This window comes from Symphalangus syndactylus, chromosome 23, assembly GCF_028878055.3.
Source record: "Symphalangus syndactylus isolate Jambi chromosome 23, NHGRI_mSymSyn1-v2.1_pri, whole genome shotgun sequence".
Lineage (NCBI taxonomy): Eukaryota > Metazoa > Chordata > Mammalia > Primates > Hylobatidae > Symphalangus > Symphalangus syndactylus.
Window position 1 is genome coordinate 21,049,675 of NC_072445.2, and position 144,179 is coordinate 21,193,853.

Consider the following 144,179-nt stretch of genomic DNA (forward strand, 5'->3'; position numbering starts at 1 on the left):
CATATTTATTGCAGCACTATTCATACAATAGCCAGGATATAGAAACAACCCAAATGTCCACCAACAGATGAACAGAAAAAGAAAATGCATATATACGCAATGGAATATTATTCAGCCTTAAAAGAAGAAAATTCTGTAATGTGCGACAACCTGGATCAACCTTGAGGACATTATGATAAGTGAAATAGTCACAGAAAGACAAATACTGCATGATTCCATTTATATGAGGACTCTAAAACAGTCAAATTCATAAAAGCAAAGAGTAGAATAGTGTTTCCAAAGGGAAATGGGGAATTAATAATCAACAGGCCTAAAGTTTCAGTTAAGCAAGATGAATAAGTTCTAGACATCTACAGTACAACATTGTGCCTAGGGTCAACAATACTATATTGTACACTTAATATTTTAAGGGAGTAGACTCATGTTAAGTGTTCTTAACACACATAAAGTGAATTTTTTTAAGAAAATAAGAATGAAATTGTAGCAATTAAATAGAAGTAAGCATCAGAGAAATAGCACTTTTCTTTTTTCTTTCTTTCTTTTTTTTTTTTTTTTTTGAGATAGAGTCTGGCTGTGTCACCTAGGCTGGAGTGGTGGCACAATCTCGCCTCATTGCAACCTCTGCCTCCAGGTTCAAGTGATTCTCGTGCCTCAGTCCACCACCACATACGGATGTTTTTTGTATTTTTAGTAGAGATGAGGTTTTACCATGTTGGCCAGTCTGGTCCCAAACTCCTGACCTCAGGTGATCTGCCTGCCTCAGCTTCTCAAAATGCTGGGATTACAGGCATGAGCCACCACACCCGGCTGAGATAGCACTTTTCAATTGTAAATTCTTACTTGTTGCATGTCTTCATAACTTTTTTATTTTTATTTTTTGAGGCAAGGGCTCACTCCGGTTGCCCAGGCTGGAGTGCAGTGATGCAATCTCAGCTCACTGCAGCCTCGACCTCCCAGGTTCATGGATCCTTGAACCTCAGCCCCCCAAGTAACTGGGACTACAGGCGTGCGCCACCATGCCCAGCTAATTTTTTGTATTTTTAGTTAAGACAGGATTTCGCCATGTTGCTCAGGCTGGTCTTGAACTCCTAGACTCGAGCAATCCTCCAGCTTTCGCCTCCCAATGTGCTGGGATTACAGGTGTGAGACACTGCTCCCAGCCCATAACTTTATAAATTTAAGTTTGTACCACTACACCCTTAGTTGAATGACTATAATAAAGAATATTGCCAATACCAAGGACTAGCATGGATACAGTGCAAGTGAATCTCTTATATATTAATATGGGATTATATTATACAATCGTGTTGTAGTAGTTATTAAGAAATTGTTTTAGGCAGATAGAGAGGAAAAGGGATCCTTGGGAAGTTTTCGTTTTTAAAGCAACTCTTAGAGCCAGGCCGGCAACCTTTGATATGCAAATACAGGCCATTAGAAACTGGGTCCACCCAAACATGACAATTCCCGAGGCCTTCTTGCCCCACATGTTCCTAGCAACATGCCCAACCCCACATATCCCCACATGTGTGGAACATCATTACGCCCTGTATTTGCATATTAAAAGGCTAGAGTGAGAGTGCCAGCTTTTTCACTGGCTACGTGAACGACATGCCTGGTCAAACCAATCTCCTGAGCCCTATGCAAATCAGACACCACCTCCTCCAGCCTACTCATAAAACTGGCTGGTATCCCTGGCACTTAGGATTCCCTCTGTCAGCTTTGGAGCCCCTCTCCCTCCGTCTCTGTTAGGTAACATGGGGTACCTTAAAATGGCGCCGTACCTTAAGATGGGGCCGGTTCCGGGTTCTTCTCCCCTCCTTGACCGGGCACCGTCTGAACCCGCCAAAGGAGGGCCAATCAGAAAGAAGCATCTCCTGCCTTCCCTTGGGCCCGCCCCTAGCCTAATCTACGTAGACCCAAGGGATATAAAACCCAGCACACCTGCAGCCTTCTCTCTCTTTTCTTCTTTCTCCGCTCGATCCCTCCAATAAAGATCTCTTGACCACGACCGGTGTAGTTTGGTCTCCGCCCAGCCCCTTTCATTGGTGCCGTGACTCAGATTGGGACTCCCCACCCCCCTCAGTGGGACCCTGATCCCTTTCGGGCTCAGTCCAGACCCTGGCTGGTCTTTGCTCATTTTCCTGTTCGCCGACCTCTACGCCCAACACCGGCCTCATCTCGGTAAGTCTCCCCTTCCGGTGTCCGACACCAGTCGACCGGCTTCCGCCTCGGCCACCCACACAGCTGCCGTAAATCCTATTTTAGACTCGGCCTCCAGGGGGCAGGGTTCCCTCCTTCTCCTCCTCACTCGCCAGGCCTGGGCCCCTTCCCCTTTCTCACTCTGAAAATCCTGGTACCAGGTGGCCCACAGCCCTCGGCCTCCTAGAGGCCTTCAGTCCTTTCATTTCGGTGATGACCGACTTGAAGGGTCTGACTCACAGCATGGTCATCGGCTGGTAGGGGACGCCCTGCCCAGCCCTTTGCCATATATTTCCGTAAACCCCCTCTTCCCATAATGGGAGCCTCTGCATCCCTGCCGGCCGACTCTCCCTTACAATGCCTTTTAAATAACTTATCAGCCCTTGGTTTAGCTGCTGATCTCAAACCTACATGCCTCATTAAATTGTGCACTCAAAACTGGCCCACCTACCCCCTAGACAACCAAAACAGATGGCCCACTTATGGGTCCTTTGATCCCAACCTTCTCCAGGATCTCTAGAACTATTGTGAGTGAACAGGAAAATGGGCAGAGATCCCCTACGTTCATGGCTTCTTTCTTCTACGGGACAAACCCAACCTCTGCCTCCCTTGCAAGCCGCAACACCTTATCGCTGCTCTCAAGTTACCAACCTCTCCTTCTGCTCCCGATTTTGATCTGGCCGGCGAACCCCCCCCATACCACCACCCTCCACCTCATCTTCCGGTCGCCACTCAACCGGTTGAAACCAGCTACCAACCCAGACCACACGAAGAACCAAACTGCTTACGCCCCGCTCTCATGCATCTCCTAAGTCCTCTTCTCTGGCTTTCCGCCTCTCACATCTTTACACTTTCCTCTGCCGGCGGGCCCTCTTCCCAGCCGTATTATCTCTTCACAGTTAAAGAGTCATACAACATTCACAGGAGGACACACACCAACTACATCAGCCCCACGGTGGATCTTCCCCTTCCCAGGCTCACTATGATTGAAAACTGCTGGGACCCTCTCTTCCACATGTTCCACTTCACCGTCTAGCTCCCACATCAACAAACACACCCCCTTCCTATATTATACCACTAAAAACAACGCCTCCTCCCGAGCCATACATATCGACAACCCCGCCGACCAGGTCTGGGGCCAGTCAGTTACAGGAGGCATATATCCCAGCAATGCCTGGGCATATCCAACTCAAACCATAACTATTTCCCGTTCCCTCAAAACTGAGTATCCATCTCGAACCAAACCTTTAACCAGCTTCTCCTCAGAAACTACCAGCTCCTAGTGACTTGTGAAGACACGGCAGACTCCAGAGACAGTCTCACACCCTGCTGACCTCTTAAACGGCCAATGACCAGCAACAGATACCCAGGATTGGGGGGGAGGGGGTAGGCCTGCCCTCTCACCCTAAATTAACTACCATCTTCTTTTCACTTCGGGCAGACCAAACTCTACCCCTAGTACCCCAGATGGCTACAGCAAGCTGATTCCACCAATTCTTAAACACCCTTCACTCAGACAGCTGGCTCATTGCCAACCCATGCCTGCCCCTCAACTGGCTCATGGCACTGGAGGATCTATACCTACAAGGAACATTCATGGACTTCACATCTAACGAAGTCCTCATATTCATACTGTACCCCATGCACAACCCTGACAGTTCTCCCTGTGCCCCCTCCCCACAGCGCCCCCACTCAGCAGGAAGCAGCCAGATGAACCACGACGCCCATTTTCCCCCATTTAAGAAAACAAAAAGGGAGGAATGTTAGGTAACATGGGGTACCTTAAAATGGTGCCGTAGCTTAAGATGGGGCCGGTTCCAGTTTCTTCTCCCCTCCTTGACCGGGCACTGTCTGAACCTGCCAAAGGAGGGCCAATCAGAAAGAAGCATCTCCTGCCTTCCCTTGGGCCCGCCCCTAGCCCAATCCACGTAGGCCCAAGGGATATAAAACCCAGCACACCAGCAGCCCTCTCTCTTCTCTTCCTTCTCCGCTCAATACCTCCAATAAAGATCTCTTGACCGCGACCGGTGTAGTTTGGTCTCCGCCCAGCCCCTTTCAGTCACTATACAGAGGAGCTTCTTCTTTCTTTCTTCCCCCTTCTTTCTTGCCTGTTAAACTCTCCCCTCCTTAAAACCACTCCAGGTGTGTCTGTGTTGTTTTCTCCAATTAGACTGGAGACAAGACCCCTGGTGTCCCTCCACTCTTCGGAGCCATATCAATAGTGCCACTACTGTGAAAACAGCTTGACAGTCTATTATAAAGTTAAACATACACTTACCATACTCCCCAACAATCCTACTCAGGTGTATTTACCCTAAAGAAATGAGAACTTAGGTCTGCACAAAAACCTGAATAGGAATGTTCATAGCTTTATTTATAATAGCCAGAAACTGGAAACAGTCCAAATGTCCTTCAATGTTTGAATAGTCAAAGAAACTATGGTACATCTATACCATGGAATACTACTCAACAATTAAAAAGAACAAACTTTATTTTTCTCTTTTTTTCCTGCTACAACAAAAGAAACTTTAAAATATTTTTTACAGACATGAGTGCTTGAAAAAGCTCTTAACTATTATGGAAATGAAAACAATAATTAATGTTAGTGTAACAGACCTCTAAATGTTAATACACTGGGAAAATAAAATAAACTTAAAATGAAAATGAATCTTAAAGCTCTGCTATCTCGGTAAGAACATTTACCTTCTATTTTTCTTTTTCTTTACAGGTGATAATGATTAAATGCTGCTAATATAGTTTTTATATAAATGACACACTTTTTAAAATAGTCCATGAAATTTGTTCAAGTTCCTCATGGATGCTGGAAATTAGACCTTTGTCAAATGCACAGTTTGCAAACATTTTCCCCCATTCTGTAGGTTGTCTCTTTCCTCTGTTGATAGTTTCCTTTGCTGTATAGATGCTCTTTAGTTTAATTAGATCCCATTTGTCAATTTTTGCTTTTGTTGCAATTACTTTTTCTTTGCCATGCAATCTTTGCCTGTTCTTATGTCCAAAATGGTGTTGCCTAGGTTGTCTTCTAGGGTTTTTATAGTTTTGGGTTTCACATTTAAGTGTTTAATCATCTTGAGTTGATTTTTGTATATGGTGTGGGGAAGGGGTCTAGCTTCAATCTTCTGCATATGGCTAGTCAGTTATCCCAGCACCATCTACTGGATAGGGAGTCTTTTCCCCATTGTTTTTGTCAGCTTTGTCCAAGATCAGATGGTCTTAGGTGTGTGGCCTTATTTCTCGGTTCTCTCTTCTGTTCCATTGATCTATGCTTCTGTTTTTGTAAATTTACAAGAAAAAACAACTCCATTATGAAGTGGGCAAAGGATATGAACAGACCCTTTTCAAAAGAAGACATACATGCAGCCAACAATCATATGAATAAAAGTTCAACAACATAACTGATGATTAGAGAAATGCTAATCAAAACCACAATGAAATACTATCTCACATCAGTCAGAATGGCTATTATTAAAAAGTAAAAAAATAGCAGATGCTGGTGAGGTAGTGGAGAAAAAGGAACGCTTATACATTGTTGGTTGGAGTAGATTAGTTCAACCACTGTAGAAATTGGTGTGGTGATTCCTAAAAGACCTAAAAGCAGAAATACAATTTGACCCAGTAATACCATAACTGAGTATATCCTCCAAGGAATACAAATCATTCTATGATAAAGGCCAGGCACAGTAGCTCATGCCTGTAATCCCAGCACTTTGGGAGGCCAAGGTGGGCAGATGACTTGAGGTCAGGAGTTCGAGACCAGCCTGGGCTGGTCTCTACTAAAAATACAAAAATTAGCCAGGCATGGTGGCACACACTTATAATCTCAGCTACTCGGGGGAGGCTGAGACAGCAGAATCACTTGAACCTGGGAGGCAGAGGTCGCAGTGAGCCGAGATCATGCCCCTGCACTCCAGCCTGGGCAACAGAGCGAGACTCCATCTCAATAGAAAAAAAAAGAAAAAGGAAATGTGGTACGTGTACACCATGGAATATGATTCAGCCACAAAAAAGACCAAGATAATCTCCTTTGCAGGAACATAGATGGAGCTGGATGCCATTATCCTTAGCAAACGAATTCAGGAACAGAAAACTAAATACCACATGGTCTCACTTATAAGTGGAGCTAAATGATAAGAACGCATGGATGCATAGAGGAGAACAACACACATTGGGGCCTATTGGAGGTTGGAGGATGGGAGGAGGGAGAGGATCAGGAAAAATAACTAATGGGTAATAGGCTTAATACTTGGGTGACAAAATAATCCATACAACATACCCCTATGACACAAGTTTACCTATTTAACAAACCTGTACATGCACCCCAAACTTAAAAGTTTTGTTTTTTTTTTAAGTCCATGAAAATCTCACCTTAAGTATTTGTTTTGTTTTCTTCCTAACACGGATATACAAATTGGGACTCTTCATTCTGGGGAAAGCATCAAGTTCTCTCCAGCCCCATCCAGGTGAAGAATTTCAAAATCGTGAGTAAGGAGTACTGATATGCAAAATAATTGTAGTCAGATCTCAAGGGAATTATGCTGAGTGAAATAAGGTCAATCTCAGAAGGCTATATCCTGTACGATGCCATTTATTTAACATTCTCTAAATCACAAAACTATAGTGGTGGACACAGTTGCCAGGGTTTATGGTGGAAGGTAAGGTATGAGTATAAAGTTAGCAGAAGGAAGTTTCTTTGTGTGAAGAAACAATTCCATATTCTGATTATGGTGGTGGTTACCGAGTGAATCAATACATGTGATAACATTTCATATCCACCCCCAAAAAAGTACAGGTTAAAAACTAACATGAACTATGTTCTGTAGTTTTAGTTAGTAATATTGTACCAATGTCAATTTTCTGATTTTGATAAGGTCTATGGCTACACCAGATATTATTCTTAGAAAAAGCTACGTGAAGAATTTAGAAACTATTAAAATAAAAAGCTAGGTGAAGGAAATAGAAACTCACTGTGATATTTTTGAAACTTGTGTGTCTTAAATTATTTAAAAGTACAAAATCTTTTACTGAGGAAAAAGCCCCCCACCCCAAAATTCAATTTCAGTTGAGTCCAGGTGAGAGGCTCTAGGAAAACAGGAATCAGATCCACTTTATTTGCCATTTTGTCTCCAGGATTTACCACCATGCCTGGCTCACTCATCTCTACAACAAGCTTTCCTGGCTATACCCTTTACTAGCTGTGTGACTTTAGGAAAGTAACTGTCTCTCTTTGCCTCAGATTCCTCATTAGTAGAATGGAAATAACAGACCCCACATCATAAGATTCAGGTTAAGATTGAAGAGTGAATAATGTCAAGTGCTTTGAATACTTTATAGGAAGAGTCTTTCCATGAGGGGACATATATCCTTTCTATCCTCTGAGTATGTGATATGCACAAAGGAACAGCATGACTGGGCCTCACGTCTTGTCTTGTAATGATAGTAAACAATAAGCCCGGGAAATGGTGGAACAACCAATTTATAAATGATACGAAATCTTTGCTTATAAAATCATGTCTACCGTATGCCTATATTTTTCCTTTTGTTTTCTTCCCCTTTTCATCTTCCTTCCTCAAGCTTTGAAATGCGTGGAACTGCAAATGTCAGCCCTTTTTGATGCAATTTTCTTTAAAATTAATTAGAAAGAAGGTTTACAGTACGGGGATCTTGCAATATTTTTCCTGGATTCATATTTAGTTTCTGGCTTTCCTAATATCCTCTTCATATTACTATCACTTCACTCGGATACATTTGATGATGTTCATAAGTTTGTTCCTCTAAGTTGTGAATTCTTGAAGCCAGGATCATGCATTCATTTATTTAGTCAACATTGTAGTGACTGAACACCTACCACGTTCCAGGCATGGGTCTAGATGCTGAGAATACAGCAGTGAACTAATGTCTTGTTCTCATTGGTAGTTACAATCTTGTATCAAATTATTCTTTGTACTTCTAGCTTTTAACATAGTGCCTGGTAGTTGCTCAAATATTTCACGGATAGATGAGTGGAATGATGAAATGAATGTTTCTGTGGGTGAGTGTACTATATTTAAACAGCAACAACAACAACAAAAAACCAATGCTATGAAATTGGCTGTTCTAAGTTTCTGGAAGCAGTGAGAAACAATTGTCATAGGGTTCTTGGAAATGAGCTGTCTTTCTGCCTCTTCCTTCCCCATGAGATTTCCTGTTTGGCATGTTGCTGTGGATAAAGCAGTAGATGAGTGACAATGAGACAGTGCCAGTGCAGAACAGAAGTATCTCCTTTGCAGAGATGAACTGCTGAAGGATCCTTAAGAAATCTTTGATATTTTTCCTCACAGAGACGTTGATTATGAGAGATGTCTTTTTTTTTTTTTTTTTAGACGGAGTTTCACTCTTGTTGCCCAGGCTGGAGTGCAATGGCATGATCTAGGCTCACCGCAACCTCCTGCCTCCCGGGTTCAAGCGATTCTCCCACCTCAGTCTCCCAAGTAGCTGGGATTACAGGCATGAGCCACCAGGCCCAGCTAATTTTGTGTTTTTAGTAGAGACAAGGTTTTTCCATGTTGGTCACCTCAGGATCCGCCTGCCTCGGCCTCCCAAAGTGCTGGGATTACAGGCGTGAGCCACCGCGCCTGGCCTGATTATGAGAGATTTCTGTGCTAAGAAATATAAAAAGATGTTTTGGCCAGAAATGAGCTACTCTGCCCCATCTCCCTAAATTTCGAACTTTGAATTCTCTCTATTTGAGCTTTGTATTACTTTTGTGTTTGTGATCTAAGCCCAAGAAAAGGATGTCAAATTCTCATGAAGAGGATGTGGAGGGATGGGGAAGGGGGCCGCTTCTCCTGGAGAGCAGGGCAAGAGGCTGATTCCCTTTGCAGGTTTTACCAAAATGCTCCTCACAAAGCTATTGCCAGCATTGTAAGTCTAGCGCATACGACTCTTACCTTGGGCTTCATCAGTGCACATTTCCTGGATGCCGTAGAAACATTCTACAGTTTTTATTTACAACTTTTTGAATTCAATAATATATACAAACGATGTACTACTCACAACGCTCAAAAGAACAAATCATGACAAGAACATGCCCTTCTTTGCCTGCTACCTCCTTGTAGCCCATTTTCCTTTCCTCGAGGCGCCCACTGGCACGTTTCTTATGAATCCTGGCAAGCTATTCTATGAGTTCCTGTATTGGAAATCCAAGACTCCAAAATCCAAATGTGTTTCATGTAAACAGCTACTTCAAAGTCAAGTACAATAAAAGCCTTTTTAAAACTCAATCCTTACTCAGATGAGTGGATTTCATTTTCTACTTACTTTCAAGAAAGGTAGTAAGAAAAGAAGCAAAAAGAGATAGCTTGGAATCATAAAAGAGTGCTGACAGGGGCTAAGGTGGCCAGGCTCCACCACTAACTAGCAGACGTGAGTCTATCTCCCCCACCAGAAAACCACAGGGCTCTCCAGGTGATGTCCAAGGCTCCTTCCAAGGTAAGGACCTCAATTCTGCTCAACAAGAGATCCCATCTTTTTTCTCAAGTCAAAGGCCAGCATAGGTACCTGTTACATCTGCAGTATTGCACAAAGAGATTGCTGCGCCAAATGGCGCAGTTTTATCACTCATTATATCTCACTATATCTCTTTGAAAATTGGCATTCTATCAAATATAAATACAGTAACTTAAATCAGAATAACATCATTTCCCAAATATTCTTGACTAATAATACCCTATACATTATGCTAAAAACCATGAAGAATTGATTACTGTACTTGCAGATAGGTTCATCAATGCAATTGAGCTTTAAGGTGTTGCCTCATTAGTGCTTGGTGTGTATCAATTCTTAGCATAATCACATAAATCTTACAGTAAGGTTATGGGTCCTAAAGCAAACATGCAGAGTCAAGTAGGACTGGCTATGGCAAAATCACTTTTTAATTACAGATCTTCAGGTTAACTCCTTGGAAGGTTTGTTCATCAGATCTTGGGTGAGGCTTGAGAAAGTCTCTGTTCCTAAGCTTTAAATACATCGTTCTCCAAGATGACTATACACTGGGATCTCCTGGAGAGCTTTAAAAAATGCTGCTCAATCCCATTACTGGATATATACCCAAAGGAATAGAAACCATTCTACCATAAACACACATGCATACATATGTTCATTGCAGCACTACTTGCAGTAGCAAAGACATGGAATCAACTAAATGTCCATGTATGGTAAACTGGATAAAGAAAATGTGGTACATATGGAATGTGGTACCATGGAATACTACACAGCCATAAAAAAAGGATGATATCATGTCCTTTGCAGGAACACGGATGGAGCTGGAGGCCATCATCCTTTGTAAACTAACGCAGGAACAGAAAGCCAAACACTGCACGTTCTCACTTATAAGTGGAAGTTAAATGATGAGAACACATGGACACAAAGAGGGGAACAAGACACTGGGGCCTATTTGAGGTTGGATGGTGGCCGGGGGAGAGGATCAGAAAAAAATAACTATTAGATACTAGGATTAGTATAACATTTGGGTGGCAAAATAATCTGTACAATAAACTCCTATGACAAGAGTTTACACACTCACACACACGTATATATATATATATACACACACAACCTGAACATGGACCCCTGAACCTAAAGTAAACGTTTTTATTAAAGCTTCCCCCCAAATAAAAAAAAAATTAAAAAATTTAAAACTAAAAAAAAAGTGCTGCTGCCTGAGTCCTATCTCCTGCGATTCTGACATTGTTGATCTTGTATATGGCCTGGGTATTGGGTCTCTCAAAGTTTTCCTGCTGATTTCAATGTGCAGTCAGAATTAAGACCCACTACTGTAGAATTTGCCCAAGATTGTCTGGTTCTGGAAATCTCGTTGGGTCATCAGAGTTTACTTCTCTCACATGGAAGTGGTATAATCTCCCATATTAGTGCTACCCTTTTGCATGAAACTGAGGCATAATTGGCCTGTTTCAGGCTACCCAGTGTTATCTCATGACCGGGAGCATCCACCTCACCCAGGAGCTTGTTAGAAATGCAGCTTCAGGCCAGGTGCGGTGGCTCACACCTGTAATCCCAGCACTTTGGGAGGCCGAGGTGGGCAAATCACAAGGTCAGGAGTTCGAGCCCAGCCTGGCCAACATAGTGAAACCCCCGTCTCTACTAAAAATACAAAAAAAAGTAGCCAGATGTGGTGGCAGGCGCCTGTAGTCCCAGCTACTTGGGAGGCTGAGGCAGAATTGCTTGAACCTGGGAGGCAGAGGTTGCATTGAGCCAAGATTGTTGCCACTGCACTCCAGAGTGAGAGACTCCATCTCAAAAAAAAAAAGAAAGAAGAAAGAAAGAAAGAAAGAAAGAAAGAAAGAAAGAAAGAAAGAAAGAAAGAAAGAAAGAAAGAAAGAAATGCAGCCTCAGCCCAGTCCCACAGAACAATTAAAACCGAATCTGCCTTTAACATACCCAGGTGTTTCAGTTGCATATTCAAGTTTAGGGAGCACAACACAGTGGCCTCAAATTCTGCATTCCTAACACAATGCTTCCTAGTATTATGGACACTGCCGGTCCTCATCCACAGTGGCAAAGATCTAAAGCACTTTCTCTAAGTGTGGGAAACTCATTCTGGAATTCACCACAAACCTGAATTCTCTCCGAATCTGCCTTTTTAATTGACCGCTTATTCCCAGATGATTCTTATTTACATGAAAGTTTGAGAACCACTGATGCAGGCCCAACTTTTTCCCAGAGCAGGAATCATTCTCTTATTTGAAAAGCAGCTCAGTCTAATTGCACTTAGCCTACATCAGCCCAGAGGAAAGTATATTACCCTCTAGAGAAAAATACATCATCTCTTCCTTAGCCCTTCAAATAACTGAAGCTAATCTTTCTCCTGTTGCCTGGTCTTCATTGTCAGGCTTAGATTTGCCAACAGTTGCTCCTGATTCTGTTTCTTACTCTTCTTGGTATCCCCCTATGTCCCCCCGACACCCTGGAAACCTTTCGCTTCAGTGATACTCCTCAAAGCAAGACAGCCCAAAGCTAGAGGAAAGCTCTAAAGTGTGCCACACAGTATATAAATGACACTATCATCGGCTCTCATTAGAACTTATTTTTTAATAATGCATCTGGAGGTTCCATTCTTTTTAGAAAAGCTATATATCATGTGAGTTCAATATTAAGCTTTCATTTAACCACATCTCCTATGTTCCTTCCCCATGGATCATCAACAGATGTCACCTCATTCCAATACTTTCACAAGTACTGACTGAACTTGTGTGTAGGGCTTTACTTATAACCCAAATAAATTTCATCACTGTGATCTCTTGCCCACTATTTCAGCCAACAAGGAATTTCCGGTCACTGGTCCTAAATACATGGAACAGTCAGTCTTGGATTCAGACAGTCAGAAGACATGGATTCAAGTCTGATCTCTACAACTTTGCTATAGGCCTTAGGCAAGTTCTTTAGCCTTTATAAGCCTGTTTTTTAATCTATAAAATGGACACAATAGTACCTACCTTATAGTTGTGAGGATTCAATAAGGTAATATAAAAATCACTCTGTAAAGTATAAACCTGTGTAAATGTGAGTTATTAATGAAAGCATCCCAAGACAGAAGGTACAAATAACCCACAAACTTAACCATAATAACAATTTGTTCATTCTTTGTGTTTTCTACCCCCACATGAAATTAGTGGCCATTCTGAGATCCTCTGAAATGCAAACTCTGTCTCCTCCACTACCATCTGTGACTCTTTCTAGTTTACTTTCCTTCCTGATAAGAGTTCCTGTCTGTTATTGACAAAAGGCGGGGAAACCTGGTGTAAGAACCAGTGTAATCAAATACCAGGATAGTTCTCTAGAAACCAACCACGTGGAAGTGGATGAAACCAGAAAAACCCTTTAATGTCGCTGACGTGGGTGTCCAAATGTTCAGGCAGGGCATCCACTTCCAGTTTCTCACTGAAAGAGGAACTTAAAATTGCTAAGGTTCTGGTTGTTGGAATTCTGTAGAGCCACGGTTCCTAAGCAAAGGGAGACATGCAATGAATATGATATGATAACATGATATGCTATAATGTATTCTACCAACATGAGATCTCACCCTGCCTCAAGACCATGAGAGCCCTCTGAACTTATTCAGGAACAATGAGATATCTACCCGTTTCCTATAATAAGGACAATCTCAAAAACTGAATTCTCAGATTTAACCCAAAAGACTAGGAAATACTTGGTAGTTTTCACTAAAGTCCTCCCCTACGAACCTCCAGGTACCTTTCCAAACACAAATCTATAGAATTGTAGAATACATTATAGCATATCATATATCATATCATATTCATTGCATGTCTCCCTTTGCTTGGGAACCGTGGCTCTACAGAATTCCAACAACCAGAAACTTCGCAATTTTAAGTTCCTCTTTCAGTGAGAAACTGGAAGTGGATGCCCTGCCTGAAGTCTTTGCTAATTTCCAAGATTTACAGATTAGAATAGCTGAGGTTTTTAGAACACACATACTTTTGCAAAAGACTAATCAAAGAGTCACAACTAGAGGACATGTACAAAGCAAGAAATTTAACGATTAAATACACTCGGACTACTTAAATAACAAACACCTAATGTTTATTAATAAATTAGTACACTTGAAGGCATTTTTCTGATACCGGTCCTTCACCACTACCCACAAACCCCACCCACACAAAGGGAGTCCATGCCACCTTTGCACTGGAACCTGGCAACTGAGCATTAGAAGGTACATTTGTAAATGGGAGCATAGTTGCAAATATATCAGACGAGGGTTCTTACAGCTGCAGCCATTTTTAATTAAAGTAATTGGTGAAGGAATCCCACCAAGACCAAGGCCTTGAGAGCAGATTGGACCTATTGACTATGTGTATACAAAAAACGAGACATCTTTGAAAGCAAAGCTGGGCAAATTCTCTATGGAAAGGGTGCCACTGGCACTTGATTTTCACTTTCCAAAGTGCGGCAATGTGTTCCAGAACAGCTCAATTCCTAAAAGGTGAAGTTCAAGTTCTTTGGTGGCCCAGTTGTCAAGCCACTTAAATAGCAAATCCTGATGGCTTGAGGATTTCATTTCTCCAGCCCAGAGCATATTAGCACAAGAAGAGTACAAGTAATCAAGCATTCTACACGGTGTCCAGGTGAAAACCATACAATCAGCAATAGTGTGGTCATGTTTCAGCCATGAATATGAACTATACAAGACATATTTAAAAGATAACTCAAAGTTGAATTGCATTACAGTAACTCAATGGGGTCTTAAATTTTCTTAATCTTTAAGAAAATTTATAAAGGACAAACAATAATAAAAATAGTAATAATATTTGTTTTTAAAAAGTAGGTGTGAATGTTAAGAGACATAAAGACTGCTTATAGGATTCACAAGATGCCATTATACTTTTAAGAAGTTAAGAGCCTCACAATCCAGTGTGTGGGAAAAGTCACACTGCATTTATGGTAAGTTAAGTAAATTTAAAGTGCACAGAACAATCTTGAAAATACATAAGAAGGCAAAATGGAGAAAATATGGAACTTAAAAAACTTTAGTGGTGGGTATTTCACAAGTTACACCTCGCAAAGGCTTATAAACCAACTTCCCAGAAGAGTTATTAAAAAAAAAGAGAGAGAGAAAGAACTCAAGCACTGGCCATATACCCTGTTAAACACACACACATACACACACACCCCAAACAACAAAAATCAGAAACAGAAGAAAATTTAAAAAACACCCTGCCACTAAATTGAGTAATTTCCAGAATGCAGTATCCCTATGTTCTACAGCAGGTCAGGAAGATGGCTATAAACAGAGTCCAGGAGGGTCTGGCTGGCTTCCTGGCTCTTGACTCCAATAATTTCGAATAGCCGGTCCAGTTTGTCCTCAGCCTGGGGAATCTCTTCAATCACCCGCAGCTCCTCAGGATTTAGAAAGTGGAGCATGTCATCAAAGATAGGCTGCAAGTCACAGGGGTCCAGGCGTACCTGCCGCAACACTGTGTCCTTCTTTTCTGCAGAGAAGAGAGGGAAGCAAAGACAGCGGTAAGTTGACTGTACTGGCAAGGCCTGGAGGAAGGAGAGCAGGGTCCTAGAGAGAGAGACATCTATTTCCCCCCCAGCCTATTATTCTCCATCCTCCATTACAGTGAGAGAGTGAGTGATCCTCTGGCACATTCAGAACAACACAAGAGTTTTTACTTGCATTGCACGTGTAAGAGAGCAAACAAGATTTGCCTGGTAGAGATCAAAGTCTTGCTTGAATGGCTTGCTGAGGTATCATTAATGTGACATTTTCCTAGACTTAAGTAACTTCTAAATTATTTTAGAATTCAGAAGGTGAATGGTGAGATACTCAAAGAAACAAAAACAAAAAACTAGAAAACCTTTACTGCTTTCCCTATCTGTAATGTGTTTACTAAACTAAGATATATACAGGCCCACCCCTTTTCTAAATGATCAAAAATTCCAAGACAACGTAGTTTTCTGATTACATTGTAATATTTTAGAACTAAACTGCTGAGAGAGTAAAAGCACATAAATAAGAACATATTATTTCTTCTCAGGTCATATCTTACATTGGGGTGAGGAACTATAACTTTTATTACTATTATAAAGCACTTTTTCTAAAATGTAATATATAACAAAATATAAACTAAAATATAAATATTTTATGTAAATGTAAAATAGATTAATATAAATATATAAAGTATATAATTATAAATATGTAAATATAACATTATAAATACATAAAATATCAAATATAACCCTTTCACTAAAATATAACTGGAATTACCCAAAACTAGAAAATTTCTTTAAAAACTGTCATATATAGTATATGCTAATTCCCTACCCTGATATTAAAAATTAAAAGTTGCAAATTCTTTGCCAAAACTACCAATCCATAATGTTTAAAATATTGGTATTTGCAATGTAGTTTAACAAAGTGAATTTTAGGGTATTTTTAAGTGACTAAAACCTGTAGTTTTCTTCTTTTTGAGACAAAGTTTTGCTCTTGTCACCCAGTCTGGAGTGCAGTGGCACGATCTCAGCTCACTGCAACCTCCGCGTCTCGGGTTCAAGTGATTCTTTTGCCTCAGGCTCCGAGTAGCTGGAACTACAGCGGACTAATTTTTCTTTTTTTTAGTAGAGATGGGGTTTCACCACGTTGGCCAGGCTCATCTCTAACTCCTGGCCTCAAGCAATCCGCCAACCTCGGATTCCCAAAGTGTTGGGATTACAGGCGTGAGCCACCGTGCCCGGCTAGAACCACTTTATCAATGACGCTCAAGCTTGGACATTGTGCCTACCATATGGATATGGTGCCAGCCAGAGCCTGGGCTTATAAAGAGGCAAATGAGGCACTCGCCCCTGGTGCAAAATTTAAGTTAGCACCAAAAAACTCAGTAGTCAAGTTATATTTTAATGAAATAGGTTTTTTCTGGCTTAGGGTTTGTTTGTTTTTGAGACATGGGTCTTGCTCTGTTACCCAGGTAACAGAGTGGCACAAACTCCTGGGCTCAAGGGATCCTCCTGACTTAGCCTCTGGAGCAGCTGGGACTACAGGTGCACACCATTATGCTTGGTTAATTTTTAATTTTTTGGTAGAGACCATGTCTTGCTTTGTTGCCTAGGCTGGTCTCGAACTCCTGGCTTCAAGTGATCCGCCCACCTCGGCCTTCCAAAGTGCTCGGATTACAGGCGTAAGCTGCTGTGCACGGCCTAAAACCTGTACTTCTGCCTCTCAAGATAAGTTCAACTTTAAATCTTTGGATACAGCAAGCTTGGTAAATAGTTTTCAAAAATCTTGCCAGACTACATTTTATCAGGCCTTCCCCGAAACACACATTTGATAGCATCATGAGGATAAAGGGCGGCCGATAGCTCTCCACCAGGCAGCGTGAGCTGTAAAGATTTCGGAGGCGTGTCTTCGCCAGCCAATGGCGAGGTTTCTCTCGGGCCAGCGTATCTTGAAGTTTCGGACTGGTCTTCCTGGGCAGGTAATTCAGATGACTCAACTCTCAGCTACAACTGGACTGTGGACGGGGAGGGACAAATCCCAGGGGCTCTTTGGGGGGTTTAAGAGTGTGTGCGAGGTCTGCTGAGATGCCTGTACCTTTGGTAATAAAGGAACCGTTCCTGCTCAGCGCGGAGGAGCCGCTGGATGTAGAGTCACAGCGGAGAAGGGGCTCCGACTCGTCCACGAAGAAGCCCTTGTTCTTGTCCTGGGGGGAAGGCTCCACCGTCAGGAGAGCGGAATTCTCAAGTTTCGCGTTGGGGCTGGGGATGGGGCTCGGGCTAAGCGGGCTGGGGCTCATCGGGAGAGCCAGTTTGTCCGTTTCCAGCTGTTGGAGGGAAATTTCTTTTATTATATATAGAAAAAAACCAGTAAAATTAAAATCCCTCCTCAGAGGCTTTTTTTGTTCCATTTAATATTTTATATATACATCCTCCCATATCAGTTGACCATAACTTATTTATATGATTGCTAGACACACACACAGACTTTTAAACCCTTCAAAAATACAGTGAGGATATGCATGAGTACTAAAAACTGGAAGGCATATGAACCAAGCTATTATCTCAGGTGAGTAAAAGGGAGCATGGGTGTAAGGAGAAAGATCCCCGATTTAAAATATAATTTTGTAGAGCTGAAAGGAGTCTTAGATATGATTTAGTATTATGACTGAATGAATTATGCCACCTCCGTGTTGAAGCCCTGACCCGCAGTACCTCAGAATGTGACTACAGGGAGAGAGGGCCTTTAAAGAGGTAATTGCGGTAAAATGAGGTCATTAGGGTTGGCTACACTCCAATGTAACTAGTGTCTTTAATAAAAAGAGGAGATGAGGACACAGCTGCACACAGAGGGAAGACACAGTGAAGACATGGTGAGAAGGCAGCCATCTACAAGCCAAGAGACAGACCTCAGAAGACACCTTGGTCTTGGCCTTCTGAGGCTCCAGAATTGTGAGAAGATCAATTTCTGGTGTTTAAGCCACGCAGTCTGCGGTCCTTTGTTACTGCAGCGCTTGCTGACTCTTACACTCAGCTTCACAGGGAAGGAAACTGGGGCCTGGAGAAGTGAAGTGACTTTCTTAACTAAGGGCCAACAGGGAAGTCACAGAACTACAACTAGACCCCAGGTTTTCTGACTCCCATTTCAAACTAGCTCAGGAAAAAAAACTGCTAAAATTAAGAATGAGAACAGGAGAAAATGAGAGGTGTCAGTGGCTGCGAGGAGAGGGGAATGACCGAACGGACAGAGACTGTGCAGACTGCATTCTGGAGTGGGCAGTTAAGAGAGACAATAAGAAACACACAAGATGGTTTCAGATAAAGATGGCGAGCTTCACCACCACTCTGGCTGGCGGGTGGAGAATGGATTTTAGGGAGGCAAGAATCAAAGTTGGGGGAGAGTTAGGACGCTCCTACAGTGGCTACATACAGTATGACTGTGGCTTGTACTGGGGGTGTGCCCTGGAGATATGGGGAAGTGATAGGTGATGTGACCTCATTTTACCAGTGAAGTGACTGGGGCCCAAAGAGGGCACACAGCTACTGGGAGAAAGCCAGTGCTCAACTCAGGCCTGCTTGACATCTCCATTTGGCCCTTTCATTTGAGAAAATACATCAGAACTCTGGCAAGCACTTGTGGCCTCTCCTAGTAATTGACTTTATCTTTTTATTGGCTCTTCCGGCATGGATAAAAAAACCTGAAAGCCAGCTGGCCAGATCACACAGAGCAGGGTTCAGGGAATGATGGGCACTCTCCCCAAGCTGTTAATCACCACTCCTTAGAATCCTCATCCCTTCACTCACACACTTCCAGTAAAATGTTTTCAAGCTCTTCGATGAAGATATTGATATTTCAAAGTATTACATGGGAGAGTTATATAAGGCACAAAGCAAACACAACTGCTTCTTTTACAAATTTTAAGGCCTGAGAAATTCTTGCAACTGATTGCAGATTGTGAAGATAACTGATTACTGCACATGTCTAATGTTCCAACAGCATTTTTCCTCTGAACCACCACCTACGCCCTGCTGTTGCTTCCAGGGCAAGTTTCAGACTTGGGAAACATGCATACCTAGCAGTCCCTTTCTGATCTACAGACGAATGTTACGTAAATGCTTGTAAAATGTTAATTCCATAGGCCCTGGCGCGTGCCCCTCCTCCTTGAAAACGCACATGGCCATTCATGCCAACACACTTTTTTAATTCACTCAGTTAGACTAAGAACGCTTGTCTACATCCTGGTTCTCAGGGACAATACATTGGAAGACATGGTCAGTCAATATAGTACACTGTTCTTGCTTAAAAGGAAATTTCCACCCACAAATCACATGCCAACAAACTAAAAAGTCCACCCACCTATTTCCTAAATTCATTTGAAAACCTGAAATGTTTAATTTTCCTCCCAATTTCGCCAAAAGGTCCTATTAGTAAAAATTAAGCACGATTTCCAACATAATTGGAAAGACAGAATGCTGAACTGATGCTCTCCTGTAATTAACAATGAGTCAGGTGAATATGAAAATGCCCCTACAAATGGTATTAGCATCACAACAGAGCTAATAAGCATCACTAAAGCCAGAGACCATTTAAAAATCATCTTTCTAGAAAATCTACTCAGTTACTAACTATAAGTATCTCTTACTTTGTGCAACAGTAGCCGGTTGCATTCTGACTTCATCTGAAGTTGTTTTCATTTTTTCCCAAAAGAAAAAAAAATGCTCGTAGAAATTTCTTTCCTTGCTTTACCATAATACATACAATATCCATCAAAGCTGGTTTGCAGTACTGCTACCGTACTAGGCATTGCGTTACTTCCGCTTTCTAATCAGAACAGTGAGTCATCAGAATATGTGGAATAAATTAATTCCTTGTTTTATTAATTCTGAAAGTTCATGGTTCAATATTCTGAGTTTATAGCCAATGAAGAACACCTACAATAAGATTTAGATACTAAAGAGAAGACAAATACTCTAAACAAGAAAGCCATATTTCCAGAAGAGGATGCTCTTATAAAAACTTTGAGCATAAACTTACCAAGATACTCATAAAATAAAATAATTTATTTCCTAAGGTTCTTTGAGCTTTCCAAATTCTCTATATCTTTAGGCTGGGCATGGTGACTCACACCTATTTTTTTTTTTCCATTTATTATTTTATATATACATCCTCCCATTTCAGTTGACAATAACCAGTTGACCTATAATACTAGCACTTTGGGAGGCCGAGGTGGGTGGATCACTTGAGGTCAGGAGTTCAAGATAAGCCTGGGCAACATGGTGAAACCCTGTCTCCACTAAAAATACAAAAATGAGCCATGGTGGCAGGTGCCTGTAATCCCAACTACTTGGGAGTCTGAGGCAGGAGAATCGCTTGAACCAGGGAGGTGGAGGTTGCAGTGAGCCGAGATCGTGCCACTGCACTCCAGCCTGGACGACAGAGTGAGACTCTGTCTCAGAAAAAAAAAAAAGAAAGAAAAAAAAAGAAAAAAGATATATTAACTTTTACAGCTAGAAAATCAATAAATGTTGTTTATAAAAGCAGTCACCACCGATAAGTATATTTTCCTTCTGCTATCTTGAAAATGTTGTGGCTGCAGCAGCTCTTATTTATATGGGTAGCCAAGAAACAGGGTAGCAGGAAGATTATCAATGTGGCTGAGCTCCTCTCTACACTTTTGTGAAATGTTCGTGGACATGGCATTCATATATGCCCTAACTTATTTCATTAAGGCAGATATTAAGAAAACGTGGCCTGTAAAGGCAATGTATCTGTCACTTATTTGAAGCTCCTTTGGAGAAACTTGAAAACTACAGTTCTTTTTTGCCTACTGCCGTGACATAATCCTAACTTGCAAGACTCACGTGAGAAATGAGGTGGGGACAGTAAATAGACCAAAATGGCAGGGGGCATGGAGAGCTCCCAAAGCAGCCCAAAAGAGAACAATTCTATTTGGTGAGCTTCAAGAGCATGGCATTTCTTTCAGCCAAACAAGTTCCAAATTTCCTTCTGCTTAGTTTCCATGCAAACACACTTAGTCCTTCCAGATACTTATTAGTCCAAACTGATAAGGGAAGAAAGAGAAATGGCTCAACTTACTCAAGGCTGAGTCACACCTAAAGCTCTGCTGCTGACCTAACAATTTTCCTTTCCGAGCACCTCTACCACTGAGTACAAGGAACCATCCAAATGGATTCGGTAAACAGACTACTGCTTTGGGAATCTGAATATCTCTGGGCTACTGAGTTTGGTAGCAGTGTTTATGAGAATAATGATTTAACTTGTATCTGGATTGTACTGCAATGAGCCATGACTGTCATCATTGCCCTTCCCCATTTCCAGCTGTGTCCTTGCCAACCCTACATTCCCGCACCAACCAGACTTCTAAAAAACTGAAGTACCCACTCTGGGTGCTTAACCAAATCAAAATTGGAAACTGAGGCCGGGCGCAGTGGCTTACACCTGTAATCCCAACACTTTGGGAGGCCAAATGGGCAGATCACTGTAGGTCAGGAGTTCAAGACCAGCCTGGTCAACATAGCGAAACCCTGTCTCTACTAAAACTACAAACTACAAAAATTAGCCGGGCATGGAGGCACATGCCTGTAATCCCAGCTGCTCAGGAGGCTGAGGCAGGAGGATCGCTTGAACCCGGGAGGCGGATGTTGCAGTGAGGCAAAATTGCGCCACTGCACTCCAGCCTGGGCGACAAAGCAAGACTCCATCTCAAAAAAAAAAAAAAGGAAAGAAAGAAAAGGAAACTGAAGCTCAAAAATAATTCTCCACTTCTAATATCAAACTGAAAAATCACTTCCCTGTTTACTGGCCTTTCCTGAGATGACACACTGGTGGGAGGTTGCAGTATTCCCCTAGCCCCGGGGATGGCAGAGCCATGGATGGTAAAGGAAAATCCTTCCAAGTTTTATTCATGACAAGGGTGGTAAATAAATGAAATAAGATTTTGAGGCAGCAAGATCTGGCAGCATTCCTGAGTAGACTCTGAGAGCAGGAATAGGCGAGAACTCCAGCCTCAGCTGCCATCTGTGTGGCATGCACTTCATGTTCCCCATAGTCAGCTTCTAAAAATCAAAGTCATGAAAATCCTGGAAAAAGCATTGCAAGAAAAGAGAGAAGACATAACACTAACTAGCTGTGTGGCACTAGGAAAACCACTTCCCTCATCAGACCTGTGGTCTCACTTCTAACCTAAATAGGTTAGACCAGGTCACTTCTGTGTTCCTTTCATTCAAATTATGTCTTATTTATTGATGGTCTTACTGTTGCTATTTCATTCTCCTCATGCCCTAATCCCCCACTCCAATTCTCTTTCCCCTTCCAAGTTACCCCCAACTGAACTACCTACTCAACGAAAGTTTACCACAAAGTTATTTTCAATTACTACCCAATTACAATCTCCCTGTGGTTGCACAATCTGTTTTCATAAAACTAATTAATGACTTTGATGCATCAGTGACCCCCTGAAATGAAGCATTAATTGCCCAGCCTGGATGCTCTTTGCCAGCCTGCTAAAATGGTTCAATTTAACCAACCCCTTGGCTCCTGACACTACCCAGTTCAATACCACGAGGCCCCTTTTCCCTAATATAACTAGATATGCCTGATAGTCCCCAGCAGAAAGCTCCTTAAAGTCACTGTTTTGATTTGATTTTCCCTCCAGACCTCATTCAACACTTAGAAAAAAGGAAGAGTTCTATGTTACATTTGTGAAAATCTCTATCACTTTAATAATGGTTTTTAAAAGCCCATTTGCTAAATCTAACTGAAACTTACTGCTTTTCCATATGAGGTAATAAAAAGAGACCTGAAGAAATAAGCCATTGCCAATACTGTACTAGGTGATTCAGCAGAAAATCTCTGTGATTCATTTGCTGCTAAGGAAGTTGTATCAGCCCCATTTTACAGATGAGGAAACTGAGTCTGTAAGAGGTAATAACTTGCCCCAAGCCATAGAACCAGGATTCAAGACCAGGTCTGTCTAGTTTCAAAGTTACCCTCTTTGCTGCCATGTCACTTCCCTGTCTGGACCCCACAGCATTTAGAGAAAATTTACAAACGCTGTAAACTGATTACAAGCGATCACATGACCACAAGGCATTGCCCAAGCCCCTCCGCCAGAGTGAAGGGGGTAGAGGTGAGATCTGCAAGTACCTGGGACTCAATGGCAGATTTACACTCCAGCTGGATGACTGCCCTGAGATAAATATGAGATTCTGTAAATACCAGATACCTCAACTGTAGCCAATAACTTTGTTTTCTATTGAAAATATTTCAGACCCCAACAGACCAGTGGCTGATTAAAAAAAAAAAAACAAACAAATTCAATTTCTACTAAAGGTTTATCTCAAAGGAATTCTAGTCACAAATAAATATAAAATTACAACTATTTAAGAATTATGATATTATCTCAAGCCTGTTTCCCCTGCTCTCCCAGCTGCCCACATAATCAAAATCAAATTAGATTTCAAGACCTTCTATAGGCCTATACAGGCATATAAGATTGGGCTCTGGGAGGAAAAAAAGGCATATTTTCTTTGCCGGAAAAGTATTTCTTGATATCTGAATCTATGTGGTCTTTAGAGAAGAGGAATTCAGATAATAAGAAATGCTTTCTTATTCAAATCTCTGTGGTTCCAGGATTTCAGATATAAATGAGGGTTCATATAATGAGGTTACCAGCCTGATCACAAAACGATTTATCTGAATCTATTCAATTCCTAAGTTCGGACACTGTAGAATACTTGTATATAATGATTTCTCCCTTAAAACATAAAAACAAATATATCACCCTAAAAAAGAAGTTTCAGATGATGAGAGGCAATGATTTAAAAATTATTCTTCTGAGTGTGAATTCTTGTTCAATTCAATCCAGAGTAAGGGGTCTTGGCAAGTAGAACCCAAATATACCCAAATTTTTTTTTTGCAAACAAAAATCTTAAAAGGCAAATGGAAAAATGCTGATTTCTAAATGCTTGAAAGAAGGATTATCAGTTATAAGAAATTTAGAGAAAGTCTTCGAAATGGGAATATGGACTGGAAAGGTATACATACATAGATAAAGCAAATATGCCAAAATGTGAATAACTATGGAATCTAGATGGTAGATTTATTATTTGTTGTAATGTGCTTCCAAATTTTCTTTGCTTCGTAAGTCTTCTCTTAAAACGTTATTTTAAAAAATTAAAGAGAAGGGCCAAGAGTCAAGTAACTTTAAGACAAAAATTCCCCAAACTTTTCCTGGGCTTCTGATTGTTGAGTTAAAACCTCTTGTTTTCTTTCCTTCTTTCTTCTTCTCCTGCACAGCCCAGACTTTAGTACATGAAGCATGGAGGTGCTTCCATTGCATAAGTAGGGAACAGCACCAATGCTTAAATCTAAATTGTCAATTGCGAAGTGGACAGCGAGGGCCATCTGCTGTCTAGAGCTCCCTGGGATCACTGGATGTCATGGGATGGAAGAAGGAACAGGAGCACAACACCAAGATGTTATGCTCAGCTTCCTTGGGAACCCCCAAGCCAGACCACAGACACGGCATAGGTGAGTGAACCTTAAGCTGGGAGCCAATGCAGAGCCTGCAAAACAAACTCACCCACCATCAGGGGAATCTCAGGATTCACCTGGCCAAAAAAATGCCAAAACCACTGGGGAATTATTTTCAAAAACACTCCCACTCACCCTAGATCTGTTCAAGCACAGAATAATGAAAAGGTTTTGTTTCAACTGCAACCTTACGTAAGGCATATGAAGTTAGACTAGGTTAGCTGGTCACGGTGGGTTTCTCGCTTAAATACCCCAAACTCAAATCAAGGTAGTTGGCTGTAATTTTCTGTATATACCTCGTCTTAGAATTCTCATCACTTCTAAGAGTTAATTTAAAAATTGAGCCCCAAAGTCTATAAATCCACCCCCATTTAAGTCAAAGTGTCAATAGCCAATCCTTGCCCTCAGCAAGAGAGCTGTGCCTTTCCTGTATGTACAGGAGAAAAGCCACAACAAATAGTGCTGCACAAAGCTGCCAAAGCTGGTAAGAACCAGCTGGCTCTGGAGGGAGGGAAAAGGGGAGGAAGCCCCACCCCGCTGCCGGCGCGGGTGTCTGCAAGCTGTCCAGGCTGCTGACATCAACGGTAGTGGTGTTGCAGCCCTGAGCTGCCTCACTGACTAGCTTTCTCAAAAAGAGGAAGTGAGGACAGTGAATAAGTGGGTTCTGTTGGTTCAGAGCTGGAGCCCACTCACGTTTGAATATATTGCCAAGACTTTTAAGAGCTCAGCACCATCGGAACATGAGGAGATCATGCTCCGTTGGAAATTCCTTAGGTTTCCCTAAACTTCTATTGGAAAATCTTTCCCACAAAAAAGCCTTTCGATAATTCTATCGATGAGAAAAAGTTTCACAAACCTTTTTAAAGCTTGCCGTAAGACACGGTGGAGGATGGAAAGTAATTTCACAGGAAACTCAAGACCTTGAAGTAAGAAGGCTTAAGTTCATCTTTATGACTCGGGCTTTTTGAACTCATCAAATCTGATTAAATTAGCATTGCATAATAAGTCCATTAATTAGCTTCATGCCATTAGAATTACAATGCATATGGTCTACAAGTCTAAGTTAACCTTTGACTTTAACCTCTGACTTCCAAGTCTCGGCAACTCAGTTTCCCTCCGTGGTGGTAACTACTGTTACCAAGTTACAATATACTCTTCCAGAGATAGTCTGTACTTATACCAATAAATAAGTACATATGTTCTCCACCCCCCTTATTTTTAAAACAATTTTTAACATCTATGTATATACTGTGTGTGTGCGTGTATATATATATATATATATATATGTATATATATTTGCAGTATGGTGGCACAATGTACATACTGTTGTTTTTTTCGTTTTGTTTTTTTCATGTCTCCCAGGCTGGAGTGCAGTGGTGCAATCTCAGCTCACTGCAGCCTCCATATCCCGTATTCATTCGTGCCTCAGCCTCCTGACTAGCTGGGATTACAGGCATGCACCACCAGGCCCAGATAGTTTTTGTATTTTTAGTAGAGATGGGGTTTCACCATGTTGGCCAGGCTGTTCTCAAACTCCTGACTTCAAGTGATCTGCCCACCTTGGCTTCCCAAAGTGCTGGGATTACAGGCATGAGCCACTGTGCCCCATCCTACATACTATTCTTCACCTTGCCTTTTTTCGTTTAACCCTTCTTGAGGTTAGCACATGAAGAGCTGACTCACTTCTGACAAGTGCATGCTGTTCCATTGTATGGATGTTCAATAACTTAGATAACCAGTCCTCTAGTGAAGGGCATTTGTAGATCTCCTCACTCTTTTGCTATTACACATGACACTACAATGAATACACGTCTACTTGCATCATTCTGAATGCATGTGAACATGTGTAAGATATCTTCCTAGATGTGGAATCGTAGGTCTCCATGCCAGCCTCAGAGGTTAGAAATCTGCATGTTTAAAAAGTCTTCAGGCCGGGCATGGTGGCTCAAGCCTGTAATCCCAGCACTTTGGGAGGCCAAGGTGGGCGGATCACGAGGTCAGGAGATCGAGACCATCCTGGCTAACACGGTGAAACCCCATCTCTACTAAAAATACAAAAAAAAAATAGCTGGGTGTGGTGGCGGGCACCTGTATTCATAGCTACTTGGGAGGCTGAGGCAGGAGAATGGCGTGAACCTGGGAGGTGGAGCTTGCAGTGAGCCAAGATGGCGCCACTGCACTCCAGCCTGGACGACAGAGCAAGACTCTGTCTCTGAAAAAAAAAAAAAAAGTCTTCAGTATTTCCTTCTCTGTGAACTGTCTTGTTCACAAGACTGCACATTTTTTTCTTTATTTGTAAAAACTCCTTATTTTTCAAGAAACTGAACCCTATGTTTCAAACAATTTCAACCTGTGATTATTTTGTCTTTTGATTTGTATATGGTGTTTTCTGGCTTGTGTATTTATTGTTAAGTAGTTGCATTGTTCTTGTACGGCTTCTGTGCTTTATGTTATTCTCTACTAATGTGATTATAAAAACAAAACATTTCCCCGAAGTTTTTTTTTCTAGTACTTTTTTGGTGATAAGTCATTTTAGTTGTTGGGCATTTAATTTCAGCCTGTCCTGTGAAAGTCCAACTGTAGATCAATCAAAGTTTCCTCTGTGGCAATTGTTTATGAAAAAATCAGGAATGACATTAGTCTCTCCCAAGGAAATGGTGAAAAATAAGTGATGAAAACCTCGAAATTAACTGATATAAAATAAAACCTACTGCTGACCATGAAGCAATTCCTCATTAGCAAGTGTACCTGTTATTGACACTTGGGTTATAACAGAATAAGGGACACTTTCACAAACACAGAGCGGAGAAGCTAGACCAAAGCTGGAAGCTATTCAACTTTATCCAAATCGGTGTTTTGGCTTTAAAAAGAAAAAAATGAAAATGTGTTCTCCTGCACTGGTAATTGATGGAGAAAATAAGCTTCTTTTCACAGTATTGATTCTGATTTCCTCCCAATGCACTTTTTGAGAAAGCCAGTAAGGGTGTAGATTAAAGGGGTGGGAAATGTCATCAACTAATAGACCCAGCCTTTTCTGAATGGTGAGACACTCTGTCTCAGAAAAAAATTAAAGCCCACTTCCATCCCTCTGTATAGCAGCTTCACAGAATATATTCTCAAGTCTGGCTCACATATCTATTCCTCCTATAAAACTGTCAGCATCCCAAGGGATGATTCTGTTTTGTGTTTTGTTTTGTTTCATTTAGTATCTCAGTGCCTGGTACAGGGCCTAATACATAATGGGTGCTCTGATAATCTATTAAATAAATTGTCTGTGTTGAATTATCTCAACCTTAAAGGCAATACTAATAAGAAGTATGTGTGTGTGTGTGTGTGTGTTTTGGGGAGGGAGTGTACATTAATATAAAGACCCTAAGAATCTGTTTCCTAGACTTTTCTCCTTATGATCTGCATACAGCAAGCTCAACTACTATATTTTTTTAATTCTATGATGCATATTTCTTTCACATTTTAACATCTCTGAAATAGGGGTGTCTCTTACAATTATAATTAGCAGTATTTTATTTCTTTCTCAGTAATACATAATGACAATGGTATATCTTACAATTGACATGGGATTCAATGAAATATAGTAATATAGTAATATAACTGTAGTCAGTTTTCATACTGCTATAAAGAAATACCTGAAGTTGGATAATTTATAAAGAAATGAGGTTTCATATGCTCATGGTTCTGCAAGCTGTACAGGAAGCATGACTGGGGAGGCCTCAGGAAACTTATAATCATGGCGGAAGGCAAAGGGGAAGCAGGCATGTCTTACATGGTCAGAGCAGTGGTGACGGGGGGAGGTGCCACACGCTTTTACACAATCAGATCTCATGAGAACTCTATTGCAAGAACAGCGCCAAAGCGGGAAATCTGCCCGCATGATCCAGTCACCTCCCACCAGGCCCCACCTCCAACATTGGGAATTACAATTCAACATGCGGTTTGGGCAGGGACGCAGACCCAAACCACATCACTATCTTAATTAGAATATACCCACCTATACTTCTCAGGACCACGAAACTTGCTAAATAAACCATCTATAGAGCACCCAGACAGTGTTTGGGACACAACAGATATTTAGCAAATGCTGATTCACTTTCAACTTAATGTGCATTTACTGAAAACATAATGCATTTGCTGTCAAGTCAAAAAAGGACAATGTAGAATTCAAATTCCAACACAGAAAATAGTTGCTAAGATTCACTGAGCCCCCTGCTCTATATCAAGTGCAGAACTGGGCATTTACACTCACCTCCAGTTCTCAGCAAGATCTTTACAAGGCACTTACAAAGAAACTGAGGTTTGGAGACTGTATAGGACTTGCCCAAGGTCACATAGTGAGTGGCGAAAGCAAAATTCAAACCCAATTCAGAGGGACAAAGTCAAATTCTTGAATTTGTCAGATCCTTCTAGTAGTTCCTGGAGATTCAAAGTTCGATATCTGGCACGTGACATGAAATGGGATATTAAAACCTTATTTCTATACCTTAAATGTTACAGAACAGTTAAGGGTTTCTAAAAAGCTTGCTACTGAGCAAAACAAGGATGTAAGTAAAACAGACGTTCTTTGCAGAGTCAAAGATTTGAGAAGCCCTTAATATGAAAAAGCAGGTGGGGCTTCCCAGGCAGAAACCAAATGTGAAAGTTTCAGGAAAGAAGACCAGGCCGGGCGCGGTGGCTCACGCTTGCAATCCCAGCACTTTGGGAGGCCGAGGCGGGTGGATTACGAGGTCAGGAGATCGAGACCACGGTGAAACCCCATCTCTACTAAAAATACAAAAAATTAGCCGGGCGTGGTGGCGGGCGCCTGTAGTCCCAGCTACTCAGGAGGCTGAGGCAGGAGAATGGCGTGAACCCGGGAGGCGGAGCTTGCAGTGAGCCGAGATCGCGCCACTGCACTCCAGCCTGGGGGACAGAGCAAGACTCCGTCTCAAAAAAAAAAAAAAAAAGAAAGAAAGAAAGAAGACCAAAATATAGTCTTGAAAAAAAACTAGTCTGATTTTTTTAAGTGACTTTGAAATGAACAAATATATACCTGCTCTAGCTTTCTACGTATTTTTTTGGCAGGTTGAGTACTCCTTCACCCTGATGCTTATAATTCCTCATGCACACTTCTATTATAACATTTGCTTATCCCACTGAATTATAATTATTTGCACGTGTGTCTCCATCACTACAAGTGAGTTATTGAAAGGCACTGACCATTTTTCTTCTTTACCCAGTACCAGGCTCACAGCTGGTGTTTGACAAAAGGTTGTCAACTAACTGAATGAAACCTTGGACTATGATAATAAATAGAACAGCCTGAAATGTCATTAAAAATCTAAAGCCTATTTATAAACATTGCTCCTTTGTGCACAACGACAACTTTAAACACAAGCATCACTAAACGTTCCTGGTTCTATGTGTGTCAGCAATCCCTTTATAATGTCCTCTTCTTCTCACCACCCCAGAAGTTCCCCAGAGCCCGCAGTCACACCCCATGAATTAAGTAACTTGACCTTAAATAATCCTCCATGCTGTAGTAACATGCAAGTTTAGCTGTCCTCAGGTCTTAGGACAAGAATCTCTAATTTCTAAGAGATGAGAAATTGGAAAATTAATGACAAAGACTAATTGGAATAGCCAAAAAGCCAACAGTTAATGTACAGCTGGTATTTGCTTCAATTCGCCCTCGCTGTATTAAATTTCTGAAAATAGCTGGTCTCAGTCAGACCCGTAGATAAGGACAGCTGCATCCTGCAGCTGGTAAGCAAAAAATCAGTAACTGTAGTTCCCTCTGCCGCAGAGGCAGGAGTGCTGTTCTCACCAAAATAGAAGGCCCAGTACTTCTCTCGCTGTTGGGATTCTCTGAGTTGATTATACAGAGCAAAGCTATCCAGGCTTCAACACAGAGTCTACTATAGTAGAGGGAGAGAGAGTGTGCCTAAGTGCACAAATGCTCTGTTCCTGAGACATAGGTCCCCTATGTGGTTCTGGAAAGGACTAAAATATCCTAACAAAGAATCCTTCTATTATTTAAAAATCAACAACAACCACCACAAAACATTGGCGGTGGGTCCACTGGTTGTTAAATTATAGTGTAGTTTTAATCTGCTTAATCTTACGGAAGGAGAGATAAGAAGTAGAGCATCGATTCTCAACTCCGCTGCCTGGTTAACATCAGTCCTTTATATTTGTGTATCTCTGATCAAAGTGGACAGCTAAAGTCACAATTTATATTATTTTAAATTGCTGTGGTTGTTTTTAATATCACTTTTAAAGTATCTATAAAATTTCTTTCTCCGCCCCTTTCTCTCATGAAGCAATGAAGGGATGCTGAAACTCTACCCACAGATATAATACTTCTGAACCCAGCTGCTAAGCATCACTTTAATATCTCACTCTAGTATGGCCCACAGTAATTTGATTATCAAAATTAATTTTGATAACCGCTCAGAGTGTGAAGGGCAGGTCCTGTAATTCCCATTTTAAATGGAAAAATCTCAGAGTTAGAGAAATTGTTTGCCCAGGGTTTCTTATGGAGAAGAAACAGACTCCCTTCCTCCCACCCTGTCCAAGGTGCAGGGAAAGAGTGCACTGGTTAAGTCTCTCTGCACATACAGAGGCTCTAAAATAAAAGGAGGGAGCGAAAAAAAAACATGGAAAACCAAATCATAAGGAAAACCAGAAATTCACCTGCTCAATTGTGTTTCTCTTTTTCTGACAGCTATTGAGGAAGCAGACCACTATCTCCCTTGCTAGAGAAAACATTTCAGCCAGCCTAGGAACATGTGCTCAGGCAGTAAGCAACATATAGCTACAGTTAGCTGGGATTTCCAGCTCTGGGACACTGAACCCGGATAGCAGCCTTGCTGCTCCGCCACCTGCTTTCAGCAGTCCTGGAATTGGGTGAACATCCCCACCCAACACTAAGTGACCCTCAGTATTCAGCATCTAAAAGATCCATTACGTGTATGAGTTTTAGCTAGTTAGGAACATTCTTCCATCTCTCTTGCCTCCAGAGCCTGGAAATAATTGCAACTATTAATAGTCAACATCTGACAAATGCTTACAGTGGGTCGCACTCACCTCATTCTGAGAGTAACCCATGGGACAGGCACTCATGCTGTTCCTATTTCCTCATGAAGAAACTGAGGCAGAGAGGCCAAGTAATTTACTCAGGATCCCTAAAATGACTATGTTGCCAGGACAGGGATTTAACCCCGCACACGTCTCCATACTGATGTTCTGATCGGAGCCTTACTGGCTGGTTAGATGGCCATCCAGCACATTCCTCCTCCCGACCTCTTGGATTTACTCCTTTAGATTATATAAGTATGTGTAAATTTCTTCCTTCCATCCAACTGTAAGCTTCCTTGATGGCATTGACTTTGTCTTACTCATCTTTGCATTGCCCAGAGTGCCTGTTATAATATTGTGCACAAAATGTGTTATGTAATATAGATTTAAAAATAAAATCACATCCTCTCCTTTGCTGGTTAACAGGGGAAACTTAAACCCAGGCATTAAAGGACTAAAGGAAAATAACTGGCAAGCTAGAATTTTATTTCCAGCTATCCTTCAAAACCTAAGGTGAAATAATGCAATTTATTTATGTATAAATAGGCACTTTTCAGACCAAGAAAAACAGAGTTTACTGCTGGAAACCTATACAGAGAAGTATTCTTTAGGCAAAAGAAAAATTATCTCAGGTAGAAGTTGAAGCTCCAGGAGGAAGGTATTAAGAATGGAAAAGATCAATATGCAGATAAATCTGTGTGACTCCTGACTGTGTAAAACTGTAATAACTCTGCCTTTTAGCAGCATTAAAAGTGCAACATTAAAATTCATGAAAACAAAAGCAAGTATAAGAGGGGGATTAATAAGATTAAAGTCTCCTAAGGTCGTAGTATCTGTAAAATGGTAAAAAGTACACATTTATTGTCTATATCTCATAATTTAAGCATGTGTGTTGTAATCCCTTGGGTATCCATTAAAAGTGAAGTAAAAAATGTGAAATTAACAAGCTAACAGATGAGGAAAAATGGAATAAGAAAAAAATATTTGATTATTCCAAGAGAAAGCAAGAGAAAAAAATAAAAAAAGAAGACAGGACAAATTGAAAACAAAGATATGGCGGATTTAAACCCAAATATTTGAGTAACTGCATTTAAAAGTTACATTTAAAAATCAATTATATAATTACATAAAAATGTAAACACTGAAATTCTCTAATTATCAAAAGCTATCAGACTAGATTTAAGAAAAAAGTCTGAAATATATGCTTCTTATAAGAGACTTTCTTTAAATAAAGACAGAGAAAAAAATCAAAGTAAAAGGATGGAAAAAGAGATACATACAAACTGGAATGCTGTATTAGGGAAGTGTTTTGTTTTTTAATAGCTTTGGCAAAACTGCAATAACTTACAACTATTATCCCACTGTTTTGCTGCTTATTCCAAATGTTCATGTCCCAGAAGGGAAGAATAGCTATGATTCTGGAAGGTTGGGTTCAGTTTAGATGTTGAACTTGAAAGAAGAGCGTGCTGAAAAATACAGCTCATACCTCAGATAAAGAGTCAGACTCTGAATGGGTTTAATTTAAAAATGGCTAATAGGCCACCATGGTTAATAATGAACCAGCTGTTCTTGACAGAGGCAACAAAAAGTCACACCAGGGCTAATCCTTTTAGTGGAACATAACATAGGCACTTTCAGGCTTATGAAGAGAAAAAACATTGACCATTAAAAAAAAAAAAATAGTCATTTTTACCCATTAAGAGTCCATTAACTCCTGGGGCAAAGCCCCAAATCCCCAGCAGTACCACCATACACAGGGAGTACAAGCCCATCACAGGATGAGAATAAGGAGTCTCAATTAAGCCCCCTGGCTTCTGATTCTCTTGTTAGACGGGACAAATTTCAGAAATAAACTACGGACAGAGAGAAACATACTGTGTAATTACCACTTGAGCATCCCTAATCCAAAAATTCAAAATCCAAAACTTTTTGAGCACCAACATAATGCCACAAGTGGAAAATTCCACACATGAGTACTTAACACAAACTTTGCTTCATGCATACACTTTTTCTAATTTTGTATAAAATTATCTTCAGGCTTTGTATATAAGGTATATCTGAAACATAAATGAATTTCATGTTTAGATTTGGGTCCCATCCTCAAGCTATCTTATTATGTATATGCAAATATTCCAAAGTCTGGAAAAAATCCAAAATCTAAAACACTTCCAGTCCCAAGCATATCAGATAAAGGATACTCAACCTGTAATAAGAACTGGCAGCCAGAAATCCATGTTCATTGGCTATTAAAATTAGAGTTAGAGCTGGATCCAAAACGCTGGACATTGATGTGTATTGTTAAAACGTGAAATCAAAAATTTAATATTGCCTTCTCAGCCTCCATCATAACTCAAAGGCTACAGCAGAACCAAAGAGAAAGTTGTAGAGTGCTTTGACATTACTGTTCTCAAAAAATAAACAACAAAAAATAGCTACTATTAGAATCTTTTGGTATCACAGAAGAGATAAGGGGAAGGAAAGAATTAAAGTGTGTAAGAGTTTGGCACTTAGGAAGAAGGTGCTTTGTTCTCTCATTCGTTGACCTAATGATTTTATTATGAATCACTCTTTTTCACATGCACTCTCACCTTCTTATTTTTCCATGGGCCCACCATAGATTTGGGTTAACCAAATCCTAACCTTGCATCAGTCATATGTTATCTTTCTTTTAGGCATCATCAAGAACATTAGGCGACTTATTCTCACGTATCTAAATCTTTCTTTGAGCCTTAGGCTTGTCTTCCAGCTCTCTCCTTAAAGCCAGTCTCTAAGAACGCATGGCAATGCTTTGCCTCTAAACTCCCTGTATTCAAACCGCCGCCATTTTACTCAATTGGAGGGTTAACATCGCCCTCGCTTTCCCCCAAATCCAGCTACTTAAAGCCTGGTTTTACTTGTGAATAATATTTCACACCTAAATTATTTCTTAGAAAGTCATAAGACACTGGTGTATGCCTTTGAATGTTTATAACTTGGGGTCTATTAGTAAGTATTTTTTTCTGAAATTCCACATTTCAAAGAAGTTAAAAATATGCCGGGAGCTTTAAAAGACCACCGTCACAGTCAGTCAGCACCTATAAATTGTTATTATCCAGTTACTTGGATAAAAGATTCACCTGATAAATGGTTACATCAATTGTCAAGAATTACTGCGTGATCAGTATAAAAAGATAAAAGCATTTGGACTTCTTAAGTACATAAAGTATACTTAAGCATAAGTATAAAGTATGTAAAATGGAATCCTTTGATACACAAAATGTGATATAGAATGATAGTAAACTGAATTGATGTCATAAAAAATCTCTACCTAGCTCTTTCAGGTAACAAATTTGGACCACTGGAATAATAACACAGACCGGCCCTTTAAATCTTAAGTGGGTTTTATCAAGTCTTAGTGGCAGCATTTTCTTTACTTTGGGAATATGTTCTGAAACCTGAATTGAAGTCTGTGGAAAATATGATTCAATATCCAAATCTGTACTTTATTCATGGCCTTTCAGGGAAGTACATACAATTAAAGAAAGGCTAAGTAAAATGAGTTACATCACGGTCGTAACTACCACTTGTAGAACACTTGCAATGAGTCAGGCATTTTATATGCTTTATTTCTCATCTTAATCTTATATAGCAGGCTTCCAAATGTGAATAACAGAGGCAAGGAAAGTTGAAGTAACTTACCCTTCGTCACCTAAGCTAATATGTACCAGAGCCAGGATTCAAATCCAATGCTGTCTGGCTCCAAAGCCAGGGCTTATTAGCTATAAAGAAGTCACACTCCTGGGTCCCCTCAGTTCCCATCTGATGTGCTCCACGGAGCAACCCAAGGAGGAGAATCAGTTCTGTCATCAACTGCCGCTAACACCACCTGCATCCTCATGAGGCGAGAATGCTGCCTTCATAAGCCACATCACAAAAACACCCTCTGGAGGAGAGGCGGTGTAGGAAAAAGTATTTTTTCTTGGTTTTGTTCAAAGTGTGTCATGCAAAATGAGATTGTAGATGGGGTAACAAAGAGAGTTTTTACAAATACTGATTCATATTCTGTCCCCTGGAGATTCTGATGTGACTGGTCTGCAGGTAGGTTCTGAGCATCAGTATTTTTTTTAAAAGTTTTCTAGATGATTCCAATGCACGGCCACTGAGAACCCCCATCCTAGAAGGTAGGGTGTGTGTGTGTGTGTGTGTGTGTGTGTGTGTGTGTGTGTGTGTGTGTGCCTATCCACCGAATATGTTATTTTTCTTTGTTCCCATACAACTGATAAAATTTGAAGCATAGGAGCAATAGGTCAGTGGTAAAGACACACAACCAGGGCTCCATTACCTGGGTGGTGTCTTCCATCAGCCCACGAATCTTCTCCACAACATCGTTTCTCCGGTGCTGGCGCAGGGCACTAATTAGCTGGGCGAGGCTGGCCTCGGGGCCCCGGATGGTCCAGTGCTGCAGAGCTGCGTAGGCCCGCTCGTGGTCGGCGGTGTACCCGTTGGAGAAAGCAGCAACCTCCCTCTCACTGGCATTGCAAAGAAACTGATAGATATCTTTCCACTGGCTTCCCACTTGGGCTGCTACAAGCTTTAGGATGTCAATACCTACACCAGAGAAAAAATAAAAAACAAATGAGGGCTTGTAAGGGAAGCTTCTTACATAAGGGCAGCTCTGCTTTAATGAATGAATTAGAAGAGGCACGCTTTCCTATCGCTGTATGTCAAAGGAATGCATTGCCTCCCTTAAGCACTTGGCACAGCAGCTCATCTTGTGGACTAGCTGGTACCCTCATATAAATTTCACTTCCTGAGTATGAGACCAGAAGAAGGAGTGATCACAGAATTATAATAAATCAGACCCAAAAAGGTGTTTTGAAAGCCAAATCCAAATAAGGTATTCACAGTGATTCTTCTGTTACTATAGTAATACACCCTTGTTGAAGAAGAGGGGTGGATAGGTTCCAAGATCCCCAGTGGATGCCTTAAAGCCGTGGATGGTACGGAGTCCTATACATACTATGCATGAATTTCTTTTTCCTTCTTCACAATGTATGGATAGAAGATTCCTTCTTCTTGTAGATCTTAGCAACCTCAGCATACAATTGACTTTTCTTATTAAGTGGGGAACTTTCATGTTTTCACTTAAAGGAAGCACTTTATGGCCGCTGGCATATCCAAATTCTCAGCATCACTCCTCTCGAGCTTTGGGCCATTATTAAGTAAAATAAGGGTGACTTGAACACAGGGACTGTAGTACCAGTAGTACCCAGACAGTCAATCTGATAACCTAGACAGCTACTAAGTGACTCACAGGCAGGTGAGGTCTCCAGCATGGATATGCTGGACAAAGGGATGATTCCCTTCCCCAGCGGGACAGAGCAGGATGGTATGGGACCGTGACATTTGATCACATTATTCAGAATAGTGCATAATCTAAAACTTCTAACTGTCATGTCCATTTCCTCATGTGTACAATGGAGAAACTCACTAGGATCACTGGGGATAAGCTGATTAACATTTTCTATAGAGCTAATTTATTTTTGGAAATGTTCCCATCATTATGAAAGCTCCATATACGGAGCACTAAACTTAAGGCTCAATGCATTTTAGATGCAAATACACACCCTTTACGAAGTAATTACAGAGTTTAAAAGGTTTAAGTTTAACAACCACTCCTTCTTCCAAAACCCAGTACTGTATTTATCCTTTTTTTAAGCCACAAAATAAAGAAAAAAAGAGAAAAAAACCCACAAAGAATAGATACAATGAGATTTCCCATAAACTAAAATGGACTGGAAGCAAAATTTAAGGCCTACAAATCAGGTTTCATCTTGTTATCTCTCTCAACTAGATTCTCTACTATGAAAACATGTAGTCAACTCCATGAACTGGCTGGGGTTGCCAATGTTCTTCACTGCTGTCCTCTCCCACCGTGGAGTTGATAAATCAAAGATAAATCAATGACTCCCTCAGGGGATACCAACCTTTTAGTCTAGCACGTTATCACAAAACCCCAGTGAGGAGACCAGACTAGGGCTTTGAATGCCTTCCTTGTGTAGGAAAGTGTTAGGCAAAAGAAAACAATCAACTACAGAGAAAAGCAGGAGGATGATTTGCCAAGCTGAGATAGTTACCTCTTTGGGGAGGGGGAAGGAGCACAGAAGGGATTTCAAAGGTATTCATGAAGTTCTGTTTCCTAGCCTGGACAGTGGAGAAATGGGTTTTCTTTTCATGTTATTACTTTTATTTGAGATTTACTTTACTATTCCTTTTTACACTATCTTTATAACATACACATATATAAGATGTGTTTATATATACTTTATAAATACTCATGGTTAAGTGTTCAATTTTGTTGGCAAGGAAATCGCATGTTGGGGTTGGTGCCTAGTGCAAGGTCACCCACCCAGTTAGTGGTGCCTCAATTGTGGTTAATAGGGAATGTGATGCAGTGGAGGGACATTATTATTTGCTGGAATTATTCTCCTCAGGCATGGCCATCCAGCCTAGGATGAACGCACTCAAGGCTGGCCACAGTGTGTGTGCTGCCTCCTGGTCTGTTATTACTGACCAAGTATATGTTGGTGCAAAAGTAATCGTGGGCTGGATGGGTGGCTTATGCCTGTAATTCTTTGGGAGGCTGAGGTGAGTGGATCCCTTGATCCAGGAGTTCATGACCAGCCTGGCCAACATAGCGAAACCCTGTCTCTACTAAAAATACAAAAAATTAGCGAGGCGTGGTGGTGCACACCTGTAATCCCAGCTACTCAGGAGGCTAAGGCAGGAAAATCGCTTGAACCTGAGAGACAGAGGTTGCAATGAGCCAGGATTGTACCACTGTACTCCAGTCTAAGCAACAGAGTAAAACTGTCTCAAAAAAAAGAGAAAAAAAAAAAGTAATTGTGTTTTTTTTTGGTCACCAAAATGGCAAAGACCACAGTAACTTTTGCACCACCTAACAGAACCTGGAACAGTTTCCCCAGGGACTTTATTTCTTTTCTTGTGATCTCAGCTCACTGCAGCCTCTGCCTCCTAGGTTCAAGAGATTCTCCCACCTCAGCCTCCCTAGTACCTGGGACTACAGGTGTTCACCACCATGGCTGGCTAATTTTTGTATTTTTAGTAGAGACGGGGTTTCGCCATGTTGGCCAGGCTGGTCTCAAACTCCTGACCTCAAGTGATCTGCCCACCTCAGCTTCCCAAAGTGCTGGGACTACAGGAGTGAGCCACTGCACCCTTTATTTCCTTTCTTTAAATCTATGATACCCTAAAAGAAAGAGAAAAAGAGAGAGAACGAGAGAAGTCAGCAAACTTTCCCTGTAAGGACAGCAGTAAATATTTGAGGCTTTGAAAACCATACAGTCTGTCATGACTCCTCAACTCTGTTGGAGCACGAAAGCAGCCACCAACACCACAAATGAATGTGGCCGTGTTCTAATAAAACTCGACTTACAAAAAAAGTAGGCTGGATATGGCCCACGGGCTGTAGTTCCCCAGCCCTGCAATTACAGCAATTTAAAGAGACCTTAGTGGGACTGTCAAATAGCATAAAGATTTAGAAAAGCATTTCATTAAAAGAAAAGAAACCACACTCAGAAGACAATGAAATTTCCCACTCCAATTATTAACCTCAATGTGAAATGACAGTAAGTGACATGGAGACCACCTCTCTGCTTGGCAGGATGCCCAGTCATCTGTCCCATCGGAGTTCCCTGGGTTTTCGTCAAGATTGGTGACAGTAGCTATGTGTTGAATCGATCTAAATTGTTTAACTGGATGTGATGCCAAGTGTCTTTTTCCTTACGTTGAGAAGTAACACAACCCTCACCCCACTGAAGGGCTGATAGACAGGGGCACAGAACATCACATTGCCTTTTTTTTTTTTTTTTGAGACGGAGTCTCACTCAGTCACCCAGGCTGGACGGGAGTGCAGTGGTGCAATCTTGGCTCACTGTAACCTCCACCTACCGGGTTCAAGAGATTCTCCGGCCTCAGGCTCCCGAGTAGCTAGAACTACATGTGTGCACCACCATGCCCAGCTAATTTTTGTATTTTTAGTAGAGACGAGGTTTCACCATGTTGGCCAGACTGGTCTTGAACTCCTGGCCTCAAGTGATCCACCTTCCTAGGCTTCCCAAAATGCTGGGATTACGGGTGTGAGCCACCGTGCCCTGCCAACATTGCCTTTTCCCGTGGTGCCAGATCCTGGAGCTCTGGAGGATGGATGAAGTTTCTAGGGAGGTCATCAAAGGAGTCCAGCCCTATACATCTGAGGCTGTACTAGTCAGGAACTATCTGAGAAGGTAGCCCTGGCCCCTGGAGAAAAGCATGAGGATGGGAAGGATCAGGTAGTGGAAGATCATTGGTAGTAGTCACAAGATATGGTTTCAAACTCCAGCTTTGTGACTTGTTAGTTGAGTGACCCTGAGCAAGTGGCAACCTCTCAGATTTCACTTTTCACTTAAGTAAAATAAAGACACCTCTTATCTGGTAGAGTGGTTAAGGAGATTTATGCGATCAAGTATTAAAGACTCCTAGGGTGGCACATCAGTACAGTTTGGCTCTCCTTCCCCTGCCCCTCCATTTCTGCCTGGACAAGTGTCATTGGGCGAATGAACCTAAAAGATGGGAAGAGTTATGTACAAACACAAGTTTTACCACTGGGATTATTGGTGCTGAACAATGAAGCCAAGCACCAGACTCCTGGCTTCCTGTGTTTCTTGGAACCTCACACGTACATGTTAGGAGATCGCTGAATCATCCACAGGAGGGTAAATGTGGAAGGAAAAATGCTGCTGCCACCACCTCTGCCACATGCAGGGCATCACAGCAGTACTCCATGGGTTCTTCCAAGTGAGCTGGTACTAACTTGATCCCCAGCAGGAGAGCTCATGAACTGAGGTATGAGCTGATAAACTGGGTTATTATGGAAGAAATGGCAATTTCCAGTGCATTATAAAACCTTCAATTACATATTATCTGGGGACAATCCTAATTTGAAGCTCATTTTTTAAAAGCTGAATATCAGCTTCAGGATGCAAAAATGGGTTCCTTCTCTTTTAATAAAAACCCGAATTGACCTTTATAATTAGGGAAAATATGAAGGCTGTTTTCCTTTTGGAGATAAATATCTGGAATGAATGTCATCACTGAGAACCCATATCAAAGCCCTCCTTGAAGGAGGTATAAAGGACAGTGAAGACAACGCTGGAGGAAGCAAAGGCTGCCTGGAACTACACAATATAGCACTCAGTTTCATGCTGCACAACCAGGCTTCATGCAGAATGGGTGCATCTAAGAGACAGGTTTATAAACTTTTTGATGGTATCAAACTCATCATATAAAAAGGTTCAAGCACCCCCGACATATCTTGTTACATGTAATGTCAGTTCTCACTATTCTTCTAGAAAGAGAGGTGTAAAGGGACAAATAATGAGAAAATTCCCAGGGAGGCAATTAATACACAACCTCTTCCCAGGACAGACAACTCCACAGTTATCCCTGTGCCAGTTTCTCAACACACACACAGCAGTCTCCTGAGATGTACACATGAAGACAGGAGACATGAACTCAAGGCAACCTCCCTTCTAACACCCCCCCAAACCTCCCTAAAAGACATGCTCCTAACAGGCACGCACTGTGTCCATAACCTTACAAGCTGCAGATACAGGGACAAAGACGGCCACAGCACATACAGCAACTATACAAAGCAACACACGTCAAAGTCAGAAATTGGAATAAAAGCCTGGCTTTAGCATTACTGGAATCAATGTTCCACATGCAATGGTCTTGTCCTCAAAGATGCCTTTGAGGCCAAGCCCAAGACCACACTGCTTTGAATAGCAGCATCCCCAGCACCTGTCAGAGGAATACCACAAATATCTTTAGATGAATGAATGCGAGTCTTTTTTTGTCATCCCTGCCCTCTTGACTGAGCCTCCTCACCATTTGTCATCTCATTAGCTTCTGTAACCTACGCCACTGAGAACCTGAGTGACCCCAGGCCCACACACACCCTAGCCTTGTGGCCCTGCCAGATCTCCAGCCTCTATAATAATGAGAAGAAAGGACAATGCTTCTATGGTGTTCTGGGCTCACCAATGGGTGAAACCTGGGCTCCCAGGGACCCCATTCTTGTACAAGGGCCTCTCCCTCTGCCAGTGCGCTCTTCCCATTGACAGTGATCCACTACGTCCACTTTAGTGGCCATCGCTCACAAGTGGGAAAGTTCTCCCAGATTCTCCCGCTGCAGCAGAATCCTTTTGCTGGGGTCAGCTGTCCAAGCTGTGGTCTCTCCAGCCTCATAACAGAGTAAGTGCTCCTGAAAGCAACATACCCACAGGTACCTGTGTTTCGTAGTAACCAGTATACGATAGCACGGTTAAAAATTTGTATACCAACAGCATTAACTTCCAGTGCATCCACTACACAGGAAACTGCTTTATTAGTGCTAGGAACTTTGTATGCCCCAGGTTAAAAATAGTCCTTCCCTAATTGAAGTGTAAAAGTCAGAAGATCTGTTTAGATTTTACTTTAGCTGCAAAAAATTATTTCTGAAGCAGAATTTATCACTATCTAGTTGAAGGTTTAATAGACAATAACCGTAAGCTCAGATGAACCTTGGGGACTACTAAGAAAGAAAAAGGAAAAAAACAAAAAACACTGTGCAAAGGTCTCTTGAAGTAAATGGACAACATGTTTTCCAATGATAAACTATCAAAACAGTAGATAATTTTCCAAATGGAAGAAATATCACTGATACTGTGAGGAAAATGAATAATCTTTTATCTCATTCCACTGGGCAAAAAACAAAACAAAAACATCCCTCCTTCCTGCTTATCTTAGTCTGTTTTTGAAGCTATCCCAAATATCTGAAGCTGTTAACTTATTCATTCAACAAAAATTTATTGAGCGTCTACTTTGTGCCAGACACTTTTCTAGATACAGGAGATATGGCAGTGAACAAATGCCAAGTGAAACAAAATCCCTTTCTTTGTGAAGGCTACATTCCACTGGGGGGAGTAATAAAACATAAACTGTGTTAGATAGGGAGGAGAGCTGAGGAGAAAAATAAAGCAGGGAAAGAGGATAGGGTGGGAGGTGATGGGGCTGCCACATCTAAGAGAAGCCTCACAGAGGTAGTATCAAGCCCTTAATGGAGAAAGCTGTGTAGATTATCTGCGGAAAGAGGGTTCTGTGCAAAGGGAGCAGCAGGTGCAGTGGCAGGAAGGGTATTGGCATGGACAAGGAGGAGCAAGAAGGCTGGCATGGCTGGAGCAAGTGGGCCAGGGAGAGGGACCAAAAGGAGTCGTAGAGAGAGAAAAAATTGGAGTCGGGAGAGTGCAGATCACATCCGGCCTTTAAGCTGCTACTATGCGTTCAATAAAAAGTCACTGGAGACCTTGGGGAGAAAAATGACACAATCTGACTTTACATTTAAACAGTATCATTCCAGCTGTTGTGCCAAGAATAAACTGAAGGGGGCACAGATAAAAAGGGAGCAACCAGTTAGAGGCCACAGCAGTAATCCAGCAAAGAGTTGACAGTGGTCTGGGCCAAAGTGGTGGCCGTGGGGGTGATGGGAGGTGGTGGACTTCCGCATGTATTTTGAAGGTAGAACTGACAGACAGGATTTGCTAATGAGTCAAATATGGGGTGAGAATGTAATAAAGGAATCAAGGATGCTAAGGTTTCGGCCTGAGCAAGTGGAAGACAGGGGACCACTTTCTGTAATGGGCAATTGATGTGGAGGTATGGTTTGGAATTTGGTGTTAGACATCTTAAGCATGAGGTGCCTGTTAAACATCTGGGTCTGCCAAGCAGGCAGGAGCATATTTCTACCATGAGTGCAGGTAAAAGGTCCAGGCTGGAATATGCACTTGGGAATTACCAGCAGATAGACGGTATTTAAAGTCATAGGTCACCAAGGGAGAGAGAGTGTGTACATTGAAAAGAAGTGCAAGCACTGAATCCTGGAGCTCTCCACTGTTTAGAGGTCAGGAAAGTGAGGAGGAACCCGCCATGGAGACAGAGAAGAAACAGCCCAAGATGGAGGAGGAAAACCAGGACAATGTGGTGTTTTGGAGGCAAAGGGAAGAAAGTGTTTCAAGGAAAAGGAAGGCAAGAGTGTCGATTGCTGCCAATCGGCCAAGCAGAGGAAAACTGAGAACTGAACAGTGGCATTAGAATCATGTTGTCACACTCTATGGAAAAAAGGTGAGACTGCGGCTGAAAGATCGCCATGTTTACTAATTCTAAGACACCTGAATATATATTTTAATCAATGCCTTTTCATAGTTTGGTTGTAGTGTTTCCTTTTTCTACTTAGTGGTGTATAAAAGAGTGTTATGTCTCACAATTAATTGTGTGTCAGATTTGGTGAAATACAGTTAAGAGGTTTTTTATACTTATAAATTTGAATTTACCTATTTGTTAAAATTTGACACAGCATCAATAAGCCTAATATGTCCAATTCTATACATACATTGCCATGTTAACCACCACTTAGTCATGAAGAACATCAGCAGAATTCCAGGAATTCCTCTTCTTCTGCAAAATCTGCTTACATAATACCTGACCAGGTTGACTCAAGGACATACATTTTTAGATTTTTTTTTGTCCTATTTGTATTTGAGTCCTATGTGGGAGAAATGCTGATTTGCTTTTCAATATACCAAACAGCTTAAATTTAAAAGCTGTTAGTTAAAACACAGAGTGAAATATACATTTTAAAAATAAATACCTTAGGCCAGGTGCGGTGGTTCACACCTGTAATACCAGCACCTTGGGAGGCCAAGGCAGGCGGATTATTTGAGGTCAGGAGTTTGAGACCAGCTTGGCTGACATGGTGAAACCTTATCTCTCTACTAAAAATACAAAAATTAGCTGGGCATGGTGGTCCCAGCTACTCAGGAGGCTGAGGCAAGAGAATCGCTTGAACGTGGGAGGCAGAGGTTGCAGTGAGCCGAGATCGCGCCACTGCACTCCAGCCTGGGTGACAGAGCAAGACTCCATCTCAAAAAATAATAAATTAATTAATTAATAGCTTCACCCTAAAGGCTAGAGAACAGTCACTAGAGGGTGGGTCTGAGGAGAATCACAGTCTCTGACTCCCAAGGTCGAAGGCCATGCCTCCGGCCACCTTGTGCATGAGACAATGCTCTTTAGGCTACAAGCATAAGAGGCTTTTCTCCTGCCAACAGTTTTGGGTGCTTTATAATCCTCAAACACCCTAAGAGGTTAAAGAGAAAGGGGCTGTATACTGGAAATGGCATTCCTGGACTCAGAGGTGGAAAAGGCAGTGGGATGGGGGTGGGGGGTGAGAACAGTCCAACCCCGCCGCTGGAAAATGACTGCGGCCGTCAGCCCAGAGCTGGAACGCTAGGACACAGCAGCCTCTTAAACGGAATACCCTGCTCCCTTCAGCCTGGCTTCCTGGTGTTTACACTTCAAGTCTACTTCCCATAGGAAATTTGGGCTGACAGACAGGATGACTGTCTGGAATTTTAAGTCAAAAAGTCTATCTGGCAAAGGAGAGAAAGCTTTAGTTGCAGCAACTGCTGCTGCTGTTGCCACTGCTGTCTGGTGATGAGAAAAACACCAAGTTAAACAGAAGTGAGTTCAGATTAGAAGGACTCCATCACCTCTGACTTACTTGAAACAGCCTCTATTTCTTAAAACAGCCTTGTAGAGCCTTCAGCCATTGGGTGTCTGGCTTTAGAATTTTTCTATTTCAAGCAATTTATGAACAAGTAGGAAATCTGAGTGATTTCTACAGAGGAAAATTTACTGTTGATGACAATTTTGTAGGCGTTTTATTTCAGAACAAGCTGGGCTTTGCTAAGGTAATAATTTTTTTCTTGATTGAGCACAGTTTTTTTGTTTTGTTTTGTTTTTTTAAATCAACCACAAAAGGTTAGACCTTTCTAGCATCAAGTAATTTATGGGAAAATCCAGATTCTGATCATTAAGGGACAGTGTCTAGCATCGGATCAGTGCGTGACTTTAAAGCCTGGCACTGCTACTTCCTAGCTATGTGAACTTGGGGAAGTTACTCTTCAAACCTCAGTTTCCCCATCTGCAAAATAGGGGTAATAGTGGCCTTCCTTATAGGGCTATGTAAATGAAGTTGATATTTATAAAAACTTAGAACAGGACATGGCACTCAGGAAGCATATCAATTTTTGTTAAAGAAAAGTAGAATGTGAAAACAATGTAGCAGAAGAAGCCTTTCCTATAAAGGTTGAAAATGTATATTGTAGTAATCACATTTTATGTCATCTTTGCATCCCAAATCACCTCCTGATCTTGCCTATGCCGGTAGTAGCAAACACCCCATAACTTCATTTTTAAGCAAAACCAAAGTGGCAAAGTGCTAACGTAACATATCATTCCTAACACACTTGATTTGGTCATTTCCAAACACTGCAAATGGTGGTTTTAATAATTCAGATGAAAGTTTTCTTAAGCTATTCCTGATACTTGATTGAAGAGTTTATTAATATTGTTCAAATATATCCACAGCATAGCTTCCAGTTGATCAACTTCTGTCACCTAACCACTGAAACCTCTAGGAAATCTTTGTATAAGAAACATGCAGTTCCACTCCTATGATTGCACTGCATTGCAAATCTACTCCCACTATTGGACTGGCCCTTACTGCTTACCCTAGATAGAGGAATAAGTCTGCAGGATTGAGAGTCTGGGAGATGGGTTTTGTTCACGACCCCCAATAAAGACAAATTCTCCCACATTTGACCAATCCTAAAAGAGGAATCACACTTGGGGAAGGAAGGAAACATTTTTTTTCTAAGCCTGTTGTTGGGATTCATAAGAACTTAGAACTCTGAACTGGGCTGTTATTGAGTAAAACCATTTTTGCTGGCTTGCTAGGGAAAGAGGGGTGATGTTATGATTTGCTTTGCTTGAGTAGTACGTTGTGAATAAGGGATAGAATGGAAGAAATAAAAAATGTTATCACCAGAAACTCAAGTACTAAAATATAACTTAGTTCAATATATAAATAAATATGTTAAGCAAATTATGTCTTGTTTGTTAAGCAGCATTATTTCCCCAAAGAACAGTCTTTACATTCAAACTGGGACATCAAAGTTATGCTAATAAGATGTTCGACCACCAGGCCAGCTGGTCTGTACTGTAACTTAGTATTTGAATTTCAATCCTAAAATACAGAAGGGGGTGGTTGTAGGTTGTTTTCAACTGCAAGTTTCAGTTTTTGCATCTCCGAAGGAAAGGATTTTAAGATGAAAAGAGACATTACAAATATTTTAATCCAAGACCTTTATCATTAAGGGGAGCAAAATCAGGCCCACAGGGTCCTTCCCTCTGCACAGCTTCCCTCCCGAGCCAAAGCTGCCCCACTCCACACATCTCCCAATGAGCAGGTTTGCTTTTTCACTTGTATACAGAATATTCCCTTCTTTCACCTCCCAAGGCTCCACCCTATCAGCTTAGCAGGTGCTCCCCACCCTACAAGAGCAGACCTGTGTGAGTAAATTTCCTTCCTTCCAGCCTCTAATATTTAACAATATGATTTTCTTTTTTCTTTTTTTTTGTTTTTGTTTTTGTTTTTGTTTTTGAGACAGAGTCTCACTCTGTCACCCAGGCTGGATTTCAGTGGTGAGATCTCGGCTCACTGTAACCTCTGCCTCCCAGGTTCCAGTGATTCTCCTGCCTCAGCCTCCTGAGTAGCTGGGACTACAGGCACGCACCTCTACGCTCAGCTAATTTTTGTATTTTTTAGTAGAGACGGGGTTTCACCACGTTGGCCAGGCTGGTCTCGAACTCCTGACCTCAGCCCGCCGCAGCCTCCCAAAGTGCTGAGATTATAGGCATGAGTCACCACACCTGGCCTCACACTCTGATTTTCTTTTCCACTCTTCTTGTACTGGTCAATCTTTAAGGCATTTTATAGTCAAAGTTCCTAGTGCAGTTGTTGCCTCTGCAACCACTTCTTCTGCCCTGCTTTAGCCAAATTCCAACTAATTCAGAATTGGGCAGACTGACCATTTAGCTTCTCTTTAGGCAAATAATGCAACATACGGATAACAACTCTCAACCAAGAGATAATGTACCAAACAGCAGAACAAAGAGGGAGAAATATCATCTAAGACAGAGAATAATTCCTCTCTAATATCTCTCGTAAGCATTTTTAAAGGAAGAAATTTGTGGTTGTCATGGCTAAAGATATACCCTGTGGACAAGAGCTCTGCCTGGGCCCCTGGAAAGCCACCTTCTTCTCAGCAGAGCACTTAGCCTGTACCCTGCATGTGAAACCAGACTTGGACATTGTCTTTCTAGAAGTGAAATAAATTATTTCTATAACCCCAGCCTCCACCCGTATATGAGTGACAGTTTTCTCCATTCGCAAGTATCACTTTTAGATTATCTTGTAAAATTTAAGCACATAGTCCCAACAAATTACAAAGATGCACTGATCTGTGGGAAACATGTAATTTAAGAAAGTTTTTACTGGGGAGAGTTACATCCCTGTCTGACAGCTCTGAAGAGAGCAGTGGTTCTCCCAGCATGGTGTTTGAGCTCTGAGAAAGGACACACTGCCTCCTCAAGTGGGTCCCTGACCCCCATGTAGCCTAACTGGGAGTCACCTCCCAACAGGGGCCAACAGACACCTCATAAAGGCAGCTGCCCCTCTGGAAGGATCAAGCAGCAATATTTGCTGTTCTGCAATATTTGCTGTTCTGCAACGTCCACTGGTGATACCTAGGCAAACAAGGTCTGGAGTGGACCTCCAGCGAAATCCAACAGACCTGAAGCTGAGGGACCTGACTGTTAGAAGGAAAACTAACAAACAGAAATGAATAGCATCAACATCAACAAAAAGGTCATCTACACCAAATCCCCAACATCAAATACCAAAGGTAGATAAAACCACAAAGATGGGGAGAAACCAGAGCAGAAAAGCTGAAAATACTAAAAATCAGAGTGCATCTTCCCTTCCAAAGGATCACAGCTCTTCACCAGCAATGGAACAAAGCTGAATGGAGAATGACTTTGAGGAGTTGACAGATGTAGGCTTCAGAAGATCAGTAATAACAAAACCTCTCCGAGCTAAAGGAGCATGTTTGAACCTATCGCAAGGAAGCTAAAAACCTTAAAAAAAAAAAAAGTTAGACTAACGGATAACTAGAATAAACAGTGTAGAGAAGACCTTAAATGACCTGATGGAGCTGAAAACCATGGCACGAGAACTTCGTGACACATGCACAAGCTTCAATAGCCGATTCGATCAAGTGGAAGAAAGGGTATCAGTGATTGAAGATCAAATTAATGAAATAAAGCGAGATGACAAGGTTAGAGAAAAAAGAGAAAAAGAAACGAACAGAGCCTCCAAGAAATATGGGACTATGTGAAAAGACCAAATCTACATTTGACTGGTGTACCTGAAAGTGATGGGGAGAATGTAACCAAGCTGGAAAACACTCTTCACGATATTATCCAGGAGAACTCCCCCAACCTAGGAGGGCAGGCCAACATTCAAATTCAGAAAATACAGAGACCACAAAGATACTCCTCGAGAAGAGCAACCTCAAGACACGTAATTGTCAGATTCACCAAGGTTGAAATAAAGGAATAAGTGTTAAGGGGAGCCAGAGAGAAAGGTCAGGTTACCCACAAAGGGAAGCCCATCAGACTAACAGCGGATCTTTTGGCAGAAACCCTATAAGCCAGAAGAGAGTGGGGGACAATATTCAACGTTCTTAAAGAAAATAATTTTCAATCCAGAATTTCATATCCAGCCAAACTAAGCTTCATAAGTGAAGGAGAAATAAAATCCTTTACAGACAAGCAAATGCTGAGAGACTTTGTCACCACCAGGCCTGCCTTACAAGAGCTCCTGAAGGAAGCACAAAACATGGAGAGAAACAAACAGTATCAGCCACTGCGAAAACGTGCCAAATTGAGAAGACCATTGATGCTATGAAGAAACTGCATCAATTAATGGGCAAAATAACCAGCTAATATCATAATGACAAGATCAAACTCACACGTAACAATATTAACCTTAAATGTAATTGGGCTAAATGCCCCAATTAAAAGACACAGACTGGCGAATCGGATAAAGAGTCAAGACCCATTGTTGTGCTGTATTCAGGACACCCATCTCACATGCACACACACACACAGGCTCAAAATAAGGGGATGGAGGAAGATCTATCAAGCAAATGGAAAGCAAAAAAAAAGCAGGGGTTGCAATGCTAGTCTCTGATAAAACAGACTTTAAACCAACAAAGATCAAAAGAGACAAAGAAGGCCAGTACATAATGGTAAAGGGATCAATTTGACAAGAAGAGCTAACTATCCTTAATATATATGCACCAAATACAGGAGCACCCACATTCATAAAGCAAGTCCTTACAGACATACAAAGAGACTTAGACTCCCATACAATAATAATGGGAGACTTTAACACCCCATTGTCGGGATTAGACAGATCAACGAAACAGAAAGATAACAAGGATATCCAGGACTTGAACTCAGCTCTGCAACAAACAAACCTAACAGTCATCTACAGAACTCTCCACCCCAAATCAACAGAATATACATTCTTCTCAGCACCACATCACACTTATTCTAAAATTGACCATATAATTGGAAGTAAAGCACTCCTCAGCAAATATAAAAGAACAGAAATCACAACAAACTGTCTCAGACCACAGTGCAATTAAATTGGAACTTAGGATTAAGAAACTCACTCAAAACCGCACAACTACATGGAAACTGAATAACCTGCTCCTGAATGACTACTGGGTACATAACAAAATGAAGGCAGAAATAAAGATGTTCTTTGAAACCAATGAGAACAAAGACACAACATACCAGAATCTCTGGGACACATTTAAAGCAGTGCGTAGAGGGAAATTTATAGCACTAAACACCCACATGAGAAAGCAGGAAAGATCTAAAATCAACACCCTAACATCACAATTAAAAGAACTAGAGAAGCAAGAGCAAACACATTCAAAAGCTAGCAGAAGAAATAAGCAAAATCAGAGCAGAACAGAAAGAGATAAAGACACAAAAAAACCCTTCAAAAAAAATCAATGAATCCAGGAGACAGTTTTTTGAAAAGATCAATAAAATTGATAGACCATTAGCAAGACTAATAAAGAAGAAAAGAGAAGAATCAAATAGACGCAATAAAAAATGAAAAAGGGGATATCACCACCGATCCCACAGAAATACAAACTACCATCAGAGAATACTATAAACACCTCTATGCAAATAAATTAGAAAATCTAGAAGAAATGGATAAATTCCTGGACACATACACCCTCCTAAGATTAAACCAGGAAGAAGTTGAATCTCCGAATAGACCAATAACAGGCTCTGAAATTGAGGCAATAATTAATAGCCTACCAACCAAAAAAAGTCCAGGACCAGATGGATTCACAGCTGAATTCTACCAGAAGTACAAAGAGGAGCTGGTACCATTCCTTCTGAAACTATTCCAATCAACAGAAAAAAAGGGAATCCTCCCTAACTCATTTTATGAGGCCAGGATCATCTTGATACCAAAGCCTGGCAGAGACACAACAAAAAAAGAGAATTTTAGACCAATATCCCTGATGAACATCAGTGGGAAAATCCTCAATAAAATACTTGTAAACCGAATCCAGCAGCACATCAAAAAGCTTATTCACCATGATCAAGTCAGCTTCATCCCTGGGATGCAAGGCTGGTTCAACATATGCAACTCAATAAACGTAATCCATCACATAAACAGGATCAACGACAAAAACCACGTGATTATCTCAATAGATGCAGAAAAGGCCTTCGACAAAATTCAACAGCCCTTCATGCTAAAAACTCTCAATAAACTAGGTATTGATGGAATGTATCTCAAAATAATAAGTGCTATCGATGACAAACCCACAGCCAACATCATACTGAATGGGCAAAAACTGGAAACTTTCCCTTTGAAAACTGGCACAAGACAAGGATGCCCTCTCTCACCACTCCTATTCAGCATAATGTTGGAAGTTCTGGCCAGGGCAATCAGGCAAGAGAAAGAAATAAAGGGTATTCAGTTAGGAAATAAGAAAGTCAAATTGTCCCTGTTTGCAGATGACATGACTATATATTTAGAAAACCCCATCGTCTCAGCCCCAAATCTCCTTAAGCTGAGTATATAAAATCAATGTGCAAAAATCACAAGCATTCCTATACACCATTAACAGACAAATGACAGCCAAATCATGAGTGAACTTCCATTCACAATTGCTATAAAGAAAATAAAATACCTAGGAATCCAACTTACAAGGGATGTGAAGGACCTCTTCAAGGAGAACTATAAACACTACTCAACAAAATAAAAGAGGACACAAACAAATGGAAGACTATTCCATGCTCATGGATAGGAAGAATCAATATTGTGAAAATGGCCATACTGCCCAAAGTAATTTATAGATTCAATGCCATCCCCATCAAGCTACCAATGATTTTCCTCACAGAATTGGAAAAAACTACTTTAAAGTTCATATGGAACCAAAAAAGAGGCCCGCATTGCCAAGACAATCCTAAGCAAAAAGAACAAAGCTGGAGGCATCACACTACCTGACTTCAAACTATACTACAAGGCTACAGTAACCAAAACAGCATGGTACTGGTACCAAAACAGAGATATAGACCAATGGAACAGAACAGAGGCCTCAGAAATAACACCACACATCTACAACCACCTGATCTTTGACAAACCTGACAAAAACAAGAGATGGGGAAAGGATTCCCTACTTAATAAATGGTGCTGGAAAAACTAGCTAGCCATATGTAGAAAGCTGAAACTGGATCCCTTCCTTACACCTTATATAAAAATTAATTCGAGATGGATTAAAGACTTACATGTTAGACCTAAAACCATAAAAACCCTAGAAGAAAACCTAGGCAACACCATTCACGACATAGGCATGGGCAAGGACTTCACGTCTAAAACACCAAAAGCAATGGCAACAAAAGCCAAAATTGACAAATAGGATCCAATTAAACCAAAGAGCTTCTGCACAGCAAAAGAAACTATCATCGGAGTGAACAGGCATCCTACAGAATGGGAGAAAATTTTTGCAATCTACTCATCTGACAAAGGGCTAATATCCAGAATCTACAAAGAACTCAAACAAATTTACAAGAAAAAAACAAACAACCCCATCAAAAAGTGGGCAAAGGATATGAACAGACACTTCTCAAAAGACATCTATGTAGCCAACAGACACACAAAAAAATGCCCATCATCACTGGCCATCAGAGAAATGCAAATCAAAACCACAATGAGGTACCATCTTACTCCAGTTAGAATGTCAATCATTAAAAAGTCAGGAAACAACAGATACTGGAGAGGATGTGGAGAAATAGGAACGCTTTTACGTTCCTATATTCCCACTCCTAACGTGGGAGTGTAAATTAGTTCAACCATTGTGGAAGACAGTGTGGCGATTCCTCAAGGATCTAGAACTAGAATTATCATTTGACCCAGCAATCCCATTACTGGTTATATACCCAAAGGATTATAAATCATGCTACTATAAAGACACATGCACACATATGTTTATTGCGGCACTATTCACAATAGCAAAGACTTAGAACCAACCCAAATGTCCATCAATGATAGACTGGATTAAAAAAATGTGGCACATATACACCATGGAATACTATGCAGCCATAAAAAAAGATGAGTGCATGTCCTTTGCAGGGACATGGATGAAGCTGGAAACCATCATTCTCAGCAAACTATCACAAGGACAGAAAACCAAACACCGCATGTTCTCACTCATAGGTGGGAACTAAACAACGAAATTAGTTGGACACAGGGCAGGGAACATCACACACCGGGGCCTGTTGGGGGATGGGGGGCTCGGGGAGGGATAGCATTAGAAGAAATACCTAATGTAAATGATGAGTTGATGGGTACAGCAAACCAACATGGCACATGTATACCTATGTATCAAATCTGCACGTTGTGCACATGTACCCTAGTACTTAAAGTGTAATTTAAAAAAAAGAAAAAAAAGTCTCATATTCTCCCTAAAAGCACACAGAGTTATTACACATTCTCTTGGTTTTCCCCCAACCCTGTGACCTAATTTAAATAGAAATTTTCACTAACCTGCCCTCACACTCTCATAAGCCTGGGGGAAAGCTCTTTCATGTTGCAGTGAGCACACAATCCTTCAGTGGCATCAGGTTGGCATTGAGCCTGGCCTCTTCCCTCTGACTGGCAGTGCAGTGTTCTCCACCCTACAGCACATTGCAGGACCCCTCAGGCCATGTTTTTCCTGATAGACACCAGCAAGACAGTAGGCACACTCAGGTAAGGCACAGATAAATTGTCACACTGATCAAAATCTGGTGGCCCTTCTGTGATGGGGTCAAGTCTCCTGATTTTACAAAGAAAGACGAGATCCAAAGAGAGAAAGTGCCTTGCCTGAGATCATCCAGTCTTTTAGTAGCCAAATAGATTTGAACCTGAGCTCTCCCAGACCCCTTTATGGCTCTAGTTGGGCAAAGAGATGAGTTGTAGCAGGTACATGGCAGGTACACCTGTGAGGTGGACCCATACATAAGATGGAGTCTCCTGGTGAAAGCTGACATCTGTTAGGAGATGGAGGAAGCACAGAACAATTTTTAAGAGAAAATACAAGGACAGCTGCCTCCTTTTCCTTGCTCCCACTCATAGCTGATGGTTCTCCTTTGTTACTTACCCCTTCAGCAGACTTAGAAACAGTTACTGCTAGAGGAAAAACTGAGCTCGAACCATTGAAATTCGAGAAAGGCTCCAAGAATCAAACTGTTTATCCAAGCTGTGCAAGCCAGCAGAAGGTGAAAGAGAAGCTGCTAAGAGATGACAAGTCTATGGCATAGACCAGATGCTGGTAGGCGACAACCTGCAGGACAAACCACCTGTTCTTGCAAATAAAGCTTTGTTGGAACACAGCCACACCCATCATTTACATGGTGTCTCTGGCCACTTTCATACTACTACACTTTCAAACAGAGTGGAGTAGTTGCAACCTATAATCCTGAAATATCTCCTAACTTGCTGACCCATGGTATAGATAGCTTAGGGAAAATGTTGTTTTGGACAGCATAGATTTATATCCAAGTCTAAAGCCACTGAAGAGTCTTGCTTGATGATCTCAGAGGCTCTGCCCATTTGAGAGGGCACTGCCTACGTGTGTAAATAATTAAGCTAATCATATCTGGTATGAAGGGAAACCCATGTTCCTAATAAGTTCTTTTAAGGTGGCAGTGTTGCTCCTACCTAAGTACGGTGTTTTTTGTTGTTGTTTTTTTTTTTTGAGATGGAGTTTTTCTCTTGTTGCCCAGGCTGAAGTGCAGTGGCACAATCTTGGCTCACTCTGCCTCCTGAGTTCCAGTGATTCCCCTGCCTCAGCCTCCTGAGTACCTGGGATTACAGGCGCCCGCCACCACGCCTGGTTAATTTTGTATTTTTAGTAGAGACAGTTTCGCTAAGTTGGCCAGGCTGGTCTTGAACTCCTGACCTCAAGTGATCAGCCTGCTTCGGCCTCCAAAGTGCTGGGATTACAGGTGTGAGCCACTGCGCCCAACCCCTAAGAATAGTATTTTAAAGGAGAATGTTTCTTTCTTGCTAGTGGTCATTTCTGTGACTTAATCAGGAAACAAACTGAGACTGCCAGAGAGGAAGGAGGTGATGATGTCAGTGGTGAGGATGATGATGATCCATCCTCTGCATCATCTCCAGCGTCTGCACACTCGTCCTCATCACTGCTATCACTTGTGAACTGTGGACCATGTGGACAGCAATGTCCCAATCACTGGGCACACACTCATGTATGTAATCCTCACTACAGCCTGTGTACTATTAGTATCCCTGTATTACACATGAAGAAACTAAAGCACAGAACGGTTAAGTAACTTGCCCTGGCTCACACAGCTGATAAGCAAAGGGAAACCAGACTCCAGAGTCTTTGTTCCTAACTGCAAATTCTAATGCATTTTTTAAAATTTTCTAACATTATAAACAGAGGCCCAGAGAAGTAAAAGGTCTTAACTGAGAGTACATGACTAGGAAATGGCAAATCCAGAATTTTAGAACCCAGGTTTATGGATGGAATTTATAGTCTATGATGCTTCTTTCTTACCCAAAAGCTTCATCTCCTTTGCTTCCCTCACTCCCACTTCAGCCCAACCACATTACTCCTACAAGCTTCTCATGCTTGTCTGCTAACACCACCCACAAGGTTAATCCATTTCCACACTAGTTAAACACGAGCACCTAAGCATTTATGAAGCTGCCTTGGCCTTTGAATTAGCAGGGTTCTCTCTCTTGGCATCACCCTGCTCTCCAGTGTCCATGGGCTGATGTGTTTCACTTTGAAATAAGCAAATCAGATGAGGGATGTCAGCAATCTTTTCCTAGTCAGTTTTTGCATATTTTAAAGCAGTGCTATTGTGGAAGCTTCCTTTAGCTCTGAAAAATTATTCTTACCATCTATGGCAATTTAGTATAAAGAACCCACCTGAAGATCTCTATGTTTAAATCCCTAACACCAACATCAGTATAAATCAACAAGAAAAAAAAAAATCCAATGTCTTTAAAACAATCCGGCCTTAAAAAGTATATGTAGATTACTTAGTTTATGGGTGCTTTACACCAGTGCTATCCAAGAGAACTTTGTATGATGATGGCAATGTCTTTTATCTGTCCTATCCAATATGGTAACCACAAGCTATGTGCGGCTACTGAGTACTTAAGATGTGGCTGGTGCAACTGAGGAACTGAATTTTTAACTTTAGTTAAATTTAAATTAAATAGCTCATGAGGCCAGTGGTTACCATATGTGCCAGCTCAGCTCTGGACCACCCCTCCTCAAGCCCTATTCCAGGCACAGGGGACATACAGTAAGAACCAATGTCTTCTCTCTAAGAACTTAGAAGCTATGTGGGGAGACAAACCACATAGCCACAAAGAGTTAAACAGTGACAGATGGCAAGAGCTAAAGGAATGAAGAAATTGCATCTTAGAATCCAGTTCTACAGAATAAGACCTTTGCCCCTTTGCTGTAGAGGATACAAAACAATCTGCTTGAGAAATAATGCCTGCCCCAACTGATTTCATAATCCCTGTTGCAGTTGATTTAAAGGAGATGCTGCCTATCTATGGCATGTGCTTCAAGTAACTATGTGGAGAGGGATCACTGTCTCTATCAAATGCTTACTACAGTGTCTCCTCAAGGCAGAGCACTGAAGAATGTGCTCATCAGAAACTGAGCAGGTTGAAAGTAGGTATATCCAATTCCTTTGTCTCTCACCTTTTTTCCCTCACTTTTCTTCACAGTCTGAAGGAAAAAGGAAATATGATACAAGCCAGAAACTGCCGATGTTTTGTTCCTTTTGTCACTTTGCAGAGCTTCTTCGTCCATAAGTACTTTCAGGGCAATTCCTACTCCTCACCTGCTTTTCAAACTTCCCCTCTAAATTTCTAGGCCCACTAGTTGCTGAGAACAAGACTTCCTACTTTTTGCAAATACTTAAAGAGGGAGGAAGAATGGGGGAGAGAAGGAGAAGAGGAAAGTAGGGAAGGGAGGAAGGAGAGGAAGAAAGAAGGAAAAGGGAAATAGTAACGGCACAAATTAGAAACTGCAATGAGCAAACAGCAATTGGTTTCTGTTCTCAGCTACCCTGTTTTTCAACTGGGACTGGAATACAGTTTTGTAGCCTCCACAGCTATAAGAAAATTAACAAAGTGACTGTTTTCAGATCATTGGTGACTTTTCTCAGTGTGATGTATGGCCAATTGTATAGGGATTAAATTCTACTATCTTTACTTTTGTTCTTTTGTGACAAAACAGATCAAATAAAAAAATGTTTTCCACGTAACCTCTCAATTAATGTGAATCCACATAAATCCTTAATTTTTAATTAAATTGAAATTTTTGGACCTTCCCCCGCCACTTACCCCATTACGTTGAGGTTATACAACAAAAAGAAATACATTTTCTTTTTTTTTTTTTTTTTTTGAGACGGAGTCTTGCTCTGTCGCCCAGGCTGGAGTGCAGTGGCGCAATCTCGGCTCACTGCAAGCTCCGCCTCCCGGGTTCACGCCATTCTCCTGCCTCAGCCTCTCCGAGTAGCTGGGACTACAGGCGCCCGCCACCACGCCCGGCTAATTTTTGTATTTTTAGTAGAGACGGGGTTTCACCATGGTCTCGATCTCCTGACCTCGTGATCCGCCCGCCTCGGCCTCCCAAAGTGCTGGGATTACAAGCGTGAGCCACCGCGCCCGGCAAAAAGAAATACATTTTCAAAAAATGATAAAAGCATGACAAATTGAATATTAACAATATTCTTATCTTGCTGACACTTCAACCTCTTAACTATATTTTTATATGTAAACATTCTGAAGATACTTCCAATTCCTGTTGCTGAAATAGATATATTACATGAAACCACAGTCCAGTCCCCAAACATATACCAACATCTACCAAACATAAAATTGCTCTGACTTCAGAAAGGAAGAAAGAGTACAAAATACCACAGCACCTTTATTCTTCCATCTCCTAGCCATGCGAGGCCTCATATTATGTTTCCAATACTAGGACTCCATGAAAGTAGGATTGTAGCTTTCTGGAATTCAACTTTAAAAACTATAAGTCCATGGTAGACAAAGATGGATGAGTAGCGCTGAATAATAAAAGACGTTTTTGTTTGCAAGAAAGACGGAAACCAATGGCCTAGCTTCAAAGTTCGGAGGATATATATATATGGCATCCAGGAGCATGGCTTGTTCTACTGAGGGTAGGCAGGGATAAGTGAGGTTTTAGAAGACCTCTGATAGAAAACAACCCAAGGCTAAGCCATTTCCTTCCCACCTTATCCTCATGAACAATTCAGTGTGAAATAGACAAGGACCAGGAAAAGATCTTATTATACAGGATTATCTGCTGGCCAGAACTCAATGCAATCAGCCAACAAAGCCCTGTTTCTAGAGGCCTCTCTGAGCACCTGGAATGGCTTTACTAAACAGAACCTCTCTTTGTAATAGGATTTTACCCAGTTGCATGTTTGAGACTAGCAATTTGGAAAGAAAAGACTTTCCTTAGAAAAACACCTTAAATATAAATATCCCAATGCAAAAATCTGAGGAACAAGCCTAAACTATTGGAAGAGATAGTTATGCCTCAATGAAACTACTGTAATTTAGTTTGAAAAGCATATTGCTGAGGTACTGCTTTCACAGACGAGTAGGATCAGGCTTTGTTTGATTTGGCACTTCCATTATTTTTACAAAATAGGATATTGTTTTAAGGACACAGGCATAGTAGTTTATAAGGTTACCATGGTCATAAGAACGTCTAAGGTCATTATATTAAATTGCTTTCTGCTGCTGGACCAGTTTTTACTCTACAACTTGCTGTGTTCTCAAGAATTTTAAAAACCGGACTGCAAAAGAGAGTTTAAAAATGTAGCTGACCATAACCTATAAATGCAACTACTAAAGGAATGGAGTTGCTTTTGTAATAAAGTGAATAATGAGAGGACAGTTCCAGATATTTAATTATCTATCAGGATGTTCACATGGTTTTCTACTAACTGGGTAAATCTGCAACAGAACAAATATCCTGACTAGCCACTTACAGGGCAGTTTAATACAATTCTGATCCTAGACTGGATCCTATGCTAGAGAAAAAAAGTGTATTATCTACCAAGGGCCTTATTGGGTCAACATACAATATTGGCAAATGAAAGGCAAAGGATTGTAACCCTGCTAAATTTATTAAGGTATGTTTTCTGAAGAGAACAGTCTTATTGTCGGGAAATACATGCTAAAGTATCAGGGGATAAAAGGCCATAAAATAAAATTATTTTTTCCATGTATGTATGTGTATATATGCACATAATTATATATTATATATTACATGTTATATAATATATAATAAACTATTCTATAATACATATTTTATAATATAAAATCTATGTGTGATTTTTTTTTTTTTTTGAGATGAAGTCTCGCTCTTTGGCCCAGGCCAGAGTGCAGCGGCACGATCTTGGCTCACTGCAACCTCCACCTCCCAGGTTCAAGTGATTCTCCTGCCCCAGCCTCCTGAAAAGCTGGGACTATAGGCGTGTGCCACCACACCTGGCTAACTATTGTATTTTTAGTAGATACGAGGTTTCACCATGTTGGCCAGGCTGGTCTCAAACTCCTGACCTCAGGTGATCTGCATGCCTCAGTCTCCCAAAGTGCTGGGATTACAGGCATGAGCCACCACACCTGGATCAATAGGTATATTTTTTACGTAGAGAGAGCAAATGATGAAGCAAAAGAGCAATATGTTAATAATAGATCAATGTGGGCACAGGTATGTAGGTATTCTTTGTACTGCTGTTGCAACTTTTCAAAAGTTTGGAATTATGTACAAATAAAAAGATTTTTTTTAATTCAAAAGAAGGGGGAATTGAAGCTTTCCCCAGACAGGCTTCCAGTAAATAGTTGTCTTATTCAAGTTTATGCAGGCTTAGTCTGATAAGACCCAAATAGGATGTTTGCCTCTGCTTGACTTTCACTTGACTTTTGACCATTTACATCACAGGTGTCCAATCTTTTGACTTCCCTGAGCCACAATGGAAGAAGAATTGTCTTGGGCCACATAAAATACACCAATAATAGCTGATAAGCTAAAAAACAAACAAACAAAAAAAGCTGGGCAAAGTGGCTCACGCTTGTAATCCCAGCACTTTGGGAGGCCGAGGCGGGCGGATCACCTGAGGTTTGGAGTTCAAAACCAGCCTGACCAACATGGAGAAACCCCATCTCTACTAAAAATACAAAATTAGCTGGACATGGTGGCACATGCCTGTAATCCCAGCTACTCAGGAGGCTGAGGCAGGAGAATCGCTTGAACCTGGGAGGTGGAAGTTGTGGTGAGCTGAGATCACACCATTGCACTCCAGCCTGAGCAACAAGAGCTAAATTCTGTCTCAAAAAAAAAACCCTCAGAAAGTTTATGAATTTGTGTCGGGCTGCATTCAAAGCCAAAGCTGTCCTGGGTCAAGGGTTGGACAAACTTGATTTACACAAATCAATAAGGGGAAGCAAAATGAGTTGCAAGACTTTTTTAACTTTTTCTAAATGTTTCATTATAGAAGTGGCATGTACTTAGTACAGACAACTTGGGGAAAGTACAGAAAACTAATAAAGAAAAAAGAAACCCACACATAAATCCCACCACACTGGGGAAAAACAAATTGTCACTTTGGCATATTTCCATTCAGTCTTATTCTCAAGTTTAATGAGAGTTGGGATTATATTCTACAAAGTATGCAGTTTGGTGTTTGTTTTTTTCCTTTAACCTAGTATAAACACTTTCCTGGCTAAAATCAAAAACTTCATAAAATCTTGAATGTCAACATAATATTCCATTCTATGAATACACCATAATTTACTTAGTTTTTCCCGAAAACTGTCCTTCTGTTATTTTCAATTTCTATGAGACATGATGTTGGGTTAAAAGTTTAAGATTTTTGTGCTTATATCTTTGTTTCAGTGTTTCTGATTATAACTTTATGATATATCCACAAGAATGGAATTGCCATGCCAAATGGTATAAATATTTGTAAGACCACAAAAAGCCAAACTGCTTTTTAGAAAAATGGATATACCCCTTTCTCTTTGAGGGGAGAGGACACACCTGAATGGGGTTATCAAAACTGGGCTGAAGTTTCATTTAGGATTTAAAGAAAGGGAAGTTACTGCACAGTCTGAAAACTGCAGTCTTCAGATCAAACTTAGCTCTGGGACAAGTTCTATAAGCTATTTTTTGCCCTCAAAAGAGGAAAGGCCAAAATATTCCAGCCTGTATTGAACACATGCTTGACTACCAGGAAAGAGATGTAATGCTGAGCCTCAGATCATGACCGACATATGCTTCTGGGGTCTACAATCCAAAAGACCATCCTACCCTCCTGATAGACATGGGATCCTAAAAATTTAAGTGGGGAAAATATGTATGTGAGGAAATTGTTAGGAATCTAAAAGCAAGGTTCTGACTGAAAAAAGCAAACTTATGACAAGTTGGATTTTGTCCCCTTCATTTGCTTCACAGCCTAATCGTATAGGAAAAGCAAGTGCTCCAACAGTCAGGAGTCTCGTCCCATCTGTCCTCAGAAACAACTAGCCTCTTGTTTGGATCAATGTTGCCAAACCTCTCTAAACTCAAATTTCTCATTTGTTAAATGACAAGGTCAAACAAAGTCCCTAGGAGTCACTCAGGTCTCTGATTCCGCAACATTCTCCTGTTTTAAAGGTACCAGGGGAAAAGGAGGAAGAGAGATTATTCTTTCTGAATGCATTACTTCTAATGAGACGGTCAATCTCTTTTTCTATAACAAAGAAGATTCCACAAACTATGCATTCCCATTCCTTCAGAAAACAGGGACTAGGGAAAAAGTGGCAGAGAGATCTGTGAGCAAGGAGAAAAGAGAGAAGGCTCACCATGGCCATTGCAGTAGTAGATCCATTTCTCCCGGTTCTGGGTTGGAGTCATGGATTTCTTCAGCCCTGCCTTTTCCACAATGGCACTGGGATCCTGCCGGGGCCCCTTTTTCAGAGTCCTCGAGCTTTTCCGGACACTGCACACCACAATCACCACAAGCACCAGCAGCAGGAAAAGCACAATCATCCAGGGCAAATGCTCATTGATGTCAAAATGCTTGTGTATGTTCTGTCTAGGATGTCCCCTCTTGGGACCCTTGATGGGCGTGCTGGACTTCTCGCCCCCAGTGGCCTCCATGGATGGCAGTAGCTTCAGGATGTGTCTGTGGTGGGGGCCTTGCTGGTGGTTGACTACCTGAAGGTTTGGGAGGGTCTTGTTCACGTCTTCCTTCCCCCTTGCTGAGCTTGTGTTGTCAGGGACTGTCCCTTCCTGGATGCTACTCAGTACCTTTGGTCTAACAGAGGCAGAAGAGTTGGATTCTGTTGAGTTCATGCCTAGAAAAAAGAGTAAGGAGCGGGGAAGAGCTTTTCCATATTTGGGGATCTATACATTCCCTCCTTTCCCTGGTCATCTCCAAGCTAGGCCAGATAATCAAAGATGAGATGACCTTTGAGGCTTAAGAATAAATTGTGTTGCACATTTTCATAAAGATCCTAACAGCACCTTCACGTGGAAGGCAAAAATGGAACTGAACCACTAAACTCACTTTCTTACACCAAAACCAAGGGCATCCTTAAGGATCCAACAGCTGAGCTTGACAGCAGCTTCTCCTGTACTTCATATATTGAGCAGGCACATATATGTGCAGAGATCTAATCAATTCTTATTTTGAGTTTTCAGAGAACCAGTTCAAATTTAATTCTTTTGTCTATCCTCCTTCTCCCACCTTTTGACTATTTTATGATGCAGTGGTAAAACTGAGAATATGACTAAGATAAAGAAAAGAATTCAAATGCAAATTTGATTAGTGAAATACTTGGTGGGACAAGTCAGCAAATAAGAGCATCTCTTATCAATAGATTAAACAAGATTTGGGCTGGCAGCTTAGCAGACTTCTCTCAGAGAAGCCTCCACAAGTAATTTTCATTAAGAAGTATGAGAGATGGGAATTTTAAGTCCCAAGAGACAGGACTTGGCCTAAGAAAAGCTAGAGTGGCCATCTGAGCTCTTGGAGGCTGTTTCTTTGTTTCAACTGGCAATTGTAAGATGGCTGTCTTCACAGGGTTATCATGAAGGCTAAATGTAATCACACATGAGAGGACACTAGGAGGAACAATTCAAGTTGGTCATCATCTCATGAAAATTACATTAAATCAAAAAGGATTTGAAAATAAAGGATAAATTTTATATTCTGCTTGAGGTTCTGATGGAAACTTGAATAATTGATACAAGGAGCAAAGTTAAAATCATTGGGAAAAAATAAAGTTATTATTTTCCAGACATGAGTGCTAGTTACCTTCAATCTGATACAAATTTGCTTATTTCCTGAGCTTCTAACTTTCCTACCCATTCTTTGCACCTCCTGGATTCAAAATTCATCCCTCACTTACGGATGTAATGGTATTTTCTCCCTTTCTCCCTCTTTCTCTGCTCTCGGCTATGTCTACCTGGGACTGACTCCATGTTGGAAAACTTTTGATCTGGAAGGAACCTTAAACATGTAAATCATTCATTTGTTTGACAAGTTTGAACCGAGGCCTGAAGAGGTTAAGTGACTTACATAAGGTCACACGCTGTCCTTGTTTCTCTTGGTTCATATTTTATAGCTTGACGTGACCTAGTTTTTAGATATTTGATCTCCCCTAATAGAAAAATTCTGAGTCTACATGTTTCTAATAAGTCCAAAAAAGCCAGATTTAATTAGCCACCATATGAAGGCCTCTCTCCAAGGGGTGACTTTGGAATACACAAAATGGAGAAAACATCTTTGGTACAAGCCCACTCTTGGTACCTCCACTGGGCTCAAAGCCTTCCTCAAATAAATAATTCATGAGGTTAAGTTACCTTTGGGAACATAAGTGGAGGAAGGGACTTCATGGGATTCCATGTGCTCAGGGCGTGAAAAGATGGCTGTGCCAGGGGAAGGTGAGGTGGAGCTGGAGAAGGACGGGAGTGTGCCACAGACGTTGTCTGTCTCCTTGGTCCCCGGCTTGATCACCACCAGGTTCTGACTCAGACAGTCTGTGTATGCTTTGCATTTCATCACACTAGAAGGCACATCTGAGAAGGTACCCCGAGCACACTGCTTACACCGCACATCCTCAGTCTCTGTCCCTTTCTTCCGCACACCCCAACCCACAGGACACACCGTATGGGGGGCACAGGTAGCGTTAGACTGGAACATGCCAGGTGGGCAAGTGCATTCTCGGTCAGTCAAGGCAGCACAAGGTAATTTCTCAATCATTGGCCATGGGCATGGCTGACTACAGTCATGGCATTTCTCTATGCCATTCTCATGCCTGGTAAAGGTCCCCACAGGGCAACTGCTGCAGACGCGCAGGCTTGTGTTGGTACAATGCTCAGAGACATAGGTTCCTGCTGGACACTTGTCACAGGTTAGCACCTGGCCAGTGGCACGGTCAACATGGCGGTATGTGCCAATGAGATTCGAGGCCTTCTGTTCTGGCTGAGCTGTGGTGGTGCTAAGGAATCCAAGCTGAAAGAAACAGAAGGGGAGGGAAAAGAACAAAAACCAAGAAGATGTTACATAGGAGCAGAGGAGAAAAAGGGCCAACAATTCCAGCACTACCATCATCATTCCTGTTAAAGATCCGACCAGGACTGCATCCTCTCGACAGCATGCTGCAACACAGTAGAACGAGAGAAACAAAGACTTGGATCCCACCCTACAGCTTGATCTACTGGCCGTGACGCTTTGGTTTCATTGCCTGACCTTTGCCTCAGCTTCCTTTTTTTCCATTTGTAAAATGACACTGAGAATGCATCTCAAATTGATTATAAAAATCAATTGAGAATATGTATGTGAAAACACTTTGTAGCTGAGACTTAAAATGTTATATACGGCTGGGCGCAGTGGCTCACACCTGTAATTTTTGTATTTGCAAAATTTGCATTACATCACACCTGTAATTTTTGCACACCTGCATTTTTGGAGGCTAAGGCACGCGGATTACTTGAGGCCAGGAGTTCGAGACCAGCCTGGCTGACATGGTGAAACCCCGTCTCTACTAAAAATAAGAAATTAACCAGGCATGGTGGCACATGCCTGTAATCCCAGCTAGTCAGGAGGCTGAGGCATGATAATCGCTTGAACCCAGGAGGCGGAGGTTGCAATGAGCCAAGATCGCACCATTGCACTCCAGCCTGGGTGACAAGAGCGAAACTCTGTCTCCAAAAAAAAAAAAAAAGAAAAGAAAAATTGTATACTAGTCAAAATCCAAATGCAACAGGAAAATAACTTGCTGAATAGTTCTCTTCCTTCCCCCAACCCCAATGTTAAGCTGCCATTTCATGATGCTAGGACAAGGCAACTGAGAACCAGGAAGGCATGCATTCAAGCTGCCACTTCCATGCACCAGATTGCCTGCTTGGCATTACCTGACAGTCATGGCACAATTTTTTCGGACGCTTTGCCTACATGAAGCTAAACTTTTATTTATTTGTCAAAACAGAGGCGGGCCCTTGGCATTTTTGTAATGTGCTTTAAACAACAGAGTTGATGCTTTTAGATTCACACCCTGTTTGCTCAGCCTTTGAAGACCATAGCTACAAAAGCATGGTCCTACAGCCACCTAGGAGAGGAAGCACAAAGCTAGACCCAGCAAGAGGGAGTCAACAGGCACTTAGGGGAAAGGAAATTATATTCGTGGGACTAAATCCTGAGGTCCTTCTGAGAAGAGATTGGGGGAGAATAAGAATATTAAGAGAAAGTTTTTCTGTATTAATGAATATTGAGAAGTTCCAACAGTTTTCTCTATCCTTTATGAAATGCACAAAGTTTATGTGTCAAGGAAATAATGGCTGCCTCAAACTACCAGCTACTCAGCAGGGCAAATTCCTTCTAAATTGGCTGCTATACCAGTGACTAAGAGAATAAATCCAGAATTTTTTCATAGTGATCAGAGTTTCTGTCTTTTTAGCACCCTGACACTTAATTCAAGGTTCAATTCTCTCCCACCCCAAAATTTATCTATTTGAATCAAAAGTATTTCCCTGAAGTCCCTTCCCCTATCCCAGAGCTGCCCATCTAGTTAAATGACAATACTGAAAACAAATTTTCAGCTTTTGAGGGTATATTCATTTTTTCTGTCGAGACCCTCCCCCAATAAAAAAAGGACAGTTGTTGATTCTCTTGTTAAGAAACTTAACCTCATCTTGGAACCTGGAAAAAACCTTCTGCTTGATGATAAATTCTGTAATGTCTTCCCTTATCCCTTCTGACTTTACCTTTCATTTTCTTGTTCCTCCTATTTGAAAATAAGCCTCAGACACCTTTTTCTGAGCATAGCAGATGTACTGGATAAAAGGACCCATCCTGTGGAGCCCAAGTTACATTTGTCAAGAATACCAGCCGGGCACAGTGGCTCATGCCTGTAATCCTAGAACTTTGGAAGGCCAAGGTGGGCAGGTCATTTGAGGTCAGGAGTTCGAGACCAGCCTGGTCAACATGGTGAAACCCCATCTCTACTAAAAATACAAGAATTAGCCAGATGTGGTGGTGCATGCCTGTAATCCCAGCTACTTGGGAGGCTGAGGTGGGAGAATTGCTTGAGCCTGGGAGGCGGATGTTGCAGTGAGCCAAGATTGCGCCACTTTACTCCACTCTGGGTGACAGAGTGAGACTCCATCTCAAAAAAAAAAGAAAGAAAAAGAAACAAAAGAATATCAATGACAGGATTAGACCCTATCTCCCTGCTAAACACCCAACCCAAGAGGTTGCAAAAGTGGCTCTGCTCTGTACTTCCTGGTATGTCTACATGCAAAAGCAGTTTTAGATAGCTGCAGTGTTCTGAAAGTTTGAAAGCTGTATTAGTAACCCAAGTGGCAGGTTATTACATTTCAATTAAGAAAGAAGAGAACTGAACCCAAGATCTGGGCAGGGAGCGGTGGTCGGCGATGAATATCACTCTGATGTGCTGTGTGATCTAAGTCAGCCTCCCTACCTGTGCGGGAGGATGGGCAGTCAGACACACACTCACAAGGGTGGCTCTGCAGAATGAGCACAGGAGGTCATGAATAGCAAGTATGTGTGGATTTGGGTGTGGAGTTGGGGTAGGCTTCCTACAGCTTTCTATACTTCCCCCCAAATATGCACTTCTAAATCTAAAGTAAAACCAAAAAGGTTTTCCTAGCTATACATAAAACCCACCTCCAAACCCCACAGCCCCCACACTCTTTCTCAGACTGTAAGTGGATTTTAGAGCTCTTTGTTCATTTGGAATAACAGATCGAGTTTCTAATTAAAGCAAAACTCGGCCCTGTTTAAACTGTATCATACTGGGTAACCCACTTTAGACAATGTGTCTTTAAAAAAGGACCTGTAAATTACCTCATACAACAAGAGACAATTCCAGCTCCCGCAAGCAGAGCCAACAAACAGTGATCCCTCCACAGTCGGGCCCAGGCTGAACACTAGAAATGAGATTTAGCAAAAACTAGACCCTATGAATTCATTGGACAAATACTTATTGAAGACCTAATAGGTGTGTGCAAGACAGCATGCCATGGGCTGAGGATAGAACCTTGAGAACTCTATTCCAGCCCTTATGAAGTTTACATTCTAGGCTGGGATGAACAAAAAAAAGAATACACCAGTAATTACTCAATTAGAATTGAGATCACTGCTGAGAAAGAGAAATACAGAATCCTATGAGAGGGAACTGAACAGGTGCTTCCTAGCTCAGGGAAGTTAGAGAAACATTTTGATATCACTCTTAGGGATGGAGAGGCAGAAATTAACTCCAGGCAAGAAGCAGTGAAAGGGGGTTAGGCAGAGGGAACACCAGAGCAAAAGTGTGAAGCAGAAGGAAGCTCAGCACAGGAACTAAAAAGCTTGTGGCTCTATCTCAAGATGCAACAGAGTGGCCAGTTACATCTGAAGACGCTCCATGTGCTGATCTTAATTCAAAATGCAATGAGAAGTCATTAAATGTTTATATGATAGGTAGGGGGAGGAGGCATATAATTGCACCTGTGAATCAAAAAGCTATCTGCTTCAGAGCAGAGGGCGAAAGGGGTATGCGGGAGAGTAGACGAGAAAACCCAGTTAGAGGGTGAAAACCAACACGGAAGGTGGTGGTGACTCAGACTAGGGTGGCAGATGTGGAAATGGAGAGAAGGTGACAGATTTGAGGGCTCAGGTCAGTTGAATTTGGTGAATGACTACTTATGGAAGGGGAAAGAGGAAGAAAATCAGTGGTTTTCAAATAGGACTTAAGAGAGCACTGGACAGAACACAGCTCTCAGGATGCCCCTTGGACCAGGGAGGGATGGGAGGTAGGCTCCAAGCCCCCCATCTCTGCCTAAACCAAGCATCTCCACTTTACCAATTTGCTAATGGGGCTTTCCAAGTAAGAATTCAGTTGCAGGAGGGTTTATTCCTAAGCCAAGTCTGAAAATCACTGAACTAGAGGGACTTCGAATGCCTCTTCCAATTCTGAAGTAAACAACCCAATCTGTGCTACAAAGCTGGAGGGACTGCTCCATGGGCTCTTTCGCCTGAGTGAAACCCTGCTGAGAGGAAGAGTTGGCAACATCCCTTTCTCTTTACAGAGACTCAGCTGGCACCTGAGAAAAGCCATTTTCCTAAGGCCTTTTAGTCAACTCATGATCTAAAACTAGGGCTTTTCCCACTTGCCTGGTGGCAACCCTCTGATTTCTAAGAAAATTAAAACACTGTAGAAATCATTCCCAGTGATGATCTGGGAGTGAAACAATGAGTAATGGGGGTGAGGTGGACCCCATTCAAAAGTGGCATTTAAGAATGCTTTCTGTATAACACAACAACAAGTTGAGATGCCACCCAAAGTTAATGCTAGGAAAACACCTGAATCAGGGGACACAGTCATTGAAAAGTGCAAGAGAGTGGGAGCCAGAATATCTGAGGCTGAGCCCTACCTGGTCAAGATCCTTAATTCCTTCATTTGTATGGAGTTGGATAAACTAGATCAGAGACTCACCAAAGCCTCGGGTCTCAAAGGCAGCATCAAAATTACCTGGGAAGCTTTAAAAAAAAAATCGCGCCGGGCGCGGTGGCTCACGCTTGTAATCCCAGCACTTTGGGAGGCCGAGGCGGGCGGATCACGAGGTCAGGAGATCGAGACCACGGTGAAACCCCGTCTCTACTAAAAGTATAAAAAAAATTAGCCGGGCGTGGTGGCGGGCGCCTGTAGTCCCAGCCACTCGGAGAGGCTGAGGCAGGAGAATGGCGTGAACCCGGGAGGCGGAGCTTGCAGTGAGCTGAGATCGCGCCACTGCACTCCAGCCTGGGCGACAGAGCGAGACTCCGTCTCAAAAAAAAAAAAAAAAAAAAAAAAAAAAAATCGCATCCCAGCCCCATCATCTGAGATCATTGTGGGTCTGCAGTGGGGCCAGGAATTTATTTGGTTTAACTTTGGTTCATTTTCTTTTTAAGCTTTCCAAGTGATTCTGATGCCCATCCAAGTTTTGGACACCCTAAACTAAGGGCTCTAATCTTCTCTGATTCTGAGACACATTTTGGAGACTGCCCAATCACACTCTCTGCATCACTCTCTCAGCCTCTTAACCAATCTGGCACTTTTAATTGTTTTAATATTGCCCTGTATTAATTAGTATTTTTTATGATGAAAATAAACATTCATGTAATAATTCTAACAATTAGGAACTATAAAGTAAAACATTTAAGTCTCTGCTCAAATCCACTCATTTCCAGACAGACTCATTGTGAATTTTGGTGCACATCTTTCCAGACCTTTTCTGAGCATTTACACATAATACATACATACATGCATGCATACCTTACATTGGCTGTTCCCATTGATTTTTGTTTTGTTTTGTCTTACATATCCAAAGGGGACTGTTGATACAGTGTTCTCTGATGTGCTTTTGTTCACCTTCTAACACTGCATCACTAAAATTTGCGAGTTGGACTAGGTTGTATTCACCTCTAACCGTCTAAGTGTTTACAATTATTTCTGCTAAGTTCCACCTTTCCTGTAAAGCCTTTAAAACTATTCCTAGACACCCAGATTCCAAGTAGATGAGTGAACTCTTCATCACATTTCCTGTTTCTGTTCATCATATTGGTGCCTAATTACATATTGTCTTGTGATGTTTGCTGATGGCCACTTAAGTGTATATACTTATCTTCCCTTAATGATTACAAGCAGCTCAAGGCCAGGGACGACCACATAGATTGCCATTTCCTCCCTTGCACAACTACCTCAATAATGAAGATCATGGGAATAAGAAGCAAAGTATTCTCCAAGCCAGAGGTCAGCAAACTAAATCCCACATGCCAATTGTTTTTATAAACACGTTTACTGGGATTCAGCCACTCATGTAGGTATTGACTATGGCTGCTTTCATGCTACAGTGGCAGAGTTGGATAGGTCCAAAAGATACCTTATGGCCTGCAAACTTAAAATATTATCCAGCCCTTTATAGAATACACTATATATACTATATGCTGGATAATATACTATCCAGCCGTTTATAGAGAAAGTCTGTCAACACCTGCACAGGGCAGTCAAAAGAAATGTCAAAAAATACAGAGAGCAGAAGCTCTCTCACAGGAATCATCAGACCTCTGAGAGTTTAGCAATGAGTACTGAGATCTTGGCTTCCTTTCTTGACACCCACTCCAACTCACACACCAAATCTCATCCTTTCATCCTCTGCTTAAAACTCTCAATCACTTCCCACGTGACTTAGGATGAAAGGCAAAGTCTTTAACAAAGATAGGACTTTCTCTGGAATGCCATCCCTGACCACCTCTCCACTAATAAAAACAGGTTTCACAAGACCCCCTCATTCCCATTTTTTCCCCCAGTATGGCTACCACAATATTGTACTTACCCATTTTTCTGTTTAGCATGTCTTCCCCTATGGATCACAAGCTCCATGTGGACAAGGATCAGGTCTATTTCACTTCCTGGTGCTATCCATGCCCTCAATGACCCGATTCATGGTAACGTCTGACAAGTGTTAGTTGAATAAATGAATGAATGGACTTACAGACCATAAATAATTAGAACCAGCATATTAGAAGTGGTGGTAGAGGAGGTTGCTAAAGATGAGTGCACAGGATTTTTGTTTTGTTTTGAGACGGGAGTCTTGCTCTGTCGCCAGGCTGGGGTGCAGTGGCATGATCTCAGCTCACTGCAACCTCCGCCTGCTGGGTTCAAGCAATTCCCCTGCCTCAGCCTCCTGAGTAGCTGGGACTATAGGGGCGCACCACCACGCCCGGCTAATTTTTTGTATTTTAGTAGAGACAGGGTTCACCATGTTGGCCAGGATGGTCTCCATCTCCTGACCTCATGATCCGCCTGCCTCGGCCTTCCAAAGTGCTGGGATTACAGGTGTAAGCCAACGTGCCCGGCTGCGCGCAGGTTTAAAAGCGAGCAGGAGAAAACCCAAAGCCTCCACAATGTAGCCACAATAACTCAAGAGATAAAGCAGTCTGGCCTTATACCCTTCAGTACAAGCACAGATACTTCATTTCATCTCCAAAGACCCTGAGGACATCACTCTGTTTTAATAGAACTACAAATGGCTTACAAGAATTACACTCTGCAGTGTGCTTAAGGTGACAAGCAAATTTATCAAAGAGTTAAAACATTCCCTCCTCATTTCTTTCTTTTTTTTTGAGGGGGGCCAGAGGTTCTCACTATGTTGCCCAGGCTGATCTCAAACTCCTGGCCTCAAGCATTCCTGCCACCTCAGCCCCCAAAAGTGCTGGAATTATACGCATGAGCCACTGTGCCCAGCCTCCCCTCTTATTTCTTTAAAAAAAGATGATACTAACTTGATTAGAATTATAAGCAGCATAATAAGATTATCCTCCAGAAGTTATCTATGCACCATCCTAGTTTAAACTTTAGTTATTTGGAAAATTTCATTTATCCAAGACATTTATTTCACCAACAATGGATAAATGAGGCAAATATCCCAAACTGTACAGGATTTATGAGCACTATAAATGCCTACTGAATGATTAAAAGGTAAACCCAGAACAACACAAATTTCAAAAGGGGGAGGAGGTAGCTCTAAATAACCAACAGTAAAAACTCCCTGGGTCTCAGCATTCACCCTGGTGAGCCACATCACACCTCTCCTGTTGTCACTTCTATTCTAGGACACAGAGATGGGCCTGACTAAGGACAAGAAGCACCCGGATTTGCAAAGACATGTCAGAATGTTGATGCCTATTTATTCTCTAACAATTCTTACTCCATGACTTCATCCTTCAAACAATGTATTTTTGTCATTCTTGTTCCCTGTCAAATTCTAATAATTTTTAGCGGAAAATGAGCAAAGTCAAGGCGGAAATAAACTTTTTTTCTATTCATAAAGGGCAGGCAGAGAGACTGCCTATGAGTTTGTTGTAGAATTTTTCAATGCTGCATAAAACTAATATTTTGAAGAGGAAATCCATTACTGTAGAGATGATAATGCAACCAAGCTATTCCTGAGATGGTGAATCTAAAACATGATAACAGATGATCTAAAGGCAAAAGCCAGGCAGAGCTGGACCTTCCAGAATTTCCGATCATTTTATTTTGAGCATCACATTAAATGTGTAATATCAAGACACTGGCTGTTTAGAATTCTGTAGATTTGAAGCAGGGGAAAAGGAATGCACAAAGAGGAAAGCTTCAAGGACAGAGCTTCCACAAATCACAGACAGAACTGTTCCCAGTTATGTTACATAAATTTGGTCAACTCTTGCATTTCCTACTATCCTCTCTGATTAAAAAAAAAAAAAAGTCTTCTATTGCTAAGGCAAAAGCAGGGACCATTTTTAAAGCTGGCGAATATAGAGGACGCCAAGGCTAGAATGTGCTGACTGCAGGGCTAGAAGGAGGCAAGCTCAGGGGACACTGGAAAAAGGAAAAGCCATGTGAGACTTAACTCAGGTGCTGTTTTCCCTGGAACCTGCAATGTAGGAGAGTGTACACTCAGCAGCACTCAGTCCTGGGGCCACAGAACCTCATCTCCTTCCGTGTCCTTAGAAATAACTATTTCTAAGACTTCTGCATACATGAAGAAGCCAAGAGTAGGCTACCCATTTATTTAGTCACTAAGTATTAAATGAATTGGCATTCCACGAAAGACAGGAGAAAAGATGCAGAAGGAATATTACTCTGTGCTCACTAAGGATTTAAAGAAAAGCATATGAACCAAGGCAAAACCAATGACTCTGGCCAGTGCAGCAACTCCAGCATAAAAGCACGCATAAACAAAACCTATTAATATTTTAGCCTATAGTGTGCCGAGCAGCCCAGCTCTACCAGGTACTAGCTAGGTGTGATACTGTGATATAATAAATATATATATTTGGTCTCTGTCCCTGGTTTCTGGTGCACAACTCCTAAAACCTTAAAATCTCCAGCCATAATAGTGTCTTTTATATGCTAATGAGATGATTGGTGGCTGAGGGCTGCTAGGTAGCTTCTGGATAGGGGCTGGTCATAATAAAGACCAAGGTATGATGGAAGGGTTGGGACTTTCAACCCCACCTCCCCGCTCAGGGAAGGGGAGAAGGGCTGAAGGTTGAGCTGATCACCAATGGCCAGTGATATAATCAATCATGTCTAAGTAATGAAGTCTCCATAAAAGCCCAAAAGGACTGGGCTTTGGAGAGCTTCTGGACAGCTGCACACCTGGAGATTCCTAGAGGATGGGGCACCCAAAGAGGGCATGGAAGCTCCATGCCCCTTCCCACACACCTTGCCCTATGCATTCCCTCCATCTGGCTGTTCATTTGTATCCTTTATTATATCTTTTATTAAGAAACTGGAGCTGGGTGTGGTGGTACACGCCTGTAGTCCCAGCTACTCAGGAGGCTGAGTAAGTAAAGTGTTTCGCTGAGTTCTGTGACGCCCTTGCAAATTAATCAAACCGGAGGAAGAGGGTGTGGGAACCTTGATTTACAGTCGGTCAGGCCAAAGCACAGGCAAAATAACCTGCGGCTTATGCTTGACGTCAGATATTGGGGGCAGTCCCCTGGGACTGAGTCTTTAAACTGTGGGATCCGACACTACTTCCGGGTAGATAGGTCAGAACTGCCAATTGAACTAGAGGGCACTCAGTTGGTGTCCGCTGGAGAATTTGGTGTCAAAGGTGTTATGCTGAGCCTTGTGTGCGAGTAGAAAAACACGCTGGGTTTTTTTTAATCTTTAATTCTGGGTGGCCTTGGCAAATGGCTCACTTCTGTGTCTCTGCTTCCTCATTAGTATAAAGGAGTTAATTAGCAATACCTACTCTTCAAAGACTGTTTTGAGAATTAATTGTTAATACAGATAAAGCAGGCAAAACGTGTCTGACACATAGTAAGCATTCCATAAATGTTATTTTAATTATCACTCCCGCCAACTTAACAATGTACTATATTTTAACAGTCTTTTAGTTTTTTACTTTTATTTTTCAAATTTTCTAACGAGTGATGAAAATCCTTTCTCTTTTTACTGTTTTTTTTTTTTTTTTTTTGAGTTTTTGAGTTTTTGAGTTTTTTGAATTTTTTGAGATGGAGTCTCCCTCTGTCACCCAGGCTGGATTGCAGTGGCACGATCTGGGCTCACTGCAACTTTTCCCTCCTGGGTTCATGCAATTCTCGTGCCTCAGCCTCCCCAGTAGCTGGGATTACAGGCGTGTGCCACCATGCCCAGCTAATTTTTACATTTTTAGTAGACACAGAACTTCACCATATTGACCAGACTGGTCTTGAACTCCTGGCCTCAAGTGATCTGCCTGCCTCGGCCTCCCAAAATGCTGGCATCACAGATGTAAGCCACCACACCTGGCCAAGACAATCTTTTAAAACACTCCAATTAAAATGCAAGTATTCAATTCCTGAGAAGTGTATCAAAGACTTCAGATTTTTAAAAGCTATAATCCTGAAACAAACCATCCCGGACTTAGAGCAAACAACGAAACAAAAAATACAGACTGCACAGTAAAGAGTTAAAAGAGAAACTTGGGCCCACTAGCATTTTCAAAACATTTAAAATAAAAACTTGGTATATAGCAAATGAGAAAACACAAGAGAGCAGAAAGGATTTACTATTAATAAGTACTTTAGATAACTGGGGCAGAATTTAAGTAAGCATATCCCACAGTGAGTTTCCCTGATCTAGTCCCATAAGATATTAATGATTCTATGGTCTTAAAAGAGTGAGCATGGGAGGGCAAGGGGAGAGGATTGCTTGAGCCCAGGAGCTTGAGACCAGTCTGGCAACATAGGGAGACCCTGTCACTACAAAAAATTAAAAAAAAAAAAAAAGGAATCAGGTACAGTGGTGTTCCAGCTACTTAGGAGGCTGAGTAAGGTAGGAGGATCACTTGAGCCCAGGAGGTTGAGGCTACAGTGAGCTGTGATCACACAACTGAACTCCAGCCTAGGTGACAGAGCAAGACCCTGTCCCAAATTAAAATAAATAAATAAAAATTTTTAAAAAGTGAGTAAGCTCCAGCATCTGCCTGTTTCTGTATTGCTCACAAGCTAAGAATGGTTTTTACATTTTAAATAGTTTTTTAAAAAAATCAAACAAATAATCATATTTTGTGACATATAACAATTATATGACAATCAAATTGTAATGTCCACAAATAAAGCTTTATTGGAACACAGCCACATCCAATCTCTTAGGTATTGCCTAGGGCTGCTCTCACCATTCAAACACAGAATTAAGTAGTTAGGGCAGAAACTACATGACCCATAAAAAGCTGAAAATATATACTTTCTGGCCTTTCACAGACAAAGTTTACCAGCCCCTGGTCTAAAAGTTTAGAAAGTGCTCCTGATTAGAGTCTTCTCTCAGAAAGGCACAATTAATATTAACCTATTGAGGGCTCCAGCAGGCCCCGCAGGACAGCTGCCAGAAATGGTGACTTAGTTGAACTTAGCACTCCCCAAACATATTTGACCATAAAACCCTTTCCTCATGCAATGAGTATTACTATCTTGCAGAACATACTAATGTAGTTCTTACCATAAATATGACACTAAAGTCCAAAAAGTCAACAAACCCAACATTTAAAACATCACATAGAAAATTCAAAGTTATCAGAATAATTCATTGCAAAGAGATCAATTTCTGTTAAAATGAACAGCACCAACAAAATGAAAGTATTCTCAGACACAAAATATTCTCAGACACAAACAAAGAAAAAGGTTTAAAAATATAAATCTCGGCTGGGTGCAGTGGCTCACACCTGTAATCCCAACACTTTGGGAGTCCGAGGCAGGAGGATCACTTCAGGTCAGGAGTTCGAGACCAGCCAACATGGCCAACATGGTGAAACCCCACCTCTACTAAAAATACAGAAATTAGCCAGGCAGGGTGGTGCACGCTGTAATCCCAGCTACTCAAGAGGCTGAGGGAGGAAAATCGCTTGAACCTGGGAAGAGGTTGCAGTGAGCCGAGATCGTGCCACCTGCACACCAGCCTGGGGGGCAGAGCGAGACTCTTGTCTCAAAAATAAAAACATAAATCTCAACTATTATGTTATTAAATATAATAATATTAAAAGTAGAATGTAAAATATGACATACACTGCTAATAAAAGCTTATAAAACTAAAAATGTATATAAAGAATTCATGCAAATGTGGCTAACGTAACTCCTTCTCAATAGTTATGACAGAAGGCTACATGAGTACATAATCACAAAGGTGATCATCCTATGGATAAATGTTTGATATCCCTAGGAGCTACTGAAATTCGAATTTGCAAAACCAAGGACCCTCACATATCTATATTAAAGCAGAATAAATAAATTAAAATTATAAACTCCAATATTGGCAGGCTTGTGGGCTAGAAAGCACATTTATAGGTGGCTGGTGGCATTCTAAATTAATTCAGTTCTTCTAGACTACAATCTGGCAATGTGCAGCAAAAGCCATAAAACTGTTCATTTATTTCCTTTGACCCAGCAATTCCACTTTGAGGAACACACTTTGGGGAAACAACCAAAAAGGAAAAAGAGCAATTGGTTTATACAGAGACAACTTCATTAGTGCTGCTTGCAGTGAAAGACCAAAGAGACAGCAGGCCAAGCATCCAACAACCATAGAATGGCTCAACACAGTGCCAACTGGAGGGGATGGAGCTATTAAAAAGCGGCAGCCATAAAGGCTTGAACTGACGCGAATCACAGGCACCTCAAACTTACTCAATACGCATCCAAACTTAAGGCCTCTCAGTTTCACCCACTGCTCCCCAAGCCTTCCCTTTCAAAGTAACCAGACCACCATAGACTGCTCAATGTGGGAACCTAGGAATCAACCTTGATCACTGCTTTCAATATCACCTGCTCCTTCCTATCTCACCATCAGCAAATCTCTTCAAAATTTCTATCTAGTAATCCCCATCTTCATTGTCACTGCTCTAGCACCATCATCTCTGCCCTGAATTACTGTAAAAGGTGCTAACTGGCCTCCGGCTTCTATGCTCCCCTTCTCTAATCCATTCTCCACAGAGCTGCCAGTGAGTTTTTATTTTTTTAATTGCATTCAAGTCATATTATTACCCTGCTTCCCACTGCACTCTGAGTGATGTCTTGATTCCTTAAAGTATCTTATGTGATATGGCCCCTGCCAGCCTTTTCAAGCTCGATCCATTGTCCCCATTCACTGAGCACCAAGACGTCCAAGAAGGAAAGCCCATGAATAGCTTTTCATATCATATACCCAAAGTCTAGCAATGCCTGACATTTAATAGATGCCCCATAAATTTTATTAAATGGATAAAATATAAATATATCTCTGTAAGATAACAGAAAATAGCTACACTAAGAAAAGCAGAACACAAGCAGGTACATACACGTTAGTTTTAACTATACATAAATACTGTAAACAAAGGGAATTGAATTGAAATGACACATAAAGAGAATTCTACACCCACTAGGTTCTTCTAGTCTGACAACTCACATAAGTTTAAATTGTTCTTTCTTAATAACTCATCTATCCTTCAGTTGTTGTTCCAAGTACTGAGATGTAACGCTGGCTCCAACTACCCTCTAACTTGTCTAGAATGAATGAACAGTTAGTTTAAATCAAGATCCTTCTGAAATTCATTAATCATTTATTGCTTAACTGCTATGTGTCAGGACATTGAGCCAGAAACACAATGATGAAGAGCATATTGTCTTTGAGAAGCTGAAAAACAATATTAGCCCTGAGCTTTTCAAATGAGGAAACACACACAAACCTTGTCTATTTTGTTATTTTTCCTTGACCAGGTCTGCAAGGTTTAAACCTAAGAGGAGAGAGGAGTCATGGACTTCTACACATAAAGGAATAGCAAAGATTGAATCATGATATAGTTAGGATGTATGTCCTCTCCAAATCTCATGTTGACACGTGATCCACAATGTTGGTGGTGGAGTCTTACAGGAGGTGTTTGGGTCATGAGGTGGATCTGTCATGAATGGCTTGGCGTTGTCCCATTGGTGATAACTGAGTTCTCTGTCAATTCCTACCAGAGCTGGTTGTTTAAAGAGCCTAGCACTTCCTTCCCTCCCTCTTGCTCCCTCTCTCACCATGTGACACACCAGCCGCCCTTCCCTTCTGCCATGACTAAAAGCTTCCTGAGGCCTTACCAGAAGCCAAACAGATGCTAAATCCATGCTTCTTGTACAGCCTGCAGAATCATGAGTGAAATAAACCTCTTTCTTTATAAATGACCCAGTCTTGGGTACTCCTTTATAGCATCACAAAACGGATTAACAAAAATATCCAGCTAAATTATCCTGGGGACCTGTTACCATTCGCCTTGGAATCTCTTTCTTCCTTCCCAACACCCCCACCTCTCCTAATCCTGGGCAAGCTGACCTGGACGTATGTAGGATGAAATCAAACAATGGTCTTGTCCCAAAGGTTATTTGGGAGACCAGAATTCCAACCTGTTTTCCAGGACAAATGATTAAATAATTTCCTCTCACTCTTTGCCTTTTCCTAGTTTACTCAGTCTCTACAATCTACGAAGCGATGTTTAAAAGCTTACTTAAGCGAGTGCTCCCAGTCAGTATGATAAATCACACACAAACACACGACCTCTGACACCCCTCAAATCACGGAGTTAAACCGGTTTCTAAGAGACCTGAAATGAAAAGTGAAAAAAGGAAATACTAATAACAGATGGTACAAGCCCATGCACTTATCCTACACAAATAACTAGGCTGACAGCAAAGAAAACCCTAAAAGGTCCTCAAGTTCTCAGGTGAGTTGAAACTACATTGCTAAGCAGAACCCATGTCACACCGTCACTGACTAAACAAATATTTTTCAAAATGACCCAAGTAGCAGGAAAGCAAAGCATCCATTCCCTATTTATAACATTTCAATTCGCAGGAGTATCTTTCCATCTTAGCCATGGCACCCTTGCCCGTCAGTCACACCACAGGAAAATGCTTACCAATGACTGCACATCCTCCCCTTTCAATCCACACACAGGTTGCTCTCAGTTTATAACCAGCAGTTTTAGCTAAACTTCCAAGCACCATCGTGGAGCAGAACTGCTCATTAAATTTCTGGAAAGAGAATGTTCAACTCTTGGGTAAAGTCATTCTCTTTACAGAAAACAAAATTCTGGTAAATTAAGGTGACCTCTCTCCTACCAACAACTTGCAGAAAAAGCAGTGTGCACAAAGCCACACTGACCTAGATTTAAATCCTCTCCAGCAGTTGCCAACCGCATGACCATATGATTTTTCAAACTCCATTCCCTTATCTGTAAAATGGGGCTAATGCTACTACCTCAGGGACTTGACAGATGTACTGAGATCATTTGTAGAAGGTATTCCACACAATGTCAAAGATAAGTACTCAATAAATAAGAGCCAGTGACAGCAATATCAGTGATTAATATTAACACTCACTTGCTTATTCCTCCCCTCTGGGCTCTCAGAGCTGAAGCCCTATTGAATCCACAGCTGCTCTCATTTGATTCCAGGATTCATGGACTCACTCCTCTCCTCTCTCCTAAATCCATTAAGCTCATGTTCCTTTTCCCAAAACAGGTTTGCAAGGGCGCCAAGCAACAGAGCCACACAGCAGTACTGACAGCAGACAAACAAATAGAAAAGTATATAAAGATTAGATAATGAACCTTGCTATGACTTAGCTTACTAAGTGCCTCCCTTACTTTTCTTGTTTTTATTTTTGTGTAGCACAAAGTCTTAGGTATAATTTTTAAATATGAAGCCACAGGGCAATGTCCTGATCCCCACCCACACCCTGCTCAGTCCCACACCTGCCTGAGATCTCTCTGAGTGCAACTTTCCCACCACTGCACACATCTGTCATCTCCAAAGCCAGGATACTGGCAAGAAAATCTTCTGGTGACCTTTAGCACCTCTCAAGAACAGTGAGATCGCCACTGCTCACTGATCTCACTGACATCACTATTGCTTACTATTGCTTTGAGTCAACAGCCTAAGTATCAGTGAAGCCCACCTCTGTATAGCCCTCAGTCCTGCCTGTACTCACTGATATCTGCCAGGTTCCTCCCAGGTTATAAGCTCTACCCAAGCTCCTCTCCTCTTGGATTCAGGCTAGAAATGAAGGTGGTAAGAAAGCTGGGTGGCAGCGTGCAAGCCAATTTAGGATTCCCATTTTATTTTTTGGTATTTGACAAACACAAACACTGGGGCAAGGCCAGTATTTATTCATGATCTCGCCCCTATCCTAAATAATCAAAGCTCAGCAGCTGTTGCTGCTACAGCCACAAGGCCCAGCCTTCTGCTAATGCTAAATGAGGATTCAACTTTGGGAACCAAATTGATTCCTATTACAGCTCCCATTGTCATTCTGTCAGATGTATCTTTGCCTAATGGTCCACACTGAGTCAGCTCCAAGTGATCACTGGACACATGCCCAAAGCTCTGAGATAACCTGGGCTCTTCTTGTCACAGAAGAGAAGCACCTGAGTTTGCCAAGAAGTTGCTGGTGACCTGGCATCACTGGAATTTGCCAGGCCTGCTTGGGGAAAGAAAGCCAACAGAATATTAGTGCTTACTGGAAAATAAGCACAAGGAAAAGTCACTCAATTCATACCAGCCCCTGAATAGTAATGATCTGATAATGCACCTGACCATTTCGTGTCACCAAAAAAAAAAAAAAAAAAGGATGTTTATTTAAGGCACTTGGAGTTTACATGCTTTATGAAGGACCAGCTGAACACAAAATTAATTTGCAAACTGTCTATGCAGCCTCCAAAGAGCCTTCACCTCTCATCTTCGTGGATATAGTCGCCTACAAAGTTAAAGTGTGATGTCTCCACATTCTGGTCTGCAATGCAGAAAGGACAAAGACCATCTGCCAGAGCCAGCCCAGAAGCTCCCATCTATTTGTTCCGACCCAGTAAGAGCATACCTGCAGAAAAGGACTGTCTGCAAACTGCCCCAGAAAATACAGCATTAACTGTGCTTACCATATCCTGCTTGACAGACTTTGTCTACATTCAGCCATACTAAAACATGTCATGCAGGCATTTGATGGATATATGCCTTTTCAAGTCCCCCTTTTTTCCCTTCCCAACTTAAGGTAGTTCTTAAATACCATTTACAAGGAATTTTTTTTTATTGCTGATTTGATTTACTTGTGTAGTTTATTTACACTAGAGGTGTGTTTGTTTTGGACTGGACTTGAGGAATATTCAAACATATGTCTTCAGAAACAGTTCAGATGACAGAGCTCAATTCCATCATACACATTTTGACTGTAATGATAACTCATGGGGTCGGTCAGGATGCCTGCATTCCAGCACAGGTTCTGCGCTCCCCATTCCTCTGATTAGAAGTTGCTTTCTCTACTGAGGCTAATGTATGTCATTCCCAGATTTGAAAGTGTTTTTTTTTTTTTTTTCTCTTATTCTCAGACTGAGAGCCAAAGTTACTTCAGATATTTTAAAGATCTTAACATCAATCATATTTTGTGTATTAAGGTAAGTACACTACATTCATCCACTGATTCCATATGAGAGAGTAAAACCCAACCAGCACTGGTGATGGCCACGCTCATTTTATATACCATACACAAATTGTACCTTCACGGCAAGATCCAAATCCCAACTCATCCCTGGGTTCCCACTGCCCAGAACAGTGCCTCACTTAGAAAGGGTGCTTGATGCAGTTTCATTTGTAAACATAAAAAAGCAGTCACTTCCCCAGTACTTTTTTTCTCTCAACCAAAAAATATAGGGTGTTAAATCAGTATTTTTTATGCTCCCTTCCAGCTTTCACATTCTAGGATTGTAGAGCTAAGATATACAGGAGGGAGAAAATCTTTTGGATATAATAATATCAGCTCTAATTTAAAGTTCTGCTTGAATTTGCCACCAAGTCTTGACATAATTCAGAACTTCAGCCCCCACCAGACCACTCCACGCCTGCCCAAACAGCCAAAGTGAATTGCCAATGTACCAGGTAATGTACTTTGATAAATGAAGGTCAGGAGGTAGCACTAAGCTACATGGCTAGTTTCAGTAACAGAGAAAAACACTATTACTTGGCACTTTCTAGGCAAACACACAGCTGGACAGGCTATAACAGCAAATAGCCCCTTATCTGGAATTCATAATGCTTGCAAAAGAGTGTTTTCTAAAACTTCAGACCTCATATCCTTACCAATTATGGCTCCCTTCTCTTCTGACGGCCTCACTGCCAAAATCCTATCTATGCAGTTAAAGCGAGCTCCCCGAGGGCAAGGGTCATCTCTGACTAAGTAGTGTCACCCTGGGCAAGCCATTCTAGAGCATTCCTTATCACTGGCACAAACCTAAAGCTCTCATTGATCTTGTCTCTGCCTTACAGAGATATGATATAGCAAGGGTGAGTGTCTCAGGCAGAATAGTACAATTGGTAAAGTCAAGATAGTGGAAGGTAGGCCGGGCGCGGTGGCTCACGCCTGTAATCCCAGCACTTTGGGAGGCCGAGGCGGGCGGATCACGAGGTCAGGAGATCGAGACCATCCTGGCTAACACGGTGAAACCCCCGTCTCTACTAAAAATACAAAAAATTAGCAGGGCGAGGTGGCAGGCGCCTGTAGTCCCAGCTAAGCGGGAGGCTGAGGCAGCAGAATGGCTTGAACCCCGGGGGGCGGAGCCTGCAGTGAGCCGAGATTGCGCCACTGCACTCCAGCCTGGGTGAAAGAGCGAGACTCCGTCTCAAAAAAAAAAAAAAAAAGATAGTGGAAGGTAAGCTTAGATTCTGAAGACAAAGCGCACCCACGCACACTAGACTTACTGGGTGTCGAGCAACAAGAATGTTTTGTCGGCCGGGCGTGGTGGCTCAAGCCTGTAATCTCAGCACTTTGGGAGGCCGAGGCGGGCGGATCACAAGGTCAGGAGATCGAGACCATCCTGGCTAACACGGTGAAACCCCGTCTCTACTAAAAATACAAAAAATTAGCCGGGCGTGTTGGTGGGCGCCTGTAGTCCCAGCTACTGGGGAGGCTGAGGTAGGAGAATGGCGTGAACCCCCGGAGGCGGAGCTTGCAGTGAGCAGAGATCGCGCCACTGCACTCCAGCCTGGGGGACACAGCAAGACTCCGTCTCAAAAAAAAAAGAATGTTTTGTCCACCTGAGCCCCAGACTTTTGAACCCAGCTGTTGTCTTTCAGTGTATGTTTTACTTTCTATTATCATGCAGACACTCATCAGAAATAGAAGTGCAAGCAGCAAGAATACTTCCTTCCAAAGGCATTCCTGTAATTCTCATTCACGTTCTGTAACAAACCAAACCACCTCCTTAACTTTTCCCCAGTGAGCCTTCTCTGTTGTTACATTTTATTATCAAGCAATTTGGACTTGTGAAACACGCAGTGTGGCACAGAGCTAAGGGAGGACGTGAGCTGAAGAGCCAGGCAGTCCTGGGTTCTGGCCCCAGCAATATCACGTGCAAGCTGTGTGGCCTGGAACAAACCAGTGAAGTTCTGGGAGCTTCCATTTTCTCAACTATAAAAAGGAGATAATATCACCTGCTTCACAAAGATGCTATGAATAAACAAGATACTGTATACAAAGCACTTGGCATGTAGCAATTGCTCTCTCTCTACATATACAATTGCTACATACATGTGTATACATTATATCATATTGTGTACCTCTATATTTGTATTTTTATAAGCTTATAGTAAGCTATTTTTCATGCAGTTAGCCGGTCATGACAAACAAAAAGTCACAACACAAAAATGATGACAATAAATATTATCACACCAAAAGGGAGATATTTGAAAGAAGAGCATTAAAAGACATAATAAATAGAACACTTTACTGGGATTATTACTTTTTAATCTAACTGTAATATGTGGGCAGGCCACTAACTTGCCCACCTCCCCCAGTAGTGTTCTGAGTACCCTGCCACGTGTACCCAGGCTCCAGTACCTGGTGTCCGTCATGTTCACATGGCCAAGGATCTCAATGGGATAAATACTTCTTGGAACGGTATCATGAGGTCATCATTTTACACATTAACAAAGCCTGTCCTGTGGACTTGGGCATGCAGAATAAGAATGTGAAAGCCAAAAGGCATTTCCTCCCCACCCTGGATGGGGATTATAACATAGTCTCTACTGATTCCTGGCACACCCTCCAGTCACCCTTCAGGATGAAGGGCTCAACCTCATGCCATTCCATGAATTCACCTGAAGTCTTTTTAGCATAGCTAGCAGAAGAATAAGGAATCCTGTATTGGTTATCAACTTGAGACTGCTCCTAAGCCCCATTATAAATTTTATTTTTTTCAAAGTAGCCAAACTTAAATTGTCAGGTCTTTAGTTGCAAATCCAGTGCACAATTTTTAGGGTAGGTTGAGTTTGATGACTTATTTTTTATTTTGGTTTTGGAGACAGGGTCCCATTCTGTCACTCAAGCTGGAGTGCCTGGGCATGGTCACAGCTCACTGCAGCCTCAACATCCTAGGCTCAAGCCATCCTCCCACCTCAGCCTCCTGAGTAGCTGGGCATACAGGCGCACACCACCGCCACACCCACCTAATTTCTTGTAGAGATGGGGTCTCACTATGTTGCCCAGGCAAATCTCGAACTCCTGGACTCAAGCAATCCTCCCACCTTGGCCTCCCAAAATGCTGGAATTACAGGCAGAAGCCAGGGTGCCTAGCCTGATGATTCAAGAAAAGGAGCTGGGCCCTTTCTCAGTTAGTTAAAGCAACCTACCCTTTGATTACATCAAGACCTTTGTTTAATTACCTACCTCATGCTAAAAGGTAAAATAAATGGAGTATTGCACAATGACAAGATTTAATCTGGGAATGGACTCTATGAGGCATATAATAATCAGATTTGTTGGAAGCACCCGAAACATAGTAGTGGATCTAAGGCCGTGAAAAAGGAAATGATGATAGTTCTCACTCCACTGAACTAGGATCAGTGTTCCCATGGACCTAGATGTGTTTCTCTCCACACCAAGACTGTCAATCCAGGTTCATTGTCCCAAGAGACTCCCCGACTACTGCTTACCATCCACCACACTTGTTTCAAAGATATAAACCTTGGCCATGCCATTAATAAGTGGGCAGAAAAGAGTTTCTGAAGGGAGACTGGGACTTGCCTCATTATTAATGCTAACAGTAACAAACTTTTCTTTAGTCTCTCTCTTCCTCTTAAAACACACACACAAGGAACCAGAGTGTCTGTAGGATGAATTCCCAGGCCATAGCAACTGCAATGTCCTGAGATCTAAGCAGTTCTTGGCTGGCCAGGCGTTAAGCCCTTTTGGGGAAGGAGACAGCAAGCCTGCTTTTCCCTTACACAGCTCTGCCATGAAAACAAGCTCTTGTTTTTTGGGGTTTTTTTTTTGTTCGGTTTTTAGCTAAGAATTTCCATCCCTCCTGCAGGGATAAAAGACAGGCAAGGGAAGCTGAAGGCTTTGATCTCAAATTTTCTTCCACCTAACTTGCCCCTTCACCCCAATATTTGGAAATAAAGGGAGGGAATTTGGGGGAAGTTGAGGTTAAGTTTTTGGTCAAGATGATTGACCCGAGATGTGGATGCAGCTTAGGCGATGGGGGAGACTGCACCACCCTGCAGGGTCACCTGCCTAGCCACAGGTAAACCAGGGATCGGAAAGACTGTAGAAAATTCATCTTCCTTTACACATATCTCCTTCCCCTTCCCCCCATTCCAGTGCCAGCGCGCTGGCTGGCTGGAAGCCGGCGCTTTGGAGGCGCCGGAGAGTGGGTCTAAGGGTGATATTTCGGCATGCAGAAACTCAGACCCCACCCGAGCCAAGAAGGAAGAGAGAGGGTAAAGGGATTGAGGAGGGGGCGGCTTGCGCCCTGCTCGGGAATGCACCGCGCGACAGTACCCAGAGGTCTCCGGTGCCCGGCGCGCACCGGTACCACTCTCTTCCACTGCGGTAGCATCCCGACATGACATTGCAGCTGCAACAAAGCGCCGGCCTCGGCCGGCCCTCGGAGCCCCACACCGCGGCAAGGCCCCACACCACGCAGAGGGGCAGTGGCCGATGGGTGGGGGGCTGTGGCTGCGGGCGTGGGGAGCGCGAGGTAGGCCGAGTGGGGGAAAAGCCCTCAAATGCGCAGAAGCCGGGCGGCTACCTCTAGCGTCTCCTCCAGCAAAGCCAGACTACAAGGAAAACAATTCGTCTTCATTCCCGAGCCCCGGCTGAGCCCTGAGATTCCCCCAAATAACCTAGTCGAGGCCCTCTGGTGTGTTGCCTTCCCTTGCAAACCCCTCAGTGCCCCGTAACCCAGTCGGCCGGGCCCCGCGCCTCCCTAAGCCCCCAGCCCGGAGACCCGCCCGGCTCCCCGGGAGCGGTTCCTTCTGCTCCGGCGCCGCCGCCACCCCCGGTCCACGCAAGCACTCACCAGGAGAAGGGAGACCGCGATCATCGTGGCTCTGGCTCGGCAGGCGATGCGGCTGCAGGAGGCGAGGGCGGTGCTGCTGCTCGCAGAGGTCCCCATGGCTGAACCGGGGACTCGCAGGGGCGCCCCGGGCGCGCGGGGCAGCTGGAATCGGCGGCTGCTTCTGCCCAGCGCCGCATCCACCGCCGCCTCCCGGGCCGGGAGCCCATCTACCTCCAACACCCCATGTGCACTGCTGCAGCCGGGCAGAGGAGGGAGGCGGCAAGGGAGGCTCTAGGGGCGCTCAGCACCTGCCCAGCGGCGCGGCCGCCCAGGCGGGGAGAAGCCGCCGCGACTGCAGCCCGCGTCTCCGGGTGCTCTCCTCCGACAGCGGCTGAGGAGAACCAGGGAGGAGGACTGGGCGCGAGAGAGCAAAGGAACAACTTCCCATAGCGAAGCTTCCAGCCACTGCCAACCACCCTCCTCCGCTGCCTAGACTGGCTGGCGAGAGACTGAGTCGGTGGCTACCGGGCGCAGGGACACACGTGGTGGCGCCGAAGGGGCGGGGGACCGGCCCTTTGTGATGTCACCCGGGAGGAGGCCGGGCTCTTTGTGCGGTTGGAAAGGGGAAGGCGTTCCAGGTAGAGCGGGGAGGGAGAGGGTGCCCCTTGGCGTTCGCTGAGGAAATTGCACGCGCCTGTTGACCCAGGGAAAGCCCTGAGAAAGCATCTCACCCCGATCTAACTTTACTTATTTTTTCCAAGATAATTCCAACTAAATTATTTCAGCTGCAGACGGCTTTCCATTGTTTCGGACACGATGATTAAATCAGAGAGCGATGGTGAATAGACCACAGAGCACATAGATCAACTGCGTGACAAAAAAAAGAGACCCGTGTATTGCTTCTCAAACTTTGCTGCCCTGTGGAATCACCTGGAGAGTTCAAAACATACATATTGATTCTTGGGCTCCACCTGTAGAGAATGATTTAATTGGAACAGGACATGATCTGGCCTGGGCATTGAGGTTTGTTGTTGCTGTCGTTTGTTTAAGTTTTCAAGGTGATTTTAATATGGGGCAAAGTTTGAGAACCTCTGGGCTTATGAATGCAATTGAGGAAATCCAAACTAAAAGGATTTAAAACCCAGAGTCATTGGTGTTGGGTCCATGGATGGTCTTGGAGGGACTTTTGAGCTCCTTGAAATGTATCAAAAGATGCATTTTTCTAATTTAAAAATCAAGAGTTTTGAATCGGATTATCCCTGAGATTTTTTTAATCACCCTTCCCCCAAAAAATAATGCTAAAAATTTTTGAGTTGATTTCCAAAGGCCTTGTCAGGATGTGGGTGGTAGAACAGGTAGCATCCTGCTTCAGAAAGAGAACTGGAATATTCTCGTGGATGTTGGTATCTCACACACTTCTGAATGTAAGAGAGCACCTGTTATCCTTTTCTTTGTTTCACCTGGGGGAAGGCAGAGTCTCCTGACTGTGGCCACCATTTCTGGTATCGTGTTATCCATCATCTAGGTACTGACAGCACATGGCACACTGTATTGATATTACCTCTTCAGCCATCCAGTCCACACCCCTCAATTGGGAGCCCTATGGTGCTGGGCTTTTCCTAGACTTCTTTGGTCCCATTTCAAAAGAATCAGACTTTTTAAACTATCAACTTCAAGATCCAACACCCAGTGCTAATGAAGGTAACTTGCTAAGTCATAGGTACCAACTATTTGCTTTATTAGTTAACATGTTGTCCTTTGATTCTTTGTTCTATGCACACTTTGGTAGAAGCTAAAATTAATATGAGGGTTAATTCCAATCTATTATTTCAAACATTTGTCAGTATTGTCTATAAATGCTAGAGTGGGAAAAAAGCTACAATATATAACCTCTAGTGAAATTCAAAGAAGTTCTAGAAAATATTACCACTAATTATGGAGTTTTGGGGAGAGGATGGTGGTTGGACTTGCCACTCTCTAGCTATTTTCAGAAGTTGAAAGAGTGAGGGATAGTTGCTGTGTTTTCATGCATAACAGTATCAATTTTTTCTTCAAAAATTCAAATGACTGGCCAATACTATTATAAGGTTGGGGTTTTTTTTAAAGAAGTTACATAGGTATTAAAGAGGAGGAAGAGTTTAAAATACGTTTTTATTTAGTCCATTTTACTCCTTGCATCCAAACTCACATTTTTCGTGGTAATATCTGATTGATATGCTCTAAAGAGTTGAGCAGGCCGGGCGTGGTGGCTCACGCCTGTAATCCCAGCACTTTGGGAGGCCAAGGCGGGCAGATCACGAGATCAGGAGATCAAGACCATCCTGGCTAACACGGTGAAACCCCGTCTCTACTAAAAATACAAAAAAAAAAAAAAAAGAATTAGCCGGGCGTGGTGGCGAGTGCCTGTAGTCCCAGCTACTTGGGAGGCTGAGGCAGGAGAATGGCGTGAACCCAGGACGTGGAGTTTGCAGTGAGCCGAGATTGTGCCACTACACTCCAGCCTGGGCGACAGAGCAAGACTCCATCTCAAAAATAAATAAATAAATAAAAATAAAAATAAAAAAATAAAAAAAAGAGTTGAGCAACTTTAGTGTCTGGGTTAGTATGCAGGTATAAGAAGTTCTTCTCAACTATTTGTCTTCCTAAAACTAAAAAAAAAAATTGTTTATTTGTGCTTGCACCACTTTGAAACTTCATGAATTCCTGGTGTTCCACTGATCACATCAAGTTGAAATTTAATATACATTTTGAGAGATGAAAAAATTTACCCAATTCTGTTTACTACTAACATTTAAATACATGTCCCTCTATAGAGTGATAGATTATAGATAATTTGAATCTAGATGCAATGTGAAATTGTATTACTTTGAATTGAAATGTATACATGCCTTCCATTTTGAAGTAACAATGCTGCAACCATTAAATAATTCATTGCCACATTTTCAATATGGTAACTTAGACATGTCTGTTTTCTGGGAAAGGATAAAAATTCAATGATACATAAGGAAGTTTCTTCTAAAGTTCCAAGGAAAGAGGAGATATGTGTTGATAAATCATAATTATAGCTAAATTTTAAAGTAAGGCCTAAATGAGTTAATCCAATGTCATCTTTGCCATAAAAATTACTCTATCTCCACCCTCCATCCTAACTTTGGACTTTCTCTCTTTCTGCCAATGTCGTACAATTTTCCTAGTTTTCCAGCCTCAAAAATCATTGCTAATTCTTCCCTCTTCCTTAGTACATTCCAATTAATGCTTTTCTAACCTTTCATTTTTTTCTATTTTATCTGTCTTTCTTGTTAAAAACCTGATATATACATCTGGATACTGAAGAAATCACCAGATTTACCATCTTGCCTTATTATTTTTTTTTTTTTTTTGAGACGGAGTCTCGCTCTGTCACCCAGGTTGGAGTGCAGTGGCGCAATCTCGGCTCACTGCAAGCTCCGTCTCCCGGGTTCACGCCATTCTCCTGCTTCAGCCTCTCCGAGTAGCTGGGACTACAGGCACCCGCCACCATGCCTGGCTAATTTTTTTTTTTGTATTTTTAGTAGAGACGGGGTTTCACCGTGGTCTGGATCTCCTGACCTCGTGATCCGCCCGCCTCGGCCTCCCAAAGTGCTGGGATTACAAGCGTGAGCCACCGCGCCCGGCCAGCCTTATTATTTTTTTTAACTTATCCTGCACACTTTCAGAAGGTCTAGTAAAATTTCATGTTTTAAAAATCTAAGTACTCATTCTTTATAATGAAAATAACACTTGTCCACATTTTGAGAAGTGACTGCTGCATGACAAACATCCTGAGCCGATCTATGAAGGAATGACAGAAAGTTGACAGGAAAATGCCAGCCCAGTCGGGGAGACCCTAACCCAGTGACGCTAGAGGAATTAAAGACACACACACACAGAAATATAGAGGTGTGAAGTGGGAAATCAGGGGTCTCACAGCCTTCAGAGCTGAGAGCCCTGAACAGAGATTTACCCACATATTTATTAACAGCAAGCCAGTCATTAGCATTGTTTCTATAGATAATCAATTAACTGAGGCCGGGCGCGGTGGCTCACGCTTGTAATCCCAGCACTTTGGGAGGCCGAGGCGGGCGGATCACGAGGTCAGGCGATCGAGACCACAGTGAAACCCCGTCTCTACTAAAAAATACAAAAAAAAAATTAGCCGGGCGTGGTGGCGGGCGCCTGTAGTCCCAGCTACTCAGAGAGGCTGAGGCAGGAGAATGGCGTTAACCCGGGAGGCGGAGCTTGCAGTGAGCCGAGATTGCGCCACTGCACTCCAGCCTGGGCAAAAGAGCAAGACTCCGTCTCAAAAAAAAACAAACAAAAAAAAACAAAGATAATCAATTAACTGAAAGCATCCCTTATGGGAAACGAAGGGTGGGCCGAATTAAAGGAATAGGTTGGGCTAGTTAAGTGCAGCAGGAGTATGTCCTTAAGGCAGAGACTACTCAAGCTATTGTTTGTGGCTTAAGAATGCCTTTAAGCAGTTTTCCGCCCTGGGTGGGCCAGGTGTTCCTTGCCCTTAATCCTGTAAACCGACAACCTTCCAGCTTGGGCGTTAGGGCCATTATGAACATGTTACAGTGCTGCAGAGATTTTGTTTATGGCCAGTTTTGGGGCCAGTTTATGACCAGATTTTGGGGGGCCTGTGCCCAACATTTCGCCCTTCTCTGATTTGCAAATTGATGAAAGCAAAGGCAGCTTTGTCATGGGTAGCTACTTCTCTCAGGAGTCAGGATCCACATCTGCAGACTATACAAAGACAAACAACACAGATTAAAAGCACAATCGTCATTGAAATCACAGAGCTTCCAAGTGTTTTTATCCATTTTAATGGGTTACTAGCTGCTAATTTGTCTGTAACTCCTTCAAGCACTCCAGTTCCTGGCATTAAGGCCAGGTGTGCCTCGGATGCTTTAAACATTTGTTCTTTTAATTTTAAATCTTTTTTTTTTTTTTTTTTTTTTTGAGACGGAGTCTCGCTCTGTCCCCCAGGCTAGAGTGCAGTGGCGCGATCTCAGCTCACTGCAAGCTCCGCCTCCCGGGTTCACGCCATGCTCCTGCCTCAGCCTCTCTGAGTAGCTGGGACTACAGGCGCCCGCCACCACGCCCGGCTAATTTTTTGTATTTTTAGTAGAGACGGGGTTTCACCGTGGTCTCGATCTCCTGACCTCGTGATCCGCCCGCCTCGGCCTCCCAAAGTGCTGGGATTACAAGCGTGAGCCACCGCGCCCGCTTATGTTAAGCTCCTAGAGTGGGCCATATCATTTGAGGTTGAGGTGCTGCTATACCGCCATGGTTCCAGATAATAGGAACTTTTGCCGTACTTCTTATCATTTCTACCATCTGACCGTTTTTTTTTTTTTTTTTGAGACGGAGTCTCGCTCTTTCACCCAGGCTGGAGTGCAGTGGCGCGATTTCGGCTCACTGCAGGCTCCTCCCCCCGGGGTTCACGCCATTCTCCTGCCTCAGCCTCCTGCGTAGCTGGGACTACAGGCGCCCGCCACCTCGCCCGGCTAATTTTTTGTATTTTTAGTAGAGACGGGGTTTCACCGTGTTATCCAGGATGGTCTCGATCTCCTGACCTCATGATCCGCCCGCCTCGGCCTCCCAAAGTGCTGGGATTACAGGCGTGAGCCACCGCGCCCGGCCATCTGACCGTTTTGTTCAGATCATCTGAACACAGTGTGGCTGTGGCATGCAGACTGAGAGGTGCAATTCGAGCTAAACATCCCCTTAGGGGACCAATTAATAATAATTCCATAGGAATCGTTGTGCAGCACCTCTGCCTGTTCTGCAATGCAATCTTCCTAAACAAGTACATTCATTTTTTCTAACTGGGTCCAATCCTGTTTACAAATAGGTTTTTGAGGGCAGTATGCCCCAATTATAGGAGCAGAATCAGAAATCACATTAATAGGCATATCAAAAGCAGTCAATACCTCAATTACAGCTACAAGCTCCACTTTTTGACTTTTTGAACTGAAGTATAGGGCATCTGAAAACTTTAAGTTTTGATCCAGAATAAGAAGCTTTACTATTACTAGACCCATCTGTAAAACAATGAAAACTCTTAGCAGGCTGCATGTTGTTTACCGCAGGAATTGTAAATGCAAACCGTTCACAGTCTTGCTCAGCTAAAGGGATAGTAAAAAAACAATCTTTTAAATCTATGACTATTAAAGGCCAATTTTTTGGAATCATAGCAGGAGAAGGCAATCCTGGCTGTAATGCTTCCATAGGTTGTATAACTGAATTGATAGCTCTTAAGTCAGTTAACATTCTCCATTTACCTGATTTTTTCTTAATTATGAAAACTGGAGAATTCCAAGGAGAAAATGCTGGAGCTATGTGCCCATTTTCTAATTGTTCAGCAACTAATTTCTCTAAAGCCTCCAGTTTCTCTTTACTTAGCGGCCATAGTTCTATCCAAATTGGCTTATCTGTTAACCATTCTAAAGGCATAGGTTCTGGAGCCTTAACAATGGCCACCATCAAAAATGATATCCTAATCTTTGGTGGGAACTTTTTAAACCTTGCAAATTTTTTTTCTAGTCCTGTACTAGATACATACCCCATTTCATGCATCATATGTTGACTTTGAGGGCTATATAATTGTTCTGGAATTAGAATTTGTGCTCCCCACTGTTGTAATAAATCTCTTCCCCATAAATTTATAGGTACAGAGAGTTATAATTGGTAGAATAGTCCCAGGTTGTCCATCGGGCCCTTCACAATGCAAAATATAACTACTTTGATATACTTCAGGGTCTTTACCAACTCCACTATGTTAAATTGAGTGGGTTGAATTGGCCACGTGGACGGCCAGTGCTGTAGAGAAATGATTGAAATCTCCGCTCCTGTATCTACCAAGCCTTTAAATTTCTTTCCCTGAATAGTTATTTCACAGGTAGGACATCTATCAGTAATTTGATTTACCCATAAGCTGCTTTGCCTTGTTTATTTGTGCTTCCAAATCCTCCTGTTGTTTAATTTCACTTTTTCCCATTCCCACATACGGCACAATCAGGAGCTGCACTATGCGCTCTCCTGGCTCTGCTTTCCTGGGAAGAGAAGTAGATTTAACAATTTGAATTTCCTCATTGTAATCTGAATCAATGACTCCTGTATGTATCTGTACCCCTTTTAAACCTAAACTAGACCTTCCTAAAAGTAATCCTATCGTCCCTGCTGGCAAGGGTCCACAGACTCCTGTTGGGACCTTTTGCGGGGGTTCCCCAGGCAGAAGGCTCACAGCTTTTGTGCAGCATAAATCTACTATGGCACTACCGGCTCTGGCAGGGGACAGACATTGTACGGGGGTGAGGGAATGGCCTGAGCTGGAAATGCCCCAGTTTAGAACTGGGCCTGGGATGGGCCCCTCATGGCGTTTCCCAAAATTGCATTCCCATCTTTATCAAACTTAGAGTGACATTGATTAGCCCAATGTTTTCCTTTTTTACAATTTCGACATATTTCAGGATCAGCAGTTTTCTTTTTTTCCCTATCTGGCAGCCTGACTTGCTGATTTTTTCTACATTCTTTTTTAGTATGACCATGCTTCCCACAGTTAAAACAAGGTCCAGGAAATGGAATATTTCCTATATCCACTCTCAGTCCTGCCATTGCCTGTGCTAGCAGAGTAGCTTTATGCAGATTACCTCGGACACCATCACAGGCCTTGATATAATCAACTAAATGTGCTTTCCCAAATTTAAAAGGGAAAGACTCAAATGTAGCTATAATATTTCCCTGTTGATCTGGGGGGTGTATTCTAACAGGGAACTGCCAAGCCTCTAAATCACTCTCTCGGCAGGCTGAATTCCTGCCTGAATAGAACTAAGAGCGGTGGCTCAAGGCGCTGCTTTAACAGTCATTGGGGCAACTACTTTTCGCCCAGTGTCCTCCGGAAAAGAAAGATCTGGAGGGTCTTTTCTTCAAAATAATAAGGAGGGGGTGCAGAAGGGTAGGGATGAACCTCTCCCTCCTTTGCCGCTTAGCTTTAGCTGGCAAATAAACCTGGTCTCTAACCTCTTCTGTTACTTCATTATACTCTCGTTCCTCCTTATCATCAGTGTGAAAAAGTTCCCAGGTGAAATGAACCAGACCCCACACCTGTCTCATTGTTACCCTGACGCTTCCAAGCTCCCCTTCTTACTCACCATGGGGATTGCTTTAAGAGTACTCAGGTATCCTCCAGCTAGTTTTCCATTCCAACCGTCACTCCGGAGACCCTTCAACCTGGATTCAAGCCCCCACAATGGATGCCACTTGCCAAGACCAGCTCTGTCGGGGAGAACCTAACCTAGCGGCACTAGAGGAACTAAAGACACACACACAGAAATATAGAGGTGTGAAGTGGGAAATCAGGGGTCTCACAGCCTTCAGAGCTGGGAGCCCCAAACAGAGATTTACCCACATATTTATTAACAGCAAGCCAGTCATTAGCATTGTTTCTTTTTTTTTTTTTTTTTTGAGACGGAGTCTCGCTCTGTCGCCCAGGCTGGAGTGCAGTGGCGCAATCTCCGCTCACTGCAAGCTCTGCCTCCCGGGTTCATGCCATTCTCCTGCCTCAGCCCCTCCAAGTAGCTGGGACTACAGGCGCCCGCCACCACGCCTGGCTAATTTTTTTGTATTTTTAGTAGAGATGGGATTTCACCATGGTCTCGATCTCCTGACCTCGTGATCCGCCCGCCTCAGCCTCCCAAAGTGCTGGGATTACAAGTGTGAGCCACCGCGCCTGGCCTGCATTGTTTCTATAGATATTCGATTAACTGAAAGCATCCCTTATGGGAAATGAAGGGTGGGCCAAATTAAAGGAATAGGTTGGGCTAGTTAACTGCAGCAGGAGCATGTCCTTAAGGCAGAGACTACTCAAGCTATTGTTTGTGGCTTAAGAATGCCTTTAAGGACTATAAATCATGCTGCTATAAAGACACATGCACATGTATGTTTATTGCGGCACTATTCACAATAGCAAAGAGTTGGAACCAACCCAAATGTCCAACAACGATAGACTGGATTAAGAAAATGTGGCACATATACACCATGGAATACTATGCAGCCATAAAAAATGATGAGTTCGTGTCCTTTGTAGGGACATGGATGAAACTGGAAAACATCATTCTCAGTAAACTATCGCAAGGACAAAAAACCAAACACCGCATGTTCTCACTCATAGGTGGGAATTGAACAATGAGAACTCATGGACACAGGAAGGGGAACATCACGCTCCGGGGACTGTTGTTGGGTGGGGGGAGGGGGGAGGGACAGCATTAGGAGATACACCTAATGCTAAATGACGAGTTAATGGGTGCAGGAAATCAACATGGCACATGGATACATATGTAACAAACCTGCACATTGTGCACATGTACCCTAAAACCCTAAAGTATAATAAAAAAAAAAAAAAAAAAGAATGCCTTTAAGTGGTTTTCCGCCCTGGGCGGGCCAGGTGTTCCTTGCTCTTAATCCTATAAACACACAACCTTCCAGCTTGGGCGTTAGGTCCATTATGAACATGTTACGGTGCTGCAGAGATTTTGTTTATGGCCAGTTTTGGGGCCAGTTTATGACCAGATTTTGAGGGGCCTGCTCCCAACAGGAAAAGGTGTGAGCATAGAAAAGGTGCATGAATTAGCTGAGGCTAAGCTCAAAGGGAAGAACTTGAAATATGTCTAAGCAAGGCTGGGCATGGTGGCCCACTCCTGTAATCCCAGCACTTTGGAAGGTCAGGAGTTCGAGACTAGCCTGGCCAACATGGTGAAACCCCGTCTGTACTAAAAATACAAAAATTAGCCCAGCATTCTGGCAAGTGGCTGTAATCCCAGCTGCTCAGGAGGCTGAAGCAGGAGAATCACTTGAACGTGGGAGGCAGAGGTTGCAGTGACCTGAGATTGCGCCACTGCACTCCAGCCTGGTGACAAGAGTGGAACTCTGTCAAAAAAAAAAAAAGGAAAGAAGGAAAGAAAGAAGAAAGAAAGGAAGGAAGGAGGGAAGGAAGGAAGGAAGGAAAGAAGGAAGGAAGGAAGGAAGGAAGCAAGGAAGGAAGGAAGGAAAAGGAAAGGAAAGAAAGGAAAGAGAGAGAAAGAGAGAGAGGGAGGGAGGAGAAAAGGAAAAGGAAAGAAAAGAAAAAAAGAAATATATCAAAACAATGGCCAGATTGTTTCATTGCAATGCATACTAAGTATCTATGTATCTACTGTGTGCCCAGCACTATTGGCTACTGCAGATAACAACATCTCCCCTTGAAGAGTCTCATCTTCAAAGTCTCCAGAGGAGAGAAAGTAAAAGCATGATTAAAATACTGCAGCTATAGCCGGGCGCGGTGGCTCACGCCTGTAATCCCAGCACTTTGGGAGGCTGAGGCGGGTGGATCACGAGGTCAGGAGATCGAGACCACGGTGAAACCCCGTCTCTACTAAAAATACAAAAAAATTAGCCGGGCGTGGCGGCGGGCGCCTGTAGTCCCAGCTACTCGGAGAGGCTGAGGCAGGAGAATGGCGTGAACCCGGGAGGCGGAGCTTGCAGTGAGCCGAGATTGCGCCACTGCACTCCAGCCTGGGTGACAGAGCAAGACTCCGTCTCAAAAAAAAAAAAAAAAAAAAAAAAAAAAAAAAATACTGCAGCTATAATACAGGTATGGGTGGTAGAGATTGCCCTTATCCCGCTTGATAAATGTACACCTATTTTCAACTGATCACATGGCTCCCCAGAAAAAAAGACTACATTTCCCAGCTTCCAATTGTGCTATGCATGGCCATGTGACTGAAGTTCTGGTCAAGCTGAATTGTCATATGTGCCTTCTGGGAAGCCTTCTCATTGGCTAAGACTTAATTATCCATCATCCCTCTCATTCCATGTGTCACCAAGACCTGATAATTTTATCTCAATTTATTCTAATTTAATTATATCTCTACCAGTTGTGTCCCCTGCCCCTTCACAATATCCCTTCTGCTCTAGGTCTTTTTCCTAGATGAGTACAAAAACCTCATGATTGTTCTTCCTGCCTCTAGTGTTGTCTGGACCTCTTAGTCCTGCAAAAATCTCTTCTTCATATGCTAAGGAAAATGAGCTTTTCAGAATACAAAACTGATCATGTTCTCTCCTCACCAAAAATCCAGCAGAATCATCATTATTCTTAACTTGAAGCTCAAAGTCCTAATAAAACTACCCATATTCTGATCACTGCTTATGATTCAACCCTCTGCATTGCTACAATATGGCACATAGAGCCTTTACTTCCTATATCCAGTTTAGTTTTCCATCCCCACTGCCTGCCAATCCCCAGGGATTCCTACCCCAAATTCTACACACTAATCCCATTTGATTATTCTGTTCCTTAACTACGTTTTTCCTGTTGTGCTTCCAAGCCTTTGTTAGGAGTTGTTTTATTTTCATTTCCCTTCCCATGAATCAACCCTTTAAGATCAAACTCAGATGGCACCTCATCTGAGAAGCCGTTCCTAATGATCTCTCTTCACCTACTCTACCTCCATTTGGAACTAGTTGTTCCTCTCTTGTGTTCCATGTGTCTCTGTTATAGCATACGTGATATTATACTATAGTTACTTTATTTCTGTGTGTCTCCAGCCAGACTTTGAGCTCTTTGAGGTCAAAGTCCATGTCTTAGTTGTCTTCATATCTCCATAGTTGAGATTTGAGATAGTTACCTAGCTCAATAAATATTTGTTGAGTGCAACAAACTCAGAAAGTCTGACAAGCAGCATAAGAGTTAACACACACGATGTGCCTTTTCTTTTTCCAGGTCTTAATTCAAACATCCTGAGTTGTGCTATCCAAACAATAACAGATTTAATATTGTGTATTACTAAAGTGCTATGTACCAGACTTGGGTTAAACATTTGTCAGCAGTTCTGGTTCTTTAAAAGAATTCATTTAAGAACCTGCTGTTCTTTGGCTTAAGAAGGAATATCAGCCAGTCAGCAACAGATTGCAAGATTAAGTGCATGAGCATGAGTTTGATCAAGTCTCCATGGTGACATGCTACAAAGATGGCACTCTTGGATAAGATAAAATGGGGATAGAATTGCAAAGCAGGCACAGTTCCAGAAGCTTCCTTCTCTCTTGGATGATAAGAAAGGAATAATTTGAAAACTAAGATGGCCAATCCCTTGAGGATAAGACACCTCTGTCCCACTCCCAAGAACAGTGGGACAATTTATTTCCCTTCTCTTAGGAAAGAAGCTGCAAAAGGTAAAGCACTGTGGAAAAGAGAGCTCATCTGGAATTGCCCATTCCGTATCTGCTTTGGAGTCCACATGCATAATGTGTTCATTTTGCCATAAGCTTTTCTCGCAACGATAAATCATTTGTCCCTTATTGCAAGAGTTGGTGTGAAAATAGATCTTGTTCTACACCATTCCCTGCTCTTGCTAAAAGAAATTTTAACAGTTTACTCAAAAGGCAGTGGGCTTGGGGAGCCACCAGGTATTGGATCAAATCTCCATTATACTACTTATTAACTGTGTAAATTTAAGCAAGTATCTTACTCTTTTTGCATCTCTTCACTCGTAAGGCAGTTAAAAACTATCTCATAGTGGAGATATGAGGAATAAATGAGACAAAATCTATAAAATTTCCAGCACAGGGCTTGTCCCTTAGTATTTACTTGATAAATTAACTTCCTTTCTGGAATCCCTTTTTGAAAGGATAGTCTTTTATAAACTACTCTGATTAGAGAAGAAACATTGGGTTGGAAAGTTTGAAATTTCTTCAGACACGTTAGAATTTAGGGTTAAGATGAATAGAAAAATTGCTTACTCAGATATTGATGCAATGTGATGTCATATAAGGTGTAATAGCCAGGAGATCTGACTTCTGGTCTTGGCTCTGGCATTAACCAGCGCTGTGATTTCGGACAAGTCACTGCATTTCACTGTATCTGCTTGGATTTTTAAGCTTCCTCATGTGAAAAATGATAAATGTGGACTAAATGATCTTTTATGATCCTTTTATGTCACTGAAGTGCTAGGATACTAATTGGATCATGTGGTATATTTCTCTTGATTATGAGAATTGTGGGCTGTTTGAAGTAGGAAAAGAGTAGATTGAAGAAGGAATTATCTGGGGAGAGGGAGGTCCAAGCAGATGCTTTGAAGTGTAGAAGGATCATGGAACGTAATTAGCTTCTGTTCAGGAGTTGTTTGTCCAGTTCAGGAGTTATCAAGTCATTGGCATCTCCAACCTTTTTACTTGTTATCTCTCTCTGATCTCCTTTCATCTGCTCAATCACCAAGCATTTACTGAGGGCATGCTTTGGCCCAGTGCTGTGCTAAGAGGCAGAGTTGCAAGCAGAATATCAGGCAAGGTCTCTGCCTTCCAGAAGCTTTCAACAAAACCAGATTGATGAGATTAACATACATGAAAGCATACAGTACAGACTCATCATTTAGTACCAAGATATGTGATCCAAGTTATACACATATAGAAGAGTTTTTTTTTTTTTTTTTTTTTTGAGACGGGGTCTTTCTCTGTCCCCCAGGCTGGAGTGCAGTGGCGCGATCTCGGCTCACCACAACCTCCACCTCCTGGGTTCACGCCATTCTCCTGCCTCAGCCTCCCGAGTAGCTGGGACCACAGGCGCCCGCCAACACGCCCGGCTAATTTTTTGTATTTTTTAGTAGAGACGGGGTTTCACTGTGTTAGCCAGGATGGTCTCGATCTCCTGACCTCGTGATCCACCCGCCTCGGCCTCCCAAAGTGCTGGGATTACAGGCTTGAGCCACCGCGCCCGGCCCTGAAGAGTTTTTAAAAAAGATTATTGAGGGTTAGAGTACTTAGGGAAGGCAGAATAGTTATTCTTGAATATGGGGAAATTTTGTATTGGAAGAAATCAGTTGGGTTTCTGAGCCAGTGAAGCAAAATAAGTGAAGGTGCAGAAACAAGGAAGACATGACTTTGCCATTTGACACTCTAAGATGTTTCCTGTCTAACCAAATGCTGTGCGCTTTTCTCTGTCCTTCAGCCCTGCTGAGCCTGACATGTATTCTCATCACGGTTTCTGATCTATCTACCTCTCTGCTTTCCCTGTTAGTTATCCCTTCTCCTATTGTCAAGTCACTTGCCCCAGAGCCATGCTACAAGTCCTCTCCCTGTGGCCTACCATTCCTGTCTTACAAAGTTCATCCAGTTTGGCATAGCCCTGCCTTTATTTTCTCAGATCTTGCCCTGTGAACCTTTAGGCTTGTTAAAGAAGTCTTGTCTACACTAACAGAACTCCATGCTATTTAACTGAACTTGATCCTCACTACTCAGTAAAAATCAAGTTGTTTTTTGTTTTTGTTTTTGTTTTTGTTTTTTGTTGTTGTTGTTGTTGTTGTTTTTGAGACGGAGTCTTGCTCTGTCACCCAGACTGGAGTGCAATGGCACAATCTCGGCTCACTGCAACCTCTGCCTCCTGGGTTCAAGCAATTCTCCTGCCTCAGCCTCCAGAGTAGCTGTGATTACAGGCACATGCCACCACACCTGGCTAATTTTTGTATTTTTAGTAGTGACGAGGTTTCACCATATTGGCCAGGCCAATCCCCAACTCCTGACGTCAAGTGACCCACCAACCTCGGCCTCCCAAAGTGCTGGGATTATAGGCATAAACCACTGCACCCGGCCACAATCAAGCTTTTGTCTTTGACTTCTCATGGCATTGTGCATGTTGATTGCCCTAACTTCTTTCTGTTTTTCTCAACTCCTCTGCCCACCCTCCTTTGCCGTTTCACTCTCATCAGATAATCTTGATATCATGATTCTGTAATGTAAGCTCCCTCCACTTCCTTCTTTACAAGTCTAAGTAGGCCTGGAATGGTGGCTCATGCCTGTAATCCCAGCACTTTGGGAGGCCGAGGCGGGTGGATCACAAGACCAGGAGATGGAGACCATCCTGGCTAACACAGTGAAACCCCATCTACTAAAACTACAAAAAAATTAGCTGGGCACGGTGGCACGCACCTAGTATCCCAGATACCTGAGGCAGGAGAATCACCTGAACCCGGGAGGCGGAGGTTGCAGCAAGCCAGGATTGTGCCACTGCACTCCAGCCTGGGTGACAGAGGGAGACTCCATCTCAAATAAATAAATAAACAAACAAACATGTAAACAAATAAAAGTGTAAGATCCCTTACACTTTACCCTGCAACCTCTTCAAGTTACTCCTTGGTCTTTCCTCTTCTTTTTAGCAACGAACTTTTTGAAAAAGTAACTGTTTTCTTCCAAGTCGGTTTTCTTAGCTCTCTTGAGTTTGATTTTCCTTTCATCAAACCACAGTCTCCACCCCCCACACCCCGTCACGTCCCCGGTGCTCCTGCTCCAGAGATCTTTCAGCATTTGTGCTGCTGAATCCATCTTCCCTCCTGAGTATGCATTGCCATCTATTGGCTTTCGCTGCTGTAGCATTACCTTTTTTTTTTTTTTTGAGACGGAGTCTCTCGCTCTTTCACCCAGGCTGGAGTGCAGTGGCGCGATCTCGGCTCACTGCAGGCTCCGCCCCCCGGGGTTCACGCCATTCTCCTGCCTCAGCCTCCCGCGTAGCTGGGACTCCAGGCGCCTGCCACCTCGCCCGGCTAATTTTTTGTATTTTTAGTGGAGACGGGGGTTCACCGTGTTAGCCAGGATGGTCTCGATCTCCTGACCTCGTGATCCGCCCGCCTCGGCCTCCCAAAGTGCTGGGATTACAGGCGTGAGCCACCGCGCCCGGCCAGTAGCATTACCTTAAGGCGTCTAATTTTCTCTTTTTGTTTCTGCCTTATTCTTTGTTTCCGTTTTCTTTCTCCCTAAAAATATAGACATCCCCTGATGTTCTTTTTTCAGCCCTTTCTTTTCTCTCCATGCCTTCTCCTTGGTTATGCATTTATTATCACAGTTTCGGCAATGTTTCTATTCCTTTAACTCTCAACTCTTCACCTCTGGCTCTTTCAGTCAAGACCCATTTTCATTTCTACCGGTTTGCTCAATGCCACTTCTGCAATATGGAAATGGCCCTCAAACGCAACATCTCAGCTGGGAGCAGTGGCTCACGTCTGTAATCCCAGCACTTTGGGAGGCCAAGGCGGGTGGATCACCTGAAGTCTGGAGTTCGAGACCAGCCTGACCAACATGGAGAAACCTCATCTCTACTAAAAATACAAAATTAGCCGGGCATGGTGGCGCATGCCTGTAGTCCCAGCTACTCAGGGGGCTGAAGCAGGAGAATTGCTTGAACCCAGGAGGCGGAGGTTGCGGTGAGCCGAGATTGCACCATTGCACTCCAGCCTGGGCAACAAGTGCGAAACTCCATCAAAAAAAAAACCTCAACATCTCCGAAGCCTTTCTCCTGTTAACAAGGCCACAGCTCTAAATAAGCTAACAGCTCTTTTTGCGGTCACTGTTTCTGTTTTTTTTTTTTTCATTTGTTTGTTTGTTTTTAGTGACAACACATTTCTTCCCTACTCATAGGCCTGGTTCCCAGAATTGTCTCTGACTCCTCCTTTTCTTTGCTTTCTCATACCTCCTACCTCTACTCTGCTGCTAAGACCCGTATTTTAACAAAGACTCTTATATCTTTATATGCCTTTCCATTTCTTTCTAGCAACAAACTCATTGAAATTTTTAACAACATTGCTCAGCTAAATTCGTTAGCTTTATACCTGGGCTACTTCTCACTGGTCCCTCTCCTCTAAGATACTTAAACACCATGGCTAAATTAATCTTCCTAAGTAACAGACTTGATTATTTCTCACAGTGCTCAAGAACCCTCAATAGCTCCCCATTGATTGAAAAACTGTGTATGGAATTATCAATGTAGCATTCAAGGCTCTTCGCAATATAGCTTCAAACTCATCATCCACCACTCTCAGCTACAGAAAACATGAATATCTCATTGTCCCCAGAGAATACCTTGCATTTTTCTACTAAATGATTTTGTTCATTCCATTTTCTCTGTGTGGAATCTCTGTCAGTTGAAATTATCAAGCAAAACTCATTTTAATATTTCTCTACTTAATATTTCTCTATTATTGATTCCATTCAATTCAGCAAACATTTATTGAGGACTTGCTACGCAATGTGTGCCATACAAAGGTGTATAAAGGTAAATTCTACCTTTGGGCACTGGCAAAAATATTGGGAAGACAGCCATATATATAAATATGTTTATATTTTCATGTTCTGTAATGAATGTCTAGCATAGAGCCTGGCACAGAGATTATGTAATACAGATTTGTAGAATGATTGAATAATTAAGTATTTTATGAGATGCAAATAGTGCAATACCAGTGTACATGAGGTAAGGATTCATTTCAGCTGAGAGACCACCTGGGAAAGCCTAAAAAAGAAGTTGGATTTCCAGCAGAGGGAGGCTCTGCAGTCTAGTGGTTAAGACCACGGGCTTGACAGAAAGTTAGATTAGATGCTGTTATTCTGAGAACCATCTGCCTGATAAAGAGAGTCTGGAAGAAACAACCTTCTCTTTCCTGAAGATTCTCACAGTTTTTCTCCAGCCTGCCCTCTCTATAGAATTCTTCCTTACATCTTTCTTCTTCTCAGCATCCAGGACTTCCCCAAATCTTTCTGGGATCTGTCCCAAGAAAATTCCAAATTACTTTGCATAGAAAAACCTTCATATACTAGAGAAGAAAGTTTTACTTTGTTATACAGAGTTCCTTGGCTTCCTTTGTCTTGATATCATGGATGTTGCCTTTCAATTAGACATTTTGCAAAACCAAGGAGTAGTTTTTCCCTTTTGGTAACTCCAAATGAAGAAATCTGACTCTATTTATGATGAGAGCTAGGAAAAGCTTTAGGATGCTATAGTTTGAAGTACTACTAATCACAGCATGTATGAAACATTTACTATGTACTAGGCACCATATAAGTCCTTTACATACATTGTCTCATTTGATCCACACAGCACACTTTTGCAGTATGTGTTATTAGTATCATTATTCCCATTTTGTAGATGGGCAAATTGAGGCCTAAAGAGATTTTGTGACAAACGTAAGGCACTGATGGGGACAAAATTTGAACCTAAGTCTTGTGGCTTTATATAGCTCATCCCTTTAGCTAACGCGCAGAGAACTGCCTCACAGTAATAGATTGTTGGTTGTTGGTTATTGTAGAAGATCCTGTGGGTAAACACATACAACACCTACTCTCTTGAGCAATATTGTCAGCTTTTGTAATTGGTAAAGGAGCAGTTAAAGCCTCTGACAAATGAACAGAGAAACAGCTTTATTAGCAATAAAAAAAAAACTGGATCCAGAGTCATTTAAGTAATAAAAATGTAATGAACAAGAGGGATTCATCCCAGGGATTCAAGAAGGGTTCAACATATGTAAGTCAACAAATGTGATACATCACATTAACAGGATGAAGGACTAAAACCGTATGATCATTTCAATAGATGCAGAAAAGGCATTTGATAAAATTCAGCACCCTTTTATGATAAAAACTCTCAACAAATTAGGTATAGATGGAATGTACCTCAACAAAACAAAGGCCATTTATGACAAATCCATAGCTAATACTATACTCAGTGAGGAAAAGTTGAAAGTGTTTCCTCTAAGATCCAGTATAAGACAAAGATACCCACTCTTGCCAGTTTTTTGTCTGTTTGTTTGTTTGTTTGAGACAGGGTCTCACTCTGTTGCCCAGGCTGGAGTGCAGTGGTGCGATCTCGGCTCCCTGCAAGCTCTGCCTCCCGAGTTCATGCCATTCTCCTGCCTCAGCCTCCTGAGTAGCTGGGACTACAGGCGTCCGCCACCACGCCCAGCTAATTTTTTGTATTTTTAGTAGAGATGGGGTTTCACCATGTTAACCAGAATGGTCTTGATCTCCTGACCTCGTGATACGCCCACCTCGGCTTCCCAAAGTGCTGGGATTACAGGCATGAGCCAACACGCCCGCCCGGCCCACTCTTGCCAGTTCCATTCAACTTAGTACTGGAGGTCCTGGCCAGAGCAATTAAGTAAAACAAAGAAATAAAAGGCATCCAAATTAGAAAGGAAGAACTTAAATTGCCCCACTTGCAGATGACATAATCTTATATGTAGAAAATTTTAAGGACACCATTAAAAAGTTAAAACCAATAAATGAATTCAGTAAAGTTGCAGTATATGAAATCAACATACAGCATTTCAACACACCAACAGCAAACTGCCTGAAAAAAAAAACAAGAAAACAATTCCATTTATGATAGCTACAAGAAAAGTTATGAATAGTTGAACAAAAGAGGTTGAAGATCTCTACACTGAAGACTATAAAACCTTGATAAAAGAAATTGAAGAAGATATAAATAAATGAAAATATATTCTATGGACTGGAAGAATTAATATTGTTAAAATGTCTGCACTACCCAAAGCATTCTACAGATTCAGCGCAATCCTTCTCAAAATACCAAAGACATTCTTCCCTAAAAGAGCAAAAAAACAGTCCTAAAATTCATACAGAACCACAAAAGATCCCAAATAGCCAAAGCAATCTTGAACAAAAAGAACTAAGCTGGAAACATCACACTACCTGACTTCAAAATTACACTACAAAGAGATAGTAATGAAAAGAGCAGGGTATTGGCACAAGAACAGACATAGAGACCAATGAAACAGGATAGAGAGCCCAAAAATAAATCCATGTATTTACAGGCAACTGATTTTTGACAAAGGCACCAAGAACACACAAGGGGGAAAGAACACTCTTTCCAATAAATGGTGTTGGGAAAATTGAATATCTTCATGCAGAAGAATAAAATTAGATTATTATCTTATATAATATACAAAAATAGACTCAAAATGGATGAAATATTTAAATGTAAGACCTGAAATTACATAACTATTAGAAGAAAACATAGGGGAAAACTTTCATGACATTGGTCTGAGTGATAGCTTTTTGGATGTGACCTCAAAAGTAAAGGAAACAAAAGCAAAAATAAACAATTGGGATATATCAAGCTAAAAAGCTTCTGCATAGCCAAGGAAACAATCAACAGAGTGAAGAAACAACCTACAGAATAGGAGAAAATATTTGTAAACTATGCATCTGATAAGGGTTTATATCCAAAATATCTAAGAAAATCAAACAACTCAATAGCAAGAAAACAAACAACCCATTTAAAAATGGTCAAATAGATCTGAACAGACATTTCTTAAGACATACAAATGACGAGCAGCTATATGAAAAAAATACTCAACATCACATATCATCAGAAAAATGCAAATTAAAACTGCAGTGACACATCAGTTTACACCTGTTAGAAGGGCTAGCATAAAAAAGACAAAAGATGACAAATGTTGTCCAGGCTGTGGGGGAAGGAAACCCTTGCACACTGCTGGTGGGAATGTAAATTAGCACAGTCATTATGGAAAACAGCATGGAGGTTTCCTAAAAAATTAAAAATAGAATGACTATATGACCCAGCAATGCCACTACTGGGTATATATCCAAAGGAAATGAAATCAGTGTGTTGAAGAGATACCTGCCCTACCATGTTTATTGCAGCATTATTCACAATAGCCTAGATATGGAATCAACCTAAGTGTCCATCAGTGGATGAATGCATAAAGAAAATGTGGTAAATACACATAATGGAAAACTATTCAGCCATAAAAAGGAAGAAAATCTTATCATTTGCAGCAGCATAAATGAAGCTGGAGGACATTACGGTAAAGAAATCAGGCCCAGAAAGACAAATACGGCATGATCTCACCCATATGTGGAACCTAAAACAGTTGATCTCATATAACTGGAAAGTTATAGAAGTTACCAGGGCCTTGGGTTGTGGGGGAGGGTGGGTTGGAGAATGTTGGTAAAAGGATACAAAATTTCATTTAGATAGGAGGAATAAGTTCAAGAGATCAATTGTACAACACAGTGACTACAGTTATTAATATATGGTACTCCTGAAAAATGCTGAGTGTGAATGTATTCTCTTCACAAAAATGACAGCTTTGTGAGGTCATGCATGTTCATTAGCTGAATTTAGTCATTCCACTGTGTATGTATGTGTGTGTGTGTGTGTATATAAATATATATATACACACATATATACATACATATATATATATACGCATATATACATACATACTTCAAAATATGTTGTAAATACAAATACATACAATTTTATCTGTCATTTAATAATAAATATATTTAAGCCTCTGTGCAGTGGCTCACATCTGTAATCCTAGAACTTTGGGAGGCCAAGGTGTGGGGATCACTTGAGGCCAGGAGTGGAAAACCAGTCTGGTCAACATATTGAGACCCTGCCTCTACAAATAAATAAATAAATTTTTAAAAGGAAAAAAAACTTGAACCAAGGTCTGCCTAGCTGGCAAATTTGTACCCTTCATTTCTTTCTTTGTTTTTGTTTTGAGTCAGGGTCTTGCTCTGTTGCCCAGGCTGGAGTGCAGTGGCTCAATCACAGCTCATTTCAGCCTCAAACTCCTGGGCCCAAGCAATCCTCCCACTTCAGCCTCCATAGTAGATGAGACCACAGGCATGAGCCACCACACTCAGCTAATTTTTACATTTTTTTGCAGAAATGCAGACTCCCTATGTTGCCCAGGCTGGTCTTGAACCCCTGGCCTCAAGTGATCCTTCTGCCTCAATCTCCCAAAGTACTGGGATTATGGGTGTGAGCCACTGTGCCTGGCCTTATACTGTTTTTTAAAAATACACCAGAGTGGGTCAATTGGTCCCAAGATGGCCAAATAGGAACAGCTCTAGTCTGCAGCTCCCAGCATGATCGACACAGAAGACGGGTGATTTCTGCATTTCCAGCTGAGGTAACTGGTTCATCTCATTGGGACTGGTTGGACATTGGGTTCAGCCCACTGAGGGCGAGCTGAATCAGGGCAGGGCATTGCCTCACCTGGGAAGCACAAGGGGTCAGGGGATTTCCCTTTCCTAGCCAAGGGAAGCTGTGACAGACTGTACCTGGAAAAACAGGACAATTCTGCCCAAATACTGCACTTTTCCCAAGGTCTTAGCAACCAGCAGAAAAGGAGATTCTCCCCCATGCCTGACTCGGCAGGTCCCATGCCCACGGAGCCTTGCTCACTGCTAGCACAGCAGTCTGAGATCAAACTGCGAGGCAGCAGCCTGGCTTGGGGAGAGATGTCCGTCATTGCTGAGGCTTGAGTGGGTAAACAAAGTGAACGGAAAGCTCGAACTGGGTGGAGGCACTGTGGCTAAGCAAGGCCTACTGCCCCCATAGACTCTACCTCCATGGGTAGGGCATAGCTGAACAAAAGGCAGCAGACAACTTCTGCAGACTTAAACATCCCTGTCTGACAGCTCTGAAGAGAGCAGTGGTTCTCCCAGCAAAGTGTTTGAGCTCTGAGAAAGGACAGACTGCCTACTCAAGTGGGTCCCTGAACCCCGTGTAGCCTAACTGGGAGACAACTCCCAGTAGGGGCCAACAGACACCTCATATAGGCAGGTGCCCCTCTGGGCCGAAGCTTCCAGCAGAAGGATCAGGCAGCAGTATTTGCTGTTCTGCAATATTTGCTGTTCTGCAACCTCCACTGCTGACACCAAGGCAAATAGGGTCTGGAGTGGATCTCCAGCAAACTCCAACAGACCTGAAGCTGAGGGACATGGCTGTTAGAAGGAAAACTAAAAAACAAAATGGAATAGCATCAACATCAACAAAAAGGACATCTACACCAAAACCCCATCTGTAGGTCACCAACATCAAAGACCAAAGGTAGGTAAAACCACAAAGATGGGAGAAACCAGAGCAGAAAAGCTGAAAATTCTAAAAACCAGAGCACCTCTTCTCCTCCAAAGGATCACAGCTTCTCACCAGCAACAGGACAAAGCAGGACAGAGAATGACTTTGACCAGTTGACAGAAGTAGGCTTCAGAAGGTCGGTAATAACAAACTTCTCCAAGCTAAAGGAGCATATTTGAACCCATCGCAAGGAAGCTAAAAACCTTGAAAAAAGGTTAGACGAATGGCTAACTAGAATAAACAGTATAGAGAAGAACTTAACCTGATGGAGCTGAAGACCATGGCATGAGAACTTCATGATGCATGCACAAGCTTCAATAGCCAATTCGATCAAGTGGAAGAAAGGGTATCGGTGATTGAAAATCAAATTAATGAAATAAAGCAAGACAAGTTCAGAGAAAAAAGAGTAAAAAGAAATGAGCAAAGTCTCCAAGAAATATGGGACTATGTGAAAAGACCAAATCTACATTTGATTGGTGTACCTGAAAGTGATGGGGAGAATGGAACCAAGTTGGAAAATACTCTTCAGGATATTATCCAGGAGAACTTCTTCAACGTAGCAAGGCAGGCCAACACTCAAATTCAGGAAATACAGAGACCACAAAGATACTCCTCGAGAAGAGCAACCCCAAGGCACATAATTGTCAGATTCATCAAGGTTGAAATGAAGGAAAAATGTTAAGCGCAGCCACAGAGAAAGGTCAGGTTACCAACAAAGGGAAGCCCATCAGACTAACAGCGGACCTCTCGGTAGAAACCCTACAATCCAGAAGAGAGTAGAGTAGGGGTCAATATTCAACATTCTTATTCAACATTATTAAAGAAAAGAATCTTCAACCCAGAATTTCATATCCAGCCAAACTAAGATTCTTAAGTGAAGGAGAAATAAAATCCTTTACAGACAAGCAAATGCTGAGAGATTTTGTCACCACCAGGCCTGCCTTACAAGAGCTCCTGACGGAAGCACTAAACATGAAAAGAAACAACCAGCCACTGCAAAAACGTGCCAAATTGCGAAGACCATTGATGCTATGAAGAAACTGCATCAATTAATGGGCAAAATAATCAGCTAACATCATAATGATGGATCAAATTCACACATAACAATATTAACCTTAAATGGAAATGGACTAAATGCCCCAATTAAAAGACACAGACTGGCAAATTTGATAAAGAGTCAAGACCCATTGTTGTGCTGTATTCAGGAGACCCATCTCACGTGCAGACACACACATAGGCTCAAAATAAGGGGATGGAGGAAGATCTCCCAAGCAAATGGAAAGCAAAAAGAAAAACAGGGGTTGCTATCCTAGTATCTGATAAAACAGATTTTAAACCAACAAAGATCAAAAGAGACAAAAAAGGCCATTACATAACGGTAAAGGGATCAATTCAACAAGAAGAGCCAAATATCCTAAATATACATACACCCAATAGAGGACCACCCAGATTCATAAAGCAAGTCCTTACAGACCTACAAAGAGACTTAGACTCCCACATAATAATAATGGGAGATTTTAATATCCCACTGTCAATATTAGACAGATCAGTAAGACAGAAGGTTAACAAAGATATCCAGGACTTGAACTCAGCTCTGCAACAAGCAGACCTAATAGACCTCTACAGAACTCTCCACCCCAATCAACAGAATATACATTCTTCTCAGCACCACATTGCACTTACTCTAAAATTGACTGCATAATTGAAAGTAAAGCACTCCTCAGCAAATATAAAAGAACAGAAATCACAACAAACTGTCTCTCAGACCACAGTGCAATCAAATTAGACCTCAGGATTAAGAAACTCACTCAAAACCACACAACTACGTGGAAACTGAACAACCTGCTCCTGAATGACTACTAGGTAAATAACAAAATGAAGGCAGAAATAAAGATGTTCTTTGAAACCAATGGGAACAAAGACATAATGTACCAGAATCTCTGGGACACATTTAAAGGAGTGTATAGAGGGAAATTTATAGCACTAAATGACCACAAGAGAAAGCAGGAAAGATCTAAAATCGACACCCTAACATCACAATTAAAAGAACTAGAGAAGCAAGAGCAAACACATTCAAAAACTTGCAGAAGGCAAGAAATAACTAAGGTCAGAGCAGAACTGAAACAGATAGAGACACAAAAAATCCATGAATCCAGGAGCTGGTTTTTTGAAAAGATCAATAAAATTGATAGACCGCTAGCAAGACTAATAAAGAAGAAAAGAGAGAAGAATCAAATAGACGCAATAAAAAATGATAAAGGGGATATCACCACCGATCCCATAGAAATACAAACTACCATCAGGGAATACTATAAACACATCTATGAAAATAAATTAGAAAATATTGAAGAAATGGATAAATTCCTGGACAAATACACCCTCCCAAGACTAAACCAGGGAGAAATTAAATCTCTGAATAGACCAATAACAGGCTCTGAAATTGAGGCAGTAATTAATAGCCTACCAACCAAAAAAAGTCCAAGACGAGACAGATTCTCAGCCGAATTCTACCAGAGGTACAAAGAGGAGCTGGTAACATTCCTTCTGAAACTATTCCAATCAATAGAAAAAGAGGGAATCCTCCCTAACTCATTTTAAGAGGCCAGCATCATCCCGATACTAAAGGCTGGTAGAGACACAACAAAAAAAGAGAATTTTAAACCAATATCCCTGATGAACATTGATGTGAAAATCCTCAATAAAATACTGGCAAACCAAATCCAGCAGCACATCAAAAAAGCTTATCCACCACAATCAAGTCAGCTTTATTCCTGGGATGCAAGGCTGGTTCAACATGTGCAAATCAATAAACGTAATCCATCACATAAACAGAACCAACAACAAAAAACACATGATTATCTCAATAGATGCAGGGAAGGCCTTCAACAAATTCCAACAACCTTTCATGCTAAAAACTCTCAATAAACTAGGTATTGATGGAACATATCTCAAAACAATAAGAGCTATTTATCACACACCCACAGCCAATATCATACTGAATGGGCAAAAACTGGAAGCATTCCCTTTGAAAACCAGCACAAGACAAGGATGCTCTCTTTCACCACTCCTATTCAACATAGTGTTGGAAGTTCTGGCCAGGGCAATCAGGCAAAAGAAAGAAATAAAGGGTATTCAATTAGGAAAAGAGGAAGTCAAATTGTCCCTGTTTGCAGATGACATGATTTTATATTTAGAAAACCCTATTGTCTCAGCCCCAAATCTCCTTAAGCTGATAAGCAACTTCAGCAAAGTCTCAGGAAACAAAATCAGTGTGCAAAAATCACAAGCATTCCTATACACAAATAACAGACAGAGTCAAATCATGAGTGAACTCCCATTCACAATTGCTACAAAGAAAATAAAATACCTAGGAATCCAACTTACAAGGGATGTGAAGGACCTCTTCAAGGAGAACTACAAACCACTGCTCAACGAAATAAAAGAGGATACAAATAAATGGAAGAACATTCCCTGCTCATGGATAGGAAGAATCAATATCATGAAAATGGCCATACTGCCCAAGGTAATTTATCGATTCAATGCCATCCCCATCAAGCTACCAATGACTTTCTTCACAGAATTGGAAAAAACTACTTTAAAGTTCATATGGAACCAAAAAAGAGCCCCGCATTGCCAAGACAATCCTAAGCCAAAAGAACAAAGCTGGAGGAATCACGCTACCTGACTTCAAACTATACTACAAGGCTATAGTAACCAAAACGGCATGGTACTGGTACCAAAACAGATATATAGACCAATGGAACAGAATAGAGGCCTCAGAAATAACACCACACATCTACAACCATCTGATCTTTGACAAACCTGACAAAAACAAGCAATGGGGAAAAGATTCCTTATTTAATAAATGGTGCTGGGAAAACTGGCTAGCCACATGCAGAAAGCTGCAACTGGATCCCTTCCTTACACCTTATATAAAAATTAATTCAAGATGGATTAAAGACTTAAATGTTAGACCTAAAGCCATAAGAACCCTAGAAGAAAACCTAGGCAATACCATTCAGGACATAGGCATGGGCAAGGACTTCATGACTAAAACACCAAAAGCAATGGCAACAAAAGCCAAAATTGACAAATGGGATCTAATTAAACTAAAGAGCTTCTGCACGGCAAAAGAAACTAACATCAGAGTGAACAGGAAACCTACAGAATGGGAGAATGTTTTTGCAATCTACCCATCTGACAAAGGGCTAATATCCAGAATCTAAAAAGAATTCAAACAAATTTACAAGAAAAAAACAACCCCATCAAAAAGTGGGCAAAGGATATGAAGAGACACTTCTCAAAAGAAGACATTTATGCAGCCAACAGACACATGAAAAAATGCTCATTATCACTGGTCATCAGAGAAATGCAAATCAAAACCAAAATGAGATACTATCTCATGCCAGTTAGAATTGCAATCATTAAAAAGTCAGGAAACAACAGATGCTGGAGAGGATGTGGAAAAATAGGAATGCTTTTACACTGTTGGTGGGAGTGTAAATTAGTTCAACCATTGTGGAAGATGGTGTGGTGATTCCTTAAGGATCTAGAGCTAGAAATACCATTTGACCCAACAATCCCATTACTGGGTATATGCCCAAAGGATTATAAGTCATGCTACTGTAAAGACACATGCACACGTATGTTTATTGCAGCACTATTCACAAGAGCAAAGACTTGGAACCATACCAAATGCCCATCAATGATAGACTGGATTAAGAAAATGTGGCACATACACACCATAGAATACTATGTAGCCACAAAAAATGATGAGTTCATGTCCTTTGCAGGGATATGGATGAAGCTGGAAACCATAATTCTCAGCAAACTGACACAGGAACAGAAAACCAAACACCGCATGTTCTCACTCATAGGTGGGAATTGAACAATGAGAACACTTGGACACAGGGCGGGGAACATCACACACCGGGGCCTGTCAGGGGTTGGGGGCCTTAGGAGGGATAGGATTAGGAGAAATACCTAATGTAAATGACGAGTTTATGGATGCAGCAAACCAACATGGCACATGTATATCTATGTATCAAACCTGCACGTTGTGCACATGTACCCTAGAACTTAAAGTATAATAATAAAAAAAAACACCAGAGTGATGAGATCCATCCAAAAAAAAGTTATATATTATCTTTATTATTGTTATTGTTAACATTGGGTTTTGCCTTTTTAGTCCTTAATGTTAACCAGTTTAATGACTGCATTTAAAACATGAGGCTCATTTTTACCCTTCGTATCCTCAAATATGAGCCCCCCAGCCCTCTGGCATTTTAGCTACAGCAGGCAGGAGTCAAGGAGGCCACTCCCATGGACAGCAATGGCATGAGAGCTGATTTCCCAGGGATCAGACTGCCCCTTCTTTTTTCTATTTTATTTCTTTACTCTTCTTTTGATCTTATGCTCTCAGCTTCTTTGTCCAAGCTCCTCCCTCTTCTCTCACCCCTCCTCCTCCCTGACCCCTCCTATACTTGTGAACTCCTTACCTCCCCAAATGCCAAGAATGTGAATTATATAAAAAGGCAAAAATATAAGATGTAAACAGAACCAGGCAATGGAGAAGGAAGGAAAATTGTTTTTCAAATATAAGAGGAAAAAGCAAATCCTCTAAAAGATCCTATTACTTGGTGGTGACTCAGATACTGGGGCTTGGGGAGGGATGGGTCATTTCACTCTCACAGGAAGGTACCTTTGTCCTATACAAGGCTGTGATCTTGAGAAGTGATAACTTCCCCCAAGGTAAGGTACTTGCGATACCGCAATCTAGTTAGAAACATGTATTTGGTCTTTGTTCCTGATTTGATAGAAGTGCTCTATCTTGTAGATAGAGATGCTAGGAGAATCTTTTGTTCTAATATTTGGTCTTTGACCCTAGTTCCTGACACAGAGCTTCTGAAACCTTTGTAATTTCCTGAGTGACAGGAGTGTCTGACACAGAGCTCCTAAATCCTTTAGAACTTCCTGGGTAATAGGAGCATCTTTTGTTCTAGTGAGGCAACTTTTGGTGGGCTTCTGGATAGCCTCAGGATGGAGGCTGTTTGCCAGGGGAACCAACCATATGACTAAAGGTTGAAATTTTAAGCTCTATCCCCTGATCTCAGAGAAGGCAAGAGGGGCTGAAGGTTGAATGGATCCTCGATGACCAGAAATGTAATCAATTATACCTATGTAATGAAGCTTCAATATAAATCCAAAGGGACCATGGTATAGAGAGCTTCCAGGTGGCTGAATAGGTACAGGCTCCTGCCCAGAAAGGGTCTGGAAGCTATGTGTCCCTTCCCACACTCCTTGCCCTATGTATGCATCTCTTCCATCTGGCTTTTCATCTATATCTTTTGTCATATCCTTTATAATAAATGGGTAGATTAAGTAGGGTGTTTCCCTGAGTTCTGTAAGCCTCTCTAGCAAATTAATCAAACTCAAGGAGGAGGAATTCTGATTTACAGCCATTTGGTCAGAAGTATAGGTGACCTACTACTTGTGATGGGCATCTCAAGTTGGAGGGCAGTTTTGTGGGACTGCGCTCTTAACCTGTGGAATCTGACTCTAATTCCAGGTAGATAGTGTCATTATGGAATTAAATTATAGAACATCCAGTTGGTGGTGTTAAAAGAAAAACTTCAGCTGAATTAAATTTAAAGGAGTTTAATTGAGCAATGAATGATTTGCAAATAGGGCAGCCCTCAGACTCAGCAGATTCAGAGAGACTCCAAGCATGCCTCGTGGTCAGAACAAATTGACTGACAAAAAAGGGAAGTGAAGTACAGAAATCAGAAGTGAGGTATGGAAACAGCTGGATTGGTTCCAGGTTGGTGTTTGCCTTATTTGAACACAGTTCGAACACTTAGCAGTCTACGAGTGGTTGAAGTATGGCCTCTGGGATTGGCCAAGAATCAGCTACTGTTACAGGCACATAGTCCAAAGTTAGGTTTTCAATCTTGTCTGCTTATCTTAATAAGGTTACAGTTCATCCACCAGGTCTCAAATATAAAATTACAGAGTCCTTCTCAGCCCATATTTAGTTTGCTTTAACAGTGTTCACTGAAAAATTGCTTTTGGTGTGTGAGAAAAAAAATCCCCACACACATTTTGGTGACCAGAGGTGACATATTCTATATTGGGTGTGGAAGAAAACACTTGGTTTTCCGTCACACACACCCAGAGCCAGGGGAGAATGCAGGAGGCCTGTCAGTAATGCCTCTAGCAGATATCAGAGGGCTTCTCTGCAGAGGTAACACATGAGCAGGCTATTGCTGAATGCAGTATGACTCTCCGATGGATACAGGGAGAAGGGCGTCTCCCCCATCAAAGGAGCAGACAAACAATGACATGAAGTCCTCAAAGACCCTCCACGGTATGACCTCTGGAATCCCCTCCAACTTCATGTATCACTCCCTTCCATGCTCACTCTGCTCCAGCTACACTGACTTCCATGCTGTTCCTTAAACTTGCCAAGCAAACCCTGCCTTGAGGGTTTTTGCACTTGCTATTCTCTCTGCCTGCCAATCTCTTTTCTCATTCCTTCACTGTATCCTTCACTCACAGCCATCACTTCAGAGAAGCCCTCTCTGGCCCCTCTTCTAAAATAGTAATCCCTGTCATTCTCCATCCACTTTCCTATTTTGCCTTTATCAGCAATTTTCTCTACCTGGCATCACATATTTTCTTTCTGTGTTTATCTTATCATTTTCTGTCTTCCCCTATAAGAAGTTAAGCCCTGTACTTAAAAGACCTTTTCCCACAAGCTTCTTAGCAGACTTAGAATTGACTCCTTTGTTTTGGGCTGGCTGCACAATTTTCACTTTGCCTTAGAATTTCATCACCAAGAAGACTTCACACACAAAGTCTTCACGATCAGGGCAAATGTTCCTCAAAATTCATTTTTTAAATCCAGATAGAGTTTTCCTACCCCTTTTAACCCTTCCTATCTGTCATTCATTGGCTTTGTGAATTATCTCAAGCCTGAATTATTCTACCTCACCCCAGCCTGTCTGTGCCCTGCCTATGTCAAGAATTCTGCCTTAGCACTGAGAGCCTGCCTGAGATCTGGGGTTTAAAATGTCAAGTGGGACCCACTAGCACAATTGTGTTTCAGTCCAGACTTGTTGAGCTGCCTGGGTGCAGACATGTAGGAGGTGGAGGGCTAGGTTACACAGGGGTGAAGCTTATAACAGAAAGGGGGCAGGGCAAGGGCGTTAAGGGTGTATGCAGTGGAAGATTCACAAAGACAGATTTTGAAGTCTACTGAGGAAGTGCAGAAGTGGGGACAGACCATGGATGGTTATGGTAAACTGAATAACCTCCCCCTAAAATATTCACGTCTTAAATGGCCAGATCCCATGAATGTTACTGTATATAGCCAAGGAAACTTTGCAGGTGTAACTGAGTTGAGGAGACTTTGCAGGTGTAACTGAGCTTAGGATCTTGAGATGAGATTATCCTGGGTTATCTAGTGACCTATAAATGTAATCACAAGGGTCCTTATAAGACAGGGGACAGAAGGTCAAAGGAAAAAGAAGATATGTTGATGGAAGCAGCAACAAGAGTGATGCCCTTTGAAGACAGAGGAGGAAAGCTATGAAGCCAGGAATGTAGGTGGCTTCTGGAAGCTGAAAAAAGCAAGGAAATGGATTCTCCCCTAGAGCCTCCAGCAGGATGCAGCCCAGCCTATGCCTTGACTGTAGCCCAGTAAGACTGATTTCGAATTTCTGACTCCTAAAACTGTAAGAGAATAAATTTGTGTTGTTTTAAGGAGAGAGAGAGAGACAAAATTTTCTGCCTTACGGCCGTATGAGAACTGTCAATTGCCAAGGTGTCCGCTGAATTTAACCAGGAAAACTAGCCACGCTCATTGAATCATCATCATCACCATCCTCCTCATTATTAGCACTTCCGGGATCCCATTGCCACTACCACCACAGCAACAGCTAACATTTATCAAGCACTTACCTTATGCCAGGTTCCTTGGTATGTGTTTTACATGCATTATCTAATTTCTGTATTTACAATAACCTTGTATGGGAGGTACCATTATTAACCTTATTTTAGAGGTGAAGAAAATGGGACTGAAAGGTAACTTTTTGCACAGAAGTTTCATAGGCTTTCTACCAGGTGGGAAAATACACACGTTTCCTATTTTATGGTTTGCCTGATGGTGCTGAACAGGGTTTGAGATCGGGAGTAGGGGAGGGGGCAGAGTAATGGACATAATCCCTTAGTATCTTCCTTTCTGATATCTGCTTCTTTCTTTGGTATTGGGGTCGGGGAGCAGGCACACCAACCTAAGACAAATCTTAGTCCCTGATCCATGACTCTGGCAATGGTTTCCTGGAAGAGACCCCAGTAATAATGATAATCACCACTTTGCAAAGCTACTATGTACTCAGCACATTATTAATAGAGTTTCTAATCTCCACAACTATCTTGCATGGTACATATTACTGACATTTTTCAGGTGAGAAAACTACACCTCAGCTAGGTTAGATGACCGGTCCAAGGCTACCCAGCTAGCTAGTAAATGCCTAATCTCAGATTCAAACCAAAGGCTGATGCCATCACCTATATTGTTTCAATTACTCTAGGCCACTCTCCAACAACCAGCTCACAGAGAGCACATGTTGAGGTCCATTTCAGATTTATACCCAGATTTGAGTTGAGCATCTGATCTTATGTGGCCAAAGAGACTTTGCAGGTATAACTGAGTAAAGAGCCTTGAGATGGGGGGACCATCCTGGATTATCCAGTGGGCCGTAAATGTAATCACAAAGGTTCTTCTACTGGTTTGATTTGGGCTTCAGTGGATGCTGTGCCTTCTGCAGTTCAGACTTCTTCTGAGACAAGCACTTAAAAATTGGAGTTCAGGCCTTTACACCTAGGTCACAGCTACCCCAACCCCAGGGTGGGTTGTTGATTGGCTGTTTGGCCAAGCAAACCTCAGCGTTTCATTCTGAGATATTCACAGGTTCTGGGAATTGGGACATGGATGTCTTTTGGGGGACATTGTTTAGCTACCACACCAGGTAATGCAGATCAACTTCAACCTTGGGCCTGAAGGCCAAGTTTCTCCCTTGAAAATCTGGCTTTAGATTGAATATCTCGTATTATAGGACACTTTGCCCCAGTGCCACAACTTGTAAAATTCACTAGAAATGTAATGACAAATAGTTATCAAGTGCCTACTACTACATGCTAGTCACTGTGTTGGTCTCCAGGGATTTCAGAGTTTATGGTACTGGGATAATTGGCAAGCCACAAGTAGAAGAATGAAACTGGATTCTCCTCTCTCACCTTATACAAAAATCAATTCAAGATGGATCAAAGACAAATCTAAGACCCAAAACCATAAAAATTCTAGAAGATAACATGGGGAAAACCCTTCTAGACATTGGCTTAGGCAAAGACTTCATGACCTAGAATCCAAAAGCAAATGCAACAAAAACAAAGATAGACAGATGGGGCTTAATCAAACTAAAAAGCTTCTGCACAACAAAAGAAGCAATCAGCAGAGTAAACAGACATGTTTACTCTGGGAGAAATCTTCAGAATCCATACATCTGACAAAGGACTAATATCCAGAATCTACAAGGAAGTCAAATAAATCAGCAAGATAAAACCAAACAATCCCATCAAAAAATGAGCTGAGGACATGAATAAATAATTGCAAAAAGCAAACATATACAAATGGCCAGCAAACATATGAAAAATGCTCGAAATTACTAACGATCTGGAAAATGCAAATCAAAACCACAATGTGATACCACCTTACTCCTGCAAGGATGACCATAATCCAAAACACAAATAATAATAGAGGTTGGCATGGAAGCAGTGAAAAGGGAACACTTCTACACTGCTCGTGGGAATGTAAACTAGTACAGCCACTGTGGAAAACTCTGGAGATTCCTAAAAGAACTAAAAGTAGAACTTCCATTTGATCCAGCAGTCCTACTCCTGGGTATCTACCCAGAGGAAAAGAAGTCATTATACAAAAAGGATACTTGCACATGCATGTTTATAGCAGCACAATTTGCAATTGCAAAAATATGGAACCAGCTCACATGCCCATCAATCAAGTGGGTAAAGAAATTGTGGCATATACATATACCATAGAATACTACTCAGCCTTAAAAATGAGCAAAATAATGGCATTTGCAGCAACCTGGATGGAACTGGAGACCATTATTCTAAGCGAAGTAACTCAGGAATGGAAAACTAAACATAGTATGTTCTCACTCATAAGTGGGAGCTAAGCTATGAGGATGCAAAGGCATAAGAATGATACAATGGACTTTGGGGTCTCAGGGGAAAGGATAGGAGTGGTGAGGGATAAAAGACTACACACTGGGTACAGTGTACACTGCTCCAGTGATGGGTGCACCAAAATCTCAGGAATCATCACTAAAGAGCCTATTCATGTAACCAACCACCACCTGTTCCCAAAAAGCTACTGAAATTAAAAAAAAAAAGAAAAGAGAAAAAATACTTGAGTTCTGTAGGAAAAGAAAGAGCTTGACCATGTAAAGAGCATGAGGGGAAAATATTCCAGACAGAGAGAAATGGCGAGACTAAGGCCTTTGAGAGAGGTTGGCACACTCGGGAACTGAAGGAGGAGTGTGTGGTTGCAGAGTAAGGAAGGAGAGAATGTCACAACATGTCTGAAAAGGCAGGCAAGGGTCAGATTATGTGGATGTTTCAAGTCATGAAAGGCCTCGGAATTTTATTCTAAGAGTAGACAGAGTCCACTGACAGGAGAATACTGTTAATGTGACAGTGAAATGTGGTTAATGATATTAAAGGACTCCAAACCCCAGTTACATGTTTCTTGAACAAAAAAGTGTAGGCTAAAGTGAAAATCGCTTCTTTTTTTTTTTGAAATGGAGTCTCACTCTGTCTCCCAGGCTGGAATGCAATGGCACAATCTTGGCTCGCTGCAACCTCTGCCTCCTGGGTTCAAGCCATTCTCATTCCTCGGCCTCCTAAGTAGCTGGGATTACCACCAGGCCCGGCTAATTTTTGTATTTTTAGCAGAGATGGGGTTTTACCATGTTGCCCAGGCTGGTCTTGAACTCCTGACCTCAGGTGATCCACCCTCCTCAGACTCCCAAAGTGCTGGGATTACAGGATTATAGGCGTGAGCTGGAAGTCACTTCTTAAAAGTAGGTTTCCTTCCCATGATGGAGAAAACTCAATACTACTAATGCATTTTTCTCCAGACTTGAGAAAACAGTTCTGGCATTGTTTCTATGTCTGCCATCGCGGCTTCTTTACAACTACCATCAAAGATAACCACTTTAAAAACCTTCATGCTTTTTGGCCCAGTACTTCCAGATCTGGGAATATATTCTAAGGAATAATAATCAATGTAAATAATGATTTATGTAGAAGGATAATTGTAGCATCATTGCAATACTGAAAATATTAAAACAACCCTAATATTAACAGGGGGAATGATCATGTCTATTGAAATGATAGAATATTATATAGTCATTAGAATACTATCTTTTGAGAACGACATCTTTTTATTTTTTATTTTATTTATTTATTTATTTATTTATTTATTTTTTTATTTATTTTTTTTTTTTTTTGAGACGGAGTCTCGCTCTGTCACCCAGGCTGGAGTGCAGTGGCGCGATCTCGGCTCACTGCAAGCTCCGCCTCCCGGGTTCACGCCATTCTCCTGCCTCAGCCTCTCCGAGTAGCTGGGACTACAGGCGCCCGCCACCACGCCCGGCTAATTTTTTTGTACTTTTAATAGAGACGGGGTTTCACCGTGGTCTCGATCTCCTGACCTCGTGATCCACCCGCCTTGGCCTCCCAAAGTGCTGGGATTACAAGGGTGAGCCACCACGCCCGGCCCATCTTTTTACATGTTTAGTTGTATAAAAATCTTGCTAATATAACTTGAAGCTAAGATAAATAGACTATTAATAAATATATACCCACACATGTACATAAACATATTCTCTATTTCATTTAAGACAAATGCAAATGAATGTAAAAATAAAAATATTTACAATGGGTATCTCCATGGCTGCTCCCTACTCAGTATAAGATACTAATTGACGTTTCTTGAATATCAATCAGTCTATAGTAGACACTACGGTAATAATTATTGACTAAAGAATAACTCCCTGAGAATACAGAACTAATTCCAGATATGTGAATGACAACTTAGCTTTGCTTTAGTGCAATGGGTGATGGCAAATTTAAGAATCCTTAAATTAGAAACATTTCCCCCTTATAAAAAGATTTTCTTGTCCTTTATTTTGTATCTTCTGAGCCTCTTTCAGAGCATAAAATGCGATTATTTCTGCCAGTCCCAACATCCCTATTCTGTGTGGCTCACAAAAAAAAAAAAAACTCATTAATTTATCAATCATCATCAAGAAATAGAGGTGGTAGTGAGATACTTAATAGAAGTTCAGAACTGCATTGATTGACACAGAGAATAAATGACTGTTTGTTTATATGATAATTGGAGTAGTCCAGGGAAATGTGCTTCCTCCCAAATCTTTCTTTCCTTCTAGCACAGTCTGAAATATCACATTAGAGGAGAATTTGTTCAGCTTAAGGTATCATTAAAAATATAAATACCCAAAGAAATAGAGTGAGCCATTCTCAGTTATTATTAATTAAGTAGATCCTGTTCAATAATACCAAGGTCTGGGAGAGGGGGCCTTGCTCTGCAGTAGAGGGGAAACAACAGGATGCCCCAGGGGAATGAGGAGCTAAGAGGCAGGACACTGGTGAGGAAGAGACATGAAGAACTAGGGAGCAGGCGGGACGGGCCTCACGAGAACACTGAATGAGGTATATGAATGCCTGAATTTAGGCTCCACCTGAGTCACTAATAGTCACTAACAGAGTCTGCTTGGAGAGGAGGTTTGACACGTGTTAGGGCCTGCCATCTCCACAGTCCCTTCTGAAGAAGGCAGACTATGACCATCCTGGTCATGAGGGATGGGCCCCAGGACAACTGATCCACAGGCCCGGTGGCAGCCTTCATGAGTGGCTGGCACAAGAACTTTGTCCCTAAGAAATAACTATGAAACTAAATGAACCAACCAGTCCCTCTGTCTTCAGGGGTGTGAAGGATAGACGGAAGGAAAGAGAGCTAGCAATGGGCACAAGCTGAAGGAACCCCGGAGAGAAACAGAAGTCAGGAACCTTCACCATGAAAGGCTGAGAGTCAGCAGAGGCCGTAAACACTGCTGAGTTGGTTTCTTTCAAGTTATTAACCTTCTGCGTCTGTAAAAGTAGCAGAAGCAGTAAAAGCCAAGACTGAAAGGAGCAGGAACGTGGCAAAGCTTAACCCTCGAGCAGAGAGGAAGGGACCCTGCTGCTGGGCTTGTGGCCAGATGGCCTGGATTCTCTGCTGTCTCAACTCCCGCAGGAGTGTTCCAGCAGCCACAAAGCCCAGGTACATGGGATTGCAGCTGGCCTTCTTCACTTCCCTGTCTAGACCAGGACCTGCCACCACACATCCCCTCTAACACCCATACATGGGCACACAGCCACACACACACACACACAGACACACATACACACACCCCTACATACCCACCCTTGAGTAAGGAAACTAGGATGTGCCTCTGTTGCTTCCAACTCCAGAGCTTGTTAATTTTAGATAAGTTTCTCTGAGACTAAAAGATTTTTCTAAAATAAAGCATTTGGACAAGACAGTCTCTAAATTCGTGTCCAAATCTTGCCTTTGGAATTCCATGGATCTAAGATGTGAGGAGATTAGGATTGGATCATGTTTCATATTACAGTAACTTCCCCCACATAATGGGAGAGAGATTCTAAAAAAATTTATCCCTTCTTCATTATAGAAATCCAGTGAATATTACAATTCGCCATAACAAATAATAAGAACAGGAGAGATATAAATCTATAAGATGGGCAAAGTGTGTATGTGTGGTTGGCAAAAGGGGCTGAGGAGTGGAGAGCTAAGGAAGTAAGAATTTGCTAAGAAGACAAGCTGAGAAATGGAGTGGGCTGGAGCAGGCAGGACTGATTAGGAGGGGCCGAGGTTTGCTGCTTTCAACCTAGCCCGAATCACATTATTTGAGAGTACACAGTGGGTCTGGTGCCTTTTCTCCAAATGATGTAGACACATGTCTGCTCAAATAAATTAATACTCTTATCTCATCTGACTCATTTGGTGGGGATGACAAGCACACATCTGACTGAAATAGAAGAAGGAGAGGGCACACTGGCAGGAAGAAGGAAGGCAGAAATATTGCACAAATTATCAGACCTTCCCCTCACTACGGGATAATACCCCAACTCCCAGCTGCAGGCATGACTGGCCCTACCTCATCTCCCTCATCCTTGCCTTCCTACTGCACATGGCATGAGCCAACTATACTAAATTTTTTGACAGTTTAGTTATATTCTTGCTATTTTTTTTATTAATTTTTTTTGCATACAAAAACAATAAACATTTTCTAAAAATACATACAAACAAAAAGATGCGTATCAAACATATTAGGAAGGTTGCACATGGGAAGTCAGGGAATAGAAATGGGGGTGGGAGTTAAAATAAATGAGAGAGGGACTTTATATGGATCAGTGATAATAACTCAATCCTCTATTTGACAAAGAAGAGGGAGAAGGAAGAGGAAGAAAAAGAAAGTGGGATAAAGGATCAGAAAGGGAGGAAAATAGAAAAAATTAGAGTATGACTCCAGGGTAGACCTGTTTTGTTGTCATTGAGTTGGTTGGTTGGTTTGTCTGTTGTATTCTTCATGTTTCGCCAAGTTGGCCAGACTGGTCTCGAACTCCTAGCCCGAAGTGATCAACCCGCCTCGCCCCCCAGAGTGCCGGGACCACAGGCGTGAGCCACCACGTCCAGCCCCCACATTGCTTCTGGCCTCCGTGGTAGACCTCCCAGACGGAGCGGCCAGGCAGAGGAGCTCCTCACTTCTACCCAGACACGGGGCGGCCGGGCAGAGGGGCTCCTCACTTCCCAGACGGGGCGGCCAGGCAGAGACGCTCCTCACTTCTTCCCAGACGATAGGTGGCCGGGCAGAGGCGCTCCTCACTTCCCAGACGGTGGGTGGCCGGGCAGAGGCGCTCCTCACTTCCCAGACGGTGGGTGGCCGGGCAGAGGCGCTCCTCACTTCCCAGACGGTGGGTGGCCGGGCAGAGGCGCTCCTCACTTCCCAGACGGTGGGTGGCAGGGCAGAGGCGCTCCTCACTTCCCAGACGGTGGGTGGCCGGGCAGAGGCGCTCCTCACTTCCCAGACGGTGGGTGGCCGGGCAGAGGCGCTCCTCACCTCCCAGACGGGGCGGCCGGGCAGAGGCACTCCCCACCTTCCAGATGGGGCAGCGGCCGGGCAGGGGCTGCAATCCCAGCACCCTGGCAGGCCAAGGCAGGCGGCCAGGGGGTAGAGGCTGCCGCGAGGCCAGACCACGCCACCGCCCTCCAGCCCGGGCAACACCGAGCACTGGGTGAGCGAGACTCCGTCTGTAGTCCCAGTACCTCGGGAGGCTAAGGCGGGCAGAGCACTCGGCGTCAGGAGCTGGCGACCAGCGTAGCCAAGATGGCGAACGCGTGCCTGCATCCAAAGGAGAAAAGGCAGGCAGCGGTGGCGGGCGCCAGCAGTCCCAGGCAGTCCGCGGCGCGGGCAGCAGCAAGCCGAGTAGATTGTAGCCTGGGCCAGAGAGGGGAAAGAAAGAAAGGAAAGAAGGAAGGAAGGAAGGAAGGAAGGAAGGAAGGAAGGAAGGAAGGAAGGAAGGAAGGAAGGATTGATTCTTGCTATTTTTTGCCTCTGTGCTTCTGTGTATTCTCTACTCTCTGTTAGGAGAATCCTGATTCTCTTACCTACACAGAGAACTTTTATCCTTCCTTCAAGTCATGAAACAAGCTTTATATCCCCCCAACTAGAATATAATCTCTGATAGGGCAGGACCTTTGTGTTTTGTTCATGATGATATACTCAATAGCTAGAGCAGTGTCTGGCACTTAGCCAGCTCTCAGTCAGTGTTTGTTAGCTGGATGGATGGCTGGTGTTAAAGAAAAAATGTATTCATTCTGACATGTGTTAAGAACAATCAGGTGGGCTGGGCGCGGTGGCTCACCCTTGTAATCCCAGCACTTTGGGAGGCCGAGGCGGGCGGATCACGAGGTCAGGAGATCGAGACCATGGTGAAACCCCGTCTCTACTAAAAATACAAAAATTAGCCGGGCGTGGTGGCGGGCGCCTGTAGTCCCAGCTACTCGGATAGGCTGAGGCAGGAGAATGGCGTGAACCCGGGAGGCGGAGCTTGCAGTGAGCCGAGATTGCACCACTGCACTCCAGCCTGGGTGACAGAGCGAGACTCCGTCTCAAAAAAAAAAAAAAAAAAAGAACAATAAGGTGAACTTTAGCCAAGTGGGACAATTACAATAAGTATACAGAAGAGCTACTACAAGGGGGTCTTGCAGAAGGACAGAGAAATTGGGCTTGACTCCAAATACAACAAGGAAAAGTGGGAATTTATAGCTAAGAAGCAGAGAGGTCAGTGGATGGAAATCAACTAAGAGGAAACATTGGGGTAAGGAAGAATTCTGGCTAAACTGACCTAACAGGATTCCTGCTAAAGGCAGGCCAGGATATCAGACATCACCTGGGGGATATTGAGGGTAATAATATATTGAGAGTAGGCAGTTACAGTTAAAACGACTTAGCAGAATTCTTACTAAAATTGGAAAATGCAGAGATGAACACAGAAGCCCAAAAATTGACCTAGTTGAGAAAAGAGTTCAAGAGAGCCTGAGTAGAGTTTAGCCAAGGAGATAATCTTTTGTCAATGTGTAGGTGGAGGAATGGATGGATGGATGGATGGATGGATGGATGGATGGATGGATGGATCGATGGACAAAAGAACTTCCTCTTAACCCCCACAAGTCCCTTTGGGTACAAATTGTTTCTTTCCTGTTGTCCATTTACCACATTTTACAAATCTTTATTAGGCCTTATTCCCAAGAGACAGAATCTCCTAAAGAGAAGATATTGTGTAATAATAAAAGCAGAGAATGATAGGTAGACAGGGGAGAAGAAGGAGACCAGCTATTTAAAACCATCAATTCCCATCTAAGAAGCTAGATTCTTTAAATAAAGAGCCCCTGCTGTTCTGTTGGACTCTTGGGTCATTTTAATATCCAGTGGATCTGAGAGTATAGGCTGCTAGCAACTGGATACCTTTCCATAAAACAAACAGGGGAATTTAAGGGAGGAGAAAAGACACTAGGAGGAGGAGAAGAAAGTGGTATGACTGGCAGTCTGTTCTGGGTGAGAGAATATTACTAAAAAGTTGCTGTTAATGGTAAGGCTGGATAACTTTTTAGATTTTAAGATATTTGTCTTCCTGCAACATAAACCCTTTGCTGTGTCCCTCAGTCTTCAATGAGCCCTATGCCACAGGCTTGAAGTGAAAGGGACTGAACTCCCTATTAAGCAGGAAGAAGAGAGTTTTGCCAGACAATGAATCAACCTACAAACTGAGGAAAAGCAGGAGTTTGAACCAGAACACACTGTAAGCCTCCTGGGAATGCAGTCATCTTAGGGTGGGTTTTGGACTCCCATAGGGCTGGGAACAGGGGTTCAAGACAATCATGTCTACAATTTGGGACCAGGAATGACCCAGCTCATGTTTAACTCACAGAAGACTCTGAACAACTTTGTTGGGGGGAAAAAAAACAGAGAAGGGGAAAAATGAGGAAAGGGAAAGATGTAAATACTTGTACTTGTTTTCAGAACTGAGCCTTCATTACTTAATGCAAACACGGAAATAAAAATAGTATACTTACAATAAAAGAGCTACTCAAAGAATTTTCATTCATAAGCTGTCAGAGGCTTCAGCAAAACTAAAAATTTGGGAAAATTTGTCTTGACCTCTCGTTCATTACCTCCCAGACATCAGTCACTCTCCCCAAAGCATTTGCTTGCCAAAGGGGAACCTTTGAACCCTAAAAGACCTTTAAATTAAGTCATTAAGATAGTCTGGGTGGGGTAGTTTTATGCATAAGAGATCAACCCGCTGGATCAGGGAGTAAATTACAAGGATCCAAATTTGCACCCTCACACCCTTTTCCTCTATAAATCCTCCAGTCCAGGAGAGAACACATAGAAGGACTTGATAACTACGTGTTCACCGTGCACAATATTCTCCACTCTCTCTCTCTCCCTTCTCTTCTTTAGTCTCACAGCATTAATTTAGGATCTCGGTGTCTCCCTCATCTCATTCCCAAACTAGCAGAATAGCTTCCTGACTGCTGACTGGACTAATAGTTTACCTCCTGTCAATCAACTTCAACTTTCCATCCTACCATTAAATTTTTTTTTTTTTTTTTTGAGACAGAGTCTTGCTCTGTCGCCAGGCTGGAGTGCAGTGGCGCAATCTCGGCTCACTGCAACCTCTGCCTCCCAAGTTCAACTGATTCTCCTGCCTCAGCCTCCTAAGTAGCTGGGATAACAGGCACACATGACCACACCCAGATAATTTTTTGAATTTTTAGTAGAGACAGGGTTTCACCATGTTGATCAGGCTGGTCTCGAACTCCTGACCTCGTGATATGCCCACCTTGGCCTCCCAAAGTGCTGGGATTATAGGTGTCAGCCACCGCATCCGGCCCCACTAATCTTAAAATACTGGTTTGACTTTGCACTCACCTGTGCCTCATTGCCTGAAGAATAAAAAAGAGGCTCTGTCCCCACCACGTCTCTTGTGCTTATTCTTTAAGTCTGTGCTCAGACACCATCTCTAATTCTCTGCTCCCTCGGGAAAAATTCAGTTCTCCCTGTTCTCTAGATAGAGGGCTTTTTTACACTCTCCTACTATTAGAATTAATTGTTTATGTGTCTGTCTCCACACAAGGCTGTGACCCCCACCAGGACATGACCACACCTTTGTTTTCTGTAGTTCTGTATCTTTAGCCCAATGCATGGACTACGTGACTATTCATGCAATGAATGATGGTGTGGAGGCTGAAGTGACTCCATCTTGGATGCTAATCCACATGTTGACTTCTGATTAACGTCAGTTCTGGGAATGCCTCTAAGATTTCTATTTTATCTACTGCTCCTTGGGTAAGAGCATGTACTTGCCAAAAATCCTGCCCATGGGTCAAAATGACCTTGACTATAAATCCTGCCCCTAGTCAAATTCTATGCCAAGACATAGTATTCTTGCCCTTCCCTAGCATGTCAACTTCAGTTGCCCTACATAGTCTTTCCCTGTGGTATATAAGCCCTGGGTCTGGAGGGGGTGATGGTGCTGGGATCCAGCATCTTGCCTTGCCCTCAGACATGGCTTCTGTTTGTAAGTCCCTATTAAATGTTTCTTTCTAAGAAACAAGACTTCTCAGCCTCTTTCTTCAACCCCTCAGCTTCCTCAGGCTTTGGGGGTAGATTTATATAGATCTGCCCACTACAGAACAGATGAGCATGAAATAAATTATCTTTAAAGTAATTATGAAGCTACAGTATTTAAGTTCCTCACAATTTGAAGTAAGACAATTGTGAAACAATAGAAAAATAAGGATTTGAACAGTAAAGACAGACTAAGGTTTCAATCTAATCCTTGTGACAGAGTAGCTATGTTGGCCAAGTTCCATACACCCCCTGAGCTTCAGTACTTTAATTTGGTTGTTATGAGGGTGGGTTGCAATCCACACAGAGAAGCTGGCCCATAGAAAGTGCTCTAACAGAGCACACAGCTAATATTACAAGCTTGATCCAAGTTTGCCTTTCCAGAATTTCCTCCCAGAATTTCTATGTGGCATGTGGGTTAGGAGGGGCAGGCTCTGGCATCAGGTTGTCTAGTTTCAAATCCTGGCCTGAACTCTTGCTAGCTGTGTGCTCTTATACAACTTGCTTTCCCTTTTTGCCCTTCAGTTTCTGCATCTGTAAATCAGAAAATAACAGTACCACCTCACAGAATTTTATGTGAAGATTAAGTAAGATAATATAGGTAACATACTTAGGATAGTACCTGGTCCCAAGAAGTGAAAAATAAAGGTTAGCTCTTGTTACTGAAACTCCTAAGCACAACCCACACATTAAGCCTCTTACCTTTGTACATGTTATTCCTCCCTTCAGCAGCCTGGTCTTTCTCATTTCTGTCAAGATCTACACATTTCCCTAATCCTCCAAAACAAAATTTTTAGTTAGCTTATTTTTTATTTAATATTTATTCAATATTGATGAGAAGTGTCATAGCAACCATCTCTAAACTTGGCTAATCATAGGAATCATCTATGGTGTTTGTAGAAAATACAGATTTGTGATCTTATCCCAGAATTTCTGAATCCTGAGATGTGCACTGTTAACAATATACCAGGTGGTCATTATGATGAGCAAGTTTAAAAAGCATTACCATATAGCAAAGTTCTTGAATCTCTTTACCAAGCTCCATGACCTGGGTAAGTTTATTTAACTTCTCTAAGTCTCAGTTTCCTCATCTGTAAAATGGATACAATAATTGTATCTATTTAACCGGATTGTTATGAGGAGGAAACAAGATATTGTGTAATGCATTTACCACAATACCTGGCACAGAGTAAACGCCCAATGTCCGCTTGCATACACAGTATATTATACTGTGTGTTAAAATTTAACACACATTATCTATTCCCCCTGCCAAAGGTACAAGCTAAATATCATTATCTTCATTTTATAGATAACAGTAAATTAACATGTGTTGAATAATTACTATGAGAAAACAGGCTCATAAAATTTGACTGCCTTGGCTGAGTGTGATGACTCATATCTGTAATCCCAGCACTTTGGGAGAGGCCAAGGAGGGAGGATCATTTAAGATCAGGAGTTTGAGACCAGCCTGGGCAACACAGTGAGGCCCCATCTCTAAAAAAAAAACAAAACATTTTAATTAGCTGGGTGTGGTGGTGCACACCTGTAGTCCCAGCTACATGAGAGGCTGAGGTGGGAGGATCGCTTGAGCCCAGGATATCAAGGCAGCAGTGAGCTGTGACTACACCATTGCACTCCAGCCTGGGCAACAAAGCAAGACTTTGTCTCAAAAAGCCAACATGGTGAAACCCTGTTTCTACTAAAAATACAAAAATTAGCTGGGCGTGGTGGCGTGTGCCTGTAATCCCAGCTACTTGGGAGGCTGGAGCAGGAGACTTGCTTGAATCCAGGAGGCAGAGGTGGCAGTGAGCCAAGATGGCACCACTGCACTCCAGCCTGAATAACACAGTGAGACTCCATCTAAAAAAAAAAAAAAAAAAAAAACTGCATTGTCCAAGATCGTAAAACCAGCCATTGGTAGAATTGGATATCAGTAAAAACCTTTATTGCTTCAAAGACCACCATCTTGCCACTATACCACACTGGGTCATACACAAGATTTCTTTCTCCTTCTCCTCCTTCTCTTCCTCCTCCTCATCCTCCCTCTTGTTACAGTTTAGGGCAGTGGGGGAGGTGCTACTGGCATTCAGTGGCTAGAGGCTAAGGATGCTTCTAAACATTCCACAACGCACAGGACAGCCCTTCACAAGAATTATCCAGCTCTGAATGTGAATAGTGCCAACGTTGAGAAACCATGCCTATAAATGACAGATTTCCTAAGGGCAGGAACTAGGTACCACTCTTGTTTGTATCCTCTACAGCAGTCCTTCTCAATATGTGCTGCATTCTGTAACCACTTGGGAAGCTCCCTGAATCACCCTCAAAATGTTTGACTTAATTGTTCTGAGGTGAGGCCTGGACATTAGCATTTTTTAAGGCTCCTGGGATGATGGAGATGTTCGAAAATTGAATTGTGACAAGGCATGAGTCTGTAAACTTACTAAAAAATCATTGAATTGTACACTTTAAGTGGGCAAATTTATGATATGTGAATTAAACTTCAACAAAGCTGTTAAAAAGAAGAAGAAAAAAGCTCCCCAGGTCTCTTATGTTCCTCCCTCTGTGAGAACAGCTTTTCTTAAGGGTTTGCCATAGTGTTTTATTCACAGCTGCTGCTTGGCGGATATTAACTGTACAAACTGAAATGTAACTAGATTGATTTAAATGTGCAGAACAATGACCTCTACATCATAGCCAGAATATAACTGCTTTAAAACTCTTCATAGAAATTTGTATTACATTGAAAATGGCAAAGTCCTTTGGCCCAAGAGCCTCAGCAGTTTGGACATCTGAAGCTGGCTGAGTGGTTGGCTTCCTGGGGATCATGACGACATGGAAGCTGAAAGGGCACTCAATGTACATTTCTACCAAGCAGGACACTCAGCTTCCTGCACCCAGAAAAATCGGAAGCATCTCTTTTCCCAGTGAATTGTGGGGAAACAAACTGGTTATATATCCATGAAATCATCCACTGTGACTTAAAGCTTTCATATTAGATTTCAATCAACACCCCCTTGCCAGTTGAGCCATATTTCTTTCTGATTGGTAGTAGTAAGATAAAACTGACCTATTTTTTGTAGTGTGACATATCATTACGGCCATATGTGAAATTATGAGTTTAAATGAACTAGAAAAGGAGAATCCTTTCCAAAAGCGAGTGCTGCCTTGTTATTTGGAGAAAATAAAACTTACCGACTTTAGACTTATCATGAGGAAAGCTAAATTGTCCACTTCCCTTTTTGGCATCAGAATAAGGAGAGGGTAGATCACTACTATATTTGTGGAGGGCAAAACAAAGATCTGAGTCCTCCTTGCTGGGGTCCATTTTAAAAGACATACAGACAAATGAGTGTAGCTCCTCTGGGGATTAAAAAAAAATTCATTTGATTTTGTTTTACCTAAAGCACCTTTTTCTGAAGATGATTTTCAGACTTCTTATTTATTTTGCTGCCAGTAATAGCCAGTGGAGTATTTTAAGTGGAATGCAAGACTCCCCTACTCCTTATCTATTTACAGCACTGTGGTAATATACAGTCAGGCTACTGTTCTAATGAGTATTCCTTTAGGTTTGCATGTACACAGGTTGGAGTCGTAGTATGTCTGTGTTAGGCTGTTCTCGCATTGCCATATACACAGGTTGGAGTCGTAGTATGTCTGTGTTAGGCTGTTCTCGCATTGCCATAAAGAAATACCTAAGGCTGGGTAATTTCTGAAGAAAAGAGGTTTAACTGACTCATGGTTCTGCAGGCTTTACAGGAAGCATGATTTTGGCATCTGCTCAGCTTCTAGGGAGGCCTTAGGAAACCTACAGTCATGGCAGAAGGCAAAGGGGAAGCAATCTCGTCACATGGCAAAAGCAGAAGCAAGCAAGGGGGAGCGGATGCCACACACTTTTAAACAACTAGATTTGGCAAGAACTCACTCACTGTCTCAAGGACAGCACCAAGAGGATGGTGCTAAACCATTCATGAATAATCCATCCTCATGATCCAATCACCTCCCACCAGGCCCCACCTCCAATAATGGGGATTACAGGTCAACGTGAGATTTGAGTGGTGACAGATATACAAACTATATTAATGTCCTCTTCTGTTCTTCTTTCTGATAAGGTGGGCTTTTCTTAATACCATTTATTGTTATGTGACCCTTCCTTCTCAGCTTGGTAATAACCAGATCACCTGGTTGTGAAGTTTTCTGAGAAGTACCTTAAGGGAATGCTCATCTCCCCACCAAGATTCCTGGGCTCCCCACTGACCACATAAAGCCAAGGGGGGCCTAGGAAAGTGTACTTGCTGGCTGAGCCTTGATCCCACCAAATTCTTTTCAGGGGATTGAGTGGAGAACAAGACACCTATGTCACCCACTTACTCATTGGGAAATCTGCAGGACAGGCATTTCCATACACTAAGACTTTTGTGGCAGGGTAGGATTTTCTTTTCCCCATGCCTTATTTTTTTTTTTTTTTTGAGACAGAGTCTCGCTCCGTCACCCAGACTGGAGTGCAGTGGCGCAGTCTCGGCTCACTGCAAACTCCGCCTCCCGGGTTCACGCCATTCTCCTGCCTCAGCCTCTCCGAGTAGCTGGGACTACAGGCGCCCGCCAACACGCCCGGCTAATTTTTTTGTATTTTTAGTAGAGACGGGGTTTCACCGTGGTCTCGATCTCCTGACCTCGTGATCCGCCCGCCTCGGCCTCCCAAAGTGCTGGGATTACAAGCGTGAGCCACCGCTCCCGGCCCCCCATGCCTTATTTAACTACAGGACAGTAGCAGTTCCATTTTCCATTAGGCAATAGATACAGACCTTGTGCATGTTATTCAAACTCTATGCCTGTTTCCTCATTTGTAAAATATGAATAATAATAGCACATACTTCATAGCCATAAATACAAGTGCTCAATAAATGGGAGGTAATTTTTAATAAGGCAATATGGAAACAGAAACTTTGTCAGAAGAGTGAAGCATTGAAGTTATTCTCTGAGCAGGATTGTCTACTGACCAAAGAAATGTTGCTTGCTTATTAACCTGAAGTGCTCCCCAAAGAAGAATCTGAAGGACTTAAAACCTTTTTCACTTACACCCAGGGAAGAACTGAAGTCACTTCATGATGGAGCCATTAGTGACTCCTCCAGGTGCCCTAAAAAGAGCACAGAGGGAGGAAGAAAAAAAAAAAAAGTTGTGAGGGTTCCTCTGGGAAGGAGAAAAGACGCCATATTGGAAAAGGCTTACAGTTGCCTGAGGTAGGCACTCTGTGAGGACTAAGAGGTGACTCTGTAGGAACTCAGAAATGCTTGGCACCATCCTCTGCAGTCAGATTGTCTGTCCAACAATAACATTTGACCTCATTTTCTGGTAATAAACTTTTCCTGCACACTTGTCCAGACATTTTGTACTCAGCTGAGATGTTTTCCTAGAGGCTTCTACGAAGGGTGGGCGCCCTCTAGTCAGGATGTCTGCAAGCGCTTGTTAAGCACCAGTTTTTCTAGGCACCGGAGGGAAGAAATGGGAGAAAAGGCAGAGAGTTAGGGACAGAAGGAAGAAAAGAAAGTTCCTGTCAAGCTGTTTCTGGAGAGATAAGACTTACATCATGAAATGAAACTACAGTTAAGACAATAAGTTATTAAGTTGCACCTACATGTGTTTTGAGAAAGGAGAAATCTGTGGGGACATACAAAATCAAGGAACCTGAAGGGGGAATAATGTGTAAATATTGATTTGAGTGCCTGCTCTATTATTTTAGCCCTCACAACAATTCAAAAGTTAGATATCATTTTCCTCATTTAACTTAGGAAATTGCAGCACAGTGACATTTAAAACCATGCCCAACCTCACGTGGCTAATAATAAGAAGCTGAGTCTAAGCTGCTACCCAGGTTTGTCTGTATCTAGTGCCCTTGCTCATTCCACTCTCTCTTGGCCTTGCGATGAGATCTGAAAGATGGTTATGAATTGCATAGTGGTAATAATAATGTGGGTGAATTCCAGGTTTTAGTTCAGGAGAAGGAAGTATAGATTGAAGAGGTGGTTTATGAGGGTAAACCTTCATTTCCTTTACTTTGGAGATTACTGTGCAAAAAAATACATAAGGCAAAGAGAGTTAAACCATACAGTGGACTTCTTCCCTTGGAAATTCTCCTGATGATCTGGTGCCACAGGATTTTACCTCGGCAGCTTTGTGGAGACAATCCAACCCAGTGCTGGAAAGTTCCAACAGCCTCTCTATGATTTTATGAGCAGATGGCACCATTTGGACCATATTTCAGAACTTACAGATTTTGCCCAGAATTTTTTATTTTTCATTTTCTATGTATAATTCATACGAGCCTTGACAGCTTGCCTTGCTGAAATACTTTCCTTTTACACTCTTGGGCTCTCAGTTGGTCTCTACCTGGCTGAGCCACTGGCCAGTTTAAGCAAATAAATAGTAATTTTTATAATAGTAATTCATGCCTAGTTTTTACGAAAGTAATTCAAACTATAATTTTTGTAGGAATTTTCAAAGTCTATCTTGAATATTTATCTGTCTTGTTCAGATGCTACCTCAATAAGATAGTCAGAAAGGAAAGGAGACCTAGCAATGCCTGGTTGCACTGCTGGGCACTTATACACGCATTATCTCATTTTATTGCCATCACTAATATTTGTGAGGCTCTCACATCCAGAATCTGAGTGATAAGATGAATCATACTCTATAGTTTGTAGCACATGATTGACAGCACAACCTGCATGGGCCCTTTTAAATTTAATTGTATGCACTTTTTGTCATCTTCACCTCCCATACTCAATGCCACTTGCCATCTCTTCTCTCATCATACACATTCAAGCTCATATATTTAACGCATGTCATTCCATCATCCATACCTTTATTCACAAGTTTGTGTAACAATGAACAACATAAAGTATTATTCTGTGTTTTATATAAACTGCATTGTGTTAAGTCTTTTATTTTGCTTTTTACTTTTTATACTGAATGTTACATTTGTGAACTACCCTCATCGATACATGTAGATCTAGTTCCTTCTTTTTTATTGAAACACTGTATTTGACAATGTACATATACCACATTATGTTCATCTGTTCCCTGTTGATGAACATTTGGCTTGGTTCCAAATCTCTGCTCTGACAGATATTAGTAACAATGTTTCTTTGTGAAATATTTTCCAAGATAATTGCCCAAGCATGGGATTTCCTGAGTTATAAGAGAAATGCATACTTAATTTCACTAAAAACCACCAGACTGTTCTCCAAAAGCTTATACTCTCAGCAGTGCATGAAGCTTTCTGTCCCCATTTTTTATCAACATTTGATAGCACATTACTTACTTATTGCCTATTGTTGAAAGAAAAATGAAATCTCATTTTAATTGCATTTTAAATGACTGCTAATGAAGCTAAGCCTCTTTTCATGAATTTATTAGCTATAAGGATTTCCACTTTTGTGAATTGCCTCCTCACATCTACTGTTCCTTATTCTGTTAGGCTGCTGATCTTTTGTTGCAGATTAGCAGGGATTTCTATGCATTCTAGATGTGTATCCATTAACAGTATGTAATATTTTACTATCAATATACTTTGTAGATATTTTATTTCAATCAGCTCCTTTGTATTCACTAGATAACTTCTTATATGCCAATTGTTGTTGAACAAATGTTTTTCATTTAAATACAGTAAAAAGCCAATAAAATTTCCCCTTGATGGTTTTTAGACTTTTGTCTAAATTAATACTACTCCTTCCACTTCCAGAAGGCCAGCATGAAGAGCTCTAAGGACCCCACTCTCCAGGAAACAGCTATAATTAATGAAAATTATATTAAAACAAAGATTTCACATCTCTGAAAATTGATCTAAGGGCATATGCAAATAAGAAAGATTTATTCAAGAAAATTTACCAAATCTCGGTAAGAACACCAAGAGTGTGGCACTTGAGCCACCACCACTCCTGTCCTCATTCATCCATATTTCAGTGCAATGCCTGAAGCTCCAATCTGGGTGGATGGCCAAGAAAACAAGGTCCCTCAACTCTCAGCCTCCAGTTAAGTAATACATTATCTTACCAAGAAGGGCAGACCGACAGCATTTCTCATCCCCTCCAGCTACAAGTTGCTGAGGCTAAATTCTAGGTAAGTGTGGCCAAAATACAGTGGCTCCCTTCCTCCGCTCATCTCACACTTTTAGAGGCACAGGCTTGGCCCCAGATGTGGCAGGCTGAAAATAATGAGATTGTGACTACTCTTGCCTCAGCTTATTCATGGAACAGAGATTCCATGCTGGAAGAGGCAAGCCAGAAGAGCAGAGGCTATCACCCCCATCCGATGCTCTGCTTGTTAAGCAGGAATGTCACTCCAAGAGAAGTTTGACAGTTTCCTTCTCCTGCTCCAGAACAGGGGCTCCAAGATTTTGTTCAGGGGCAGAGATGCTCCCTTTCTATTTTTTCTTTTTTCAGAAGAATAGAAAGTTCCAAACTTCTTCCTAAAGAAATGGGCTTTATTTGAAACACAGTATGGGGAAGTTCAAGCCTAAGGTAACTCTCGAAAACAATGAAGATTTTGGCAGTAAGCAATTAAGAGGAGGCTGGTAGCTCATTTGAGTAACGAGGTAAACTATAGGTTGGCTAGAAACTGTTAAGGAGAGCCCTCCAGGGGTCAGAACAAATCTCAAAGACTTGCCTCAAAAACTATCTCTGCAAAGGGCCCAAATTTAATTGTATCAGGCGATGAAGTAAGTTAACATCCTGTGCATTATCCAAAACAATAGAGCAATCAGCCAGTAATTAATGGAGCATAAAAGCTGAGTGTGATACTAACAGAAGCAGATAGCCGAACAGAGAAATTGGGGAAATATACAGTCAAAACAAGCCCTAACAAAGTCACTATAATGCCACTATGACAATTTGTAATAGCATATAAAATAAAATAATTAGGCAAAGATTTAACCAAGTTTCATGTACACTGAAAACTACAAAACATTTCAGAAAGAAATTAAAGAACACCTAAATAAATGTTCATGGGTTGGAAGATTTAATATTATTATAATGTTAATATTCGCCACATTGAACTACAGATTCAATGCAATGTCTATCAAAATTCCAGCTACCTTCTTTGCAGAAAAGGATGAGTTAATTCTAAAATTAATACAGAAATGAAAGAGAACTGGAATAGGCAAAACAATCTCAAAAAAGATACTATTAAGAAAGTGAAAACATAACCCACAGATTGGGGGGAAATTTTTTCAAATTATTTATCTGATAAGGGTCTAGTATTTAGCATAATAAAGAACACTTACAACTTAACAACAGAAAGACAAATAACTCATTTTTAAAACAGGCAAAGGATTTCAATAGACATTTCTCCAAAGAAGCTGTACAAATGGCCAATGGAAATAAAATGCAAGAAACATATGTAATTTTTTATTTTTATTTTTATTTTTTTGACATGGAGTCTCATTTGGAGTGCAGTGGCATGATCTCCGCTCACTACAACCTCCACCTCCTAGGTTCAAGCAATTCCTCTGCCTCAGCCTCCGAGTAGCTGAGATTACAGGCACCTGCCACCATGCCTGGCTAATTTTTGTATTCTTAGTAGAGACAGGGTTTCACCATGTTGGCCAGGCTGCTCTCAAGCTCCTGACCTCAAGTGATCTGCCCGCCTCAGCCTCCCAAAGTACTGGGACTACAGGCAAAAAATATGTAACTTAAAATTTTCTGGTAGCTGTATTTAAAAAGTAAAAAAGAAACCAATGAAACTGATTTTAATAATGTTTTGTTTAACCCAACACATTCAAAATGTTAATATTTCAACAAATATAATAAAATTATTGATAAGATAGTCTACTTTTTTTAATGATAAGTCTTCAAAATCTGGTGTGTTTTATATTTACAGCACATGTCAATTTGGTCTACCCACATTTCAAGTACCCAGTAGCCACATGTGGCTAGTGGTTACCACATTAGATAGCATAGTTCTAGAGCAACCTATGCTTACCTCTGTCATTACACTTATCTCTCAAGATGGTTACTCTTGTTTGCTAGCCTGCCTTCCCTTATACTAAGCCCCCTAAAGGCAAAGACTCTATCTTCACCACTGTTATAGCCTTGGCATCAGCATAGGACCTAGCGCATATATACCTGAGTGTATTTGGTTAGAAGGTAAGTATGCCAACCTTATTCTACTCGAGATGTTCACCTATGATCTTCTGCCTTCCCAGAATATTCGGAAAAACTGGGACTTGTTATTTTCAGGAAGAAATACCATCGGCACCTTCTCTAGCTAACAATATTAATCATCACTACTCTCAAGTCATTTTCCATTTTTTATTATCTTGACACAAAATTCTTGTGAGGTTGAAAGGATTGTATTCTCCCTCATTGAAAGATGAGGAGACTGAGGTCAAAGATGATAAATTACCTGCTCAATACCTAGTGGTATGCTGATTGAGGTTTTAAAATGAGCTTTTTCTTGGTGGAAGGTATTGAGGAAGCCCTGACTTACAGCAATTTGCCAATATCCATAATGTAAATACTCCCACCATAGCAAATTTCAAGCAATCCACATGATATCCCTGAACATGAAGTAGGGAAGAGATGAACACAATTGCACGTAGCTCCAGTGTGAGCCAGCTCCAACACATTGCTATATGAGAAAGAGGATTTGTGGAAAGGAGGTAGCAACTGACATTTTGAGTACTTGTTAAGTATTGAGTAATCTGTAAGGTGCCTCACCAATGTTATCATATTTGATCACAGTAATAAATGTTTGAGGTAGGTAGTCATCATCCCCACTTTACAGCAATGGAAAATAAGACTTGGGTTAGGTAACATGCCCAAGGTTACCTGCTAATACATAGGATGATCTTTGGCTAAATTAATGGCTAACCCTACTGCCTTCTCCTTTAGTTCAAGTCTCTCTTTATGTATTTGGGTTCTCCATTCTTGGCCTTGGTAAAAGTCTTATTTATATCTGGACTGTGATTCTGTGCTAGCTCCCTCAAGGCTCTGCCCCAAGGGAAGGGTCATAGCAGCTTGACAAACCAAAGATTCTTATAGCTTCACTTCCTACTCTAGAGAACTTTATGTGATCTTGTGGTTTCCACAGAACAGAAACCTAGTGGAGGCTGAAGTGAGAAGCTTTCAAGTGGGCAAAAAATGTTTGTGTGGTGGCTCTGGCTCTAGGGCATCCCTCTGCAAGCTGGCTCCATAGTGAGTGTCGATGTGAACATGAGACGTGAAATAAGACATCATCATATGCCCTCTTTCTCCCTAGAATATCAGAAACAATAACTCCTACCAGTTATTGAGTAGTACAATGCAGCACATGGTTTACATACACGTCACTCATTAATTTAAAAAAAACCTATAAGGTTTGTATTGTTATTCCTGTTTTAATCTTGGAAATAGGGCTCAGACATTTAAATAACTTGCAAAAAGACTCTCAGCTGATAGTGGCAAAGCTAGGATACGAATCTGGGTCCGCCTAACTTCTAGGTACATCGTGTCTCTACCATACTTTCATGAAGCACAACAGTGAAATCTGCTCTTCCAGCAGCCTCTCTTGGGTTCCTTTTATGCCTTTTGTTCCTGTTATTTCATGTTCCCTTGCTTAACTTGGTCTATTTGATGTCTGAATGTTGGGCAAGTGACACCTGGCGTGTGGGCAGACAGATAATTAAAAGACAGATTCCACCTTTCCCGTGTTCTCTTCAGTTGGACAAACAGCAACTAATGAAGCTTGCTGACGTCAAAGTTGCAGTCCTGTGGGAGGGTGTGGTGCTCACACACCCATTTCAAAGATCAGCTGGGCAAACAGAAGACTAACGAAAGAACTAGACTTACTCAAAACAAATAGGTGAGAAGAAAAGCCTAACACTTCATCCCATTGCCTCATGATTAGTATCTATTCATATACATTACCTTTGAGAAAATGGTAATATTCTGTAACTTTATATCTAAAGGTACATTTCAGGGGTTGGTTTTTGTTTTTGTTTAATCCCTGCACTTTGGGAGGTCAAGATGAAAGGATCACTAGAGCCTGGCTAGGGCCTTGGAAATTAGATTGACAGAAGACATTAACAAGAGAAAAACAATTTATTAGCACGTGCATCGTGCTTATATACAGGAGTACCCATAGATGACTAACTGAAAAGATTGGTTCTAATTTGAGATTATCTAGCATCTTAGCAGAGGAACAATACATTTTTAGATAACTGACAAGACAAAGGAAAAGGACTTTGCATTTCTAGGGGCAACAGATTGTGGGAAGGCAAATATATGAGAAAAAGTAGAAGGTTAAGGGCTAATTAGTAAAGTTTGTTATGTAGGTTCTTCTGGTCCCATCTCTAGGCTCATAAAGGTCTAAAGTTTTCTGCGTTGATTAACTTTTGTTCTTCATAGTAGAGAGAGGAGGGGGGACATCTATGCAAATTTATGCACTGTTTTTAGGGAAATAAAGGATAGAGAGGTTTTCTTGTATCCGCATCTTCTCAATTGCCTTCGGCTCAAAATAATCCTTATGCCAAAATGGCATATTTTGGAGTGGTATATTCTGCTACCCTCCTACAATGGTAACCAGTAACTTCTGTTTTTCCCAATCAACATAAATAGTAAATAATTCAAGGAATCTATTTTTCCAGAATCTGCCTTAAGTCTCCTTGCACTGTTCCATTAATCTTTCCTGTGTTCAGTGATTTGTGGTTGCAAAGTTTGCATAATGAATTAACTGAACCATGTTTGGAGGCCTTTAAAACCTGCCATACCTTTGTAGCCAAACTTCTAACTAGTCCTTTAAGTCTTTAGTAACAAATAGTTTGGATGGAAAAAAAATGGTTGATTAGGCAAAGATACTTTTTAATTATTAAAAGGAAATTCAGAAAGTAAAACAAAAATGGAAGGTAAGACTCTTGCCCCAGGAAAAGCACATCAGTTAAATCACAAAGAAACATGTAGGAGAAACACATGAATAAGCATCAGTCTGGAACTTTGGGCCTGGTGGAAAATATACAATTAAGAAAGAGTGAAATTCATTCAGTGAACAAATATTTACCAGGAGATGATTTTATGTCAGTTCCTGCTCTCGACACTGAGGATAAAACAATGCATTAGATAATGTCCCTGCACTCACTGATCTTATGTTCTAGTGGGAGACAGAGGCAATACACAAATTATCAAATAACCATATAATGTAATGTCAGGTACTATAGGCAAAATGAAGTAGGGTAAGGAAATACAATTGGTTGTGGCAAAATAGCATCTATTTTATATAAGCAAATCAAGAAAAGGGGACATTTTGATCAGAGACCTGAATGAAGTACAAAGTATGGGGAAAGAGAGTTCTAAGGAGAGTTAAGGCAATACAACATGATTGGCCTTTCAAGGACCAAAGACAGTGAGGACAGAAGGGAATGAGTGGGAGGATCCTGGTAGGAGCCCAGATTCTGTAGTCTTTTAGGGGGTGGTAGGAATTCTATTTGAAGACCATCACACACCAGGAGCCACATATTTCAGAGCTCCCTAAAATATGGCTCCTTTGTATTCCCCTTCCAATTCCTTCAAAAGACATTGCGTTGACACACTCAATCTGAGAGCAGAACAGATGTTTAAAACATGGGTCACAGCCTACCATTAATGGAGTTAATTATAGGAGCACCACCAGAGCATTTGGTTTTGAAGTGTGAATTATTATCCTCCCCCACTTTCATATCTCTAAATGCCATATGGGGAGGGAGTGGAACAGAGGAAGAAACCAACCTTGGTGAGCTTTATTTCGCTCAGAG

The 144,179-nt window shown here is 41.9% G+C and overlaps 1 protein-coding gene across 1 annotated transcript; it reads right to left on the minus strand.

Annotated features, from left to right (window-relative positions):
* Positions 1-13,795: 13,795 nt before the first annotated feature.
* TNFRSF21 (TNF receptor superfamily member 21) lies at positions 13,796-87,935 on the minus strand. The gene is made up of 6 exons (XM_055263603.2): positions 87,349-87,935; positions 64,348-64,999; positions 62,343-62,837; positions 36,171-36,436; positions 17,321-17,549; positions 13,796-15,218 (listed from the first exon to the last, which is right to left on the minus strand). The coding sequence occupies exons 1-6, from the start codon at positions 87,442-87,444 to the stop codon at positions 14,989-14,991; spliced, it is 1,968 nt and encodes a 655-aa protein (XP_055119578.1). The 5' UTR covers positions 87,445-87,935; the 3' UTR covers positions 13,796-14,988.
* Between the last annotated feature and the right edge of the window lie 56,244 nt (positions 87,936-144,179).

Bases quoted from the DNA above. Each gene is read 5' to 3' on its own strand.
- TNFRSF21 (XM_055263603.2), bottom strand. From the start codon at position 87,444: ATGGGGACCTCTGCGAGCAGCAGCACCGCCCTCGCCTCCTGCAGCCGC. The intron at 36,437-62,342 runs GTGAGCCTTCTC...TCTCTGGTGTAG, and splicing joins CTACTACTGCAATGGCCATG to GTATTGACATCCTAAAGCTT. The intron at 15,219-17,320 runs GTACAGGCATCT...TCTTCTCTGCAG, and splicing joins CGGTTCCTTTATTACCAAAG to AAAAGAAGGACACAGTGTTG.